Here is a 144,179-nt window from a genome sequence, read left to right as displayed (position 1 = left end):
TTCAGACCCCACTGTAGATGTCTATACTCCTGGGAAGGAGATGGTCTTAGATGTGTGCAAAATCATTTTGAAATCTAAGAGATCGCAGTGTAGTGATAAGGCTTGAAAACCTTGTCATTAGGGAAAAAATATTTTTAGCTTATATAGAAAACCTGCCTCGTGTGTGATGGTGTTTATATACAAATATATGCAAATGATTCCATTATACACATGCCACAACTGCAGAAGAAGTTGCATCTGATCTAACTGAAGCTATGGGACATGCATCACATTGGCTTGAACATTTCACTGTCATTTCAACATCAAAAATTAAACATGATGACATTGAATCAACATGGAAAACTGATTGGATTTGAAAAAAGTCATCAACATAAGGGAATCAGTCTTTTTTTCACCCAACTTTTAAACTAAAGCCAATGACATGGTGAAATGTTTTGTTGATTCCGCATTGAATTCAGGTTAGTTGACAAATCAACCAAATAAAAATAAAAAAGACATTGAACTGACATCTGTGTGCAGTGGGGTCTTAGTTAATAAATTATTAAATGTGAACAAAACGGTTGGTATGTGTTTCCCAGTAAGTACAAAGCATGTCCTGTAACTGTTTCTGCCTTAATAGAAAATGTCAGGAAAAATCAGGGGCAGTAATGTCGCTGATAAAGAGTGAGTGGGATCATTTGGAATGAAAATTCCTTAGCTCTCGCTTCCGGGTGGGAATATCACGTGACAGTATCTATCACAAAAACTTATGTGAGGTCCTACCAGTGCACTCTTATGGGTGGAGGTGTCACGGCTGTCGAAACGAGGAGCGGACCAAAATGCAGCGTGTGTGTCGTTCCACAATTTATTTACACTGTGAAACTATGCAATACATAAATAAACTGAATGACAAAAACAACAAACCGTGACACAGAGGTGAAACATACACTGACTCAAAGGTAATCTCCCACGAACCCAGGTGGGACAAACACCAACTAAAATATGACCTCCAATTAGAGACAACGATGACCAGCTACCTCTAATTGGAGATCATCTCAAACAAAGCCCAACATAGAAATACAAAAACTAGAACAACCCAACATAGAAATACAAAACTAGAACAATACAACATAGAAAAACTAAACTAGAAAACCCCCCTGTCACGCCCTGACCTACTCTACCATAGAAAATAACAACTTACTATGGTCAGGACGTGACAGAAGGAGGCGAACAGAAGGGCTATTACACTGTGGTCATGTCTGTTAGAGAGGAAGGGGACCAAAATGAAGTTTACACACTTATTAAATGATTTCCCAAATTCTTCCCCATCTTCCATTTTCTCCCTGGTCCTGTGTAGTTTATAACTATACATCAGTCGTAGTCTGGTGGATTGGCATGATCCATAGTAGTTACATAGTCAAACGTTTGTTAAAGCAGCCTCGGCTGAGTAGCCTGTCTACTTTAGCATGGGTATGGCGATGGAACAGCTATTACTGTAGGGACTCCATATGAATAGAGCACTGCACGCCAGAGGTTCACAACTTGATGCAAGTGGGCCCAGTAGCTAAACATCTGTGTGCGTTAGGCCAGGACACAAAGCACGCCCCCGGGGACATAGAGGGACCAGGTAAACATCAGCGGATGGTGACAGTAGCTGGCCTATTGGGCAGACCCAAAGATCAGAGAGGGACCCCAGACCTAGCCAGAGCTTCTGGGGTGCCGGGGGGGCTCGCTTCCATCCAGGATCTCCCTTCCAGGGCCAATAAAGTCATTACCTCACCAGGGAGGCTGCCCCAGTTTGCTAAATGTCAGATAATTTGTCTAATGGCAGGAGTCACATTTTGAGGTGGGATTCCATAGACTGGCTATTGTGTCTCTTTTGTCCTCCTATCTCCACTGTCCCAATGTAAAGTGCAGCACACAAAGAGGATGAGTGAGTGTTAGGTACTATCAGAGGTACTTGTTAGCTCCACTGTGCCTCCTTGTTACATTACAGTGTTATTCTAAAATAGATTAAATAAATAAAAACCCTCCGCAATCTACATACAATAACCCATAATGACAAAGTAAAAACAGGTTTTTAGAATTTTTTGCAAATTTATAAAACAAAAATAACAGAAATACCTGATTTACGTAAGTATTCAGACCCTTCGCAATGAAACTGGGAATGGAGCTCAGGTGCATCCTGTTTCCATTGATCATCCTTGAGGTGTTTTTACAACTTGATTGGAGTCCAGCTGTGGAAAATTCAATTGATTGGACATGATTTGGGTAGGCACACACCTGTCTATATAAGGTCCCACAGGTGACAGTGTATGTCAGTGCAAAAACCAAGCCATGAGGTTGAAGGAATTGTCCGTAGAGCTCTGAGATAGGATTGTGTCGAGGCACAGATATGGGAAGGGTACCAAAACATTTCTGCAGCATTGAAGGTCCCCAAGATCACAGTGGCCTCAATCATTCTTAAATGGAAGAAGTTTGGAACCAGCAAGACTTCCTGAGCAATTGGGGGAGAAGGGCCTTGGTCAGGGCGGTGACCAAGAAACTAATGGTCTCTATGACAGAGCTCCAGAGTTCCTCTATGGAGATGGGAGAACATTCCAGAAGGACAACCATCTCTGTAGCACTCCACTAATCAGGCCTTTATGCTAGAGTGGCCAGACAGAAGCCACTCCTCAGTAAAAGGCACATGACAGCCCACTTGTAGTTTGCCAAAAGTCACCTAAAGACTCTCAGACCATAAGAAACAAGATTCTCTGGTCTGATGAAACCAAGATTTAATTATTTGGCCCGAATGCCAAGCGTCACGTATGGAGGAAACCTGGCACCATCCCTACGGTGAAGCATGGTGGTGGCAGTTTCATGCTGTGGGGATGTTTTTCAGCGGCAGGTACTGGGAGACTAGTCAGGATCGAGGGAAAGATGAACGGAGCAAAATACAGAGAGATCCTTGATGAGAACCTGCTCCAGAGCACTCAGGACCTCAAACTGGGGCGAAGGTTCACCTTCCAGGCCAATGACCTGAAGCACACAGCCAAGACAACGCAGAAGTGGCTTCGGGACAAGCCTCTGAATGTCCTTGAGTGGCCCAGCCAGAGCCCGGACTTGAACACAATCAAACATCTCTCGAGAGACCGGTGTGCAGCAATGCTCCCCATCTAACCTGACAGAGCTTGAGAGGATCTGAATAGAAGAATGGGAGAAACTCCCTAAGTGCAGGTGTGCCAAGCTTGTTTCATCATACCTAAGAGGACTCAAGGCTGTAATTGCTGCCAAAGGCTGCTTCAACAACGTACTGAGTAAAGGGTCTGAATACTTATCTAAATGTGATATTTCAGTTATTTTATTATTTTAAATTTAGCAAAAATTTCTAAACCACTTTTTGCTTCATCATTTTGGAGTATTGTGTGTAGATAGATGAGTGGAATGGAGTGGAAGCTGTAACATAACAAAATTTGAAAAAGTCAAGGGGTCTGAATACTTACCGAAGGCACTGTACATCTAAGCAGACACAAATGCAGGAAGTGAGTGATTGTGTATGATTTATTATGGCTTTTAGAAAACCCTAAATTCAAGGAAAGTTATTTCCCCAATTCTGCAACCCAGCATACTTCCCAAGTTACTGGCACCTTTTCTGATGTGAGTGCAAAGCAAAATCCCCTCCCCAAGCAAACCAAACCGAGGCAAGGCATGCGCCATACAAATATCACCTCCCCTAACACTATGTCTCTGTTGGCTGCAGTGAGACCTTTTATTAATATAGTACAACACCTTCCATTAGCACAGGTTTGGTTATGCCTAGTCTCCACACCACACCTATGGGCACCACCAGACCTGGAGTTGGAGATCTCTGCTTTAGTTTGACTGTGACTACAAGGTCAGTGGCATTGCCCAGTAATTGTCCTAATGGCCTCTGTACCTGTCTGGGGGGGGGAGGGAGGGGCGGAGGGGTGCAGGAATGAGAGTTTTTCATTACGGCCGGGACGGGTGAGTGCCTCTGGCAGATGCTGACAGGCAGCAGATGTGTAAAGTTGGGGTTGATTTGTAATGGGGTTGACTCTATCGTCGGAGGGGACGGAGGGCGACGTGAGGGGGTTGGAGGGGTAAATTACAATGAGGGACACTGTCAGTCAAGGAACGGTGAGGTAAAGGTCAGTTCAACTCGTCCTGTTTAGCAATAACAACATATATGACACAAGGGGACAAAAAGATAGAAAAACCTCAACTTATTTGACTAAATAATCATAGAAGTTTATGTCCAAGCATCCCCCACAACAAGTAACAGGGTATCTTCAGCAGAGTAGATACAACAAACAACCTAGCCTTCAAGGTGAGTGAAATGGACCAGGGTCTAGAGACCACCACAATAAGACTAGAACAATATAAAGTAAGGATCAAAAACACTTTAGATGTGGGCCAGACCCCATATGCAAGACCATAGAGATGAGAAGCAAAGCTGCCACCATTTTCTATCAATGCACTCTCATTTCCCCCTGGAGAAGCAGTGACAATGTATGAGGAAGGCCTTGATTTGTATTGGCTTCTGTCCTACTGAAAACACACAAATATTCATGCTTTTCCTCAGGCATTTACAGCCTCACACCACTGCAGGTATGTAACATGGCATTAGGCAGAAATCATTTGCAAGGCACTGCTCCAATACATCTATGTTGATAGTAGTAGTTGTAGTAGTTGTACATCATCTCATTCAATTTCGCTCTTCCAAAACCTTTAAATTTAGATCACCGATTATTCATCTGTAAAGGTTCTAGTCTATGTTATATGTTTTACCTCTGTAAGTAACATGCCCTCTGAACTAACATGAAATAGTATTTCATGTCAACTCTTGCTTAGAAAATAGCATGGATTGTGTCTTCTGTGGCTTGGCGGCTAAACTGTGAGGTTAAACGCTGACAACGGTTCAGTAGCCAAGGTGGCTATGCAAACACAGACACACACAGTTCCAAGCCAGATAACTTGCTGCCATCCTTCTAGAGGCAGAGGTCTGTGTGTAATAGCTGGCAGCTGTGGTGGCTCTACTGTCAGTCAATGCTAGCATTGATTAGCCATTGTTCTGAGAAGGTCACATCATAATTCATTAGCAATAATGATTCCCCCGACGCCACCTGCACTCCTTCACTCGATTGCCCCATGAAATAACGAGTGACTATCACGCTGCAGTGCACCAAACAGTGTGTATCCGCCATATAAAGGCAAGAGCTATTAGTTACATTATTTAAATGGGCCTGTTTAAACCTGGGGAACTGTCTTTATGAAGGGCAATTAAGCACTAACCACAATTGATCATTCATACTAATTACAATTAGGAAATATAAATACTGGGGATGGGATTTGTCATCGTTGAGCTGCTGAAGGGGAGCAGCGGTGGATGAGGTAAAGCATGCGTGATGTAAAGTCTGGGGACGAGGTGACATTTATCTATATCTAGTGTGGAAACAGATTGTTTTTGTCCCTTTATATTTCTCCATTGACCGTTGTCTCTTTTTGTTTCTATGTCCTTGCCAAATACTATGTCATCAGGTAGCTACAGTGCTCCTAAACTGCACCTGGAATTGAATAATGACACTGAATTGTGGTGTATTATCATTGTAAATTATTCAATGTGTATGAATGACAATCAAATGTGAGTTATAAAAGAGGACTATTTTGTATCTGTTCTTCTCATGGTGACATCTGTCCAGTGTCTCTCAGTTCGGTCGATAAGTTCGCATCGAGGATGCAATATCAAATAAAATAAAATAAAAATTCTCACGTGCCAAATACAACAGGTTTAGACTTTACCCTAAAATTGTATTTTTTATTTCAATTTTTTTTCACCTTTATTTAACCAGGTAGGCCAGTTGAGAACAAGTTCTCATTTACAACTGCGACCTGTTCAAGATAAAGCAAAGCAGTGCGACACAAACAACAACACAGAGTTACACATGGAATAAACAAACGTACAGTCAATAATACAGTAGAAAAGTCTATATACAGTGTGTAAATGAGGTAAGATTAGGGAGGTAAGGCAATAAATAGGCCCTAGTGGCAATTAAACGCTAAATGCTTACTTATGAGCCATTTCCCAACAATGCAGAATTGAAAAATTAGCACAAAAAAAAGGAAATAGTAACACAATAAAATAACAATAACGAGACTATATATAAGGACTACCAGTACATAGTCAATATGCAGGGGTATGATGTAGTTGAGGTGATTGAGGTAATATGTACATGTAGGTAGGGGTAAAAGTGACTAGGCAAACAGGATAGACAATAAACAGAGTAGCAGCAGCATGTGTAAAGAGTGTGAAAGTATGTCTATTTGTGAGTGTGTGTGTAGTTAATATGCGTGTGTGTGTGTGTGTGTGTGTGTGTGTGTGTGTGTGTGTGTGTGTGTGTGTGTGTGTGTGTGTGTGTATGTGTGATTTGGAATGTCAGTGTAGTATGTGTGGGTCCAGTGAGTGTACATTGAGCCAGTGCAAGAGAGTCTGTGCCAAAAAAAGGGGTCAATGCAGTAAATTTGATTAACTGTTCAGCAGTCTTACGGCTTGGGGGTAGAAGCTGTTCAGGAGCCTTTTGGTCCCAGACTTGGCGTTCCGGTACCGCTTTCCATGCGGTAGCAGAGAGAACAGTCTGTGACTTGGGTGGCTGGAGTCTTTGACAATTCAATACTGATGTTCCCTCCTTATATCATGGACTATCCAGACCATTGAATTCTCAACCTTGAATGAGATTTCATTGGAATGCAGGCATCAGGAGTTACCTGATTGACTGTTGGGTCATATTGGTTTAGTCCATTGAACAGCCAATAGAAAACTAATCAGAGATGTTCTCATCCATGTGTCATCTGTCATTTGAGTCAGGTCAAAGTGCTAATGAAATCTGTGGCCTTGACCTCTGTGTTCTCTCAAGGTCAACGCTCAAGACCTTTGAACTTGGTGTCTGCACCCCTGAGGGTCAGAACGTCTAAGCTAGTCCAAACCCTACTCAGAAACTGCCACTATAGTCCTCCACTTGGGTTTGTAATGGCCGGTGATTGGGAGAGACAGTGACACAGGAAGAAGTAACGTATCAAATTCATCATCCATTGGATTGACCTCTTGTCGGATGTGAACTTTTGGAGATTACATCTTAAATCAACTGCATATGTACTGTAATTGACAGTATTCTGATTTGAATAAACCCCCCTGTCATGGTGGCAGTGCAAATAGACTAATTGAAAAGATCAGCCATGCAATACTGGAAGGTAGGTGTGTTGATTCAGATGGCAGAGTCTTGGAGTTTTATTGTGTTTTTCACTGGGGGATTTTTTTATTAATCGTGTGTGTGTGTGTGTGTGTGTGTGTGTGGTACCGTTAAGTTGTCTGACTGCTTTATTCCCTGTCATGTTCCTGTTTTGGAGCTAGCCCATCTCTCTCACAGTGTGTGTGCTGAATGTCTACAGAGGTCAAAGGTCTTTGACTGAGTTAAGAGAGAGAACGACGGGGAAAGATGAACTATTCATGGGAATGAAGGGCAGATCCTGCACAACAAACACATTACACCTGACCCCTCCCACCCCCAGACACACACACAGGCCACCCACCCCCATCTCCCCTCCCTCTTTTCCCATTCCTTAACCTAAACAGACTGACTCGTCCCAGTCCCATTGAGGCTGGTCTAATGTATTGGTAAACTTGACTATTCCATGATGTATGAATGTGTCAAAGTATTATGAAATACAATATTGATAAAATACAATTCCACATTCAATTTAAACTATAATGTACATCCACAATGTATAACTTAGTTGTTATAAGTAATTCAGGAAAACATAAAATAATTTGAAAGACTTACATTTGAGTCATTTAGCAGACGCTCTTATCCAGGGTGACTTACAGTAAGTAGTGAGTGCATACATTTTCATACTGTGGAACTGTTAAATGTGAGTGAGAAATGTTGAATGATGACACCATCATCCTGTCTATGTATTTCCCTCTCTGGTCTAGACCCTATCACGCGGGCTGTTCCGTACCACGAGGCCCTTGTTGAGGGTAGTGTAATTACTACACTAAGCGCTGGATCAGTGAAGCTTTTCTAATCAATAAAGTCTTCATCAGCCATTTCCCCCGATGGTCCTCCCTCATTTCTCCCCTAATCGTTCTTTTTCATCAAACAAGGTGTGTGTGTGTGTGTGTGTGTGTGTGTGTGTGTGTGTGTGTGTGTGTGTGTGTGTGTGTGCGTGCGTGCACGCGTGTGTGTGTTTTAGATTTTTTGGTGTGTGTTTGTTCCCTCTAGCCCGTGTTCCATTTCAACCCCCTCCCTCTCAATGGACTGGGGATAACAGATTGCTAATGGAACTTTGGCAACACATGGCCGAGGGAACCTTTCACAACAAACGTGACAGTGACCTTTGACAGTGCACTGGATTGTTGATCTATCCACACTTTAGCTGCCCCAAGATGCACTCACCTCTGACACTTCACACTGCTGTTTGAATTCAACAGAAACTTGCACAGAACCCCCCTTTCAAAATAATAGGCACACTTCAATTGAATGGAACAAATCCCACCCCCAGAAACAGTAAAGGGTTTAACATGGGAGCTTTTCGCCAATTGTGTAGCAGGCAGTATGCACAGATGCACTCCTCCACAGCAACTTACAGTACAATGACTACCACAGCCATAAGAACAAGTAACAGAAACAGATTTCTTTTTAAGTAAATTGACCTGACATTCACAATCATATACAAACAAACTGTAATAACTCCACATCCACCCAGTCAGGATAAAGTGTTTTAACAGGGTAAGGGTGACCGTTCCACCCCCTAACCTTCACTCCCTGGATCCCCAGCCCCTTGGTCCATGACTCTGTCAAAGACCCAGAATTATTGGGGTGTAATTGCTCTCCTTTAGCCATTATTGCCCTTCACTGATAGTAAATCAGCATGGTCCCTCTCCTCTCCCCTCCTTTTCTCTCAAGGGAGACCAGGGGGGCCGGGCGGCTGCCTCCAGATGCCTCCCCTCAGTCCCCTGCCACAGCATGGCTGGCCTCTGCAGGCATCACTACCCATGTGGAGCGCCTATGGCCCGCCCCTCTCCTCTCGCCCCTCTTCTTTGCCCCCACCCCCTCCTCTCCTCTAGCCCCTCTCTCTACTGAACAACAAATTATGTGTGACACAAAATGGCTACCGTGCACACCCAGGTGGGTACCATCAAACATTAGTGGTGGATGAGGTCCTTCACTACAGATTTGGTAAGAAGAGTGGTATGTGTAAAAGTTGTCAATTCACAAATGAATGAATTCATTCATTCATTCATACCATCCGTGAATTTAAACCTTTGACTTCTGCTCGTGTGTCTGGGAAGAATGTCTGGGGTCTAGTTCCCATTCTAAAATACCCCCATCAGAGATGTTATTTGTTTATCTAATAAGGACAGTGTGTGCACAATGTTTGGACAGCGCCTGTGTTTATTTGTGTGCTTGCGTGGCCAATGTTGTGTATGTGTGTGTAGTACAGTGTCTGTGTATTTATGTGAGTGTATGTGAGTGTATGTGTGAATGTGTATCTCCAGTGATTTTTCTAATCCCCTACACCAGGGGTACTCAACTCTTAGCCTACAAGGTCCAGAGCCTGCTGGTTTTCTGTTCTACTTAATTATTAATTGCACACACCTGGTGTCCCAGGTCAGTCCCTGATTAGAGGGGAACAATGAAAAAAATGCAGTTGAACTGGCTTTGAGGTCCAGGGTTGAGTTTGTCCCATATTTCTCCTTATGCTATAACACACACTACTCTACTACACTCTCACACACACAAAAACCACACCACATGACATGACATTAGCCCACAACATCAAGGTGAAGAGGGTTAAGAATGGCACCGGAGGAGATGGCGTTGTTTGTAACTTATTTTGTACATATTGTTTCTGCCACCATCTCTTATGACCCGAAAAGAGCTTCTGGATATCAGAACAGTGATTATTCACCTCGAACTGGACAAAGATGTTTTCTTTAACGAGTCGGACCGAAGGATTTACTCCAGATACCCGACCTGGCCCAAATCCCCGTCATTTGCTTGAAGAGAAGACGCCGATACAAGGGACGTAGGTTCGGGTACCTTGAGAATTCGTCGGTGAGTGGGTAACCCGCCTCTACCATCCGTCCTATTGGCCAACATGCAAACAATTGAGAATAAACTGGATGAGCTCCGTTCAAGACTATCCTACCAACAGCACATTAAAAACTGTAATATCTTATGTTTCACAGAGTCGTGGATAATACTATGACATGGATAAAATAGAGTTGGCTGGTTTTTCCGTGCATCAGCATTACAGAACACCTGCCTCCGGTAAGACAAGGGGTCTGTGTCTATTTATCAATTACAGCTGGTGCGCAAAATCAAATATTAAGGAAGTCTCGAGGTTTTGCTCGCCTGAGGTAGAGTGTTTCATGATAAGCTGTAGACCACAATACTTACCAAGAGAGTTTTCATCTATATTTTTCATAGCTGTCTATTTACCACCACAAACCAATGCTGGCACTAAGACCGCAATCAACGAGCTGTATAAAGCCATTAGCAAACAAGAAAATGCTCATCCAGAGGAGGCGCTCCTAGTGGCCGGTGATTTTAATGCAGGGAAACTTAAATCTGTTTTACCTCATTTCTACCAGCATGTTACATGTACAACAAGAGGGAAAACAACTCTAGACCACCTTCACTTCAGACATAGACGCGTACAAATCTCGCCTTCCATTTGTCAAATTTGACCATAGTTCTATCATCCTGATTACTGCTTACAAGCAAAAACTAAAGCAGGAAGTACCAGTGACTAGCTCAATACAGAAGTGGTCAGATGACGCATGGTCAGATGACGCATGCTTGCACAGACTGGAATATATTCTGGGACTCATCCGATGGCATTGAGGAGCAGGGTTGGGGAGTAACAGATTACATGTAATCCGTTACATGTAAGGGATTACAAAAAACAGTAACTGTAATCTGTTACATTACCAGCAAAAATATTGTAATCAGATTACAGATACTTTTGAAAAACTAGATGACTACTTTGAGGATTACTTTTAAATTCAGAAAGGATGTTTGCGGGGAAAAAATCTTAGACGATTCTGTTTTCTCAATGACATTCAAATCAGTATTGATAAAAGCCGCAAGTTTAAGTTTGTTCCACCTGAGTGAGTCTGGCCAGAAGTCCGAGACCAATATGATGACATACCAAATGTGTTTGATGGATCGCGGGAAAATAGCAGGAATAGGCTTTTGTAGGCTACAGTCCAAGCTACTGTACCAGTCAAAAGTTTGGACACACCTACTCATTCAAAGGTTTTTATTTTATTTTAACTTTTTTTCTACATTGTAGAATAATAGTGAAAACATCAAATTATGACATAACACATCTGTAATCATGTAGTTACCAAAAAAGTGTGAAACAAATCCAAATATATTTTATATTTAAGATTCTTCAAAGTAGCCACCCTTTGCCTTGATGACAGCTTTGCACACTCTTGGCATTCTCACAACCAGCTTCCTTGGAATGCTTTTCCAACAGTCTTGAAGGAGTTCCCACATATGCTGAGCACTTGTTAGCTGCTTTTCCTTCACTCTGCGGTCCAACTCATCTCAAACCATCTCAATTGGGTTGAGGTCAGTTGATTGTGGAGGCCAGGTCATCTGATGCAGCACTCCATCACTCTCATTCTTGGTCAAATAGCCCTTACACAGCCTGAAAGTGTGTTGGGTCATTGTCCTATTGAAAAACAAATGATAGTCCATCTAAGCGCAAACCAGATGGGATGGCGAATCTCTGCAGAATGCTGTGGTAGCCATGCTGGTTAAGTGTGCCTTAAATTCTAAATAAATCACAGACAGCGTCACCAGCAAAGCACCCCCACAACATCACACCGCCTTCATGCTTCACGGTGGGAACCACACATGCGGAGAAAGACACGGCGGTTGGAACCAACATTCTCAAATTTGGACTCATCAGACCAAAGGACAGATTTCTACCGGTCTTTTTCCATTGCTTGTGTTTCTTGGACCAAGCAAGGCTTTTCTTCTTATTGGTGTCCTTTAGTAGTGGTTTCTCTGCAGCAATTCGACCATGAAGGCCTAATTTGTGTCTGTTACTTGAACTCTGTGAAGCATTTATTTGGGCTGCAATCTGAGGTGCAGTTAACTCTAATGAACGTATCCTCCGCAGCAGAGGTAACTCTGGGTCTTCATTTCCTGCGGTGATCCTCATAAGAGCCAGTTTCATTATAGCTCTTGCTGGTTTTTGTGACTGCACTTGAAGAAACTTCAAAGTTCTTGACATTTTCCAGATTGACTGACCTTCATGTCTTAAAGTAATGATGGACTGTCATTTCTCTTTGCTTTTTAAGCTGTTCTTGCCATAATATGGACTTGGTCTTTCACCAAATAGGGCTATCTTCTGTATACCAGCCCTACCTTGTCACAACCCAACTGATTGGCTTAAACGCATTAAGAAGGAAAGACATTTCACAAATTATCTTTTAACAAAGCACACCTGTTCATTTTCATGCATTCCAGGTGACAACCTCATGAAGCTGGTTGAGAGAATGCCAAGAGCGTTATATCAAGGCAAAGGTTGGATAATTCGAAGAATCTCAAATATAAAATATATTTTCATTTGTTTAACATTTTTTCCGTTGCTCCATGATTCCATATGTGTTATTTCATAGTTTTCATATCTTCACTATTTTTCTACAATGTAAAAAATAGTACAAATAAAGAAAAACCCTTGAATGAGTAGGTGTGTCCAAACTTAGTCCATTTTTGGACTAAATATACTGTATATATTGATTCTTGAAGAATATAACTTATAAATGCCTTATGACCATTTTGTTATTGTTTCATCTGTGTTTTTGCCCTTTAAACAGCTGCATATTATCAAGATAAAGTGTCACCAACAAAAAGGTCAACAATAGGCCTATAGCAAATGCACCATATGGCATTCATTTTTCACATGTAGATAGCACTTTTCAGTAGCGCTCAAGGCATGCTATTCCGTGAGCGCAGAATTTATTTTTCAACTTGAATCAGTCCTCCATGACAACAAAATCATAAACAACAGAGTAGGGCTGGCTAATAAGTCCTTAGTCTTGGGTTTATGCTCTGGTAAAACAAGTCCTATTCTTGAAGATCAAGAGGTATAACATTTATTGGAATGACTGGAATTCTCATAGACTTTGGTTTTTAATGTAAAGATATAATTTAATCGTATTATTATATGTAGTAGAAAGCGATAGGTTAGAAGAAGCCAACATAACCAACCCATAAAGTAAAATTTTACATCCATATATGGCCAGCTATGTAAACATTAATATTGATTTATCCTGCAATATATGTAGTTAAATTGTTAACATACATTTTTGTTTTCTTCTAATGCCTCTTAAGGGGAAAGTAATCTAAAAGTAACTGAATGTAATCAGGTTATGTTACTGAGTTTGGATAATCCAGAAGTTACGTTACTGATTACAATTTTGGACAGGAAACTAGTAACCAAAGGATTATATTTAGAAAGTAATCTACCCAACCCTGTTGAGGAGTATACCACATCAGTCACCGGCTTCATCAATAAGTGCATCAATGACGTTGTCCCCACAGTGACCATGGATTACAGGCAACATCCCCACTGAGCTAAAGGGTAGAGATGCTGCTTTCAAGGAGCGGGACTCTAACCCGGAAGCTTATAAGAAATCCCGCTATGTCCTCAAATGAACCATCAAACAGGCAAAGTGTAAATACAGGACTAAGATCGAATCCTACTACACGGGCTCCGACGTTCGTTGGATGTGGCATGGCTTGCAAACTATTACGGACTACAAAGGGAAGCACAGCTGCGAGCTGCCCAGTGACACAAGCCTACCAGACGAGCTAAATTACTTCTATGCGCGCTTCGAGGCAAGTAACACTGAAGCATACATGAGAGCACCAGCTGTTCCGGATGACTGTGTCATCATGCTTGCATTAGCCGATGTGAGTAAGATCTTTAAACAGGTCAACATTCAAGGTCGCAGGGCCAGACGGATTACCAGGACGTGTACTCCGAGCATGCGCTGACCAACCTGTCCCTGATTTTCAACCTGTCCCTGGCGCTACAGAGGGTAGCGTGTACAGCCCAGTACATCACTGGGGCCAAGCTTCCTGCCATCCAGGACCTCTGTACCAGGCGGTGTTAGAGGAAGGCCCTAAAAATTTCCAACGACTGCAGCCACCTTAGTCATAGACTGTTTTCTCTGCTACCGCACGGCAAGTGGTACTGGAGTACCAAGTCTAGGTCCAAAATGTTTCTTAAAAGCTTCTACCCCCAAGACATAAGACCACTGAACAGCTATTCATTTGGCTACCTGGACTATTTGCATTGATGACCCCCCCCCCTTTTTAAGCTGCTGCTACTCGCTGTTTATTATCTATTATCTATGCATAGTCACTTTACCCCTACCTACATGTACATATTACCTCAATTACCTCGACTAACCTTTACCCCCGCACATTGACTTGGTACCGGTACCCCTGATATATAGCCTCGTGATTGTTATTTTATTGTTGCTCTTTTATTTGTTTTACTTTAGTTTATTTAGTCAATATTTTTCTTAACTCTTATTTTTCTTAAAACTGCATTGTTGGTTAAGGGCTTGTAGCATTTCGCGGTAAGGTATACACCTGTTGTATTCGGCACATGTGACAACATTTTATTTGATTTATCATGCCATACATATGAACTCTAAATCTTCCACTTACTAATCATTCATCATAAACTGTTCCTCATAATCCGTCTCATCACCATTGTGACAGAAATAAGGCACATTTTACAGTAATGGTACATACCGTTAAGATAGGTTTATCATTCATTTGAGAATGGCACAATGTCATTACAATAAATACTCTCAAGAGTCTAGATTACTCTTATCTATTCTAGTGAAGTTCAGAAATCTCTGTGATGTGTTTGTGAGTTATGGGACTTTTAGCCCGTTGAGTTAGAGGCTCACGTTGAGAAAATGTGATCCCGGTTGTCTAACAGCCTGGCCACTCATCTCCTCAGTAAACTCCCATAAATCGTGTCGCCGTGGTTTTTATAGACAGATCCCATTACAGTAGTGTTCATGTTTACGGCCACGTCACTAAACACGTCAGGATGCTGGAGACTCTGAGTGGATGAAGAGATCATCTTAGAAGTGCCATTTGACGCGTCAGTGCTCTCTCTCCCTTTTATTACTCCCTCTTTTAACCTCTGTCTTTCTTCCTCTCACACAAACCCACACATTCTCTCTTCCTTCCGTTGTTATCTCTCTCTTCTCGCCCTCTCTCGCTGACTCCCTCCCTTTCTCGTTTAGCTGATGGCCGGTGATGAACGGAGATGACTCGTTGAGTGATGATAGCTTCTGTGGGCCAGCTGGGTGTCGTGTCGTGTGAGAGAGAGGACGTGAGCGCTGAATGAGTTTAGAGATGATGAGAGATAGCGGCAGTTCAGGTCAATCTAGATTTACAGCTCAGTCACTTTACTGCACCAAGGCCTCTCTATTAGACCGCTATCTATCTGATGGGGTGACAGCAAACAGCAAACAGGCCATAGGGACAGCCAGCACTGCAACCAGGACCTCTGAGACCTCATCTCACAGTCACCCAGCTGAGGGCTGGAGGGATTAAACACTGAGGTATTGGAGGGTCAACTGTATGACCTTTAGCAGGGTCAAAGTGAAATAACTCTCCTTCTGCTGACCACTAAGCTTTAAATCTGTACATTTCCAGCATAGTTGGTTTACAGCAGGGTTAAGTTTGGACAACGCTTCAAGAGGGGAAATAGTACATTAAAATTAAAATAAATACTGAGTTCATGAAATGTATGATTTAAGACACTCTGGAGATGCAGAATTCTGTTGATTCCACTGTACCTTGTTCCGTCTTCTCTAAATTGTTTCACTACCTTCTTGAAAATAAGAGGTGCAAATGACAGGTAAGTCAACCAGGCTTAAATCCATGAGCTATGTTTTTGTGTCAGAAGAGGGTGCTGTAACTTCAGAGATCACAGTCTCCTCATCCAAAGAGGACCTCATACTACACCGATTGTCCGTTTCCATGTCTTTCTACACATCCTCACCTTATGATTAAGGTGGCAAAGAACACCAATGTAATAAATGTAATATTATGCTTTGCTTTCATGTTATACAGTCTTTAATACTTAAACAATAAGATATTGAGAACATCTTAAATCCATATGAATGGAGACTATAAATATCACAGAGCAAAACTAAGCTGCAACTTTAGACTTATTAAGGATATTTGTATGAACCATAGACCTGTTGAAATGACAGGATGAACTGCGGGATGAGCAGAACTGTGGTTTCTCAGTCATAACAAGAGCTTTGGTGCCCCCCTCTGGCTATATGGTGTCATCTAGTCGACTGATGTAAATGACAGCCAAATTGCTTTCCCAGATAACTCCAACACCACAAATTACATCATAGTCCCGATGTACTTAGTGCGTTGTCCATATTAGGATTCTCTCAGTAGGAGTTGTGTCATTTGGAGTTGTGTCATCAGGAGTTGTGTCAGCAGGAGTTTTGTCATCAGGACTTGAGGCAAATTTGTGTCAGTTAAAGTTAAGTCAGTTTATTTTATTTCAAATATTAATTTCAAATATGAGCATGATTCTAGGATATAAGAATAATAACATGTCCGTGAATGAATGAATCTATCTACAGATTCGGTAGCCAAACACGTTCGGTAGCCAAACATTGAGGAACATTGGGGCGGCAGGTAGCCTAGTGGTTAGTGTTGGGCCAGTAACTGAAAAGTTGCTAGATCGAATCCCCAAGCTGACAAGGTAAAAATCTGTCGTTCTGCCCCTGAACAAGGCAGTTAACCCACTGTTCCTAGGCTGTCAAAGTAAATAAGAATTTGTTCTTAACTGACTTTCCTAGTTAAATAAAGGTTACATTAAAAAGATAGATAGATAGATAGATAGATAGATAGATAGATAGATAGATAGATAGATAGATAGATAGATAGATAGATAGATAGATAGATAGATAGATAGATAGATAGATAGATAGATAGATAGATAGATAGATAGATAGATAGATAGATAGATAGATAGATAGATAGATAGATAGATAGATAGATAGATAGATAGATAGATAGATAGGCATGCTTTATCCTGTCTGGTTTAGCATCCCAGATAAAGCAACATATTTTTTGATCATATGATTTGAAAAACAAATCATCAGCAGTATGTAGGTGAGTAAACTGAGATATGACTAATACCCTTACTACACCACTCGCGTCGCATGCACAAGCATTGCAAAATAAATTTAGAAATCTATATTATTCAATTATTGCACCCACACTGCTTGTGCGCGCCAACGAGCATCTGCTTTGCCAAGGGCTAAAATAGAAGTCAGTTCTATTTCTGACTTAAGTCCTGCCTCTCCCATCTCCTCATTGGTTTATAGAAGCAGCTACCCACGTGCCATCTCCTCATTGGTTACACCCACGTGGGTGACTGAAAGACGAACAACGTCAGTGGCGGTAATGCACTTAATTTATGAACGTTGCCAATCGCAATATAAAGTCAAGAGAAGAAAAAGCCTGGTGTCACGGTTGTCGTTGGTTAAGGAGGACCAAAACGCAGCAGGTATATGTAAGCTCATCTTGAGGTTTATTAACTCCAAAATGAACACCAAAATAACAAAAGAGAACGAACGCTCAACACACAGTCTGGCAAGGCACAAGGCTAAACTCAGAACAATCTCCCACAATTAAACAGACAAACACACCCAACTAATATAGGACTTCCAATCAAAGGCAACACCACACAGCTGCCTTCAATTGGAAGTCCACCCCAATTAACCAAACATAGACATACAACTAACTAGATTAACATAGAAATACGTGAATCTCAAACAGTGCCCAAAAACCCCGGAATACTAAATCAAATGCCCTTACTACAAAAACACCACCGTGAACCACATAAAACAAATACCCTCTGCCCAAACTACAATACCAATTAACCCTTATACTGGCCAGGACGTGACACCTGGAAGGAGGAGAGATGACTAAAAGCGAGTCGGTTAACTGTTTTATGTGTGGATTAATTGGCGGAGTAGAGGACCTTGTGCATTTCAGGTAAAATAACAACTCAATGTTTATATCCCAGGACAAATTAGCTAGCAACAGCAAGCTAGATAAATAGGACAAATTAGCCAGCAAGTGCAAGCTAGCTAGCTAAATTGCCATAAATGTTTAATGCTTTTCGACCTGTCCCAAAATTAATATAATTGGTTCAGAGTTTGTTTTGATATTTTAACCTGCGTGTCGTGATCGTGTTTGGTGTGGGGGGACAAAATACATTTATGCATGACGGCGCACGATGGCGCATGCGCGCAGCCGGTTTGGGTTCTGTGTAAGGATTAAATCAGTGTAATTCTTTCCATAAATAGACAGGTTGAAGGATCTTATCTATTTTTACTAGTTTTCTATTGAAATTCATTGAGTGGAGGTTTTATATCTTTTTATATCTTTTTGTGATATGAATACCACATTTGCAAAAATTAGCAAAAATGTCTAAAAACATGTTTTCACTTTTTCATTAAAGAGTATTTTGTGTAGATGGGTAACAAAAAAAATCTGTTTAATCCATTTTGATTTCATGGTGTAACACAACAAAATGTATAATACGTCAAGGGGTATGAATACTTTCTAAAGGCACAGTATATCTTTGAGCCATTGGCTTCTAGCGACAAAGAAGATGTGAATTCGGAAAAGAAGTTCAACCACCCCTGCCCCGCGACGTGTGTGAATGTTACAGTAAGTAACGTTATGTAGCCTAGCTAACGTCATTATAGCTAGCGTTAGAAGGAACAACACTGAAAGTTCTGTCAAAGCCTGAACATAAATGTTAGCTGTAAACATTATAAAGTTGAGTTGAGTCATCTGGAGTTGTGTCATCGAGATTTGTGTCACTGGGATTTGTATCATCGGGACTTGTGTAATCTGGATTTACGCCAAGAGGTCCAAACCCCTTGAAGAGGTTGCTAGGTGTTGAGTTAAGGCCGCTACATTATGTAGCTGGTGTCATTGTGCTGCTAACAGCTTCACTTCAGCCACAGTCCCTGTCCCATTACTGGGCTCAAACCAGAAGTCCTCTGATCGAAAACAGACGTGACCGACCGCCTGACAAAGACCAAATGTCATGAAAACAGATATGCTTTATAACAATAAGTTGTATTGTTTTCTTGGTCATCTCTATCGTCATCTTGATTCGTTATCATCATACATTTTCATAATTATAGATAGATAGATAGATAGATAGATAGATAGATAGATAGATAGATAGATAGATAGATAGATAGATAGATAGATAGATAGATAGATAGATAGATAGATAGAGTTCAGAAAGTATTCATCCTCATTTTTTGTGTTACACCCTGAATTCAAAATGGATTAAAAAATAGTTTAGTCTCACCCATCTACACACAATACCCCATAATGCGAAAGTGATACATTTTTGATAATTTATTAAAAATTAAATAAATAAATCTCATTCACATAAGTATTCCCACCCCTGGAGTCAATACTTTGTAGAAGCACCTTTGGCGGCGATTACAGCTTTTACCCCTTTTGGTTACATCTGTATCAGCTTTGCACATCTGGATTCTCCCATCTAAGCCAATGAACTCTGTAGTTCTGTCAGAGTGGTCATTGGGTTCTTGGTCACCTCCTTGACCAAGGTCCTTCTATGGCAAGACTTGTAAATGGTTGTCTAGCAATAATCAACAACCAATTTGACAGAGCTTGACGAATTTGGAAAAAGATAAATGGGAAAATATTGTACAATCCAGGTTCGTAAAGCTCTTAGCAAGTTACCGAGAAAGACTCACTGCTGCCAAAGGTGATTCAAACATGTGTTGACTCAGGGTATGAATACTTTAAAAAATATATTTAACTCGGCAAGTCAGTTAAGAACAAATTCTTATTTTCAATGACAGCCTTGTTCAGGGGCAGAACAACAGATTTGTACCTTGTCAGCTTGAATTTGCAACCTTTCGGTTGCTACTCTAACCACTAGGCTACGCTGCCACCCCAATCATTAATTAAATATTTCTGTATTTCACTTTCAATAAATTTGCAAACATTTCTAAAAACATTTTTTCACTTTGTCATTATGGGGTATTGTGTGTAGATGGGTGAATATACTTTTTTATATTTTCTTATTTTCTATATTTTCTGAAGACACTGTAGACAGAGAGAGACGGAAGGACAGACAGACAGACAGACAGACAGACAGACAGACAGACAGACAGACAGACAGACAGACAGACAGACAGACAGACAGACAGACAGACAGACAGATTTGTTTGTTCATTGATTCTTATTTTCTATAATCATGCACATATTTTAAATGACCATAAAAATATATATTTTTTAAATTCCTCTTGAATCAACTATAACTCCTGATGACAAAACTCCAGATGACTCAACTCCTACCGATAGCATCCTGGTTACTTAGTTCAGCTTTTACAATACTCATGTACAGCGCTATGCACTCAAAATAAAATTCACCCCCAGCAAGCCTTTCAAATAGCAGAAACATATGGTGTGTGTGTGTGTGTGTGTGTGTGTGTGTGTCGGTATCAGACAGATGCAGCTATGGAAGCATAGGATTGGCCTGAGGCTGAAGGAGAAACTCCCTGCCTTGGACTGTGCTGACCACTCTGTCCCATTCCATATACCAGAATGCTGCCATTGGCGAGGACATTCTAACCTTTACTGTTAAGGCAAGGTTGCAAGTTCTACCCACAAAATATAACCAGGCACTCTGGTACCCTGCAAACCATAATCCATTCTATATTTTATATAGTCTGCTGTTGTTAATGGTTGCCGTTCATACAAAGACTTGTATATTGATAGACATGGCCACCTTGTCGACCTAGTAGCTAATGAGGTGAGACATGCGGTCTCACCACAGCACACATACACAAACATTCTCTTCTGAGAGGAGCCTGGTTCAATGTTGATGATGATGTGTTTTCTTGTATGCCAAATAAGCCAGATATTGTTGTTGTGGGGGGAGTCGAGAGGGAGGTGTCGATTTTGGAAGTGGGCTGCTCTTAAATACCAACCCCTCATATCACGCTTGGACAGCCCGGGATACCAATGTGAGTTCGTGGCATTAGTATTTGGCAGTCTCAGCCACGTCCATAAGCTTATGGTACGTGGTCTTCAGATTGCAGGCCTACCTAAGAGTAGAGCAAAACAGCTGGCTAGGTACTGCTCGATTTCAGCCGTTATGAGCAGCCTCGCTGTGTGGAGGAAAATATACTTTTTTCTCCACACCTTTTAAATGTTTGAATCCTTTATGATGTAATGTGATTTGTGTCTTCAAAGAAAGTGTTTAAAATGTGTGTGTTTATGTGTTCACGTACCATGAACGTCCTGGATACCTTCATTAAGTATATGAGAGTCATTGGTAGCACAGTTTGTTCCTTAGAGCCAATGATAGACGTTGTGCAACATTGTGAAACAACTACTGGGCTGACAAAATAGGAACACTATTAGTACACTTCTCTGTGTGAAAAGGTCATGTCAGGGATATGTAAGGCTACTAGCTGTTTTGCACAGGGCTCGGACGATACCAGTATCACAATAATCGCTAGTATCATGGCAAGGAAACAAAGCACGAAGCGGATTTAATAACTTTAGGAAAACAGTCCTAATGTTTGAATCAAACATCATTATGTTGTCATCCAAAGTCACATTTATTTATTTTCCAAGCTACATCAGTATATTTTACACACAGCAGGTTTTTAAAGTACCAAAGAGTTTGCGATACTGGTATCGTCCTGGCTCTAGTATACAGAAGCACGCACACACACACACACACACACACAAACACACAATCTATCTGGCTTGTGTGCTTGTTAAACATTGCCAGGGTGTATTGGCCATTTAAGGAGGGAGTTGACAGAAGGTCATTATAACTGTCAAGAACTTCTCCAGGTGACAGATGTTCTCTAACACTTTAGCACAGACACCAACTGCTGTTCTGGGTTCAGTGTGTGTGTGTGTGTGTGTGTGTGTGTGTGTACTGCCAGCCATACTGACTGGCATCGTTCTTTTCCCTTGCTTCCTAGCTAGCCAACTACAGCTAACTTATTGTCACGTCAAACAGCGCAGCCAGAATAACAACAAAGTATAAGCTGTTTTGCATTTTAAGTGTCACGTCCTGACCAGTAAAGGGGTTATTTGTTATTATAGTTTGGTCAGGACGTGGCAGGGGGTGTTTGTTTTATGTGGTTCGGGGTTTGTTGTTATATATGTTTTGTAGACGGGTGTTTGTTTAGATTAGTCCGGGGTTTTTGGTTAGGTTCTATGTTGTGTATTTCTATGTCTGATCTAGGGTGTTTAGTTCTATGTTTAGTTAATTGGGATTGGGCCTTCAATTGGAGGCAGCTGTTTATCGTTGCCTCTGATTGAAGGTCCTATATATAGGGGTGTGTTTGTTTTTGGGTATTGTCATGGCCATTTGTAACACAGTCTGGGATCGAACCCGAGTCCGTAGTGATGCAGTGCCTTAGACTGCTGCGCCACTCGGGAGGCCTGAACGGAGTGTTTTTGAGACATGGAAGTGCTGCATAGTTTGTGTTCGACAGAGCATAAACAGTTTGCATTGCTGGTGACTCTATAATCGCTTGGGAGCAATCAATCATAACATAGTCAATGGGGACCAGACAAGACAAGTTCAGGACTGTGCAATGTACCACTAGAGTGTTTTGAAATAGTGATGTCTGTGTTTGCTGAGCTCACTCAACCTCTGGTAAGAGGAGACAGCACGAGTGACAGAGACACAGAGAGTCAGATATATACACAAAGGGAGGTATAGAGAGAATAAGGAAGGGAAAGAGAGGAAATAAAAGGCCAGTTCAGAAGGGTGTGAAAGATGCTCTCTAACCTAAGCCATGGGCGTGAGGCTAGAAGTTTCCTGTGGGGACGCTGATTTCAGTGTGTGTGAGCATGAGTCAAATCAAATCAAATTTTATTTGTCACATGTGCCGAAAATACTTACTTACAAGCCCTTACCAAAAATGCAGTTTTAAAAAAGTAAGAAAAAAGTGATAAATAAACTAGAGTGACTATGCATAGATAATGCATAGATAATAAACAGAGAGTAGCAGCAGTGTGTGTGAAGGAATGTGAATGTGTGTGTGTGTGTGTGTGTGTGTGTGTGTGTGTGTGTGTGTGTGTGTGTGTGTGTGTGTGTGTGTGTGTGTGTGTGTGTGTGTGTGTGTGTGTGTGTGTGTGTGTGTGTGTGTGTGTGTGTGTGTGTAGTATATGTGGGTGTGTGGTTCGAGTCCAGTGAGCCTGTGCAAGAGAGTCAGTGCAAAACATAATAATAGATACAAATAAAATGAGGGGGTCAATGCAAATAGTCCAGGTAGCCATTTGATTAACTGTTCAGCAGTCTTATGGCTTGTGGTTAGAAGCCGTTATGGAGCCTTTTGGTCTCAGACTTGACGCTCCGGTACCGCTTCAACCAGTCAGGATGCTCTCAATTTTTGAGGATCTGAGGACCCATGCCAAATCTTTTCAGCCTCCTGAGGGGGAATATGTGATGTCGTGCCCTCCTCACGACTGTGTTGGTGTGTGTAGGATGTCTCATCATCGTTGGTGATCAGTCTTATCACCGCCGTGTCATTGGCAAACGTAATGATGGTATTGGAGTTGCATGTGGCCTCGTGGTCGTGGGTGAACAGGGAGTAAAGGTGGGGACTAAGCACACGCCCCTGAGGGGACCCATATTGAGGGTCAGCATGGCAGATGTGTTGTTGCCTACCCTCACCACCTGGGGGAGGCCCGTCAGGAAGTCCAGGATCCAGTTGCAGAAGGAGGTGTTCAGTCCCAGGGTTCTTAGCTTAGTAATGAGCTTGGAGGACACTATGGTGTTGAATGCTGAGCTGTAGTCAATGAACAGCATTCTCATGTATGTGTTCCTTTTGTCCAGGTGGGAAAGGGCTGTGTGGAGTGCAATAGAGATTGCATCATCTGTGGATCAGTTGGGGTGTTATGCAAATTGGAGTGGGTCCAGGGTTTCTGGGATGATGGTGTTGATGTGAGCCATAACCAGCCTTCAAAGCATTTAATTGCTACAGATGTGAGTGCTACGGGTCGGTAGTCATTTAGGCAGGTTACCTTGGTGTTCTTGGGAACAGGGACTATGGTGATCTGCTTCAAACATGTAGGTATTACAGAACTGGGTCAGGTAGCGGTTGAAAATGTCAGTGAAGACACTTGTCAGCTGGTCCGCGCATGCTCTGAGTACACGTCCAGGTAATCCATCTGGCCCTGCGACCTTGTGAATGTTAACCTGTTTGAAGGTCTTATTCACATCAGCTATGGACAGCGTGATCACACAGTCATCTGGAACAGCTGGTGCGCTCATGCATGGTTCAATGTTGCTTGCATCGAAGCGAGTACAGAAGGCCTTTAGCTCGTCTGGTAGGTTCTTGTCAATGGGCAGCTCACGGGTGGGCTTCCCTTTGTAATGCGTGATAGTTTGCAAGCCCTGCCACCTTCGACAAGCGTCAGAGCTGTTGTCGTAGGATTCGATCTTAGTCATGTATTGATTATTTGCCTGTTTGTCGTAGGATGTGGCAGGATTTCTTATAAACTTCCAGATTAGTGTCCCGCTCCTTGAAAGCAGCTCTAGCCTTTAACTCAGTGCGGATGTTGCCTGTAATCCATGGCTTCTGGTTGGGATATGTACGTACGGTCACTGTGGGGACGACGTCATCAATGCACATATTAATGAATCCGGTGACTGATGTGGTATACTCCTCAATACAAGCGAAACAGTCCTGTAGCTTAGCATCCACTTCATCAGACCACTTCCATATTGAGCGCGTTACTGGTACTTGCTGTTTGAGTTTTTCCTTGTAAGCAGGAATCAGGAAGATAGAGTTATGGTCTGATTTGCCAAATGGAGGGCGAGGGAGAGCTTTGTACGCGCCTCTGTGTGTGGGGTAAAGGTGATCTAGAGTTTTTTCCTATCTAGTTGCAAATAGTTGCACCCCCGATCTTACCGGAGGCTGCTGTTCTGTCTTGCGGATGCACAGAGAACCCAGCTAACTGTATATTATCCATGTCCTTGTTCAGCCACGACTCGCTGAAACATAGGATAAAACAGTTTTCAATGTCCCGCTGAGAGGATAGTCTCAAACGGAGCTAATCTAGTTTATTCTCCAGTGATTGCACGTTCGCCAGTAGAACAGAGGGTAGAGACAGATTATCCACTTGCTGACACGTGCATGTGTGTGTACGCCTACCTACTCCTTACAAAGACAGATTGAGACTTCATGGAGGGAAGGGGTGGGCTTTAACTGTGTTTTGTTTGTTTTTCTCAGTCCTCAAAAGGATAAGCTGCAAGTGAGATCACTATATGATGCTACTGGACAGACTATGCCGCATGTCTTTCTCTTTCCCTATTCCAGCCAAGCCACAGAACTCTGGTCCCCCAGTTTCTACCCCTCTCTTAACCTACTACTCCTGATATTTTCTTTTTTTTTTTTTTTTTACATTTTGTACATTTTTTTCTTCTACTGCATCATTGATTGTATGTTGTTTTACTCCATGTGTAACTCTGTGTTTTTGTATGTTGTCGAACTGCTTTGCTTTATCTTGGCCAGGTCGCAATTGTAAATGAGAACTTGTTCTCAACTTGCCTACCTGGTTAAATAAAGGTGAAATAAAAAAATACAAATATCCCAGTAGACACACATAGTGACATTCACACATTCAAATGTGTCAGTAGTGGAGACAGAAATGCATCCCTCAAAGAAAACAACATCTATTTCTCTTCATAGAGCTTAGATTGTCTCATCAAGCATACCCTAAAATATGTTGTATAGCAAGGCATCACACACAAAATATGCACGTCCCCCTCCCCACTCACAAACACACATATTCCCCCTACACCCCTGTTAGAGAGTTCTTTGTCCCCCTGGTCTTGCTGGGCTGAGGTGAGACCACACCCCAAATAAGTAGTGACTTCCTGTAGTCTTGTGCCAGTCTTTCAGTCACACAGCTTACTGGGGCAATTATCCTTCACACGCGCAAGGATGGAGGAGGGGTCATTTGAGAAAACAAACTATGGAAGGTAAATACAGAAGTGTACACTTATTAGAGTGTCTATGGGTCGTATCATGCCTTTTGGCTTCTGTTTATGTTACAGTATGTTCATGTTATTGATAAACTTGGTTGCCTCAACATACTTATAGGATTGAAGCATATTGTCATCTCAAACTGATACACTAAGTAGAGGCTTAGTCTCTTTACAAATACAGTTGAAGTCAGAAGTTTACATACACTTAGGGTGGAGTCATTAAAACTCGTTTTTCAAACACTCCACAAATTTCTTGTTAACAAACTATAGTTTTGGCAAGTCGGTTAAGACATCTACTTTGTGCATGACACAAGTAATTTTTTCAACAATTGTTTACAGACAGATTATTTCACTTATAATTCACTCTATCACAATCCCAGTAGGTCAGAAGTTTACATATACTAAGTTGACTGTGCCTTTAAACAGCTTGGAAAATTCCAGAAAATGATGTCATGGCTTTAGAAGCTTCTGATAGGCTAATTGACATTATTTGAGTCAATTGGAGGAGTATCTGTGGATGTATTTCAAGGCCTACCTTCAAACTCAGTGCCTCTTTGCTTGACATCATGGGAAAATCAAAAGAAATCAACCAAAACCTCAGAAAAAAATGTGTAGACCTCCACACGTCTGGTTGATCATTGGGAGCAATTTCCAAATGCCTGAAGGTACCACGTTCATCTGTACAAACAATAGTATGCAAGTATAAACACCATGGGACCACACAGCCGTCATACTGCTCAGGAAGGAGACAGGTTCTGTCTCATAGAGATGAATGCACTTTGGTGCGAAAAGTGCAAATCAGTCCCAGAACAACAGCAAAGGACCTTGTGAAGATGCTGGAGGAAATAGGTACAAAAATATCTATATCCACAGTAAAACTAGTCCTATATCGACATAACCTGAAAGGCCACTCAGCAAGGAAGAGGCCACTGCTCAAAAACTGCCATAAAAAAAGCCAGACTACGGTTTGCAACTGCACATGGGAACAAAGACAGTACTTTTTGGAGAAATGTCCTCTGGTCTGATGAAACAAAAATAGAACTGTTTGGCCATAATGACCATTGTTATGTTTGGAGGAAAAAGGGGGAGGCTTGCAAGCCGAAGAACACCATCCCAACTGTGAAGCACAGGGGTGGCAGCATCATGTGTGGGGGTGCTTTGCTGCAGGAGGGACTGGTGCACTTCACAAAATAGATGGCATCATGAGGCAGGAAAATGATGTGGATATATTGAAGCAACATCTCAAGACATCAGTCAGGAAGTTAAAGCTTGGTCGCAAATGGGTCTTCCAAATGGACAATGACCCCAAGCATACTTCCAAAGTTGTGGCAAAATGGCTTAAGGACAACAAAGTCAACGTATTGGAGTGGCCATCACAAAGCCCTGACCTCATCCTATAGAACATTTGTGGGCAGAACTGAAAAAGCGTGTGTGACCAAGGAGGCCTACAAACCTGACTCAATTACACCAGCTCTGTCAGGAGGAATGGGCCAAAATTTACTCAACTTATTGTGGGAAGCTTGTGGAAGGCTACCCGAAACATTTGACCCAAGTTAAACAATTTAACAATGCTACCAAATACTAATTTAGTGTATGTAAACTTCTGACCCACTGGGAATGTGATGAAAGAAATAAAAACTGAAATAAATAATTCTCTCTACTATTATTCTGACATTTCACATTCTTAAAATCAAGTGGTGATCCTAACTGACCTAAGACAGGGAATTTTTACTAGGATTAAATGTCAGGAATTGTGAAAAACTGAGTTTAAATGTATTTGGCTAAGGTGTATGTAAACTTCCGACTTCAACTGTAGTTAGACTTGTTTCATTAGGTCAACTGTTCCTGTATGGAATTTTAGTTTTAGAGCCTTTGAAAGCTTACTCCATAACCTTGTACATGCTGTCTGCCACCATTGTTGCATGCTGCCTTGGCCCCAGCCCTGCCACTGTAATCAGAACAGAATCTCTGAGTCAATAAAAACTTTCCATCCTTCCGTTTTTTGTCATCAGCTGTCTATTTTGAGATTGCTTTCGTCTGCCGGGTTTCTGCACACGCTTACGAAAGCTCTTTGGCTGCAGTGAATACAATCACTGCACCTTGAGGACACTCCGCAGCAGACAGTGGCAGAACTTTATTCTGTGGCAACATTTCAGGGAGTTGGTTATTGTTGCATGCCAAAGGCAGAGCACACACAGACTCACACACACTTTCATATTATGCAGTTCATATAACACACGTCCTGTTACTCCAGTCTGTGCAGTACACTACTGGGATCCAAATGTTGTGTTCCTATGTTGGCTGCTGCCACCGACAGGACATTCTCTCCCAGGGATCCTTGAGTCCAGTGGTGAGTCAACTAAAACCCATTAAGGAAGACTGGGCTTTGCTCGCTGACCAGTAGGTACGCAAATGACAAAGAAGATTCAAGTCAAGTACACCATGTACTTGACTTGTACAGAAAATGTACAGTTGTACTGGGGTTTTCTATTGGAATTGAGTGTTTGATGCCTCTCTGTGCTTTGGCTATACATAGGGCCCTGATCAAAAAAAACTCTGGTCAGGTCACCCCATCAGGAAAAACTAACTTTAGTTCTACAATACTGCTTACCTGCAGGCCGTCCTTTGAGAGACCTCCCTGTGCACATGTTATAATTCATCTTAACTCATTCTCCCATTGGGCAAAAACTGACTGAATCAATGTTGTTTCCACATCATTTCCTAAAACAATTGTTATATGTGATGACGTTGAATCAAGGCGGAAAACTAAATGGATTTGCAAAAAGTCATCAATGTTAGGGAATTTGTTATTTTTGTCACCTAACTTTTAACCTAAATCCAATAACATGGTAACGTTTTTGTTGATTTCATGTCAAATTCACGTTAGTTGACAACTCAACCAAACGTAAATCAAAATTAAACGTTGAACTGACGTCTGTGCCCAGTGGGCTCTGAGCCTGTGTTGCCCTGCTTTTTAAAACAAGGGGGAACCCCTGAAAACCGTGGCTGAGTCGTCCCTCGGGCCACCCAATGTGAAACACAGACACTCACCACCCCCCAAGAACCCAACAGGATCCAGATTCTTTCCTTTGTTGCCAATACCTCACCCTTTGTATGTGCAGGGGCACTATAAATAATCTAAGGGGAGCATTGTTTGTGTGGCAACACATTTCTTTGTGTGTAAACACCCCATTGTGTGTGTGTGCGTGTGTGCGTGTGTGCGTGTGTGTACGCGTGTGTGCGTGTGTGTGTGTGCGTGTGTACACGTGTGAGTGCACACGTGAGTTCACACGCAAGTGTGTTTGCATGCCTGCCTGTGTTGTGTGGTGTGAAGGAGGGTGTAGATTACATTGCGGCATTTGTCACTGGTTGGCACCTGCAGCGTAGTTACTCTGCTATTTCCTCAATGTGAATACAGCTAGTTGGAATCAGGTTTCAGAACTACATTCTCTTCAGTACAGACTGTCTAAACCCCAACTGGTCTTTAAATGCTGTGGACTTTCCCAGTGTCCCAGTAGCACTGATGTAGCAGAGGTCCTGACAGGATGTAACAGTGTCAGGTGTGGTATATTTACTTTACTGTCAGGCTTCCTTCACCACCACGTAAATCTCCCTATGCATGACAGATAACGGTGGGTTGGGATCACTGGAGACATTTCCTCCTGAGCCATGATCTTCACGTGAAACAATGCTGTAGAACAAAGAACGTGTCTGTTACTAACAGTGAAGTGCGGTCAGGTCAGGCAGGGTAAACAGTGCCTACCCTGTGAAAATTTATTGAAAAAAGAAAGAATCAATCAATATACATTTCATCAATAATCATTTTGTCATCTTCATGTTTTTTCTGCATGATAAAATTGATTTCTAAACTAGTACTTCCCAAATTTCCGATGATCTGGTACAAAATGCGCAAGGAGGCCAGGGGAAAGGCAGCCTAGCCGTGTACCTTTCTTCCACCCTTCAAACTCCAAACTCAATGCAAGGCATTGACATGGCTTGGACATGCGTCTTTCTACCTTATACTGCCAGCTAACAGACGCTGAAAGCCAGGCAGAGAGCTTCGGTGCCTGTCGTGTCAATATGTCCTGTTCATTTTCATTGCATTCAAATAATAAATGCACATTTGTATTGGCGTGAAAAAAGTAATGGGATGGGCAGGAGGATAGGCAGGAGGATAGGCAGGGGGATAGGCAGGAGGATAGGCAGGGGGATAGGCAGAGCTCTCTCCTGTTTGTATTTGTATTTATTATGGATCCCCATTAGCTGCTGCCAAAGCAGCAACTACTCTTCCTCGGGTCCAGCAAAATTAAGGCAGTTTATACCATTTTAAAAACATTACAATACATTCACAGACTGTGTGCCCTCAGGCCCCTACTCCACCACTACCACATATATACAGTACAAAATCCATGTGTACTTGTGTGTATAGTGCGTATGTTATCGTGTGTGTATGCATGTGTCTGTGCCTATGTTTGTGATGCTTCACTGTCCCTACTGTTCCATAAGGTGTTTTTTTATCTGTTTTTTAAATCTAATTTTACTGCTTGCATGAGTTACTTGATGTGGAATAGAGTTCCATGTAGTCATGGCTCTATGTCGTACTGTACGCCTTCCATTGTATGTTCTGGACTTGGGGACTATGAAGAGACCTCTTGTGGCATGTCTTGTGGGGAATGCATGGGTGTACGAGCTGTGCGCCTGTAGTTCAAACAGACAGCTCGGTGCATTCAACATGTCAATACCTCTCATAAATTCAAGCAGTGAGGAAGTCAATATCACCTCCACTTTGAGCCAGGAGAGATTGACATGCATATTATTAATATTAGTTCTCTGTGTACATCCAGTCCTTTTTTGTGCCACCTGACCACACGACTGAACAGTAGTCCAGGTGCGACAAAACTAGGGCCTGTAGGACCTGCCTTGTTGAAAGTGCTGTCAAGAAGGTAGAGCAGCACCTTATCATGGATATACTTCTCCCCATCTTAACTACTGTTGTATCAATATGTTTTGACCATGACAGTTTACAATCCAGGGTAACTCCAAGCAATTTAGTCACCTCAACTTGCTCAATTTTCACATTATTTATCACAAGATTTAGTTGAGATTTAGGGTTTAGTGATTGATTTGTCCCAAATACAATGCTTTTAGTTTTAGGACTAACTTATTTCTTGCCACCCACTCTGAAACTAATTGCAACTCTTTGTTAAGTGTTGCAGTCATTCAGTTGCTGTAGTAGCTGACATTTATAGTGTTGAGTCATCCGCACACACAGACACTCTGGCTTTCTTCAAAGCCAGTGGCAATTCATTAGTAAAGATTGAAAGAAGTAATGGGCCTAGACAGCTGCCTTGGGGAATTCCTGATTATACCTGGATTATGTTGGAGGGACTACCATTAAATAATACCATCTGTGTTCTGTTAGACAGGTAACTCTTTATCCACAATATAGCAGGGGGTGTAAAGCCATAACACATAGGTTTTGCCAGCAGCAGACTATGATCGATCATGTCAAAAGCCACATTGAAGTCTAACAAAACAGCCCCCACAATCTTTTTATCATCAATTTCTCTTAGCCAATCATCAGTCATTTGTGTAAGTACTGTGCTTGTTGAATGTCCTTCTCTATAAGTATGCTGAAAGTTTGTTGTCAATTTGTTTACTGTAAAATAGCATTGTATCTGGTCAAACACAATTTTTTCCAAAAGTTTACTAAGGGTTGGTAACAAGCTGATTGGATGTCTGATGCCTTTTGGCGGTACGTTTATTTTACTACTAGCTAAAATAAGCTGATCAGGATGGCTAACATTGCATCTGAAACAGTTTTTAAAGTTGGATTTTCTAGCAAAACGAGGGGTGATAAAGGACGGAAGACCAACACCTGAGCTTAGGGACCTACATCAAAGGAAGAGACAATGGAAAGACTGGCTGTGTGGCTGCGCTGCTAGTAGCCTGCTGTTCTTCACCAGCGACAGCTTGTGGACCAGAGCCTGTTACTGAGACTTGAACAACTTGCCTATAGCACTCAACAAGCATGAGAAATCTGTTTCTCACATTCAAAGCTCATAAGACATTTGGCTGCTCACCGATTGATCTGGCATTGAACGAACAACGGAGATTGAACATCAGCATTCGGAATGCAAAGGTAAAGGAGAACCATGATATTTTGAAATACCAAGCTTATTATTGGTACATGCTACCTAAGTAAACAGGAATCGGCATTTCGTGGCAACGGTGAGTGCCAGCTCATCAAACAGGCCCAGGGGCAATGATGTGGAACTATTACATGCATTGGCTGAAAAACATTAACAGTTACCAACCCATTTAGAGACCGCCACCTTGTTTGCTTTTTGCTCATGGCCTGTTGTGGAATTTTAAAAGAAACTGACACGCTCTTCTGTGTTCTGCAGAACAAAGTGATGGATATTGATTTCTGCTGTACCCATATCAGTGACACAATGAAAGCACTGGAATGGCAGCAACAAGACTTTGATAGTTTCTATGAGCGATTCGAGCAGAAATGCAATGAACTGGGCCTGGCAGAAAGCGAAACTCGTAGTGAACTGCCGATCAGAGTAAAGAGGGGGTGAATCTACTTCAACATACTGAACAATATCAATGTTCAGATGAGAGCTAGGTTTAACCTCTTTGGTGAACTTAATTTCCTTGGCTTAGTGGGCTGCAAACAATTTGAAACAATGTCACAAAAGTTAGACACCAGCATCAGACCTCACCGCACATCACTGCTCACCAAGGCATTCAGATGTAGAGGTGGGTCATGTATGTACAGAGCCTTCATAAAGTATTCACACCCCTTGACTGGAATACATTTTGTTGTGTTACAGCCTGAGTTTAAAATAGATTAATTTTTTTTGGGTCACTGGCCTGCACACAATACCCCATAATGTCAAAGTGGAATTATGTTTTTTGATATTTTTACAAATTAATTCAAAATGAAAAGTTCTGGAGGCAATAAGTATTCAACCCATTTGTTATGGCAAGCCTAAATAAGTTCAGAAGTAAAAATGTGCGCAATAACATTGTGTCACATAATACATTTCATGGACTCACTCTGTGTGCAGTAATATTGTTTAACATGATTTTTGAATGACTACCTCATCTCTGTACCCCACATACAATTATCTGTAAGGTCTCTCAGTCGAGCAGTGAATTCAAACACAGATTCAACCACAAAGAGCTGGGAGGTTTTCCAATGCCTCGCAAAGAAGGGCACCTATTGGTAGATGGGTAAAATTACCCAATACATGATTCACCGCTCTGTTCAGAATCCTCAACACAACAGAATCCTCAACACAACAAAAACAAATTGCAAATGCATCCAACAACTTTTTAGAGTCACAAGCTTGATGTAGTCATTGAGTGAAATAAATATGGGACCAAATACAAAACTTTTGACTACTTTAATCCACTTTAAGTGAATTTTTCCAAAGACTTATGACTTCCTCAAATGGGGGGACTAGATACATAAAGTGCATTCATTTCAGTAAACGGTAAAACAGATATGTATGAAAATACCCTCAAATAAAATGTGACATTCTGTACTGTCGCCTCTTCGAACATTTGACCTCAAATCCAAAATGGTGGAGTATAGAACAACTTTTACATGTTTTACTTCACTGTCCAAATACATATGGGGGGGGAGTGTACGTGTTACGTTTTTTGCACAACCCCCTCTTTTTATATCAAAATTATTAAATTATTAATATGTTTCTTTCTCACAGAGGCCCAGAAGCAATCCCTTTACAGTACGGACAGTCTTTTGTCAACACACTACAATCGTAGTAAAGTGTGTGTCTGAGAGTGAAGTACTTCTCCCCCCCACCCCCCTCACTCTACCATCCAGAGGGGCAAGGCTGATCAATAGGGATCAAGCCCTTCACCCTAAAAACCCACACTTCACACACCACCAATGCCAGATCCCCTAGTAATAGTCCATCTCTCTCCCCTCGCGCTCTGTCTGCCAGTCACACATGCTCTACATTACAGGCCCTCATGCCCTTAAAGCAGAAGGTAATTCCAAACAAAACACACAGCTTGGCAGCTCCCAAGGAAAATAACAGTCCACAGCTGACAGGTGAAAAATAACCCATGTAGCATGCATAGATATCCCTCAGTCATGAACAGTGAGAGAGGCGAGTGAATAATGTTGAAAACAGAAACCACAGCTTTAACTTATACAGCTCTTTCCTCCTCGTCTCCTGACACCAAATCAATCACCTCAGAGAGGACTTTCAGAGAACATGACCCTGTTCAGATGTTACAGCTCTGTGTGGCATGTCTTATATACATTTTCATAAGTGTCAGATTGGATGTCATAAATGGTCACGAGCAATCAAACTGATTTGTTTACTGGGTCATGCTGTGTAATTTCAGTATGTCAGTTCCAATGAGTGTCAACTCAAATGTCAAACGCTGTCATAAACTGACATAAACTGGCATGTCCCTGCCAATGCCTCTGGACTGTAGCCTTTTTGCCCTGTAGCAGTGCAGTGTGTTTTTGTCTTTGTGTTTGGCAGTGGAACACATAACAGAGTGGGTAACTTCTGTCTCACGCCTTGTGCCAAAATATGCCGCTGACCGTTTCTTTCCCTCTTTTTGTATCCTCTGTTTTGCCCTCTTAAGTCTTTATTTGTTTACATTCGCACTGGAAAACACACAGGGAGATGCAGCCAGCCACTAACCCTGTACTCCCTCCCTTCTGCCCTTTTTTCTTTCCTTCCCTTTCTTTTATGAAAGCCAGGCAGGCTGGCCCAAATCAGCTTCTGGGTCTGGGGGTCCCGGGGGAGCCCCCCTCCCCCCAATAATAGACGGGTAGAGAGGAAAGCAAAGTAGAACAGAGAGGGAGGAATTGGGTAGCATTGGACGGAGCTTTCCAAACCCCTATACAGAGCCTTTTACTAAGCTTTATTGTGCTTAAAAACCACAAGACCCTCAGCATGTGACGAGGAAAAATATTGACTTTAAAGTGGCCCTTTTCACTTCACACAGTTGTTATGATAGGCTTTCAATCATCCGTGTCTTATGTTTTTTTGTTGCCATGTTTTGTTATTTAGCTTTAGTTCAAGTCTCAACCAGTTTCTACATTCCTTTTAAAGTTACTTATGTTCCGTGTGTGTGTTTGTTTGTGTGTTTGTGTTGGAGTGTACTGTATGACTGTGTGTCTCTATAGTACCCTGTGGATTCCAGTGCTGGGGAGTTGAGACAGATAGGGCAGTAAATTTCAAATGGAAGCTGATAAATCGGAGCAGCTGTGACAGTTGAACTTCCTCCCCTTAGAGTGGCTCCCCCTCCCTAACCTTGGGAAAGAGATGCCACGTGCTCCAGAGTTAGAGGTCGCACATCTTGCTGATGATGCGACCCCCCCCCCCCCCGACACCCTCCCACTATGTCAGACTGCTGATTAGGTGAGTATATCAAACGGCGGGTGGAAGGGTAAAGAGATAGAGAGGAGGCAATGTTCACATCTCAGGCAAGTGTGAAGTGTGTTCACTTGTTCACTCACGTACACAAACATTGACTCTCATGCACAGGCCAGCCTGTTTGATCATAGAACTACTGTATACAGTCAGTATTGTACAGAAAGTGTTCAGTACAGTAAGCTACAAAATTGAAATGCAGTTAACATTGGCATGTACAGACACTTTCTTATTATCTCTCTCTCTCACTCTCGCTTTCTGTCTCTCTCTCTCTGTCTCTCAACCACTGACACAAAATCGCACACATAGCACAAACACCGACATCAGCTGTGTCCTAGTCTGACCAGTTATCTATCTATCTCTCTGTGATGCCACAGGACCATGTTTGTGTACAGGCTTGCGTACGTATGTGGGTTCCAAGGACAGCTCATCTCTCCAGGTACTGTAGATATGTATACGATTCTCTGCTATAAAAAAACCTCCTGGATTATTATTCAGTTACACCACTCCTACCTACTGCACTGTACTGAAGTGTGTGTGTGTGTGTGTGTGTGTGTGTGTGTGTGTGTGTGTGTGTGTGTGTGTGTGTGTGTGTGTGCAAGCCACAGACAGACAACTATAAACACAACAATGGCTCTCCTCTCTCAGTGCACTGTCAGACTGATTACTTCAGAGCAACCCTCTCTATTCCCACTGTTCAGCCGGGCTACGGTCAGAGTGAACAATAATATAATAACACCCCTACAGAAGCAGAATTGTATTGACATTCAGCCCACTAATACTTCGAAGATGCATAAGGCACAGGAAGAGCACCAATAGTTTAGAGTTTTGCAAACATTCTTATTGTCCTTCCTTCTAGATCAAACCCACCTATGGCTATCATTGACAGAGACCTTTGCCAAATAGCATTATAACTGACAGAGACCTGTCAGCAACATCAACAGATAAGAGGGTTATACACAATTGTGGGAACCTGGAAAACAATAGCCACAATCCCTTCAGTCCCTTCACATTCCAGTCTCATTTCAGATTGAATAGTATTCCAGGTTCCCGGTTGTTTTTGTAGATAGATATATTTATTTGACCATTTTAAAAAGAATACAAACACACATGTGGGTAATGCATTTAAAATCATTGAGGATGACACAAAAAAAGTTTGAAAATGTATTTCCATTGTGGTCCTCTTAAATGGTTAAAAATGTTTACAAACATTTCAACATCGTACGCCTAGGCTACACAGTAGCCCTAGCCTACTAGGCATACTCAGGTCACACATATACTGGGGCGGCAGGGTAGCCTAGTGGTTAGAGCGTTGGGCTATTAAACGAAAGGTTGCAAGTTCAAATCCCTGAGCTGACAAGATACAAATCTGTCGTTCTGCCCCTGAACAAGGCACTGTCCTAGGCCATCATTGAAAATAAGAATTTGTTCTTAACTGATTTGCCTAGTAAAATAAATATAACACATATCAAAAAGGACAGGATGACAATGTCATAGCCATGGAGCAGGACTCCCTCAGTAGATCAGAACTGTGAAGGCTCAATGGATTGATGAGGAATTTAAAAACTGTATGGTTGAAAATGAGGGCAAAATGAGTGGCTAATAAGTCTGCCTGCATATCTGACTGGTTGACTTATTGAGAAATGATGTGACTAAACTCAACAAAAAGAAAAAACTGTATTATGAAGCCAAGTTCAATCATATAAAAAAACTGGAGTACTTAAAATGAAATGATGGACATAAAGACAAATTCAACTACAACTTTTATCAAATCAGATGGCTTATTCACCACAAAACCATTTGATGTAGCCAATTATTTTAATGATAACTTCAATGGCAAAGTGGGCCTGAATTCAAAATGACTAAATTGATTGTTTGTCTCACCCATCTACACACAATATCCCATAATGACAGTAAAAACATGTTTTTAGACATTTTAGCTAATTTATTGAAAATTAAATACAGAAATATCTCCTTTACAAAAGTATTCACACCCCTTCACACACTTTGTAGAAGTATACAGAGATGAGGTAGTCATTAAAAATCATGTTAAACACTATTAATAAAAGTGAGTCCATGCAACTTATTATGTGACTTCTTGAGCACATTTTTACTCATGAACTTATTTAGGGTTACCATAACAAAACGGGTTGAATACTTACTGACTCAAGACATTTCAGCTTTTCATTTTTGTAAACATTTCGGAAAAACGTAATGTGTGTAGTCCAGTGACAAAAAAATCTAAATGTAATCAATTTAAAATGTAGGCTGTAAAACAACAAAATGGGGAAAAAGTTAACGGGTGTGAATACTTTCTGAATGCACTGTATCTAGTATAACAGAGAGGGTTTTCTTTCATGGAAGCATCTCTAATGATAAACATGTAAAGTGTGGTGTACCACAGGGCAGCTATATTGACTCTCTACTCTTTTCTATTTTTACCAATGACCTGCCACTGGCATTAAACAAAGCCTGTGTGTTCATGTACGCTGATGACTCAACTCTATACGCGTCAGAAACCACTGCTAGTTTAATCACTACAACCATAAACAAAGAGTTGCAGTCAGTTTTAGAATGCTGGCTAGTAATAAGCTGGTCCTAAAACTAAGAGCATTGTATTTGGAATAAATCATTCCCTAAATTTTAGACCTGAGCTGAATATGGTAAGGAACGTTGTGGCTGTTGAGCAAGTTGAGGAGACTAAAATACTTGGTGTTACCTTAGATTGTAAAATGTCATGGTCAAAACATATTGATTCAATGGTTGTAAAGATGGGGAGAGGTCTGTCCGTGATAAAGAAATGCTCTGCTTTTTTGACACCACACTCCACAAAGCATGTCCTGCAGGCTCTAGTTTTATCTTATCTTGATTATGGTCCAGTCATATGGTTAAGTGCTGCAAGGAAAGACCTAGTTAAGCTGCAGCTAGCCCAGAACAGAGCGGCATGTTTTGCTCTTCATTGTAATCAGAGGGCTAATATCGCTACTATGTATGTCAATTTATCTTGGCTAAGTGTTGAGGAAAGACTGACTGCATCACTTCTTGTTTTTATAAGAAATTCCAAATTGTTTGTATAGTCAAATCAAATCAAACTTTATTTGTCACATGCGCTGAATACAACAAGTGTAGACTTTACCGTGAAATGCTTACTTACAAGCCCTTAACCAACAGTGCAGTTCAAGAAGAGTTAAGAAAATATTTACCAAGTAGACCAAAATAAAAAGTATTAATAAAAAAGTAACATAATAAGAATAACAATGATGAGGTTATATACAGGGGGCACCGGTACCGAGTCAGCGTGCAGGGGTACAGGTTAGATGAGGTAATTTGTATATGTAGGTGGGGTTGAAGTGACTATGCATAGATAATAAGATGATAATAAGAGATTAGTGTGATGATGCCTAAATCGACTACCTTCTACCTAGCCCTCCTGCACATCTAAAATTATTGGATAGGTTTTAAGCAATATGTTGAAAATTCAACCCAGCGTATCAGAAGGTAAAGTATTGCTTAAACTTATCCTAGTTCTTTGTAGATATAAATATAATTTGTTAATGAGGGATTATGTCCTAGGTGAATGGTAAACGTCTGTAGTGAATAATATTAAACCACTCAATTCATAGGATTATGGAGGACCATAGGTATTGCAAGACAGTGTCTTGACAAATCCCATCCACAGGGTATCAGTGGCACATAAGAAACAGTGTTTAAGTCGATACATCAACGGAGGACTTATACTGGAACGTAGACCAGCCATTTTTTTTTTTAATGAAATGTTCTGAATCGATAATTTTTCAAATATCTAGTTTTAATCATACTTGTTTTAAATCATTCTTGCCGGTCGCTGCGGTTTAGTTTAAGTAAGGTCTTTGAGATGGTGGTGTATTATGTGATAGACGTATGTATGACTAACATCAGCATGTGAGTTTGCTAGTATAGAACACAACTACCTCTATACAGCATTAAACCACTGTTTTTACTTGAAAAATCACCCCCAGGGAAATCAGGTAAAACCTGTCTATACTGAACACTAAAGCAGATCTGTGACATTCTCTATTCATTGGTTGATAGCTCAGTTGGTAGAGCATGGTGTTTGCAACGCATGGTGTTGTGGGTTCCATTCCCAAGGGGGGCCAGCACAGAAAAAAACAATGTATGCATTCACTACTGTAAGTTGCTCTGGATAAGAGCGTCTGCTAAATGACTAAAATGTAAAAATGTAAATGTAAATAATAAACAGCGAGTAGCAGCAGTGTACAAAAGGGAGGAGGGGGGGTAGAAGCAGTCTTATGGCTTGGGGGTAGAGGCTGTTGAGGAGCCTCTTGGTCCTAGACTTGGCGCTCCAGTACCGCTTGCCGTGCGGTAGCAGAGAAAACAGTCTATAACTTGGGTGACTGGAGTCTCTGACAATTTTATGGGCTTTCCTCTGACACTGCCTATTATATAGGTCCTGGATGGCAGGAAGCTTGGCCCCAGTGATGTACTGGGCCGTCAACTTACACACAGCACTGACACACACACTTACCCCACCAGATATGCCACCAGGGGTCTTTTCACATTCCCCAGGCCAGAAGGTATTCAAGGAAATGTACAGTATTATACTGTACTCCCTTTCATCACATAGTGCAAGTGAACAGCAAACCTGGTTTAAAAAAACAAATAAAGCAACACCTCACGGAACAACGCCTCACCCCCATGTGACCCATTTTTTGTGTGTATGTACTGACATGTACTGTATGTGTAACTGACAAATGCACACACATACACCACACTACGTGTTAATGTTTTTAAATACATGTAAATTGTCTGACCCCAGTAAGACTTGCTGTCGCAATTGGCGACGGCTAATGGTGATCTTCATAAAATAAAAAATGTAAACATTGATCTCAGGCACCTAAACTGAGTTAGATGATGGTGATTTAGTTGACGCCAGATAATGGTGATGCAGTTGGCTTGCCAGCTCTGATGTTATTCTCGACCTCTTCGTAGCCTGTGATGCCATGTAACGGTGTCGGAGTTGGCTTGCTGGCCCTGATGTCATCCTCAGCTCAGCCTCTTTGTAGCCTGGACTTCATACTCCTCCACAACTAAAGTCCAGAGCACTAGTCATCCTCACTACGAGCTCTCTTACTTATCCATAATGCAGTCAGGTCTTATTGATCAAGAAGCAGCCAGTGCTGTGATGCATGGTTTAAATGCAACCATTAGCCAGCCAGCTAGCTAGCTAGCCAAACCAGGAAAGCCAACTCAAACAACTCAATGACTTATCAAAAACAAAAAAAGCTAATTAAATAAAACAATCAAAAACACTTGCATTTTTTTTTTAAATGTTAGCAAATTTATTACAAATAGCTCAGGTGCATCCTGTTTCCATTGATCATCTTGAGATGTTTTTACAGCTTGATTGTAGTCCACCTGTGGTAAATTCAATTGATTGGACATGATTTGGAAAGGCACACACCTGTCTATATAAGGTCCCATAGTTGACAGTGCATGTCAGAGCAAAAACCAAGCCATGAGGTCGAAGGAATTGTCCGTAGAGCTTCGACACAGGACTGTGTCAAGGCACAAATCTGGGGAAGGGTACCAAAAATGTTCTGCAGCATTGAAGGTCCCCAATAACACATTGGCCTCCATCATTCTTCAATGGAAGAAGTTTGGAACCACCAAGACATTTGGAACCACTCTGACTTCCTAGAGCTGGCCGCCCAGCCAAACTGAGCAATCAGGGGAATTCGATGGTCACTCTGACAGAGCTCCAGAGTTCCTCTGTGGAGATGGGAGAACCTTCCAGAAGGACAACCATCTCTGCAGCACGCCACCAATCACACCTTTATGGTAGAGTGGCCAGACGGAAGCCACTCTTCAGTAAAAGGCACATGAAAGACCGCTTGGAGTTTGCCAAAAGGCAGCTAAAGGACTCTCAGACCATGAGAAACAAGATTATCTGGTCTGAAGAAGCCAAGATTAAACTCTTTGGGCTGAATGCCAATCGTCACGTCAGGAGGAAACCTGGCATAATCCCTACGGTGAAGCATGGTTTTGGTAGCCTCATGCTGTGGAGATGTTTTTCAGTGGCAGGTACTGGGAGACTAGTCAGGATCAAGGGAAAGATAAATTGATCAAAGTACAGAGAGATCCTTGATGAAAACCTGCTCCAGAGCATTCAGGACCTCAGACTGGGGCGAAGGTTCACATTCCAACAGGACAACGCAAGAGTGGCTTCAGGACAAGTCTCTGAATATCCTTGAGTGGCCCAGCCAGAGCCCGGACTTGAATCCGATCGAACATCTCTGGAGAGACCTGAAAATAGCTGTGCAGTGACGCTCCCATCCAACCTGACAGAGCTTGAAAGGATCTGCAGAGAAGAATGGGAGAAACTCCCCAAATACAGGTGTGACAAGCTTGTAGCATGATACCCAATAAGACTCGAGGCTGTAGTCGCAGCCAAAAGTGCTTCAACAAAGTACTGAGTAAAGGGTCTGAATACTTTTGTAAATGTGATATTTCGTTTTTTATTTCTAGAAACCTGTTTTTCTTTGTCATTATGGGGTATTGTGTGTATATTGATGAGGGAAAAAAGCAATTTAATCCATTTTAGAATAAGGCTGTAATGTAACAAAATGTGGAAAAAGTCAAGGGGTATGAATACTTTCCGAATGCACCGTATAGGCCCATTGTAGGCTACTTTACCTCTCTGTGATTCAGACAAAGCTCCAGTCTATAGATCTCCCACCCACAGGTGGATGTCAAAATCAAGACAAAGGTCAAAGGTTCAATGCTGTCAGTGTTGTAAGGGTAAGGTCTTTAAAGGGGATTTCTGGCAGCTGTCTACCTGCTGACTTGCAAGTTATGAAGACTGCTCTGCTCAGAGTTGTTGATCATTTCCTGTTAAAAAAAAACACATGACAAAGTGAGCAGGGTAATTTCCATGCTAACACCCATAATCATGGTCATGTCTAGATGGGATAAAGCTTTTGTCAAATTGATGTCAATATTTGACCATAACACAACCTTAACCTAATTATCCTAACCTGCTACGTTAATTATCCTAACCTGCTGCATAAGTTATCCTAACCTGCTACAAAAGTCAATTTTGAAAAATGTGTATCCCTTCTAGACAAAACCCCAAAATGACCCAGGTAGCTAAGTAACACACTAACCAGTCCTCCATTAGCCAGTTGATAAAGTTGCTAACGATGCCAGTCGTTATGTTCTGAACGCTGGGTCAAAGGTCATGGCCACATGGCAGCTGCATTGTCTCTGTGTGTTTTCACCATAGAGATAGATAGAGGTATCATCTTTGTGTCTGTGACAGCATGGGCAGCGCCATTGAGGCAATCTCCATTTTGAAGTAGTCAATTTTCTTCTTCACAGTTGGCTGATCCCTCCTGATGACCCGGTTGGACATGACTCCAACAGGCTCGCCAGTTCTCTAACTGGATCAGCCAATGAAGTTGAAAGTCCCACCCAGTTGACAACATTATAATGGTGGAAGCCCTCAATGGCACTGCCCATGCTAACATGGCTTTTTGGCCACTAGAGGCCTCTATCATTCTTTATGGTTTTCACAGGTCTGAAGTTTCCTCTGATAGCACTGACTCTAATCACTGCAGATTGATTTTATTATTTAACAAGGTCTCTTTCTCAGATGAGACCTGTATGCACATCAATACACGAAAAGCAAAACACCATCATAGCAAACTAACACATTCTTCAGTAAAAAGGTCCATAATCAGCCTTTTGAATTGACTTCCTAGAGGCACCAATTCATCAAACTATAGAGAGATTTGGAGATCATTCCACAAAAAAGCTAAAATCAGATTTACCTAACACAGTGGAGATTGAAGGGATCGTACGATTAGAGCACAGACGGCCCCATTCAACCTCCCAACCTGCCTCCCTCTCCCTCAGATGCCTGGGTAAAACAAACACTCACAGGGAGGTCATCAGAGTCATGGGTTAAAGCAGCTCCCTCCCATAAAGTACAGTATACTACAGAACATAGGGTTCAGCTCAACTCCACTCCACCCTTCCCTCCGTCGATGAGATACAGATCTGTTTAGGTAAGCCGGGGATTTAGCTGTGTGTATACTGTGGGGTAGGTGATCATATGAATAGGGTTCATTTGGGCTGGCATGTAGTCATTGTACAAATGGAACGGTTGTATAAGTGTAATTGTGTATTCATCCTGACGGTAGACAAATAAAGGTTGAGCATAATGTTAAAGAAAATTGATTCCTAAACACACGCATTTTGCATCATTATGATGTGACCGGTGACACTTTGCTTCTTGAAAGTGCAAAATCTTTTGGAACTGTATCAACAGTGGACTAATTAAAAAAATACCAAAAGATTGTTTTTGAGTGGATTTTCCCTTTAATCCTGTCCATTTACATAAAGGGATCTACAATGCAACGCCAATGTAAGGTGGTCTATAAGAAGGTAACCATTCTGGATCCAGGACAGGAGGAACAATCAAAGCACCACAAGCAGATGTGACAGAAATTATGGATTGTGGATGTGGAGGAGAGTTGCCATGGTTCGTCTATTTCAGTTTTCCATTGTTCAGCGTTCAGTCATCACTAGCAGCCAGTCAACAGCCAGGCCAGTTCGCCTCACATAGGATAGGAGGAGAGTTTATGGGAAAAACACAGAGCATGTATTTCCTTTCTCTCAGCACGTATCCTTCCACAGAGTAACAGTGCTGTGCTTCCCTCTTTCCTCCCATACAATCTCACTAATACTCTGACTGGAAACAGGGCCTGGCTGTTTGGGGGCTTAGCCTTTTGGGGGCACTAAGCAAGATTTGGTTGGGGCTCCCCCACCTTGCTCCAAAATATCTTGATTGAAGTTCATTTCCTGTAATTCTACACATTTTTCCATGGTGTGTAGAAAATTTCTTTCAGTTTTAAAGCTAATTTCCTCCCATTCTAAAAGTGTAGACATGAATTATGCCATATTAAACCAAATCAAATCAAATTGAATTTGTCACATACACATTGTTCGCAGATGTTAATGTGAGTGTAGTGAAATGCTTGTGTTTCTAGTTCCGACAGTGCAGTAATATCAAACAAGTCATCTAACAAATTCACAATGACTACCTTATACACACAATGTAAGGGGGTGGAATAAGAATATGTACATATATATATATGGATGCGTGTTGGCCGTGCGGCATAGGCAAGATGCAATAGATGTATATACATATGAGGAGTAATGTAGGATATATAAACATTATTAAAGTGGCATTATTTAAAGTGACTAGTGATACCATTATTAAATCCATTTATTAAAGTGGCAAGAGATTTGAGTCAGTATGTTGGCAGCAGCCACTCAATGTTAGTGATGGCTGTTTAACAGTCTGATGGCCTTGAGATAGAAGCTGTTTATCAGTCTATCGGTCCCAGCTTTGATGCACCTGTACTGACCTCGCCTTCTGGATGATAGCGGGGTGAACAGGCAGTGGTCCGGGTGGTTGTTGTCCTTGATGATATTTTTGGCCTTCCTGTGACATCGGGTACTGTAGGTGTCCTGGAGGGCAGGTAGTTTGCCCCCGGTGATGCATTGTGCAGACCGCACTACTCTCTGGAGAGCCTTGCGGTTGAGGGCGGTGCAGTTGCCGTACCAGGCGGTGATACAGCCCGACAGGATGCTCTCGATTGTGCATCTGTAGAAGTTTGAGGGTTTTAGGTGACAAGCCAAATTTCTTCAGCTTCCTGAGGTTGAAGAGGTGCTGCTGCGCCTTCTTCACCACGCTGTCTGTGTGGGTGGACCATTTCAGTTTGTCCGTGATGTGTACACCGAGGAACTTAAAACATTCCACCTTCTCCACTACTGTCTGTGGATAGGGGGGTGCTCCCTCTGCTGTTTCCTGATGTCCACGATCATCTCCTTTGTTTTGTTGACATTGAGTGAGAAGTTATTTTCCCCTCTAATTTGATATCTCAGTGTGAGTGACTAAGAAAATCAATGGTTTAGAGAACTGGCTAGACTAACTACTAATCTAAACATTGTTAACTGACATGGCTATTTGAGTGACTGTCAGTGACTGACATAGCAAGAGAAAAAGTCCTGAATGATGCACAACCACATTTCAAAATTACACCTGATGTATTCTACCATTCTAACTCTCAAAAGTAAGTTGAGACTAGGGCTGTTGTAGTGACCGTATTACCACCACTCTAGTGGTCACGAGTCATGAAGGCAGTCAAATTCCACATGACGGTGATGGCAATTAGGCTTCTCCAAGCTCTGAGCTCTGATGCTGCTGCTTGTCATTAGTAGCCTACCAAATGTGCTAACTGCCTGGTACTCAGCACTCTGTTGTCCCTCTAATCACTCTGACATCAATGCAAATGTAATCAAAAATCGAATCAAACACTTCATGAGAGTCCATGAGCTCATGTTGACCAACATTTCTATAGGCTATGCAATTGCACGAGAAAACAGAGAGATGGCCTCTACTAAAAAGCAGAGGATCCCATCTGCTTTCTATAGGCTAGGTCTACTATATTTATTTCTCGACATTCCGAATTTTAGGCACATTGCTTATATTTACAACAGGAGTATAGCCTACCTGGCTGGCATGAAAATGAACCATGGGAAAAGCATCCTCCATTTGCTATTTAAGTGCATTGATGACATGTATTTTTTCCCGCTGCCCCCGTTTCAATACAGGTGCATGATAACGGTCCATTCTAAATCAAAATACATTTCACACATATATCATTTAGTATATGTAAAGACAAGATTCAATCAAGAATGGTCTGATCGGTGACAATATCAGCCTATCACTTGTGAATGATATATTATCACTTGTGAATGATGCCCAGGATAAGAAACAATGCCTTTTTGTTGTTGTGACTTTTTCTAATCATAGTCCTACATCTCATGTAGCCTAGCCCATAGGCCTAAATGTTTTGATAAAGTTTGTATCACATCTAAAGTGGCACTTCTTAAAATTAATGTCATTAATCCGCTTTACACAGGGTGTAGAGCCTAACTGGCATACATTTACATTTACATTTAAGTCATTTAGCAGACGCTCTTATCCAGAGCGACTTACAAATTGGTGCATTCACCTTATAATATCCAGTGGAACAACCACTTTACAATAGTGCATCTAAATCTTTTAAGGGGGGGTTAGAAGGATTACTTTATCCTATCCTAGGTATTCCTTAAAGAGGTGGGGTTTCAGGTGTCTCCGGAAGGTGGTGATTGACTCCGCTGTCCTGGCGTCATGAGGGAGCTTGTTCCACCATTGGGGTGCCAGAGCAGCGAACAGTTTTGACTGGGCTGAGCGGGAACTGTGCTTCCTCAGAGGTAGGGAGGCGAGCAGGCCAGAGGTGGATGAACGCAGTGCCCTTGTTTGGGTGTAGGGCCTGATCAGAGCCTGAAGGTACGGAGGTGCCGTTCCCCTCACAGCTCCATAGGCAAGCACCATGGTCTTGTAGCGGATGCGAGCTTCGACTGGAAGCCAGTGGAGAGAGCGGAGGAGCGGGGTGACGTGAGAGAACTTGGGAAGGTTGAACACCAGACGGGCTGCGGCGTTCTGGATGAGTTGTAGGGGTTTAATGGCACAAGCAGGGAGCCCAGCCAACAACGAGTTGCAGTAATCCAGACGGGAGATGACAAGTGTCTGGATTAGGACCTGCGCCGCTTCCTGTGTGAGGCAGGGTCGTACTCTGCGAATGTTGTAGAGCATGAACCTACAGGATCGGGTCACCGCCTTGATGTTAGTGGAGAACGACAGGGTGTTGTCCAGGATCACGCCAAGGTTCTTAGCACTCTGGGAGGAGGACACAAGGGAGTTGTCAACCGTGATGGCAAGATCATGGAACAGGCAGTCCTTCCCCAGGAGGAAGAGCAGCTCCGTCTTGCCGAGGTTCAGCTTTAGGTGGTGATCCGTCATCCACACTGATATGTCTGCCAGACATGCAGAGATGCGATTCGCCACCTGGTTGTCAGAAGGGGGAAAGGAGAAGATTAATTGTGTGTCATCTGCATAGCAATGATATGAGAGACCATGTGAGGATATGACAGAGCCAAGTGACTTGGTGTATAGCGAGAATAGGAGAGGGCCTAGAACAGAGCCCTGGGGGACACCAGTGGTGAGAGCACGTGGTGCGGAGACAGATTCTCGCCACGCCACCTGGTAGGAGCGACCTGTCAGGTAGGACGCAATCCAAGCGTGGGCCGCGCCGGAGATGCCCAGGTCAGAGAGGGTGGAGAGGAGGATCTGATGGTTCACAGTATCAAAGGCAGCAGATAGGTCTAGGAGGATGAGAGCAGAGGAGAGAGAGTTAGCTTTAGCAGTGCGGAGAGCCTCCGTGACACAGAGAAGAGCAGTCTCAGTTGAATGCCCAGTCTTGAAACCTGACTGATTAGGATCAAGAAGGTCATTCTGAGAGAGATAGCAAGAGAGCTGGCCAAGGACGGCACGTTCAAGAGTTTTGGAGAGAAAGGAAAGAAGGGATACTGGTCTGTAGTTGTTGACATCGGAGGGATCGAGTGTAGGTTTTTTCAGAAGGGGTGCAACTCTCGCTCTCTTGAAGACGGAAGGGACGTAGCCAGCGGTCAAGGATGAGTTGATGAGCGAGGTGAGGTAGGGGAGAAGGTCTCCGGAAATGGTCTGGAGAAGAGAGGAGGGGATAGGGTCAAGTGGGCAGGTTGTTGGGCGGCCGGCCTTCATAGGACGCGAGATTTCATCTGGAGAGAGAGGGGAGAAAGGGGTCAAAGCACAGGGTAGGGCAGTGTGAGCAGGACCAGCGGTGTCGTTTGACTTAGCAAACGAGGATCGGATGTCGTCAACCTTCTTTTCAAAATGGTTGACGAAGTCATCCGCAGAGAGGGAGGAGGGGGGGGAGGGGGAGGAGGATTCAGGAGGGAGGAGAAGGTAGCAAAGAGCTTCCTAGGGTTAGAGGCAGATGCTTGGAGTTTAGAGTGGTAGAAAGTGGCTTTAGCAGCAGAGACAGAAGAGGAAAATGTAGAGAGGAGGGAGTGAAAGGATGCCAGGTCCGCAGGGAGGCGAGTTTTCCTCCATTTCCGCTCGGCTGCCCGGAGCCCTGTTCTGCATACATAACCCACGCGTGAGTTTCAAGTTTGGGGAAGAATCAAGTGCTTGTCAAATTTGTGAATGAGTGACTGATGTAGTGTGCATAGACTTTCAAGCAACATGCAGCCGAACAATGTATTAGAAAATAAATTAATATAGCCCAACGTTTGTAGAACAACTAAAGTTAAATTAATAACTCTAAATTAAGCATATAGGAGTAGCTATTTCTTTGTTAAAAGCTCAACACTGAAAAGCTGCATGTGCGCACTCCAACAAATTGTTTGGAGTAAATATCCTTTCGATTTTATTCAGCTTTCCTCAATTGTATTCTTCATACTATAAAATAATGCCACGGAATTCTAAGCAAATCTTGTCTGCTAAATGAACTAGTGTAGCCCAAAGCCATTTGGCATAGCCAGATCAGGACCTAACATTAGGACAACTCAGAGTATGCTATTCTGTTATTCTGAAATAAACTAAATTTTCTTCATATCATGCTTCTTTAGACTTGTCTAAAATAAATAATGGATTTATTGTGGTGTAGGCTATATTACATGGATTTATTAGACTTTTAAATGTACAGTAGATGTTCCAAAAGTCTGCATCAGTATCTTGTAGGCTATGTGTGGAAGCCAGGAAATGCTAAATGTGTTTATGTTAATTGACAGTCAATTACCGTGAGACCGACAGTTATTTGCTTGACAAATTTCCTGCCCACAACATCTCTAGTTGAGACCAATTGAGACTAAGAATTGAGTAAATTCTGAAAGCAGGTGGTTGTTGATTAGACAAATCAAATCAAATTTGAATTGTCACATGCGCCGAATACAACAGTGAAATGCGTACTTACAAGCCCTTAACCAACAATGCTTTAAGAAGTTAAGAAAAAAAAGTGTTTTAAGTAAAAAATTGAAAATAAAAGTTTAAAAAAAATTAAACAGCAGCATTAAAATAACAAGTAAGGCTATATACAGGGGGTATCGGTACAGAGGCAATGTGCAGGGGCACCGGTTAGTTTAGGTAATTGAGGTAATATGTACATGTAGCTAGAGTTAAGTGACTATGCATAGATTATAAACAGAGAGTAGCAGCAGCGTAAAAGAGGGGTCTGGGTAGCCATTTGATTAGCTGTTCAGGAGTCTTATGGATTGGGGGTAGAAACTGTTAAGAAACCTTTTGGACCTCGACTTGGCGCTCTGGTACCGCTTGCGTGCAGTAGCAGATAGAAGAGTCTATGACTAGGGTGGCTGGAGTCATTGACAATTTTTAGGGCCTTCCTCTGACCGCCTGATATAGAGGTCCTGGATGACAGGAGGCTTGGCCCCAGTGATGTACTGGGCCGTACGCATTTCCCTCTGTAGTGCCTTGTGGTCGGAGGCAGAGCAGTTGCCATACCAGTACAGTTATGGTATGGGCAGACATAAGCTACGGACAACAAACACAACACATTTTATCAATTGCAATTTCAATGCACAGAGATACCGTGACGAGATCCTGAGGCCCATTGTCATGCCTTTCATCCGCCGCCATCACCTCATGTTTCAGCATGATAATGTACAGCTCCATGTCGCAAGGATCTGTACACGATTCCTGGAAGCTGAAAATGTCCCAGTTCTTCCATTGCCTGCATACTCACCAGACATGTCACCCATTGAGCAAGTTTGGAATGCTCTGGATCAACGTGTACGACATCGTGTTCCAATTCCCGCCAATATCCAGCAACTTCACACAGCCATTGAAGAGGAGTGGGACAACATTCCACAGGTCACAATCCACTGGCTGATCAACTCTATGTGGTGGAGATGTGTCACGCTGCATGAGGCAAATGGTGGTCACTCCACATAGTGACTGGTTTTCTGGTCCACGCCCCTACATTTTTTTAAGGTATCTGTACCCAACAGATGCATATCTGTATTCCCAGTCATGTGAAATCCATAGATTAAGGCGTAATTAATTTATTTCAATTGACTGATTTCCTTTTATGAACTGTAACTCCGTAAAATCTTAGAAATTGTTGCATGTTGCGTTTATATTTTTGTTCGGTGTACAATAATTACAATGTTTATATGACCCACTGAGAGCTAGCTGCCATGTTTGAATGCCACGTTTTATATCATGGTTAAGCAAAGACAATGACAGGCAAGTATATGAATTGGTTGCATGTGGGGTTGATACAATACAAATGGTCCGTATAACTGTATAAGGCACTACCACATAAATCCATAGATTCCGGCCTTATGAGGGAGATAAAATAGATTAAGATGAATAGATAGAGAGAAAGGCTTAGCAGACACAATGGTGACAAACTGTAGGGCCGTGGTGCCAGGTCCCATTGACCTTTGAGTGGAGAGGTATAGTTAATCAGTGACATGACACTGGCCACCTGTCAGACACAGATAGGTGTCTATGCAAACTACCTGCCCTCCAGGACACCTACACCACCCGATGTCACAGGAAGGCCAAAAAGATAATCAAAGACAACAACACCCGAGCCACTGCCTGTTCACCCCGCTATCGTCCAGAAGGCGAGGTCAGTACAGGTGCATCAAAGCTGGGACTGAGAGACTGAAAAGCAGCTTCTATCTCAAGGCCATCAGACTGTTAAACAGCCATCACTGACAGAGTGGCTGCTGCCAACATACAGACTCAAATCACTGGCCACTGTAATAAATGGATTTAATAATGGTATCACTAGTCACTTTAAATAATGCCACTTTAATAATGTTTACATATCCTGCATTACTGCTCATATGTATATACATCTATTGCATCTTGCCTATGCCGCACGGCCAACGCACATCCATATATTTATATGTACATATTCTTTTTCCACCCCCTTACATTGTGTGTATAAGGTAGTTGTTGTGAATTTGTTAGATGACTTGTTAGATATTACTGCACTGTCGGAACTAGAAGCACAAGCATTTCGCTATACTCGCATCTGCTAACAATGTGTATGTGACCAATAAAATTTGATTTGATTTGATGCTCGCCCAGCACATAGTGGAGACTAATAATGACCCACTGAGTGAGAAAGGTACAGGACATGACATTCAGTGAATTTAAAGCCCTGGTCATGATGCAGTATGAGGTAGTATCAGAAAGTATTCATACCCCTTGACTTATTCTACATTGGGTTGTCTTACAGCCTGGATTCATAATGGATTTTTCTCACCCATCTATACACAAAACCCCATAACGACAAAGTGAAATATTTAAAAATTATTGCATTTTTTTTTTAAATGAAATACAGAAATATCTCATTTACATAAGTATTCACACCCCTATGTCAAAACATGTTACAATCATCTTTGGCAGCAATTATAGCTGTGAGTCTTTCTGGGTAAGTCTCTAAGAGCTTTGCACACCTGGATTGTACAATATTTGCACATTATTATTTTTGAAATTCTTCAAGCTCTGTCAAGTTGGTTGTTGGACATTGCTAGACAGCCATTTTCAAGTCTTGCCATACATTTTCAAGCCAACTTAAGTTAAAACTGTAATTAGGCCACTCAGGAACATTCAATGTTGTCTTGGTAAGCAACTCCAGTGTATATTTGGTGTTGTGTTTTAGGTTATTGTCCTGCTGAAAAGTGAATTTGTCTTCCAGTGTCTGGTGGAAAGCAGAATGAACCAGGTTTTCATCTAGGATATTGCTTGTGTTTAGCAATATTCCATTTATTTGTATCCTAAAAAACTCCCTAGTCCTTGCTGATGACAAACAGACCAATAACATGATGCAGCCACCACCATGCTGGAAAATCAGTTTTCTCTTATCACAGCCGTCAAACTATGAAACTGTTTTAAAGTCAACTTTGGCCTCATGGTGAAATTCCTGAGTGATTTCCTTCCTCTCCGGCAAATGAGTAAGGAAGGATGCCTGTAACTTTGTAGTGAGTTGGTGTATTGATACACCATCCAACTTCACCATGCTCAAAGGGATATTCAATGTCTGCTTAAAAAAAAAAATCTGTGCCCTTCTTTGCGAGGCATTGGAAAACCTCTGTTGTCTTTGTGGTTGAATCTGTATTTGAAATTCACTGCTCGACTGAGGGACCTTACAGATAATTGTATGTGTGGGGTACAGTATGTGTGGGATATGAGGTAGTCATTCAAAAATCAAGTTAAATACTATTATTGCACACAGAGTGAGTCCATGCAACTTAGTATGTGACTTGTTAAGCACATTTGTACTCCTGAACTTATTTAGGCTTTCCATAACAAAAGGGGTTGAATACTTATTGACTCAAGACATTTCAGCTTTTCATGTTTAATTCATTTGTAAAAATGTCAAAAGACATACTTCCATTTTGACATTATGGAGTATTGTGCATAGGCCAGTGACACAAAATATACATGTAATACATTTTAAATGAATGCTGTAAAACAAAACAAAATGAATAAAGTTAAGGGGTGTGAATACGTTTTGAACATGGAAGACCAGATTTATTTTCTTTATTCTTTATTACAGTGGTTGGGCTAAGCTCTTTGAATCTGTCTTGAAATGACCCTTTACAAAACAATGAATGCATCGTATGCTACTCCTCAGTAGTTCTGAGGGCGAAAGCCTTTTCTGCTGACTAAGTAAAATATCTGCTTACCCTGAAAATATCACCAGTGTTTTCACACAAGTAATCGAGGCTATATAGCCCAGGATCTGTGACTTTGAGTAACACTGCTATTTCCCTCTTTCTCAGTAATGTCCACATTTAACAGCCTCTACTACACAATGCCCCCTATTTATAGGCCTGGGCCAGTAGTGTGAGTGGGTGTTTGTGTTACCTCAGACTCTAAATATCTATTCCTCTCAGCCTGCTACTTCCTGTCTGACAGGAAGTGTGTATGTGTGTGTGGAGGGAGGTCAGTGACCTTTGGGTCTGAGCGAGCGACTGACTTGTTGTCCGTGGCAACGTGATGCTGTGTTACCAAGCTCATTGTGCTGAAGAGAGAAATGGGCTGTGAGCTGGAGGTTTGTTGCTTTCAACAGCCAAGACAGCCTGCCTTTCCTTCATTTAATATTTCACCCCCCATCAATCCTCCCAGCATCCCCTCCTCAAACCTCCGGGCTTCCATCCATCCTTTGATTGAATCGGTAATCCCCTCTGGCACTGTGTGGGCAGCTGTGACAACAGCTCTGAGGAGAGATGGAATCATTGGGAGTACATCCCATCCCTTCACGGATGTGAGAAAGTCCAAATATTTTCAGACCAGTTTACAAGTTCTCTCTGTTTACTGACAGAGTGGACAGTCAGCATTCATTCAAGGGCCTTTGGCTGTGTGTGTGTGTGTGTGTGTATGTGGTAAGGTAACACCCCGCTGGGGTTAGAGTTTGGATAGGGCATTCAGCTGGTTGCAACATCCTGGTTGTGAGAGACGTTGCAAACAGGTCCGCACACTTCTCCCTATGAGTCCACTGTGGGAAACCTACACTCCTCTAAGACTTTACTTGAACAACGAAGCACCCCGGGGGCAGAAGAAAATACAGTGTAGACATAACTCTAGAACCTAATTTTAAGTCTTCTTTTCTTCACTGTGGCAGCAGGTTCTTTTAACTCCCCCAGACATGGACAGACATTAGATACACATGACAGGATATCCCCAGGCAAAACAGCCCCACCTTGGCGACGTGTCTGTCTGCCTTCCAACTGAACTGAGGAGAGAAGAAGCATTCCGGTGGCTGTGACATCACTTCCTCTTGCCTCAGAGGTCAGTGGCGTTGCGGGGGTATTCTGTGTCTAGACTTCCTGCCATTTTGTTTGGTGCCGGTGGGTTGTGTAACAGCATCATAGAGCACACAGATGTTTACCTGACTGTATCTATCACAGGGTATAAACGGCTTACGTGGCATGATATGCCAAAGTCAATGGCAGTTCAATGACTTCATAAACAATTAGAGGACATCAGATCAGAAGCACATCTATGTAAACACACACTATGTCATGTTTATGACATGAAGGCTTAATGTCAAGCTGTACCATCATGTATAATGGCACCCTGATAATAATGAAACACAACATGACCACGGCAGTTTGCGTTTTTATTTCATGTCTGTACTATTAAAGTAAGGTCTCTTATTCCTGATCCTTCACAAACAGATCATAAAGACATACATTTAGAAAAATATACATTGATATTAGAACTGAAGACTTAAAATTCTGTGTTTATTCAAATATACATTTTGCATATTAGAATCTATAAAAAGTCAAAAAGGTTTGTTTCGAGCAGGGGTTTCTGAGGTTGAAAAGGACATGTATCTGACCGAACAAATCGCCAGGTATTTCCAAACTCCTTAAAGCTTATTTACATTCAGCGATGATGTGTGAATACTTTATGAATTCCAAATTGACCCCTATCCCCTAGGCACTCCTGAAGACCTGAAACACTTGGATAGATGTAAGCATATATAGTGAAAACTCCACACAGCCAATCAGAAGGAAAGTAATACCGGTACTTTCACTTTTTCAGATCTACAGGAGTGCTTATGGTATAGGGGTTAACTTGGAATTCAGCGGGGGATATTCTTCCTGTAAAAATAGTTGAAGAAAAGGGTCAAGGGGGGGTATATATGAAAATAACATATTGTTTCTCTCCTGCTCTAATTCATCCCTCTCTCTCTCAGGCCATCATGTCCCCCTAGTCTGGTAGAGAAAAGCAGAAGTTGTAACGTACGTCTGCTGCAAATGCTACAGTACTAAAACCTTACCGTTAGTTCTGTCCAGTTGTATATGGAAGTACTCAATTTTAGAGGAGAGAGGAGTTTTTGGAGGTGTTAAAGACTATCCCTCGATCCCCACTCCAGAGTTAGGCCGCACGTCACCAAGCGAAAGCAACTGCCTTTAAATTCAGAAAGACAACGAGACAGTTCAAAACAACTGTTTGTCCCGCAGGACCTCAAAGTTCAACCAAAGTCAACATGCAACACTTTCTATCAACCGTTTCACGTGCTTTGTCCTTCATTGACATCACATACAGTACAACATCCCTTGCCTCCCACAGTATTCGCAAACATCCTTGTAATGTTCCAATCAGCTCAATATCCCCCTATCATACGTAAGGCATCCTTCGCGTGGTCATGAAGTTCTAAATTCTCAGTCTTTCTGCAAAATTCACAAAAGGTTCCGACAATCCTTTATCCAAAGGCTTCATGTTCCGTTTAGTTCCTCTCGATCTGGTCGATGTCCAGCTCTCCCCCCAGCTGGTAGAGGTCCTTCTCTGTACCACACTCACCCTTCCAGAGGGTGTGTCCCTCCCCCATTCTCTCCCCCACTCCCCTGCATGGGGACCAGGGCCTAGAGTCCAGGCTACACGCAGAGTCACTGTCCAGCTCCTCATAGGAAGAGTCATCCTCCTCCTCATCCACTTCCTGTTGAGTCTGAGCACCTAGGTCAGGCGCACAGGTGAAGTAAGATTCCGATTGGCTCAAGCTCCTGGAGGAGGGTGGGGGCATGTTTGATTGACAGCTGTCCGGTCCAGAGAACCCAGGGCAGCTCAAGCTGTGGAAAGTCTGGAGTTTCTGTTTGAGAGAAGAAATAAGAGAAAGGGAGATTTTGATTGATATAACACAAAAGACATTTACAGTATCGTTGTCTTACTGTTCAATCTTGATTCAGGTCACACAACCTATGTACCAACCTAACTTAATTAACCCGTCAGTAACACTCTGTGAGAGTTGTTCAGAGAAACCTGAGAGCTAAGTCTTTATGGCATGTGGGTGTGTGACTTGTGCTTCACTGGTGGAGCTGAATTCGCCCTCCCACTAGGGAGTTAGTTTTGTTAATGTCCTGGTTAGTCTGTTCACAGTCAGAGGAAACAGCGGAAAGACAACATGGTGAGATCAGTTGCAAACCATAAAGGTATCCTCTTCCTCCCAACCCCATGTCTCCCCCTGTCCTGCTGCACTGAGGGGATGAAGCACCAAAACACACACCAGGCAAAACGGCAAGCTTTCCTGAAGACTTATAATATTCTATATATGATTCCTCCTCCTTGTTTAGCTTGACCTAGCTTCTTGAACTGCACTGGCCAACTCACACACCCATCATCAAGTTGACACTTATGAATAATTGTGTGTTGGACAAAAGGGAAAATGTATAGTGTGTGTGTGTGTGTGTGTGTGTTCGTGCATGCTCTAATGAGCAAACACCCAGCAAATGGACGTCACAAGGCCTCAGGAGAGGAGAGATTACTCTGGAGCAGCTCTGGGTTTACTTAGGTGTGATCTCTCCTTTCAGAGACCAGAGACGTGTGTGCACGACAAACACACGGTGCCCATGCAAGGTGTGTAATTCAGGCTATTTAGGTGACAACTACATGTATGCTTAAGAGAGTGCGTGTGTGTGTTTACTAACGAGAGAGAGAAAGCATGAGAGAGAGAAAGCGCGAGAGAGGGCTAGTTAGACTGGCAGTGTCTGAATACCCATATTTGCATTCTAAACAGTAGGCTTTTTGGTTATGCAAAAATATAACGTTTTATAGTATAATGTGCAATTTCAAAAAATGTGTATGCTTTAAATGCCAGGATGTCATACTCATTTCGACTTTTCATCTATTAGAATTCACTGCACACTATTGAGGAAGAGAATCGTATTTTCACAGCCATGTGTGTTTGACAACAGCTGATAATCAGAATAGGGACACGCTCTACAAAAATGAACGAATGGCGAGGAACAAGCCATTCATTCCCTCAACCTTACAATAGAGCCAGAGCAGAGGCATTCCAGCAGTGAAAGGGTGAAGCGTCCCTCTCTCCCAGTAGCAGATGTTGAAGGCATGGAGGTGAATAGAGATGAGTGTGTTTCTATAGCCCACGGCACACATGATGGACAACTCTAATGTTCCTCAAATCCCTCATTCACTTCTTCCTGTTACAATGGAATGGTAGAGACTTTAACCAAATGCTTTTACAAAACGTACATGTTTTGGTTTGGGGCTCCCAAATACACTACGTTATGAGAGAAATCAAATAAAAATATAAAGTGCTGGGTTTATATAACTTTAATGTTTACTATCTTTGGCAATGTCAGCTTTACATTCTGTGGCTAAAACATGCACAAAGCTAACATTTAGACACATTCTGGTACACCAATAATATATCAGGTGACCACTGAAGGCCAATGCTTTCAGTGGTCACCTGATATATTTTGAGGGCCTCTCCCTCTTTCTTCAACCCTTGTAGTACCCCCTTCTAATTATAACACACAGAGGAGATGGGGAATGAGGGAGAGGCAGAAAGGGGAGGGGGGGGTGGTATTCTCTACAATATGCTTCCTATTAAATCATATTGGGCTAAGACCAAGATTTGGGGAAAGGGGTTTTAATAATCTGCAGTAGAGCACCCACCTTTTTCCACATGTTGTTGTGTTACAGCCTGAATTGAAAATGTATTAAATTGATATTTTGTGTCACTGGCCTACACACACACACAATACCCCATAATGTCAAAGTGGAATTATGTTTTTAGAAACTTACAAATTAATGAAAAATGAAAAGCAACCCCTTGTTATGGCAAGCCTAAATAAATTCAGGAGCACAATTTCTCTTAACAAGTCACATAATACATTGCATGGACTCTGTGTGCAATAATAGTGTTTAAAATGATTTTTGAATGACACCCTCATTTCTGCAACCCACACATACAGATAATTGTAAGGTCCCTTTCCAATGCCTCGCAAAGGTCACCTATTGGTAGATGGGTAAAAATACAAATAGCAGGCATTGAATATCCCTTAGAGCATGGTGAAGGTATTAATTACACTTTGGATGGTGTATCAATACACCCAGTCACTACAAAGATACAGCCGTCCTTTCTAACTCAATTATCGGAGAGGAAGGAAACCGCTCAGGGATTTCACCATGATGCCAAAGGTGACTTTAAAACAGTTACAGAGTTTGATGGCTGTGATAGGAAAACACTGAGGATGGATCAACAACATTGTAGTTCCTCCACAATACTAACCTAAATGCCAGAGTGAAAAGGAGGACTGTACAGAATAAGGCACTAATGTAAAAGTGCAACAAACGTGGCAAAGAAATTACATTTATGTCCTGAATACAAAGCATTATGTTTTGGGCAAATCCAACACAACACTTCACTGAGTATCGCTCTTCATATTTTCAAGCATGGTGGTGGCTGCATCATGTTATGGGTATGCTTATCATCGGCAAGGACTAGGGAGTTTTTAATGATACAAGAACCTGGAATATAGCTACGCACAGGCAAAATCCTAGAGGAAAACCTGGTTCAGTATGCTTTCCTACAGACACTGGGAATCAAATTCACCTTTCAGCAGGACAATAACTTAAAATACAAGGCCAAATAATACACTGTTACCAAGATGACATTAAATGTTCCTGCGTGGCCTAGTTACTGTTTTGACTTAAATCAGCTTGAAAATCTATGGCAAGACTTGAAAATGGCTGTATACCAATGATCAACTACCAACTTGACAGAGCTGGGAAGAATTTCTAAAAGAATAATGTGCGAATATTGTGTGCAACGCTCTTAGAGACTTACCAAGAAAGACTCACAGCTGTAATCGCTGCCAAAGGTGATTCTAACATGTATTGAGTCAGGGGTGTGAAAACGTATGGAAGAGAGATATTTCTGATATAAACATTTCTAAAAACATGTTTTCACTTTGTCATTATGGGTGTAGATGGGTGAGACTAAATATCTATTTTGAATTCAGGCTAAAACAAAATGTTGAATACGTCAAGAGGATATGAATACTTTCTGAAGACAATGTACACACACACACACACACACACACACACACACACACACACACACACACACACACACACACACACACACACACACACACACACATCACTCAGCTAAAGCTCTTGATCAGAGCGTATTTCCTAGACCCATATAAAAAAAAGGAGTGTGTTATGGGAGAGAGAGGGACCTCCTTGAACAAACACTGACACAGGAGGGGAAAGAATGGAGCTTTACCCATTACTGGCAGGTAGACAGAGACTAGTACAAGTCTAACATATGTACCTGCATGTGTTTGTGTCACAGTTTGCTGCCATAGCAGGGCCCCACGCCACGCCACTACACCAACCCAACCACTTAGGTATTCCCACAGGGGCTGCAGCTCAGCTATGCTCACCATGCCTGTCATCCCAGGAATGGAGAGGTGGATAGGAGGGGAGAAGTGCCCCCGTCACTTCACGAGCCTGAACCCAGGCCAATGACAAGATATTAATCCATGAGACTCCGCCCTCCACCAGCAGGGGAGATTTAGGGAGAAATAAATAACCCCTCTCTCTACACTGCAATTTCTCTTGCCCCCACAGACGTATGCACACTCGTACAAACTGCAAATGCCTCCAACAATTTGTAGAGTCACAAGCTTGAAGTAATCATTGTGTGCTAGGAATATGGGACGAAATACTGACTACTTTAATACACATATGTGAATTTGTCCTGTAACGAGGGTCGTATAAAGGGGACCAATGCGCAGCGTGTAGAGTGCTCCTACTTTACTTTAATGAAAACACTTAAACAAAAAAACAACAAAACGACAGCCAACAGTTCCGTCAGGTATACTAACAAAACGGAAAACAATATATACAGTAGCGAGGCTATAACAGTAGCGAGGCTATATACATGCACCCGTTAAAGTGTCTATGCATATATGATAAACAGAGAGTAGCAGCAGCAGCGTAAAAGGGGGGGGCGGCAAACAATGCAAATAGTCCTGGTAGCCATTTGATTAACTCTGTATGACTGGGGTGGCTGGGCCTTCCTCTGACACCGCCTGGTGTAGAGGTCCTGGATGGAAGGCATCTTAGCCCCAGTGATGTACTGGGCCGTATGCACTACCCTCTGTAGTGCCTTGTGGTCGGATTGCCGTACCAGGCAGTGATGCAACCAGTCAGGATGCTCTCGATATTGCAGCTGTAGAACCTTTTGAGGATCTGAAGACCAATGCCAAATCTTTAGTTTCCTGAGGGGGAATAGGCTTTGTCGTGCCCTCTTCATGACTGTCTTGGTGTGTTTGGACCATTCTAGTTTGTTGATGATGTGGACACCAAGGAACTTGAAGCTCTCGACCTGCTCCACTACAGCCCCGTCGATGAGAATGGGAGCGTGCTCGGTCCTCCTTTTCCTGTAGTTCACAATCATCTCCTTAGTCTTGGTTATGTTAAGGGGTAGGTTGTTATTCTGGCAGCACCCTTTCTGGCACCACCCAGCCAGGTCTCTGACCTCCTCCCTATAGGCTGTCTCGTCGTTGTCGGTGATCAGGCCTACCACTGTTGTGTCGTCTGCAAACTTAATGATGGTGTTGGAGTCGTGCCTGGCCATGCAGTCATGGGTGAACCGGGAGTACAGGAGGGGACTGAGCACACACCCCTGAGGGGCTCCAGTGTGGCAGATGTGTTGCTACCTTCCCTCACCACCTGGGGGCGGCCCGTCAGGAAGTCCAGGATCCAGTTGCAGAGGGAGGTGTTTAGTCCCAGGATCCTTAGCTTAGTGATGAGCTTTGAGGGTACTACGGTGTTGATAGCTGAGCTGCAGTCAATGAATAGCATTCTCACGTAGGTGTTCCTTTTGTCCAGGTGGGAAAGGGCAGTGTGGAGTGCAATAGAGATTGTGTCAACTGTGGATCTGTTTGGGCGGTATGCAAATTGAAGTGGGTCTAGGGTTTCTGGGATAATGGTGTTGATGTGAGCCATTACCAGCCTTTCAAAGCACTTCATGGATACGGACATGAGTGCTACGTGTCTGTAGACATTTAGGCAAGTTGCCTTCGTGTTCTTGGGCACAGGGACTATGGTGATCTGCTTGAAACATGTTGGCATTACAGACTCAATAAGGGACATGTTGAAAATGTCAGTGAAGACAGCTGCCAGTTGGTCAGCACATGCCCGGAGCACACGTCCTGGTAATCCGTCTTGCCTCGCAGCCTTGTGAACGTTGACCTGTTTAAAGGTCTTACTCACGTCGGCTACAGAGAGCGTGATCACACAGTCGTCCGGAACAGCTGATGCTCTCATGCATGCCTCAGTGTTGCTTGCCTCGAAGCAAGCATAGAAGTGATTTAGCTCGTCTGGTAGGCTCGTGTCACTGGGCAGTGTTACGAACCGGCTCAAAGCTCGTAACAAAAGGGAGACAACGTGGAGACAAGGAATACCAAAATATATATTTATTATTAACTAAAGTAAACCAATTACAATTAACAATGGTGTGTGTAATCAGTAGTGTAAGTGAGTGTTTTGCATGCATGAATGTAATAATGCAGGGTGTTGAAGGGTGCCAAAGCAAACAACCAAAAGCCACAAAACTACCACAACAGAAATCAAATAAAGGTGTCTGCATGGAGAGAATCTTCCCAATCAATGTGGAAGAGGTCTATTTATCATGGAACACACCCAGGCCCAGGTGTTTCCCATGTAGCTGACGCCCCTCCCAACTCCGCCCACCGGCATCCTAATAAGGAAACAAGAACAAAGAGAGAGAATAAGGCAGACAGAGTGGGAGGGTCGTCACAGCAGCTTGCGGCTTTGCTACCCTTTGTAGTCTGTAATAGTTTGCAAGCCCTGCCACATAAGACGAGCGTCGGAGCCGGTGTAGTAGGATTGAATCTTAGTCCTGTATTGACGCTTTGCCTGTTTGATGGTTCGTCGGAGGGCATTGCAGGATTTCTTATAAGCTTCCGGATTAGAGTCCCACACCTTGAAAGTGGCAGCTCTACCCTTTAGCTCAGTGCGAATGTTGCCTGTAATCCATGGCTTCTGTTTGGGGTATGTACGTACAGTCACTGTGGGGACGACGTCCTCGATGCACTTATTGATAAAGCCAGTGACTGATGTGGTGTACTCCTCAATGCCATCGGGGGAATCCCGGAACATGTTCCAGTCTGTGATAACAAAACAGTCCTTGTGGTTCAGCATCTGTTTCACCTGACCACTTTTTTATAGACCGAGTCACTGGTGCTTCCTGCTTGAAATTTTTGCTTCTAAGCAGGAATCAGGAGGATAGAATTGTGGTCGGATTTACCAAACGGAGGGCGAGGGAGAGCTTTGTACGCGTCTCTGTGTGTGGAGTACAGGTGATCTAGATTTTTTCCCCCTCTGGTTGCACATTTAACATATTGATAGAAATTCGGTAGAACGGATTTAAGTTTCCCTGCATTAAAGTCTCTGGCCACTAGGAGCGCCGCCTCTGGGTGAGCGGTTTCCTGTTTGCTTATTTCCTTATACAGCTGACTGAGTGCGGTCTTAGTGCCAGCATCCGTCTATGGTGGTAAATAAACAGCCACGGAAAGTATAGCTTAAAACTAAGCAAATAGTGTGGTCTGCATTTTATCACAAGATGCTCTACTTCAGGCGAGCAAAATCTAGAGACTTCCTTAGATTTCGTGCACCAGCTGTTGTTTACAAATATACACAGACCCCCCCCCCAACGTCTTACCGGAGTGTGCTGTTCTATCTTGCCGGGGCAGGGTATATCCCGCTAGCTGAATATCCATGTCATCATTCAGCCATGATTCCGTGAAAGATAGGATGTTACAGTTTTTGATGTCCCGTTGGTAGGATATTCGTGACTGTACCTTGTCTAATTTATTGTCCAATGTTTGCACGTTGGCGAGTAATATTGACGGTAATGGCAGCTTTCAAACTCGCCTTCTGCGGATCCTTATGAGGCACCCCGCTCTGTGTCCTCTGTACCTCCTTTTCTCCTCTTGCAAATAACTGGGATGTTGGCCTTGTCGGGTGTACAGAGAATGTCGTGTGCGTCCTGCTTGTTGAAGAAAACAATCTTCATCTAATCCGAGGTGAGCGATTGCTGTCCTGATATCCAGAAGCTATTTTTGCCGTAAGATACGGTTGCAGAAACATTATGTACAAAATAAGTTACAAAACCCGAGAAAAAGAAGCATAATAGCACACTTGGTTGGGCGCCTGTAAAACTGCTGCCATTTCTTCCGGCGCCATTTCACCCGATATGGAAGAAAAATACCCTCAAATTAAAGCTGACAGTCTTCATTTTAACATCATAATCATTGTATAATTTCAAATCCAAAGGCCGGTACAACAAACAATGTGTCCTGTCCCAATACTTTTGGAGCTCAATATAGTTAGAGCCCTAAATTCAGCTTGTAAATGACTACAGGGAGAATGGATGAAATGATAGACACATAGTTCACAACCACAATATACACTATGTGGGGAATTACAGGGGAGTGGTTTTTAACACCATACACACTTGCTGAATAACAGAAACCTTTTATTCTCACTGTAGCCAAACACTATTGTTCCTTTAGATGTAGTCTTGGCATAGGCCACAGGAGCACTGCTAGGCCTACATGGAACCTACAGCAACACCTTGTTCCATTTTTAGTAGATGCTCTTATCCACAGCGACTTACAGGAGAAATTAGGATTAAGTGCCTTGCTCAAGGGGACATAGATTTTTCACCTAGTCAGCTTGGGGATTTGAACGAACAACCTTTTGGTTACTGGTCCAGCGCTCTTATCCACTAGGCTAAATACCACCACACATTTAAAGAGCCACTGAACACACCGATTGGCACGTATGTTTTTCTGTTGCTCATTAGAACAATTTGATTTCAGTCTTGGAGGTTTGTTTCCTGACTGATTCAGTTTTTGGTCAATTATGCTTGTCCCCCATGAGACACTGAAGCCCATTTCAGTTCCTCAAAATCCTCAGAACAAATCTAAGATAACTCAAGAAATCGGTAATTAATTTTGACGTTTTTGCCGAGGATGTTTTAGTTGCACAATTTTACATCTGAGGTGTTTGGTACAGTATTTCGCAAGTAAAAAAAAAGTGCAATGCTTTGTCTTATGTAAACAGTCGGAACTGCTGTTTGCACTCTCACAAGCCACACAAGAGTCGTTAGAAGGTAAGAAGTTATTTTACATAGAATATTATAGGAAGCCCCAGGACATAGTGTCTATGATACTGTAATAAACTCACATAGTTGCTGTCACAAACGCTAAACTACACACAATTGTCACTGACTAGTTGGATATTCATTTCCCACTTAGCAAACCAAATCAAATGTATTTACAAAGCCCTTTTTTTTACATCAGCAAACAATTTCTGTACTTACAGTATTTTTACAAATCATTTTTTTATCGGGTTTTTGCTTGGCGGACCATATTTGTTTATTGACATTTGTCAATAAAACTCATAAAGGCAGCTGTTTATGTCAAATTGTTTTTTACTTGTAGCACTGGTTGTGCTGAAAAGGAAATGGTAAAACACTTCAATGTGATGCTAAATATGAAGCAGATGAATGAAGCAGATGAATGAAAGTAGTGAATTTCAGCTTTTTCACTGTGCGAAGCAATCCATGGGAGACCTAGGCTATTACGCAATAGTCCTGACACCTCACACCTAGTTTCTCTACAGAGTCGTGTGTGTGTGTGTGTGTGTGTGGTTATTCACTGGGTTAATTATCCTAAGGTGAGGCCTAACTCACATCTAATTCTCACCTTCAGGACATATGCATACACACCCATTGTGATTGAAGATGGATTTTGCCTTTTGAATCAATTTCACATGTAAAAACAGCCTCAGAGAATTGGGAAATCACATCCTCATGCAATTATGCTCGTTAAAGTCAATCGGATTTGCTCTCCACACTAACAAGTCAAATGTCAATAAACATGAACAGAGTGAAATGGCAAACTAACATCTCAATTAACAGAAAATAAAATGATTCCCCCACCAATCCTACTTAGATTAGAGAGGACAGAATTCCACCAACAATTCGTAAAACCTCATCTGTTCCCAACATTCCCTCCTTTCTAGTAATTCTCTCTAGATGCCAGGCAGAAGACAGGTTGTAACCAGCCTCAAATTTCCACATTCACATTTCCTTTTCCAACCAGCAGCTAATACTCCTCATCTGTCCTCATCCGAAGACCAAAGTTTAAAAGTTTATTCAGCACGTGCACAATAGGTGTAAAACAGTACAGTGAAATTATTACCTTGAGAGCTCTTTCCCAACAATGCAATTTTAATAATACCATAGATAATATAATTAAAAACATTTAAAACCACAAGAACTACAATGTGAGTTAAAGAAACACAAGAATGAAGTATATACACATCAGTGCCAGTACCTTATTCAATGTGCAGGGGTATTGGAGTGGTTTTACACATAAAGTGACTGGTAGTAGGAGATACTAATGGTGATATATACACTGAACTAAAATATAAACACAAAATGTAATGTGTTGGCCCCATGTTTCATGAGCTGAAATAAAACATTCCAGAAATCTTCCATTTGCACAAAAAGCTTCTCTAAAATTGTGTGCACAAATTTGTTTGCATCCCTGTCAGTGAGCATTTCTCCTTTGCCAATATAATCCATCCACCTGACAGTGTGGCATATCAAGAAGCTGATTAAACAGTATGATCATTACACAGGTGTAACTTGTGCTTGTGACAATAAAAGGCCACTCTAACATGTGCAGTTTTGTCACACAACACAATGCCACAAATGTCTCAAGTTTTGAGGGAGATTGCAATTGGCATGCTGACTGCAGGCATGTCTCCCAGAGATGTCGCCTGAGAATTTAATGTTAATTTCTCTATCATAAGCCACCTCCATGTTGTTTTAGAATATTTGGCAGTACGTCCAACCGGCCTCACAACCGCAGACCGGGAGCATGAAAAACAGTCCATGTCTCGGGTGGCTGGAGTCTTTGGCAATTTTTCTGGCCTTTCTCAGATACCGCCTGGCATGTTCGTCCTGAATGGCTGGGAGCTCACCCCAAGTGATGTGCTGGGCCGTCCCCACTGCCCGCTGTATGGACTTCCAGTTCCGAGTGGTGCAGTTGCCATACCAGAAATTGATACAACCAGTCAGTATGCTCTCAATGGGGCAGCTGTAAAAGTTCCTGAGGATCTGAGGGGCCATGCCAAATTGTTTCAGCCTCCTAAGGGAGAAGAGGCGATTCCGTGCCTTCTTCAAGACTGTTCTGGTGTGAAAGGACCATGTTAAGTCATCAGTGATGTGTACACCGAGGAACTTGAAGCTCTTGACCCTCTCCACTGCGGCCCTGTCGATGTGGACAGGGGTGTGCATCCCCCCTGTTTTCTGTAGTCCACGATCAGCTCCTTGGTCTTGCTGAAGTTGAGGAAGAGGTGGTTGTCCTGGCACCACACTACCAGTTCTCGGACCTCCTCCCTGTAGGCGGTCTCATCGCTGTTGGTGTTCAGGCCTACCACCTTCGTGTAGTCAGCAAACATGATGATGGAGTTGGAGTTGTGTGTGGGGGGCCCCGTGTTGAGGGTCAGCATGGCGGAGGTGTTGTCGCCTACTTTATCCACCTAGGGTCGGCCCATCAAGAAGTCCAGGATCCAGTTGCAGAGGGAGGTGTTCAGTCCCAGGGTCCCGAGTTTGGTGAGGAGCTTGGAGGGCACTATGGTGTTGAATGCTGAGCAGTAATCGATTATCAGCATTCTCACATAGATATTCCTCTTGTCCAGGTGGGAGAGGGCAGTGTGGAGTGCAATTGTCTGTAGATCTGTTGGGGCGGAATGCAAATTGGAGTTGGTCTAAGGTGTCTGGAATGATGGAGGTCATGTATGCCATCACTTTAGAGGGCAGTAGTCATTGTGGCAGGTAGCCTTACAGTTCTTGGGAATGTGAATGATGGTGGTCAGCTTGAGACGTGGGGATTACAGAGAGGTTGAAAATGATGTGAAGATGCCTGCCACCTGGTCAGTGCATGCTCTGAGAATGCACCATGAAATACCATTCGTTTCCTCAGCCGTAGCCTTTGTGTTGGCTGAGATAGCCCTGTGTGTGGTTGCCCTGTCCTTTAGTTTAGAGCGTACCTCTGTGTTAATCCAGGACTTTTGATTGGGGAAGCGGGTGTGGGGACAACATTGGGGATGCATTTCCTGATGAAGCCCAAGGCGGAGGTGGTTAGCTCGTCGATGCTATCGGCGGAGTCCCGAATCATTCCAGTCAGCGCTAGCAAAACAGTCCTGTAACATAGCCTTCAATTCGGAGGACCATTTCCCTATGGAGTGCGTCACGGGTACTTCCTGTTTGTGCTTTTGTTAGTACACAGGAAGCGCACCCTTTTGCGTCTGGCAAACCCCTCACCCCTAAGCCGGCATTACAGAAGTTCCAAAGCAATAATCAGTACAAATAGAACAACCATATTCATAGTTTCATACATACAGTACGGTTATATAGAGCTACCGTACATTTGCAGTGCTATATACAGACTGTTTCTGCTTGTGTATCACTATTGCAGCCAAGTTTATAGTACTGAGTCAGACTCAATACCTTACCTAAGCCATACTATACTCAACATGACTGAGTTTGATCAAGAGTGACTGAGTTTGGGTGTGTGCATCTGTGACAATGTGTGTGTATGTGTCAGTGTGCTTTCGTGACCTACAGTATTCTGTGCTGTGAGAGAGTAAATTGGTAAGTGCATATCTGGTTTCATGCGTGTGTGGTGGCTGAAACTACTGATCAAATCCGCACCACCCGATCCCATCAGTCCTCCTCACACAATGCTAAAGCGCAGTTGAGAAATCCCAACCACAAACAAAAACGAAATAATTTTAAAAAACTAGCCTCCATTCATTATTGGTGCTATCCATGCGAAAATAATAGCCTGTGAGCCATTGGGCATTCCAGAGAGCGGAGGTAACTGGTGCGGATAACGAAAATGCCCTTGGTTTTAGTGGCTGGCATGGACACAGGAAACATGCTAGGCTCCATTACTGAACACTTGTTGATCCAACCCTGGCAGGGTTGAGGAGGAAGTAGAGGCACAAAGTAGTGATATCAGCTAGCTACATCAGTGTTTACACTGTGCTAGTCCTGGAGGAGCCCTATATGTGCTGGATTTAATTCCAAACTGTGCTATCTCAGCACATTCTCAAGGGAGACGCCTTCGTCAGAGGGATAGAGCTAAGTGAGCCAGGCAAGTGTGGTGTCACTGTAGGAAAGTTAAGAGTGGGACTGCATATAGTGCTGTATCAACATTATCGGCTGCATTCAACATCTGATTCATGTGCAAAATTAGACTGTATCCATGATCCTATCCATCCATTCTACATGAAGCCATCAAGTAGTAATCTCAGAGCAGTTCCACAACTTCCTCTGGCGTTCCACAAGCACAAACAAGCCTCCTCCAGGCCAGACATAATGTGATCCAGCTAAAAATAAAAACCTGTGTGACTAAATAGCCTGATCATTCATCAAATCTCCCTCCCCCACAGTCAACCACTGGAGGGAGGGATAGAGTGAAGGAGGGAGGGAGGAAGAGGGAAATGGACTGTGCGGGTTCAACATTTGCATTGTGTGTTTACCCAACAGAGTCAATGAAATGATAACCAGAGCCAAGTGTGTTAGAGCATGGCAGTGCGAAGCATGACCGAACACAAGCAATGCTCCTTAGTTAACGCCATTTCCCAAAGGGGAGACTTGTAAACATTTACCCTCCACACTACAAACCATCGACCCAGAAAAACTTAATACAGCCTGATTTAATCCCCCAGATCAGACACAAAGAAAGAAGCCAAATTATGTTTGAAGAGCTCTTGAACATTCCCCATCTCTGAACAGAAGTATTTCTTTGTTGGTAATTTTGTTGGCCTGATCTAACCTTATGTATTCAGGTTATTAAAAGGTATTAAGGAGTTTAAAGACTTGGATGAAAGTTGAGCTATATTTTTTTTACAGTACACAAAACAATTGAGTTAAGGTGTCTTAATACAAACAGCTGCTCTCATCAGTGGGTGCATCACCCCCGCCCGCTCCGAACCGCCGGCAGGGTGATGCCCCTGCCCCCTGCCCAAAGGGATTTTCCAAGCACGGGAAGAACCAAGCCCCATTGGACACCCGGGCGGGCATGGAAGCAAACGCACGCACAATCATCAGGACCAGCACACATGCCGTCTACAACTTGATTTATTTAGGTTATGTTCTATGGCCTTCAAACTCATCTCTGGACCTTGGAGCCAGTTCCACTGCGTTTTTTCATTGTTCCCATCTAATCAGGGACTGATTTAAACCTGGGACACCAGGTAGGTGCAATTAATTATCAGGTAGAACAGAAAACCAGTAGGCTCCGGACCTCGTAGGGTAAGAGTTGAATACCCCTGTTCTATGGTTTACATGTGTTCTGATAGTGTCCCAGAGACCATCTAGTCCATTGTCATCAGGCTGCTCGTTCCATAATCCAAGAAGTCCTTTAACCAAGTGTCCATGCTGAAACACTGAGGTTTACACACTTTCCAATTCCTAAGTATTGTCCGTTTGACTGATAGTTGGTCCAGAGCAATGATGCATAGCAGGGTTCTAGGTTGGATATTACCCTACTCCCTAGTAGGTACACTACAGGAAACAATGGGATACATACATTCAAGATTTCAGACAACATATCAACTAACTCAGTCCAATCTTTTGACAGCTGGACATTTGCAGAACAGATGCATTAGTGTACCGACCTCACCACAGCCATCCCAACAAGTGTGAAAGGCTTTGTTTCATGTTTGTCAACTTGTGTGGTGTGATACATGTCCTTCGTAAGATCTTCATTTGATCTATTCTTAATCAAGATGAGAAAATACCGATTAGCGCTATTTCTGACATTTGTGACACCTCTCCTTGGTTGGAAAATGGCTGTATGGTTTTCTGTGGCTAGGCGCTGACCTAACATAATCGCATGGTGTGCTTTCGCAGTAAAGCCTTTTTGAAATCAGACACTGTGGCTGGATTAACAAGAAGTTTATCTTTAAAATGGTGTATAATACTTGTATGTTTGAGGAATTTTAATTATGAGATTTCTGTGGTTTGAATTTGGCGCCCTGCAATTTCACTGGCTGTTGGCGAGGTGGGAAAATCAGATTCCACTAATATGTTTTGATCTAAAGTTGCCTTTCAGTAATTTGGCATTGCCAGACACTCTCGGCAGACTATTGAGGGGTGTGTGTGTCCACGGTTACTAACCTGGGTCATCTTTGCAAGGTCCAGGGAGGGCCGTGGTTCCTGAGCATCCTCTGGTCTCCTGCGCTTCATACCGATCTTCTTATCGTTCAAGACGCAGGGCTGGGACTTGCTCCGCGACAGCCCCCCAGTCCCCCCTGCTGTCTGCCTAGCACGTCTCCCCAGCTGTGGGTTGCAGTCCGGTGAGCTGGCCCCCTCTCTGTGGTGGTCTGGCAGGCTGATCTGCTCATGGGACAAGGAGAGGGGCTTGAGGGAGTGGTGGTAGGAGGGGGAGGTAGGGGAGGCAGTGAACAGGGGGTGAAGGGGCAGGTGCTGGTTGAAGCAAGGAAGCTCCAGGGTGCCTTCTGTGGGGTTGTTGGAGCGGGATGGCAGGCTGAAACTGGAGCTCCGCTGCATGGCAGGAAAATGAACCCCTGAAAAACTTCCACCACCTCCTATTCCACTTCCTCCAGAGCAGCGCTGCACACTCCCCCCGCTGTGGCACCTCCTCTTCTCCACCGCCGTCCACACTCGCGACCCCTGAGGTCTCCATGACGACCTGCAGCTCCCAAACTCTTCGGAGAAGGACATTGAGAGTGAGCGGCACTGGCGCTTGCTAGGGGGCGCCGTGGCGGCTGAGGTGGAGGTGGCGAGGGCCAGGGACTGGGTGGCTGCCAGCTTGGCATCGCCCAGGTTGAGGTCTTGGATGAGGCTGGTGATGGCGGTGGCGGCGCCCACCTCACGGCTCCAGACCCGGCTACTCCGCTGACACTCCTCGGGCAGAACGTCCCACAGGCTCTCCAGACTGGCGCCGGACTGGCAGGGAATCCCTGGCTGGATGGCACAGCCTCTGCGCAGGTCTAGCCACCTGTCTGCCTCTGGAACACAAGGACACACAATAAATACATGAACACACACGTTGTTTTATACTTTATATATCATCTAATTTGACATGTAATTTTCAAGTGGGTATATAAAGCAGGACATAACAGATGGGAAGCTTGTGTCAGGGGCCTAATTTGAAATCATTACTATCAAAAACCTCATAATGGTCCTCCTATATTACTTCTCCCCCTCTGGCAACATAAGCTCCTATTTGCCATCTCATGGAGTTTTGGAAATCCCACTTTATCTCCTCTACAGAGGCTATGTCAAGATAAAGTGCAGCTTTAAGTAAAACAATAAACGACAGGGAAAGCAGGGCTAAGCTTCCAGGGTGAGGTTCAATGTGCAGTGTGCATCTTCTTCACGTATGCGAGTTGGGCTTCACTTTAGGATGATCAACCCAGTAAATAATCACACGTGCATGCACACGCACACTTCAGAAAACAATAGACAGTAAGCAGTAGCAGCTCTTGGTTAGTAAGACAGTAAAGTGTATCCTGGTGAGTATCACCACATCTGTAGGAACTCTAATAGAGAGAGATGGAGCACATTACTCAAGGTCTAGATTCTCAGTAATGGTGGTTTAAGACAGGATAGTAAAAAACAGCTAGCTATAGACAGGGGATTGGTTCAACCCAAGCTGCACTGCTTGACAGTACATTATCTGAAACAGAGCTGCTAGCTCCTGAGTTGGGTAGATCAACAGTTGCATTATGGCTGGCAGGGAAATAGTCTGAGCTTATTGGTATTACAAGATTCTACAAGCAACCTGGCAGCCTCTACTAGACATGTAAATGTCAAATGACAACATACGTCATTAATTAATCACATTTTTTATATAGCACTACAGTTGTCACAGAACGCTTAGTTAACAAAACTTGGCACGAGGAGGCCTAAGACCAACAGTGGCACGGTGGTGTTTGGCCAACAACAGTATCAGTCACATAACAAACACTGACTTAAGTTTAGACTGAAGGAGAATTTCCAAAAGTCCACTGACTGGGGAATATGTCTTAGTCCGGGTGGGTGGCTTCCTCCAACAATGACAGAAATGCAGCCTGACTTGATTGGTTTAAATTCAGACAGAACATGACAAATTAATATGCCAACATTATTCATCACAGGCACAAAGGAAGAATATGACAGTCCAGTGGGCAAAACACCACACTGGTTCTGGCTAACGTAGCCGCTACTGATCTCAAAGCTAGCACAGATCTCTATTGATTCCCAATTGGCAACCAGGGGCTCATCTCTGTCCAAATCCATTCCTTCAAATGCTTCTCTCCATTTTTGCCCTCTCTTTGGTGGGCAGAAGTCTTTGTTTCAGTCCCAAAGAACAATGGACGGGGGCTACGACATGACCTGACAAGAATGTCAAGAATACAAAATGACAATAGGAGAAAGCATCTAAAAGTAATAACCTCGCCCAGTGAAAAATGTGTTCAGCAAAGGACTGCAGTCCCAGCAAAAGCCATATAATAGCATACAATGTCTTATGTCAGCTGTAACAACAGATACAGTAGTTGTAGGACATATGCAATGTGTATCCCTTTGGTTTCCCCTCTCTCCGGTACATGGGACAGATGACGGGGGGAGGGGGGGAGTAAGGAGTGTGATAGTCGCTGAGCCAAGGAAATCATTGACAAAGGCAACACAACACTCAATTACTTTTAAGTCCAATGAGTGCAGTGCACAGCTCTGTGTGAAGGCAGGTGCACAGTGGGCATGAGAGGGAGACGAGAGACAGATGGTAAAAGAGAGAAGTGAGACAGAAAGAGAGTGACAGAAGGGGATCAGTAGAAATAGTTAAAGGGGAGGGGAGCTTATAACAAGACATAAAGCTGGTGAACAACACAAAGAAAATGAAGATAAAGCCTGATACAAGACGGTAAGAAACTTAATGGTGAGGATAACAGAGCAAAGGCCATGGTCTGAGGGATGGATGCACTCACCCACAGTGCCACAGGAGAAGAGGGTAGTCCCTCTGCTCATGGTGCCGCGCTTCCGCTGTTGATGGACAGATGGAGGGAAACAGACAAAGAGGACATGGCTTAGACTAGGCTCATTTATCAGACTCTAAACATGTCCGTACATAACTCTCCAAGCATCACACACACACAAACACACAATCCCTGTTTGTCCTAGAACGTACAGAACAATTCAGAAAGGAGAACAAACAGGGTGGTGCAGGCAAGCTCATAGAGAAATAGGGCAAAGGGATAGAGTCATTAACATTGCTGGGAGACAACTTAGGTTCATCGTCACAACAACACAGTGTTATGACAGCACTGCTAGACACCTTACAGTACACACTGGGGGCTATAAAGAGGTACAACTACTCACCCAAATTGCTTGATTTGAAAAGCAGCCCTTCTATGTCATTGACTGCTGAGGTAGAATAATATACCATTTATTTAGAAGGGCCAACCTAGAGGCCATATAAATGAATTCAAGACCTTGATGGTGAGCACCCTGCCAAAAACTACAATAGGCTGTATTGTAGAGAAGCCAACAGAGAGCCCAAGTCTCATGTTTCCAAGGTCAGTTGAGAGAGAGGCACCTGTAAGGTACTTGTTACAGTGCTTTAGTTATAGGTCTAGCAGAGTTTTACTCACCAGCAGCAATTCAGTGTCTTTGGACCTTACATCATCGACACCCTTCTTCTTTTCCAGTGTTTTTGAGAATATGATCACCATGGTAGGGCGCAGCTCTGCTCCAGTCCATTCCAGTGCAGGAGAAGGCCGGGGGAAGCCATCTTAGTTGAGGGCGGAGGGGAGACAGTCTTTTGGGCAGGTTGGATGGGCAGATGACCACCTTCCATCGGCAGAGTGTCCTCGGGTGGTAGGGGAGCGTCTCTCACTCTTCAGCCATCCCTGTGCAACAGACAGAGAGATGTGGTGAGCACACACACACATATACAGTTGAAGTCGGAAGTTTACATACACCTTAGCCAAATACATTTAAACTCAGTTTTTCACAATTCCTGACATTTAATCCTAGTAAAAATTCCCTGTCTTAGGTCAGTTAGGATCACCACTTGATTTTAAGAATGTGAAATGTCAGAATAATAGTACAGAGAATGATTTATTTCAGCTTTTATTTCTTTCATCACATTCCCAGTGGGTCAGAAGTTGACATACACTCAATTAGTATTTGGTAGCATTGCTTTTAAATTGTTTAACTTGGGTCAAACATTTTCGGTAGCCTTCCACAAGCTTCCCACAATAAGTTGGGTGAATTTTGGCCCATTCCTCCTGACAGAGCTGGTGTAACTGAGTCAGGTTTGTAGGCCTCCTTGCTCGCACATGATTTTTAAGTTCTGCGAGGTATTGCTCACCTGAGGTAGAGTACCTTGAGATAAGCTCTAGACCACACTATCTACAAAGAGAGTTCTCATCTACATTATTCGTAGCTGTCTATTTACCAACACAGACCGAAGCTGGCACTAAGACCGCACTCAACTAAGTCTATAAGGCCATAAGCAAACATTAAAATGCTCATCCAGAAGCGCGCTCCTAGTGGCCGGGGACTTTAATGCAGGCAAACTTAAATCAGTTTTACCACATTTTAACTAACATGTCACATGTGCAACCAGAGGCAAAAAAACTTTAGACCACTTTTACTCCACACACAGAGATGCATACAAAGCTCTCCCCCGCCCTCCATTTGGCAAATCTGACCATAATTCTAACCTCCTGATTCCTGCTTAGAAGCAAAAACGAAAGCAGGAAGTACCAGTGACGGAAGTACCACCTCAATATGGAGGTGGTCAGATGACGCGGATGCTACGCTACAAGACTGTTTTGCTAGCATAGACTGGAATATGTTCCGGGATTCATCCAATGGCATTGAGGAGTACACCACCTCAGTCAACGGCTTCATCAATAAGTGCATCGACAACCTCATCCCCACAGTGACCGTACGTACATATCCTAACCAGAAGCCATGGATTACAGGCAACATCCGCATCGAGCTAAAGGCTAGAGCTGGAGTGGGACACTAATCCAGACGCTTATAAGAAATCCCTCTATGCCCTCAGACGAACCATCAAACAAGTAAAGCGTCAATACAGGATTAAGATTGAATCCTACTACATTGGCTCTGATGCTCGTCGGATGTGGCAGGGCGTGAAAAGTATTACGGACTACAAAGGGAAACCCAGACGCGAGACACCCAGTGAAGCAAGCCTACCAGACGAGCTAAATGCCTTTTATGCTCGCTTCGACACAAACAACACTGAAGCATGCACGAGACTGCGTGATAACGCTCTCGGTAGCCGATGTGAGCAAGACCTTTAAAGGTTAACATTCACAAAGCCGCGGGGCCAGATGGATTACCAGGACGTGTACTCAAAGCATGCACGGACCAACTGGCAAGTGTCTTCACTGACATTTTCAACCTCTCCCTGACCGAGTCTGTAATACCTACATGTTTCAAGCAGAACACCATAGTCCCTGTGCCCAAGGAAGCGAAGGTAACCTGCCTAAATTATTACCGCCCCGTAGCACTCACGTCGGTAGCCATGAAGTGCTTTGAAAGGCTGGTAATGGCTCACATCAACACCATCCTCCTGGATACCCTAGACCCACTCCAATTCACATACCGCCCCAACAATTCCACAGATGACGCAATCTCAATTGCACACCATACTGCCCTTTCCCACCTGGACAAAAGGAACACCTATGTGAGAATGCTGTTCATTGACTATAGGTCAGCGTTCAACACCATAGTGCCCACAAGCTCATCACTAAGCTAAGGACCCTGGGACTAAACACCTCCCTCTGCAACTGGATCCTGGACTTCCTGGCGGGCCGCCCCTAGGTGGTAAGAGTAGGCAACAACACATCTGCCACGCGGATCCTGAACACTGGGGCCCTCAGGGGTGTGTACTTGGTACTCCCTGTTTACCCACGACTGCGTGGCCAAACACAACTCCAACACCATCATTAAGTTTGCTGACGACACAACAGTGGTAGGCCTGATCACCAACAATGATGAGACAGCCTATAGGGAGGAGGTCAGAGAACTGGCAGTGTGGTGCCAGAACAACAACCTCTCCTTCAATGTGAGCAAGACAAAGGAGCTGATCGTGGACTACAGGAGAAAGCGGGCCGAACAGGCCCCCATTAACATCACCGGGGCTGTAGTGGAGCGGGTCGAGAGTTAAGTTCCTTGGTGTCCACATCACCAACAAACTATCATGGTCCAAACACACCAAGACAGTCGTGAAGAGGGCACGACAAAACCTTTTCCCCCTCAGGAGACTGAAAAGATTTGGCATGGGTCCCCAGATCCTCAAAAAGTTATTCAGCTGCAACATTGAGAGCATCCTGACCGGTTGCATCACCACCTGGTATGGCAACTGCTCGGCATCTGACCGTAAGACGCTACAGAGGGTAGTGACTACGGCCCAGTACATCCCTCGGGCCAAGCTTCCTGCTATCCAGGACATATATAATAGGGAGTGTCAGAGGAAAGCCCATAAAATTGCAAAAGAATCCAGTGACTCAATTCATAGACTGTTTTCTCTGCTACCGCACGGCAAGCGGTACTGGAGCGCCAAGTCTAGGATCAAAAGACCCCTTAACAGCTTCTACCCCCAAGCCATGACTGCTGAACAATTAATCAAATGGCCACCAGACTATTACATTGACTGACCCCCCCCCCATTTGTTTTGTACACTGCTGCTACTCGCTGTTTATTATCTTCTTAGTGATCGCTTCACGCTCGAATCCCGTTAACGGGATTGATTTGACAACATCCAGTGAAATTGCAGCGCGCCAAATTCAAAAACAGAAATACTCATAATAAAAATTCATAAAAAACATACAAGTGTTATACATCAAAATAAAGCTTACCTTCTTGTTAATCCAGCAACTGTGTCAGATTTCAAAAAGGCTTTACGGCGAAAGCAGACCATGCGATTATCTGAGGACAGCGCCCCGCATACAATCACATGAAAATCAGATTTCAACCAGGCAGGTGCGTGACAAAAGTAGAAATAGCAATATAATTAATGGCTTACTTTTGAAGATCTTCTTCTGTTGGCACTCCAAAATGTCCCAGAAACATCACAAATGGTCCTTTTGTTCGATAATGTCCTTCTTTATGTCCCAAAACTGTCCATTTATTTGGCACATTTGATTCAGAAATACACCGGTTCCAACTCGCCCAACATGCCTACAAAGTATCTAATAAGTTACCTGTAAACTTGGTCCAAACATTTCAAACAACGTTCCTAATCCAACCTTATAATCGATAAAATGTAAGACGGAATATACTGTGTTCGACACCAGATAAATACAACGTGAAGAGCGTTCCAGTTCACGCGTACCAAACAGAAGAGTCCACTTGGCTTGACACTCACAATGAACAGCCCTACCATCAACCAATTTCTAAAGACTGTTGACATCTAATGGAAGCCATAGGAACTGCAACCAGGTTCCTATTAAATAGAGCTTCCCATAGAAAATCAAAGGAAAACACAGTGACCTCAATTTTTCTTTCCCCTGGATGGTTTGTCCTCGGGGTTTCGCCTCCCAAATCAGTTCTCTTATACTCACAGACATTATTTTAACAGTTTTAGAAACTGTAGAGTATTTCCAATCCAAATATGCCAATTATATGCATATCCTAGCTTCTGGGCCTGAGTAACAGGCAGTTTACTTTGGGCACGCTTTTCATTTGGACGTGAAAATACTGCCCCCTATCCCTAAGAAGATTTATCTATGCATTGTCACTTCATCCCTACCTACATGTACAAATTACCTCAACTAACCTGCACACCCGCACACTGACTCAGTACCGGTACCCCCTGTATATAGCCTCGTTATTGTTATGTTACTGTGTTACTTTTTATATTTTATTTTTGACTTTAGTTTATTTGGTAAATATTTTCTTAACTCTTCTTGAACAGCACTGTTGGTTTAAGGGCTTGTAAGTAAGCATTTCACGGTAAGGTTTACACTTGTTGTATTCGGCGCATGTGACAAATAAAGTTTGATTTGATTTGACATGGGCACACGTGTGAGCACGCCAAGGATGACCTTGATCAAACCACAACAGTGTGTCCCCAGGCGCAGGGTGAGGAGGACAGCAGGATTGCTCCTTGTGTGTGTCTGTTTGGCAGGCAGCAGGGCCCTGAGAGAGACGGGCCTAAACACATACAGCACACTGGGCTTGGACACCACAGGCTCACTCTGTAGCATGTACTGAGTCCTCCTCTACAAAATGTTTAACTCGCAACACTAGGGAGCTAATCCAAAACAATATAGTTGAATCCCACAGACAGACAGAGCTAGGCTGTATGAGGAATAGCAATCACTGCAGTGACCTTGGGGTTGTCCCGACCACACGCTGTAAAAAAGCTGATTAGAGAGGGCCTGGCCTGTTCCTCCAATCAACAGCCTACTGGCTACTTTCAGATTCTACTGTGGGCCAACAGACACAGCTACCACAGCCTTCAGCGCTCCTCAGCTAACCCCATGACCACTCTGGGTTCTCCATAAGATATGGTAGAGAAATGTAAAGGGTTGATGATTTTAAAAAGGATGGGACCAGTTGGAGAGGATAGAAAGTACTGGACGGTGAGATTGCATTGATATACTACATGACAAAGAAAGGGGTAATGTGCTTGCCAACTGTGGGGAAACAAAGGAGGTGACATAAGGAGGGCTTCACCGGTCCCTGCGGCTGTCCTCCACCCACAGGGGCCAAAGAGACCAATGGCTCTGCTCTCCTCTCTGGCCCCATAACGGCATGTAGCCTCCTAATGTTTAATGTGGGCCAGCCCAGCCCACTGCCGGCATATGATTCCCATTATCTCCATGTATCCCTGGGAGTCAGTGGACCAGGACTGAGCCTCTTGATGTTAGAGGGGGTGGCGGAGCAGGACTGGGCCTCGTGAGGCTAGCAGGGGTGGCAGAGCAGGACTGGGCCTCGTGAGGCTAGAGGGGGTGGCGGAGCAGGACTGGGCTGGTGAGGCTAGAGGGGGTGGTGGAGCAGGACTGGGCTGGTGAGGCTAGAGGGGGTGGCGGAGCAGGACTGGGCTGGTGAGGCTAGAGGGGGTGGCGGAGCAGGACTGGGCCTCGTGAGGCTAGAGGGGGTGGTGGAGCAGGACTGGGCTGGTGAGGCTAGAGGGGGTGGCCGGAGCAGGACTGGGCTGGTGAGGCTAGAGGGGGTGGCGGAGCAGGACTGGGCCTCGTGAGGCTAGCAGGGGTGGCAGAGCAGGACTGGGCCTCGTGAGGCTAGCAGGGGTGGCAGAGCAGGACTGGGCCTCGTGAGGCTAGCAGGGGTGGCAGAGCAGGACTGGGCCTCGTGAGTCTAGAGGGGGTGGCGGAGTGTGCGTGTGTGAGTACAAGCATGTGTGTAGCCTAGGTGGCAACGGGGGGTCATGGGAGAGGGAAAACACAATGAGAATTACATTCTGGAGCCATGTGATCCAATTCCACATGATGCAGAACTAGGACACCTTGGGACTTAGGAGGACTTATGTTGGCCACATTGGGCCTACTGGTCAATGCTCACATTTTATTTCAAGTATTATTTATTTCAAGCTATAGCCAAATATGGTAACCAGAGTATGGGCGAGTGGGTGTGTCGAAAGGAGTGGAAGTATGGAAAGTGAATCAGCTAATTGGGCAGATTGGTTGCCACTCAAGACCGTTTTGCGTGGATGATTGGGCTGCACGACGAGTCAATTAGCCGGCGACCAGTGCTGTATTGACTTGCCTGCCAACATGAGATGCTTCCTACTCATGGGCTACTGTCTCATGGTCATGTCGCCGACGGTAACTAACTTGGCAATATATTTCCTCCCATTATTTTATTTACACTAGTCATTTAGTTGACGCTCTTATCCACAGCGACTGGCCCAACGCTTTTAACCGCTAGGCTACCTGCCGCCTACCTATTTCAAGTAGGATAGCAACCTACACAATAAATAAATAATATTGATAACCATCTAGATGTCACCTTGATACATACAGTACGGTCTAATACTCAAAGGGGAGGGAATGAACGGCAACAACACCGGGACACAGTGCCCTTCGCACACGCTTGCCAGGCACTACTGTCTGACAACGGTGTGCAAAGTAGTTACCTAGTAGCCAATATCAGGGTGGCTGTCACAGTAGGCACACCCATACAACGCATGAAGCTACACTACACCCATCATCAGTACTTTTATTAACAAATAAACAGTCAGTTTCATAACTGAAATGTAACAATTATTTGTGCAAAACTAAGTGTGAAATACAACTCAGACTCATCCTCTGGCTTCAAAACAGAAGTCCAAACTCTCACGGTACGGTAGCTCAATATACAGTAGGGGCATGGTAAGAAACAAACAAAAAACAGCTCAAATCAAACCGTCGAACATATAGCAGAGTGCTTTCGACACACCCACTCCTTTCCTTTCGACATACCCACTCGCCCACAATCCGGTCGCCATATTAGGCACCAGCTACCCCTTTCTCCTTTATTCGCTTAATGAACTTGAGGAATCTCAAAACCCTAGTAGTTCTACATTGGCACATTTCTGTGGCACATCTTCAGCTTACAGTTGCCTCGTGTAACATTTTAACCATGGTTCCATGCTTGTTAAATCACGTTTAATATCTGAGTGAATTATACTGCAGCAGATGGCAGACTCTTTGGCTCCAATTCAAGTTTAGGCCCAAAAAGGATCGTATTAAATGACAATAATAACTATATTTATAAATCCCTAAAGGAAAAAAAAGCTAAATATGATCCAATTCCATAGGGGATGTACTGTACCTAACAGTAATTCTAACCAGATTTTTCTTCATTATAGAAGTTGGGTCTGGGCCCTTGGCTCTCAATGGTCGATTAGTGAGAAGGATTTGAAAGGGCAGTACTGGTAATGGCACCATGCTCAGGCTGATTCTGCACAGGCACATGAATGGGCACCTGGGGGGACAATATGGGGCACTGTAAGGTTCTGTGGCACAGTGTTTAGTGTCCATCACTGATTGGATGTGGTTACGGTAAACTTGTGCGGAGCGCGTCTAGTGTTACAGCTTTGATCAGTTATGTTGAAATAAACAAACTCATCGCATCAATGAACTCTGCAACTTGGGGTTGATGAGAGGGTGAGTCAAAGAAAAGAACAAATAGATCTATGTAATGTCTGTATGTAATGCTCTAGGCCCCTCAAACTCAACTCTGGACCTCAAAGCCAGTTCCACTGCATTTTTTTCAATCAGGGATTAAGACCTGGGACACCAGGTGTTTGCAATTAATTATCAGGTAGAACAGAAAACCAGCTGGCTCCGGACCTCGTAAGGCAGGGATCATCAACTAACTTTCTGTATACAGTAAATTGACCGCAATAAGCCCAAACAGATATAATACTTGACTAAAACATAATAATTTCAAACCTTGCTTACATTTGTATACGCTCACATATCTCTCTATTGTGCGTGGGAACAGATTTCCAAATTAAAATCTCTTGGAGCTGATTTGATGGTGTTTTTACAGTCTTTTAAGTCCAACCATTTTAAAATTAAAATCAATATGTATATATTTTTTGCTCATTACTTTGTGGGCCAAATAAAATCACCCGTGGGTCGCCAGTTGGGAACCCTGTCATAGGGTAAGAGTTGAGTACCCCTGGGCCATGACAATGTTATCCTGTCCTTTGTTTTGTGTTATATGTGCAACCAAAGTGTGGCTAGTAGGCTAGGTCTACTGTGGAGCCTAGGCCTAGTATGTTGAAGATTTTACATTTTTTAACCATTTAAGAGGACCACAATGGAAACAAGTTGTCTAACTTTTTTGTGTCATCCTCGATGATTGTAAATGCATTATCCACATGTGTGGTTGTGTTGTGTTGTATTTTAAAATCTCTCTCCCTCTCCCTCGCTCCCTCTCCCTCTCCCCCTCCCCCTCTCCCTCTCCCTTATCTGCATACTCAAGTATTTCGGGAGATTTAATAAGATGGCATGCTTTTATTATGACAAAAGACACGCTATTGACTATATTAGAGTTATAGTGGCTTAAAAGGTGTTACAAAAATTATTCTTCCTCATCAGGTGGTGTTTTCAGGCCCACTGGGAGAGAAGGAGAGCTACCATTCTCTTGTGAAAGTCTCAAGTAGCGTCTGTGTGGGCATGAAGAGTTAATGCTGGGTCAGCCCTTTCTCGTGTTGAGGATGAGGTCGTAAAACGGTTCTGGAGAGATCACTGTATACCAAGCCGCCCTCCGACCATCAGCCCAGCACCCATTAGCTGGACACTTTGTCCCAAACACCACCCCATCATGCAACAGGAGCCTGGTGAGAACAGAAACAAAGCAGCTCTCATTCATTCAGCTTTTTACTTGACAACATCTGATTTGATGTGCAGTAACTGTGGTTGATTTTGGCCTTCCAAGTCAATTCTAAATTACATTTCTTTAACAACCGTGACCATGAGCTTCTACACAAATAAAAACTGTCTTTATCTCTATGAGCAGTTTTAAAGACCATTCATTTATTTTTCGCTGAAAGAAGAGCAGTGACCATGACAACCCAGTCCTGTGACAAACAGAAAAACAAAACAGAGAAGACACACCTTTCTTGAGAAAGGTTTCCAGGGCGCTGACATATAAAAAAAACACACACACACACACACACACACACACACACACACACACACACACACACACACACACACACACACACACACACACACACACGTAGGCATACACACACGTACACAATGGAGGTCTAAGTGTGTGTCGATTACAATACTGCTGCTTTGTTGCCATTTTAAAGCTAGCGACATACAGGGCCGGATTAATGCAGGGGCTTACCAGGACTGAAGCCCCTGGGCCCAGGTACCTATGATTTCTTAATCATTCAACCACACGAATGCCCGGTCGTTTCAGTCAGCTGTTTGTCCCCCCCCCAAAAAAAAATGTTTGCGGTTATTTTATCATCCATGTTGTAAATGAGAACTTGTTCTCAACTGGCCTACCTAGTTAAATAAAGGTGAAATAAATAAAAAAATGTTGGTTACACGGTTATATGGTAATTGTGCCAGCCCTAATGAGCAGTAATGATTATATGCTCTTCAAAGCTGATTTAGGACCACTTCTTCCTAAATCATCACTAATCTGTAGCACAAAACTGAACTGGGTAGGTTCAGGGGTTGGAGACTGTTATTAACCTCTCTGGGGTATGTGGGACGCTAGCATCCTGCTAGTCACCTGCGGGACACACTATTCAACAGCCAGTGAAATAGCAGGGTGGCAAATTCAAAACAACAAAAATCTCATAATTCAAATTTCTCAAACATACAACTATTATATCCCATTTTAAAGATGCACTTCTCGTTAATCCAACCACATTGTCCGATTTCAAAAAGGCTTCACGGCAAAAGCATAACATCAGACTATGTTAGGACAGCACCTAAACAAGACAAACCACAGTCATTTTCCAAGCAAGGAGAGGCATCACAAAAACCAGAAATACAGCTAAAATTAATCACTAACCTTTGATGATCTTCATCAGATGGCACTCATAGGACTTCATGTTACACAATACATGCATGTTTTGCTCGATAAAGTTAATATTTATATCCAAAAACCCCATTTTACATTGGCGTGTAATGTTCAGAAATGTTTTGCCTCCCAAAACTTCCGGTGAATGAGCACATCAATTTACAGAAATACTCATCATAAACGTTGATAAAATATTAAACTGTTATTAAAGTAATTATAGATACACTTCTCCTTATTAATGCAACCGCTTTTTTGTCAGATTTCAAAAAAACTTTACAGCGAAAGCACACTTTGCAATAATCTGAGTACAGCGTTCAGACACGAAACCAAACCCACCATTTTGTGGAGTCAACAAAACTCAGAAATAATATTATAAATATTCACTTACCTTCGATGATCTTCGTCGGAATGCACTCCCAGGAATCCCAGTTCCCCAATAAATGTTCATTTGTTTCGATAAAGTCCATATACATGTCCAAATACCTCCTTTTTGTTCGCGCGTTCGGTCGAGTACTCCAAATGCGCTGTGCTCGCGCATTAAATTCAGACGAAAAGTCAAAATAGTTCCATTACAGTTCGTAGAAACATGTCAAACGATGTTTACAATCAATCCTTAGGGTCTTTTTTATCATAAATCTTCGATAATATTCCAACCGGACAATAGCGTATTCATTACAGAGGAAAAATAAGGAACGGTGTGCCTGCGTGACCGCGCAGTAAACAACTCATTGGCCTCAGCCTAGTCCACTTGTTGAATCACCTCTTATTCTCTCCCCATTCACAGTAGAAGCATGAAACATTCTAAAGACTGTTGACATCTAGTGGAAGCCTTAGGAAGTGCAAAATGAACCATAAGTCACTGTATACTGTATTGGCAATCACTTGAAAAACTACAAACCTCAGATTTCCACACTTCCTAGTTGGATTTTTCTCAGGTTTTTGCCTGCCATATGAGTTCTGTTATACTCACAGACATCATTCAAACAGTTTTAGAAACGTCAGAGTGTTGTCTATCCAAATCTATTAATAATATGAATATCCTACCTTCTGAGCCTGAGTAGCAGGCAGTTTACTACGGGCACGCCTTTCATCCAGACGTCAAAATACTGCCCCCTACCCTAGAGAAGTTAAGAAGGATTAGGCCAGGGGCCCCCCTTGGCCTCTGGAAAAAACAATGCATGCCAGCCAGGGCTCTCCACACATCAGGTATCCTACTAATTACCTCCTCTCTCACCCCCTCACCCCCGTCCCTCAGTATATGGTTTCTCCCATTACCCCTGACAGGCTGCTCTATGCACATTAAATCAGGCCCTTATCCACCAGGGATACGTTACATGAGAGCTTCCAGAGCAGACCATCATGATTAATCCACCTCACAGGAATCCATAAAGGCTAATGAAGGGGGCCACTCCTACAGTATGGTGTGTAAATAGGTGACGTTATATAGACAGTCACTTCCAATCCCATATTGCATGTCTTGTGTAGCTGTCCCCTCCAAGCTAGTTACAGGGTGGTGTGGTCTGCACAACGCATCACTGGGGGCAAACTACCTGCCCTCCAGGACATCTACAGCACCCGATGTCACACTTAGGCCAAAAAGATCATCAAGGACAACAACCACCCGAGCCACTGCCTGTTCACACCGCTACCATCCAGAAGGCGAGGTAAGTACAGGTGCATCAAAGCTGGGACCGAGAGACTGAAAAACAGCTTCTATCTCAAGGCCATCAGACTGCTAAACAGCAATCACTAACTCAGAGAGGCTGCTGCCTACATTGAGACCCAATCGCTGGCCACTTTAATAAATGGATCACTAGATTGCCACTTTAAACAATGGCACTTTAAATAATGTTTACATAACTCATATCATATGTATATACTGTATTTTATACCATCTATTTCACCTTGCCTATGCCGCTCGGCCACCGCTCATACATATATTTAAATTTACATATTCTCATTCACCCCTTTAGATTTGTGGGTATTAGGTAGTTGTTGGGGAATTGTTAGATTACTTGTTAGATATTACTGCACTGTCAGAACTAGAAGCAGAAGCATTTTGCTACACTCACATTAACATCTGCTAACCATGTGTATGTGACCAATAAAATTTGATTTGATAACACTGCAGGTCTGGTATGGGGGAGCATAGTCGATGAATGGTGTGGGAATGGGGGAGTGTTGGGATGGAGGGTGACAGGCAATTATGGGCATTCCATTGAGTCAAGACATCCACTCATTCATGAGAAAGGTGAGCCTTACCCATTCAACCAAACATCCATCTGTTACTTTCTTGGCAACTGTCTTGAGAGCTGTGTGTGTGTGTGTGTGTGTGTGTGTGTGTGTGTGTGTGTGTGTGTTTGTATGTATTAATGTGTATGTGTGAGTGTGGGTGGGTGGGTGTAGTGGATCCAAGGTTGTAAAAAAACAGGTCAATGTCTGTGCCCATGACTATATATATATGAATGGACAAAGCCATCGGTAACGTGATAGCATTCATTCCTATGTGAAGACTCAATAGCGTATTTGAAGCCAAGGAAGTCGGCTAAGATGGCCTCTCATGTGGGAGATTTATGTAGACATAACATGCACAGTTTGAGCTACACCAGGAAAAGATGTTGCAGGCTATCTTAGTGCTGCCCCCTCTCATTGAGTATCTGAAGTTGGAGGCCAACCGGGATACCGCAGGCTGCCATTCGCTAGTTATCCTTATAATGTCTTCTGTGTGCAATTTCAAAATAAGCAGTTTAAGGACATTCCTCTGGTGTAATAGAAGCAATTATTGGTACCATGACTGTCTTGAAAATATTTATTTATTTTCACGAAGATTGACCACAAAGATTGCCACAAAGATCCTTTTTCTACAAGCAATACCTGCGGTACAGCGGTCGGCCTTGAACTTCCGTGGCTTTAATGAGAGACATTATCGTTCACATAATGTAAAAGATGAAGGTGTAGTGCAAAGAGATTGCCAAAACACACCAACCCTAATTTAGCTAACATTATGAACACAACTGAGATGGAAGAAACATGATTTCCTTTAGCTCATTAGTCTTCACAATTATGTGAGGCAAAACTTATTGGCAGAGAAACTGAAATACAATGGCAAATACTGTGAAAAACTGTAGGAAGGCCACTGCTTCACACTAGCATGGAAAACAAGTTCTACTTCCTAATACGTTGAATTATGTCGTTTGCACCATACATCATTCGGAAACGTTCTATTTCTTCTTTAGGGGTGTATAATTGAGGGATTACATTTTAGACAGAATCAACAGAAAGTCTAACCAAACCTTAAATGACTCAGACAGGAGATATGCGGTGTTGTTAACCTGTTGGGGATAGGGGGCAGTATTGACACGGCCGGATAAAAAACGTACCCGATTTAATCTGGTTACTACTCCTGCCCAGTAACTAGACTATGCATATAATTATTGGCTTTGGATAGAAAACACCCTAAAGTTTCTAAAACGGTTTGAATGGTGTCTGTGAGTATAACAGAACTCATATGGCAGGCAAAAACCTGAGAGGATTCTATATGGGAAGTGGCCTGTCTGACAAGTTGTTGTTCATCTTGGCTCTTTTTATTGAAGACTGAGGATCTTTGCTATAACGTGACTCTTCCTACGGCTCCCATAGGCTCTCAGAGCCCGGGAAAATGCTGAATGATATCGAGGCAGCCTCTGGCTGAAACACATTATCGCTTTTGGCAAGTGGCCGATCAGAGTACTATGGGCTTAGGCGCGTGCCCGAGTCGACCCCATGCTTTATTTTCTTTCGTCTGTTTACCTAAATGCAGATTCCCGGTCGGAATATTATCGCTTTTTTACGAGAAAAATTGCATAAAAATGGATTTTAAACAGCGGTTGACATGCTTCGAAGTACGGTAATGGAATATTTAGAATTTTTTTGTCACGAAATGCGCCATGCTCGTCACCCTTCTTTACCTTTTCGGATAGTGTCTTGAACGCACGAACAAAACACCGCTATTTGGATATAACGATGGATTATTTGGGACCAAACCAACATTTGTTATTGAAGTAGAAGTCCTGGGAGTGCATTCTGACGAAGAACACCAAAGGTAATAACATTTTTCTTATAGTAAATCTGACTTTGGTGAGTGCTAAACTTGCTGGGTGTCTAAATAGCTAGCCCTGTGATGCCGGGCTATCTACTTAGAATATTGCAAAATGTGCTTTCACCGAAAAGCTATTTTAAAATCTGACATATCGAGTGCATAGAGGAGTTCTGTATCTATAATTCTTAAAATAATTGTTATGCTTTTTGTGAACGTTCATCGTGAGTAATTTAGTAAATTCACCGGAAGTTTGCGGGGGGTATGCTAGTTCTGAACGTCACATGCTAATGTAAAAAGCTGTTTTTTGATATAAATATGAACTTGATTGAACAAAACATGCATGTATTGTATAACATAATGTCCTAGGTGTGTCATCTGATGAAGATCATCAAAGGTTAGTGCTGCATTTAGCTGTGGTTTGGGTTTATGTGACATTATATGCTAGCTTGAAAAATGGGTGTCATTATTTCTGGCTGGGTACTCTGCTGACATAATCTAATGTTTTGCTTTCGTTGTAAAGCCTTTTTGAAATCGGACAGTGTGGTTAGATTAACGAGAGTCTTGTCTTTAAAATGGTGTAAAATAGTCTTATGTTTGAGAAATTGAAGTAATAGCATTTCTAAGGTATTTGAATAACGCGCCACAGGATTCCACTGGCTGTTACGTAGGTGGGACGATTTCGTCCCGCCGGCCCTAGAGAAGTTAAGAAAAGGAGAAAAGGAGAAAGTGGAAAATAAACAGAAGAATGACTCTTTCGTTAAAAGTCTTATGATAGTGAATAACTAAAGAAAGCAAAACATGAGGTTACTTCAGCTGTCGATAGGGAATTCAGGGTGTATGATTTAGAGGTGGTTGCCCATGACTCTCACACACACACACACACACACACACACACACACACACACACACACACACACACACACACACACACACACACACACACACACACACACACACACACACAAAAAGGCAGAAATCATCCAGACACAAGGTCTGTGGTTTAACTTTGACAAAAAAAGTAATACAAGCACCTCTCATCTCAAGATAAAAACAGGAGCCTAAGATTAGGTCAGGGGCGGATTGGCCATCTGGCAATTCTGGCAAATGCCAGACGGGCTGAACCATTTTTTTGTTGGATGGGCTGGTCGAAATTGATACACACAGGCCCATGGGCCTGCTAAGATTTTGTTTCAATATGATATTAAGCAATTTCTCTGCTAGCTAGCCAACTTTACCAACTAGCAGCACTGTAGAAACTAAATACATTACAACGGAACGATTTGATTAGTGTAACGTTAGCTAGCTACATAGTTGTCTTTGTATCAAAGATAAAGGTAAACGCAGCCACTGCTAGCTAGCCAACTCTACCAGCTAGCGGTACTGTATCATTTTAGTCAACAAGATTTTTGCAACGTAAGCTTTCGAGTTGTGTAGTCCACTTGTGTAGCTAGCAGGACTGACTTTGTGTTAGCTAGCCAACGTTTAATTACTTCTGCGTTATGAAAGGAACTAGACACGGACACGAATGATCCATTGGTAGTTTGTTGTAACCAAGTATTGGTGCTAGCCGTGTGTTATTGGATGCTAGCATGCTAGTTAGCTACGGCGTCATAGGACACGGTGCACTGGGTGGGTTTCACGGAAGAATACTGTACCAAGTTATCTAGCTGAATAAACTAAGTTTGAGCCTATTCCTGGAAACATTGAACCACTGTAGTTTACATCAATTATAATTTCTAAGTGGAAGTTGGAAAAGTTATATTTGAGTGTTTCAGTGAATGGTTAGTGAGGGAGGCCCTCGGCTCTCTCGCTTCCCCAGTTGTTTAGATAATTTTCATTCCAATCTCCTTTGCATTAGCGTAGCCTCTCCTGTAGCCTGTCAACTATGTGTCTGTCTATCCCTGTTCTCTCCTCTCTGCACAGGCCACACAAACACTTCACACCGCATGGCCGCTGCCACTCTAACCTGGTGGTCCCAGCGCGCACGACCCACGTGGAGTTCCAGGTCTCCGGCAGCCTCTGGAACTGCCGGTCTGCGGCCAACAAGGCAGAGTTCATCTCAGCCTATGCTACCCTCCAGTCCCTCGACTTCTTGGCGCTGACGGAAACATGGATTACCACAGAAAACACTGCTACTCCTACTGCTCTCTCCTCGTCTGACCACGTGTTCTCGCATACCCCGAGAGCATCTGGTCAGCGGGGTGGTGGCACTGGAATCCTCATCTCTCCCAAGTGGGCATTCTCCCTTTCTCCCCTGACCCATCTGTCTATCTCCTCCTTTGAATTCCATGCTGTCACAGTCACTAGCCCATTCAAGCTTAACATCCTTATCATTTATCGCCCTCCAGGTTCCCTTGGAGAGTTCACCAATGAGCTTGACGCCTTGATAAGTTCCTTTCCTGAGGATGGCTCACCCCTCACAATTCTGGGTGACTTTAACCTCCCTACATCTACCTTTGACTCATTTCTCTCTGCGTCCTTCTTTCCACTCCTCTCCTCTTTTGGCCTCACCCACTCACCGTCCCCCCCTACGCTTGACCTCATCTTTACTAGATGCTGTTCTTCTACTAATCTCACTGCAACTCCCCTCCAAGTCTCCGACCACTACCTTGTATCCTTTTCCCTCTCGCTCTCCTCCAACACTACTCACTCTGCCCCTACTCAGATGGTATTGCGCCGTCACAACCTTCGCTCTCTCTCTCCTGCTACTCTCTCCTCTTCCATTTTATCATCTCTTCCCTCTGCTCAATCCTTCTCCAACCAATCTCCTGATTCTGCCTCCTCAACCCTCCTCTCCTCCCTTTCTGCATCCTTTGACTCTCTATGTCCCCTATCCTCCCGGCCGGCTCGGTCCTCCCCTCCTGCTCCGTTGCTTGACGACTCATTGCAAGCACACAGAACAGGGCTCCGGGCAGCCGTGCGGAAATGGAGGAAAACTAGCCTCCCTGTGGACCTGGCATCTTTTCACTCCCTCCTCTCCACATTTTCTTCCTCTGTTTCTGCTGCTAAAGCCACTTTCTACCACTCTAAATTCCAAGCATCTGCCTCTAACCCTAGGAAGCTCTTTGCCACCTTCTCCTCCCTCCTGAATCCTCCTCCCCCTCCCCCCCTCCTCCCTCTCTGCGGATTACTTTGTCAACCATTTTGAAAAGAAGGTTGAGGACATCCGATCCTCGTTTGTTAAGTCAAACGACACCGCTGGTCCTGCTCACATTGTCCTACCCTATGCTTTGACCTCTTTCTCCCCTCTCTCTCCAGATGAAATCCTGCAACTTGTGAAGGCCGGCCGCCCAACAACCTGCCTGCTTGACCCTATCCCCTCCTCTCTTCTCCAGACCATTTCCGGAGACCTTCTCCCTTACCTCACCTCGCTCATCAACTCATCCTTGACCGCTGGCTACGTCCCTTCTGTCTTCAAGAGAGCGAGAGTTGCACCCCTTCTCAAAAAACCAACACTCGATCTCTCCGATGTCAACAACTACAGACCAGTATCCCTTCTTTCTTTCCTCTCCAAAACTCTTGAGCGTGCCGTCCTTGGCCAGCTCTCTTGCTATCTCTCTCAGAATGACATTCTAGATCCAAATCAGTCAGGTTTCAAGACAGGTCATTCAACTGAGACTGCTCTTCTCTGTGTCACAGAGGCTCTCCGCACTGCTAAAGCTAACTCTCTCTCCTCTGCTCTCATCCTTCTAGACCTATCTGCTGCCTTTGATACTGTGAACCATCAGATCCTCCTCTCCACCCTCTCCGAGTTGGGCATCTCTGGCGCGGCTCACTCTTGGATTGCGTCCTACCTGACAGGTCGCTCCTACCAGATGGCGGGGCGAGAATCCGTCTCCGCACCACGTGCTCTCACCACTGGTGTCCCCCAGGGCTCAGTTCTAGGCCCTCTCCTATTCTCGCTATACACCAAGTCACTTGCCTCTGTCATATCCTCACATGGTCTCTCCTATCATTGCTATGCAGATGACACACAACTAATCTGCTCCTTTCCCCCTTCTGATAACCAGGTGGCAAATCGCATCTCTGCATGTCTGGCAGACATATCAGTGTGGATGACGGATCACCATCTCAAGCTGAACCTCGGCAAGACGGAGCTGCTCTTCCTCCCGGGGAAGGACTGCCCGTTCCATGATCTCGCCATCACGGTTGACAACTCCATTGTGTCCTCCTACCAGAGTGCTAAGAGCCTTGGCGTGACCCTGGACAACACCCTGTCGTTCTCCGCTAACATCAAGGTGGTGACCCAATCCTGTAGGTTCATGCTCTACAACATTCGCAGAGTATGACCCTGCCTCACACAGGAAGCGGCGCAGGTCCTAATTCAGGCACTTGTCATCTCCCGTCTGGATTACTGCAACTCGCTGTTGGCGGGGCTCCCTGCCTGCGCCATTAAACCCCTACAACTCATCCAGAACGCCGCAGCCCGTCTGGTGTTCAACCTTCCCAAGTTCTCTCACGTCACCCCGCTCGTCCACACTCTCCACTGGCTTCCAGTTGAAGCTCGCATCTGCTACAAGACCATGGTGCTTGCCTATGGAGCTGTGAGGGGAACGGCACCTCCGTACCTTCAGACTCTGATCAGTCCCTACACCCAAAGAAGGGCACTGTGTTCATCCACCTCTGGCCTGCTGGCCCCCCTACCTCTGCGGAAGCACAGTTCCCGCTCAGCCCAGTCAAAACTGTTCGCTGCTCTGGCACCCCAATGGTGGAACAAGCTCCCTCACGACGCCAGGACAGCGGAGTCAATCACCACCTTCCGGAGACACCTGAAACCCCACCGCTTTAAGGAATACCTGGGATAGGATTAAGTAATCCTTCTAACCCCCCCCCCCCAAAAAAAAGATATAGATGTACTATTGTAAAGTGGTTGTTCCACTGGATATCATAAGGTGAATTCACCAATTTGTAAGTCGCTCTGGATAAGAGCGTCTGCTAAATGACGTAAATGTAAAATGTAAATCTATAATGAGCCTTTGGCTGATCAGTGAGCAACGGCCGGCCCCCTACCAAAATGGACCAGCCCGGTTTTCTGATTGGCTGAGGTCATGCAAACTCACATTCAAAACACGGCAGCAGCCGAGTCCTGCTCCGACTTGTCATCAGTTCGATAGCCAATATATATTTCTTTACCTTTATTTAACTAGGCAAGTCAGTGAAGAACAAATTCTTATTTCCAATGATGGCCTACCCCGGCCAAACCCGAACCCGGACAACCCTGGGTCAATTGTGCGCCACCCTATGGGACTCCCAATCACAACCAGTTGTGATACTGCCTGGAATCGAACAAGTGTCTGTAGTGACGCCACTAGAATTGAGATGTGGTGACTTAGACCGCTGCGACACTTGGGAGTCCCCAAAGATCATGGATTTTTCCAAACAGTAAGGTGCATTATTCTCATGATTCCTGTAATGAAAGTGTCTGCCCTGCCCATGTGCCTGTTTTTCTGGGGCATGCTGCTGTGATGAGCGAACCACTCTCCTCTCCCCCCATGCTCTTGAGAGAAAAATGCATTCTGATCGAATAACATTTCAAAATGCAATTGCGGGAAAAACACAGATTTGGAAGTTTGTCCCCTTGTCCCTGTCGGAGAGAGGAGGGTCTCAACTTTGTGTAGGTATCAGAGAGCTGTCTGCTGATAGAATGCCAGTTCGTGAATTCTCATCTGAGTGGAGAAGTATAACTGAAGCACAAAATTCCTTGTGTTTCTTCTCCTCTCCTTTCTGCTCCTCCCCCATCTTCTCTGAGCAGAAAGGCCCGTTGCACTAGCGACTCCAGACTCCACACAGACACAGTGTTTACACATGCTGCTCCAGAGCCAGTACTATTCTTCCTTCAGACAAGCTTGCATCAAAACTTTGTTCATTTTCACAATGTCTCTCGTTCACATTCACTTGTAAATGTCCAAACTCACCAACAATTACATTTGGTAGCTCCTACCTACAGTACCAGTCAAAAGTTTGGACACACCTACTCATTCAAGGGTTTTTCTTTATCTGTACTATTTTCTACATTGTAGACTAACAGTAAAGACATCAAAACTATGAAATAACACATATGGAATAATGTAGTATCCAAAAAAGTGTTAAACAAATCAACATATATTTTATATTTGAGATTCTTCAAAGTAGCCATCCTTTTCCTTGATGACAGCTTTGCACACTCTTGGCATTCTCTCAACCAGCTTCATGAGGTAGTCACCTAGAATGGATCTCAATGAACAGGTGTGCCATGTTAAAAGTTAATTTGTGGAATTTCTTTCCTTCTTATTGCGTTTGAGCCATTCAGTTGTGTTGTGACTAGGTTGGGGTGGTATACAGAAGATAGCCCTATTTGGTAAAAGACCAAGTCCCTATTATGGCAAGTACGGCTCAAATAAGAAAAGAAAAATGACAGTCCATCATTACTTTAACACATGAAGGTCAGTCAATACAGAACATTTCAAGAACTTTGAAAGTTTCTTCAAGTGCAGTCGCAAAAACCATCAAGCGGTATGATGAAACTGGCTCTCATGAGGACCGCCACAGGAAAGGAAGACTCAGAGTTACCTCTGCTTCAGAGGATAAGTTCATTACAGTTAGCAGCCTCAGAAATTGCAGCCCAAATAAATGCTTCACAGAGTTCAAGTAACAGACACATCTCAACACCAACTGTTCAGAGGAGACTGCGTGAATCAGGCCTTCATGGTTGAATTTCGGCAAAGAAACCACTACTAAAGGACACCAATAATAAGAAGAGACTTGCTTGGGCCAAGAAACATGAGCAATGGACATTAGACTGGTGGAAATCTGTCCTTTGGTCTGATTTGAGATTTTTGGTTCCACCCGCCGTGTCTTTGTGAGACGCAGAGTAGGTGAACGGGTGATCTCTGCATGTGTGGTTCCCACCGTGAAGCATGGAGGAGGAGGTGTGATGGTGCTTGCTGGTGACACTGTCTGTGATTTATTTAGAATTCAAGGCACACTTAACCAGCATGGTTACCAAGGCATTCTGCAGTGATACGTCATCCCATCTGGTTTGTGCTTAGTGGGACTATCATTTGTTTTTCAACAGGACAATGACCCAAAACACACCTCCGGGCTGTGTAAGGGCAATTTGACCAAGAATGAGAGTGATGGAGTGCTGCATCAGATGACCTGGCCTCCACAATCACCTGACCCCAACCCAAATGAGATGGTTTGGGATGAGTTGGACCGCAGAGTGAAGGAAAAGCAACCAACAAGTGCTTTTCCTTCGAGACTGTTGGAAAAGCATTCCAGGTGAAGCTGGTTGAGAGAATGCCAAGCGTGTGCAAAGCTGTCATCAAGGCAAAGGGTGGCTACTTTGAAGAATCTACAATATATTTTGATTTGTTTAACACTTTTTTGGTTACTACATAATTCCATGTGTGTTATTTCATATTTTTGATTTCATCACTATTATTTTACAATGTAGAAAATAGTAAAAACAAAGAAAAACCCTGGAATGAGTAGGCGTGTTCAAACTTTTGACTGGTACTGTATATATGTATAACTTTATGAGTTGGATTTCCTGTCTTTGCAATTAGTTTATTTTGGTTTGCGCTCATTAGCATATTTAGCTAGCAGCCTCCTAGGAAATTCACTATTACTTATACAATTTTTTTTTGCATTCTGGTAATAGACGCCCAAATGGTATTTTTTGCATTCTTTGGCATCCCTTTGTGAACTAAGCCGGTAATACCATAAATCTCGGAATGACAGAAGGACGGTATGACGATATCAAAATCTGGATACAGCCCAACCCTAAAAAAAAAGGTGGGTACAAAATGACAGGACCAGGGCGTAATTCTTGTCCCAGTCCGTCCCTAGAGAATGCAGTGCAAAAACAACACTGGAAACTTTACACCACGCAGACAGGAGTTCTCTTTCAGCCAAAGTCAATGTATGGGATGTCAACGTACACACTTTTTGGGGACGTGCATTCATTGAAAGTCTAGACAGAAACACTGTCAGTCATCTCTCTCAGGTTCAGTCCACAAGGAAATATAACTACATTGAACCCTGACTTATTGAACCCAACAGTCTTCAGTAGTCTCCTTTCTTTGTCCATCTCAACATAAGGCTTCTCATCAGGCCTCTCACCAATCAGTGGTAATGATGAAAATTCAAAGAAGCCAATTAAAATGAATGATGAGAGACAAAAGAAAGATGTGGCGATGTGACTCAGGGCTTTAAAAAAATGATTCCCTTCCGAAAATGCGGTTCAACTGAAACCACATCTTGTCATTGACAGGGGGTTGGGGAGGGTTGCTCTGGTGTATGCCAGAATGGCTCCTTTTTTCTCACCAGCCGGTCTCTGTGGGTATTTGATGCATCATGTGAATGACAAACTCAGCAAAAAAAGAAACTTCCCTTTTTCAGGACCTTCTTAAAAATCCAAATAACTTCACAGATCTTCAGTGTAAAGGGTTTAAACACTGTTTCCCATGCTTGTTCAATGAACCATAAACAATTAATGAACATGCACCTGTGGAACGGTCGTTAAGACACTAACAGCTTACAGATGGTAGGCAATTAAGGTCACAGTTAACCTGTTGGGGGTAGGGGGCAGTATTGACACGGCCGGATAAAAAAACGTACCCGATTTAATCTGGTTACTACTCCTGCCCAGTAACTAGAATTATTATTGGCTTTGGATAGAAAACACCCTAAAGTTTCTAAAACTGTTTGAATGGTGTCTGTGAGTATAACAGAACTCATATGGCAGGCAAAAACCTGAGAAGATTCCTTACAGGAAGTGGCCTGTCTGACAAGTTGTTGTTCATCTTGGCTCTTTTTATTGAAGACTGAGGATCTTTGCTGTAACGTGACACTTCCTACGGCTCCCATAGGCTCTCAGAGCCCGGGAAAAAGCTGAACGATATCGAGGCAGCCCCAGACTGAAACACATTTACGCTTTTGGCAAGTGGCCGATCAGAGGACAATGGGCTTAGGCACGTGCCCGAGTCGACCCCATGCTTTTTTTTCTTTCGTCTGTTTACCTAAATGCAGATTCCCGGTCGGAATATTATCGTTTTTTTTACGAGAAAAATGGCATAAAAATTGATTTTAAACAGCGGTTGACATGCTTCAAAGTACGGTAATGGAATATTTAGAATTTTTTTGTCACGAAATGCGCCATGCTCGTCACCCTTCTTTACCCTTTCGGATAGTGTCTTGAACGCACGAACAAAACGCCGCTATTTGGATATAACAATGGATTATTTGGGACCAAACCAACATTTGTTTTTTGAAGTAGAAGTCCTGGGAGTGCATTCTGAAGAAGAACACCAAAGGTAATAACATTTTTCTTATAGTAAATCTGACTTTGGTGAGTGCTAAACTTGCTGGGTGTCTAAATAGCTAGCCCTGTGATGCCGGGCTATCTACTCAGAATATTGCAAAATGTGCTTTCACCGAAAAGCTATTTTAAAATCAGACATATCGAGTGCATAGAGGAGTTCTGTATCTATAATTCTTAAAAGAATTGTTATGCTTTTTGTGAACGTTTATCGTGAGTAATTTAGTAAATTCAACGGAAGTATGCTAGTTCTGAACGTCACATGCTAATGTAAAAAGCTGGTTTTTGATATAAATATGAACTTGATTGAACAAAACATGCATGTATTGTATAACATAATGTCCTAGGTGTGTCATCTGATGAAGATCATCAAAGGTTAGTGCTGCATTTAGCTGTGGTTTGGGTTTATGTGACATTATATGCTAGCTTGAAAAATGGGTGTCTGATTATTTCTGGCTTGGTACTCTGCTGACATAATCTAATGTTTTGCTTTCGTTGTAAAGCCTTTTTGAAATCAGACAGTGTGGTTAGATTAACGAGAGTCTTGTCTTTAAAATGGTGTAAAATAGTCATATGTTTGAGAAATTGAAGTAATAGCATTTCTAAGGTATTTGAATATCGCGCCACAGGATTACACTGGCTGTTGAGTAGGTGGGACGAAATCGCAAGCGTCCCACCTAGCCCATAGAGGTTAATGCAGCTGGTGGCCACACCAGATATTGACTGTTACTTTTGTTTTGACCCCCCCTTTGTTCAGGGAGACATTATTCCATTCCTGTTAGGCACGTCTGTGGAACTTGTTCAGTTTATGTCTGAGTTGTTGAATCTTGCTATGTTCATACAAATATTAACACATGTTAAGTTTGCTGAAAATAAATGCAGTTGACAGTGAGAGGACGTGAGTTTATATACACACAGAAACGTGGGGGGAACCGGTGAACATTACTATTTGTTGGAACTCAGCTCACAGACTTTGACGTTGTGGGCGAAGCAGAGCAGTTATGACTGAAGGTCACACAGAAAGAGTTAAAAGGTCGTCGTTAAAATGAAATGTGTGCAACACAGAGGCACAGACAGGCATGGCTAACAATCCTTTTTTCTGGAGGCTTTGCATAATGCCTTGGGCCAAGGAACCACAGAAAGAAAGAGGGGGAGAGAGATAAAGTGAGAGAGCGAGAGGGTTACAGAGAGAGGGAGAGAATGGAACAGTGCCTTGCTCACAGGCACGCAGCTGCCCACTCATAGAATGGAGGGCCTCACACACAAAGGTCTTGCAAATGTGTGCGTCTTAAGCACACACAGGAGCATAGAGTGATCCCCTTTAAAAACCTACTTGGTTTAATTACCTCCATAAATTACTACAGCTATCCCATGTCCAAAACAAGTCCCTCTTGTCTGTCTACCGCCTGTCTAGCTATCTGAGACAACCCTGTTCAACTTGACTGTGTTTCCCATGCAGATTCCAGCATAGGCCTTTCAGGTTTTACTGTGCTAAAAATAAGAAATTGAATCAAGCACAGTTGTTTGATAACAACAGATTGTCTGGAAAGGTTTGAGGAAGTGTTGTGGAAATTCTTACACAGGTACAGCAGTTGTCTTATGTACGGCTATACACAGAGAAGTTATATTTGCATGATTTAGCGTAATGAATTCATCATTACTGTTTTGTTGAATTTATGTGACCGACCAATACTGGTTCATGACATGTGACAGACCAATACCTCACGAGGCTTCTTCTCTCTAAGCTGAGACCTTGAAACTGAGATATCTTTCGTTCTCAAAACAAAGGTCTGGGCGTACTGCCAAATTGCAGCTACTGATAGTGAGGATTCGATCAGTCAGTCACTTGCATGAGCATAGAAAACGGTTACTAGAAAAGCACATGAATAGAACACAGAAATGTGCTATTAGAAAAGCACAAACATTAAAAATGTCCAGCAAAGAAGATATGATCTTCAATCATTGTGAAACTAAACAATGCTGAGTATCACAGCTTTCTTTGGCAATCACAAGCAAGTCAAAGCGTAGTTATCATATCTGTGTTTACCACCATAGCTAAGAAGTATGAACCAAAACACAAACTGTTGTCCTGAACAGCCCCTAGACTCAGACACACACAGGGCTGGTGGCCTACCCATATCAACATCCCCTTTGCATTTAGATACTAGAGCTGGGCATCTGAGGCAATCTAAGCCTGACTTTGCACCTAGTTTGCCAGTTGAACTGAGATTAGTTTTCAAGTGAACGAGTAAATTCCCTCCTGCCTGCACGTAAGAAGGGGAAAGGTCAACTATGTACATGGGGCCTTCACTAAAACCAGTATTTTTGCCAATAACCACCTTAGTAAACCTAGAGAGAACCAAGACATATACAAACACATAGGCATACCTTCTTTCAGGCTGTCCTAGTAAGGTGAGAACAGATAAACAGTTACACTAAGCATTTATGGAATTTCAGGCCATCCTGATACAAAACCAGTCCTGCCTGGTATTTAGTGCCTGATGTCTGCAAATGTCAACCATCTCTTCCTCAACATAACCAGAGGGGAAAAAACAAATACTCTTAACAATAACTTCCCTAGTCCCAAAGGAAACGACCCTGACAAACCCATAGTCAAAGTGTACCATTGTAAGTTGTACTTTAATTCAGTGTACCTAAACATTCTGTAGCCCCCCAATTACATTACACACTCCAACCATGATCCAAAATAAGACTCCAAAAAACAATTCTAACAATACAGCAACACTTTGATTGTTTTGTTTAGAGAGTAGAGGAGAAGTTTGATTGTCTGAACTCATGAAATTGAATGAGCACACCATTCAGACCAACTTTGTCAAAGACGCATTTGAAGGGTTTTCTGAAAAGTCTAGGGGTTGCATTCCATTCAGCAACAAAAACAAAGAACAAAGTGACTCATATCAAGATATACCCGCTGCACCCATCCTCTGCTAAACCACGATCGAGAAGACTGAAATATATTGCTGAGTGTGGTGTCTTGCCCAGTGTGTGTGTGTGTGTGTGTGTGTGTGTGTGTGTGTGTGTGTGTGTGTGTGTGTTTGTTGAGATAACTCATGGAACACCACAAACGACTATCAATCTCTTCTAAGATCGCGGAGCGGAGGAGTGTGTCAATAAAATGTTATAATAAAGCCACATTACTCTCGACTTGCAGTTCCTGAAAACAGACAAGGGTTACAGGCACAAAACATGACATGAAAGTGGAAATTAGGTGTGAAATGGAAGCTAAAAGTCTACATTTCTGGGAAATGAAGGCATAGATACATTTTTCAACCGTTTTCCATCCTAAAAATGAGGAATAAGCAAAGGCTTTGATTTCTGGTCACACAGATGGAAAAGGGGTCTTAACATCTACTAGAAGTCTAAAAGTCTTAAAAGGTATTAGAGATACATCAAAACACAATAATGATGAAGTGAAGACCCCTGCCAACTAAAATCAACATAGTTTAGCAAAAACTATTTGCCTTCTGTAAGATTAAGAAATACTGCCTAGTGTCTTGTCATGGTGTCATTCTTATGGGGTGGCAGGTAGCCTAGTGGTTAGAGCGTTGGACTTGTAACCGAAAGGCTGAAATCCCTGAGCTGACAAGGTAAAAATCTGTCGTTCTGCCCCTGAACAAGGCAGTTAACCCACTGTTCCTAGGCCGTCATTGAAAATAAGAATTTGTTCTTAACTGACTTGCCTAGAGGTAAAATAAAAATTCTGTTACCAGCTGTTGATCCACTTCACTTACTGTAGTTACATAACCAAAATAGTTTTGTTTCAAACTCAAGGTGTCATATCATAGCTGATACCCCATTCTTTCTCAGACATCTTTGAATCTCAATTCAAAGTAGATATTTCACAGTTTTTGGAAAACGTGGTCACATAAAACACTGAGGAAGATGTTACTGTCATTCTGTTACCAAACTTTGCATCTGCACTGTTCTTCAAGGTAATGTGGTTTTGTAACATTCTCAGTGGCAATTTTTAAAAGTGGACTTCTGCATATACACTGAGTGTACAAAACATTAAGAACACCTTGCTAATATTGAGTTACACCCCTCACACAGGTCTTTTGCGCTCAGAAAAGCCTCAATTCCTCGGAGCATGGACTCTACAAGGTGTCGACTTCGTTCCACAGGGATGCTGGCCCATGTTGACTCCAATCCTTCCCGCAGTTGTGTCAAGTTGGATGGATGTCCTTTGGGTGGTGGACCATTCTTGATACACACAGGAAACTGTTGAGTATGAAAAAAACAGTAGTGTTGCAGTTCTTGACACAAACCGGTGCGCCTGGCACCTACTACCATCCCCCGTTCAAAGGCACTTAAATATTTTGTCTTGCCCATTCACCCTCTGAATGGAGCACACATAATCCATGTCTCAATTGTCTCAAGGCTTAAAAATCCTTCTTTAACTTGTCTCCTCCCCTTCATCTACACTGTTTGAAGTGGATTTAACAATTTACATCAATAAGGGATAATAGCTTTCACTCGGATTCACCTGGTCAGTCTATGTCATGGAAAGAGCAGGTATTCATTTTTTAAATGTAACCTTTATTTAACTAGGCAAATCAGTTAAGAACAAATTCTTATTTACAATGACGACCTACCCCTGGCCAAACTCGGACGACGCTGGGCCAATTGTGCGCCACCCAATGGGACTCCCAGTCACGGCCGGATGTTCATACAGCCTTGATTCGAACTAGGGACTGTAGTGACGCCTCTTGCACTGAGATGCAGTGCCTTAGACCGCTGCACCACTCGGGAACATTCATAATGTTTTGTACACTCAGTGTAGGTGTATGGGTTGTTAAACTTAGCAATCAATGGTTTTTACTTCGCATACATTTTAAAGTGAAAAAGTGAGTCTCAGCATCACTCTGTTACTGTGGAATTGCCCAAACCCCAATGTGCCTGCACAACCATAATAATAGCATATCCAGCTCTACAATTCCACCTCTGGATATTTGAGGGTATGCAAGCATGGTGAGAGGTAGCCTAGGCAGCCGATAGTGAGGGTGCCTAGGCTAGGTGAGAGGGGGGGAGAAAAAAGTAGTACTCCACAGAGTGAGTGCGGGTTGGAAAGGGCGAGAGGGGGGTTGAGTTGAGTTGAGTCAAGTACAGACAACCGAACCGCGTTACAGAGCTGGAGCCTTGAATACAGTAAGGCTTTTGTCCCAGTGGCCCAAGCACTGCGCACAAAGCAAATTATCTATCAATCACCTCCTCTCTATTCTCCTATACGACTACGCGCTGTTCTACTACAGTGGAGTGTATTCTCCTATACGACTACGCGGTGTTCAACTACTGTGGAGTCATGCGCATCAGGCAGCTAGAAAGCAAGCAAGTTAATTTCACAGAATCGCAACACGGTATTTGCCTTGTTCCTCAATGACATTGTGCAGTTGCTTATTTTAATATAAATAAAACACGATAATCATAATTTCCCAAACACTTGCTATTATGAAAGCATGGATAACAAGCAAGCAACACTTCCAAGTTTCTTGACAATATTTGACTTTCTCTAGCCATAGGTTAGCCTAAGCAACAATATTGTATGCTTATTTGAACTTATTGCATGTTAGTTAGCAACGGAAAACATCTCAAGCAAACTTCAGCAATCAATAAACTATTTTGGGAAACAAAGACACCCAAAAGAGGATGAACATACAATGTCATAAGTAAAGATGATATCGGGATGGATGCCTTACTACCTGGCCAGCTGAGAGTCTGTCGAGGTTAAGTCATCTTCGATATCCGCAACAAAGGACCTGCAACGTATGTGGGTCCTCATGCGCACTGCTGCCGCCACAGCGACGTTGTCAGTGTGGGACTGAGCAACTGCATGAAACTCTGTACTCGCTAGCTAGGTTGTAACAAAACCTTCGTTCAGCGAAACCATTTCTCACGCGGGGGAAGCAAGCAACTATTGGTTCCAATTCAGCTTGACCATGCTTATATTGAGAATATTTAATATATTCGGTATGTTGTGTTTTTTTTGCCATTCATTACACATTGTTTTACTTCTAGTTCAATGGAAACTACATCATTTTACTCTCCCCCTCCGTATTGGTATCGTCTACTCGTGTGTCCTTTCCCCCCACAAACTATTCTGAATGTACAACTCTGTAGTAACGTTGTAACAGTAAGTAGTTCACTTGGCTTCATGCCCATAGGGGGCACAGGGGCACTTGCCCCCTCAGATTTGTCATGTAAAAAAAAACACATAATGTAGTTGTTGTTTCTCTATAATACTACTAGCCACATAGCAATTTCATGATGTTGGCTTTAGCTAGCCCAGATAGTTATGTGGTTGGGAGATTGGGAGCCTAACTACCAAGAAGCCATATCAATTAAGTTAGAGTAGCTTTCTTGTCTATTTTAGCTGGCCTGCCTGATGGCAAGGTTTAGAATATAAATAACTAAAGGTACTTAAGACACATTCCTTGCAATTTTTTACCCAGTCTTTAGCAGAGATGCAGAGAATAATATTTACACTGAACAAAAATATAAATGCAACATGCAACAGTTTCTAAGATTTTACGGAGTTACAGTTTATATAAGGACATCAGTCAATTAAATAAATGCATTAGGCCCTAATCTATGGATTTCACATGACTGGGAATACATTATTGTATCTGTTAGTCACCGATACCTTAAAAAAAAGGTTGGGCTTGGATCAGAAAACCAGTCAGTATCTGGTGTGACCACCATTTGCCTCATGCAGCGCGACACATCTCAGCATAGAGTTGATCAGACTGTTGCTTGTAGCCTGTGGAATATTGTCCCACTCCTCTTCAATGGCTGTGCGAAGTTTCTGGATATTTGTGGGAACTGGAACACGCTGTTGTGCACGTCGATCCAGTGCACCCCAAACATGCTCAATGGGTGACATGTCTGGTGAGTATGCAAGCAATGGAAGAACTGGGACACTATCAGCTTCCAGGAATTGTGTACAGATCTTTGTGACATGGGGCCGTGCATTATCATGCTGTAACATGAGGCAATAGCAACAGATGAATGGCACGACAATTGACCTTAGATACCGTGACGAGATCCTCTGTGCAATCATAATGCCATTGATTAATTGCAATTGTGTTCATTGTCCATAGCTTATGCCTGCCCATACCATAACCACACCGCCACAATGGGGTACTCTGTTCACCTGTTGACATCTTCAAAACGCTCGCCCATGGGACACCATACACGCTGTCTGCCATCTGCCCGGTACAGTTGAAACCGGGATTCATCTGTGAAGAGCACACTTCTCCAGCGTGCCAGTGGCCGTCAAAAGTGAGCATTTGTCTACTGAAGTCGGTTACGACGCCAAAATGAAGTCAGGTCAAGGGTGGTGATGATGACGAGCACGCAGATGAGCTTCCTTGAGACGGTTTCTGACAGTTTGTGCAGAAATTCTTTGGTTGTGCAAACCCACAGTTTTATCAGCTGTCATGATGGCTCATCTCAGACCATCCCGCAGGTGAAGAAGCCCGGATGTTGAGGTCCTGGGTTGGCATGGTTACACATGGTCTGCGCTCAAACCCACAGTTTTATCAGCTGTCTGGATGGCTCGTCTCAGACCATCCCATAGGTGAAGAAGCCGGATGTTGAGGTCCTGGGTTGGGATGGTTACACATGGTCTGCGCTTGTGAAGCCAGTTGGACCTATTGCCAAATTCTCCAAAACTTAATTGGAGGCGGCTTATGGTAGAGAAATTAACATTAAATTAGCTGACAACAGTTCTAGTGGACATCTGTGTCATTGCGTTGTGTGACAAAACTGCACATTTTAGTGTGGCCTTTTATTGTCCCCAGCACAAGGTGCACCTGTGTAATGCTCATGCCGTTTAATCAGCTTCTTGATATGCCACACCAGTCAGGTGAATGGATTATCTTGGCAAAGGAGAAATGCTCATGAACAGGGATGTAAACAAATTTGTGCACAACATTTTAGAGAAATAAGCTTTTTTGTGCGTATGGAACATTTCTGGGATCTTTCATTTCAGCGAATGAAACATGGGACCAACACTTTACATGTTACGTTTATTTTTTTGTTCAGTATAGTTACTTTAAAATAACCACCATTCAGGAGGATACAGACAGCTGAAGAGGTATGCTTGGATATACAGAAAAATATATATTATTTACATAGAATTATGCATAATGATTATGGCTCTAGATTGCAGGAAAAAGCTATTTCGGGTGTTTGAAAACGGCAAAATTCTCCAAATTACAGACAATGGGCCTAGCTCCCCTCCAGACCACCCCCAGCCATCCCCCCAGCCCCCTCAGATTTTTGCGGTGCATGATGCCCCTGAATCAGCCTGTCAGTAGCGGTGCATGGGTAAAATCACCAGGGAAGCCAAGCCAGGAAAAAAATTACATTTTACAAGCTATGTGTTGTGATAATTGTGTTGTTCTCTCTATACCCTCTTAGTTCATATGCCTTGACACCATGCTATATAGGTCAAGGCCGAGAAGTTGCAGAATAAATTCAACCACACCTGTTTCATCACAAAACCAGAGAGCAACATCTATCCGGTGAAGTCCACAAAACATATTGCATGTCACAAACAGTTACATGACCTAAAGCATGGTCAAGCAAGTTAATGTTTCCGACATTTTCGGACTACTAAACAACTATTAATTTAGACCCACAGAGAGTTACAAGTCGCAAAGAAAACAGGTGCTGACTCCACTATTCCAGCACCATTTCAACATAATCTAATCACCTATGCTGAGTCTAATACAGTGACAACTAAAATATAACAAAAATAATTTAGTCTAATCAACGTAAGCTAAATATGATGTGGCTGTCCATGGTATTGATTTCTCTCTGTGTGTGTGGAAGTAGAAAAAAATGTGTTGACTCACCCCACTTGTTGAGAAACGCCAATGCCATCCTACTCTTTCATGTTGCCTAAACAGTCTATGACTTTATCATACAAGCTTTTAGTTTTTGTTGTCCTAGGCTACCTGGCTAAAATGCTTTCTCGCTAACCTAACTTCCTTTCATGGGCAACAATTCACTAAGCCAGGTAGTTAACATTAGCCTAACGTTACAACATTGAGCTACATATTGAACTTCCATCCTCTCAGGACAGGGGCACAATGTATGAATTTATGGTTCATTCAGAATCGCCGTTATAATCATTGGCCAGTACGAAGAATTAAGTAAAACCACAAGTCGAAATCCATATCTCAATTCATGGCTAATTTAGGAAAGGGACGATTTCAGCTAGCTACTAGCCACCGAAGGACAATGACACAACGAGATGCAACAATTCACGTTTTCTGTCAATGACGTTTGGCTTCTAATGTGATGTGACTGTGTGCCAGTACAATTCACGGCTGAGCTCACTCAGTTTTGCTCAACGCTGATTGGCTATAATTAAAAAATATATATTATTAAGGGAGGTCAAATGCTCGCTGGCCTCCCTTGCATTCAATGCTAAGGGCAGCAACAATGGCATACTCGTTTTGACCAGACAGCATAGATGGGTTACACATACAGAGAGGGGCTGTTTCATTCGCTTGGATGCTTTCTCCGGTGAGATACATTCAGCCTCTTGCGAATTGAAGGAAATTTTCTTGGTCATTTTGGGGGGTAAGTCTGGCTTCCCCTTGGCTACCATGAATACACACCACTGCAGCCTGTGGCATATTAATTGAAACTTATTGTTTCCAGGCCTTTATAACCTGTAATTTATGACACTTGGCTAAATACTAGGCCCTATAAATGTTATTTATTTTTTTATTTCACCTTTATTTAACCAGGTAGGCAAGTTGAGAACAAGTTATCATTTACAACTGCGACCTAGCCAAGATAAAGCAAAGCAGTTCGACACATATAACAACACAGAGTTACACATGGAGTAAAACAAACATACAGTCAATAATACAGTAGAAAAATAAGTCTATATACAATGTGAGCAAATTAGGTGATATAAGGGAGGTAAAGGCAATAAATAGGCCATGGTGGCGAAGTAAATACAATATAGCAAATAAAACACTGGCATTGTAGATTTGACAGTAGATGAGTGTGCAAAGTAGAAATACTGGGGTGCAAAGGAGCAAAATAAATAAATAAAAACAGTAGGGGAAGAGGTAGTTTTTTGGGCTATTTATAGATGGGCTATGTACAGGTGCAGTGATCTGTGAGCTAGATAGTGAGGGAGATAAGTGTTTCCAGTTTCAGAGATTTTTGTAGTTCAATGCAGCAGTGCTCTGATTCAGATTGCCATTTGTAGGCTTATGTTTAAAAGTGTTCCTTCCTTGTCACAGTAATATTTGTATACACTCATAGTTCTACTTAAAAATATACTAGATAAAGAAAGTGTCATGTAGAAACATGTAGTAGGTCTAAAGTTATATAAACTATGTAGCCGTAGCAAAATACTAGGCCAGGCCTAGTAACCTAAATTAATGTTTAATAGTTGTACGTAGAGATATATAGCTACATCCATATACTCTGTAACTGTGAAGTTGACTGAGCTGCCTGTACAGTCTCATTGGGACCCGGCAGATGTTTTGAAATGTGGCAAGGAGGAATTTCTCCCACTTCCACATTGCTTCCCCAGCATGGAAAACTGCACAGCTACATGCAGGAGTAATTCAATCAGCACCCGGAAATCGTATTAAGAGGACTCAAACGTTTCCAAGGAGATGGAATGAAAAACATAAATATTTACTGTATCACACTTGAGAATTAAATAAAAGTACAGCATTCATGGTCTTAGTGCGGCAAGAAGGCAGTGGCATCAACTCTGCAACTCTTGATTAACATTGAGTGGAATAAAAGTGTGGCTTCACACCAGTGCCTGCACACATGTTGCCCGCTGACGATGGCAAAATTATGAACCTACTTTACATTTCATGTTACCCATATTCTTAATGTGTATGTCTTCTGTGACTCACGAGACACAGATCATGTGTCTATGGCAATGGACATCCTAAAACAGGCCAATCTTGTCCTGTAAGGGCTTGTGTGGGTGGGGTTCAGACTTTTGCCTGCACCCACACCAGTCCTTTTTGGTAGGACTGCTTACGCCTGCCCTAGAAATAGCTTGGCATGCCAGGTGGCTGTTGAAAGAGGATGACATGCTCCAAGCAGATGAATGAAACTCCTCTGTTCAACAAAATGTATAATTTAGGCCTCAAATTCCTGGAGCCAGTTTAATGACTGCTGCCTTAAAACATGGTGTACATTGTGCATGCTTTAGTTTAATTAACAGCACCAGCGCTCCAGATGTGTTCCTGTTCACAGCCTCGTAAACTAACAAACTAACCACTATCAAACCCTCAGCACAGGGTGACAGGATCACAATCACATAGCAGATGCATAAACATTTGCATGGAAATGATCTATCACTTCTATTCTTCCAGAAGGAACTAAGGTGCTTTCCACAGATGCAACTGGAGGATTATTTGAATGGTGTTCTGCAACTGCATTAGCAGCATACCCTGACAGTAAGGAATGCTGTGTGGAAAAGTTGACTGAAATACTCTCATGACTTGACTTCCATTAACAGGATTGTACTACCTCCCAGTCTCCATATTTGTGACTGCGTCTCTTAACAACAGCACCTGTGCAAGGGAGTGGACTTTATGTACAGTGGCTTCGGAAAGTATTTCGACCCCTTGACTTTTTCCACATTTTGTTACGTTACAGCCTTGTTCTAAAATTAATTAAATTGTCCCGTCCCCCCCTCAGAAATCTACACACAATACCCCATAATGACAAAGCAAAAACAGTTTGCTAATTTATTAAAAAAATATATAATAATTAAATATTACATATACATAAGTATTCAGACTCTTTACTCAGTACTTTGTTGAAGCACCTTTGGCAGCGATTTCAGCATAAATTCTTAATGGATATGACACTACAAGTTTGGCACATCTGTATTTGGGGAAGTTTGTCCCATAATTCTCTGCAGATCATCTCAAGCTCTGTCAGGTTGGATGGGGAGCGTTGCTGCACAGCTATTTTCAGGTCTCTCCAGAGATGTTCCATGGGGTTCAAGTACAGGCTCTGGCTGGGCCACTCAAGGACATTCAGAAACTTGTCCTGAAGCCACTCCTGCGTTGTCTTGGCTATGTGCTTAGGGTCGTTGTCCTGTTGGAAGGTAAACCTTCACCCAAGTCTGAGGACATGAGCACTCTGGAGCAGGTTTTCATCAAAGATCTCTCTGTACTTTGCTCCGTTCAGCTTTGCCTCGATCCTGACTAGTCTCCCAATCCCTGCCGCTGAAAAACATCCCCACAGCATGATGCTGCCACCACCATGCTTCACCATAGGGATGGTGCCAGGTTTCCTCCAGACATGACGCTTGGCCTTCAGGCCATAGAGTTCAATCTTGGTTTCATCAGACCAGAGAATCTTGTTTCTCATGGTCTGAGAGTCTTTTGGTGGGCTGTCATGTGCCGTTTACTGAGGAGTGGCTTCCGTCTGGCCACTCTACCATAAAAGTCCTGATTAGTGGAGTGATGCAGAGATGGTTGTCATTCTGGAAGGTTTTCCCATCTCCATAGAGAAACTCTGGAGCTCTGTCAGAGTGATCGGGTTCTTGGTCAAATCAAATTAAATGTTATTTGTCACATGCGCCGAACACAACAGGTGTAGACCTTACAGTGAAATGTTTACTTACAAGCCCTTAACCAACAATGCAGTTTAAAGAAAAACCCCAAAAAGTAAGAGATAAGAATAACAAATAATTAAAGAGCAGCAGTGAATAACAATATATACAGGTGGTACCGGTACAGAGTCAATGTGTCAATGTGCAGGGGCACCGGTGGAGGTAATTACGTACATGTAAGCAGAATTATTAAAGTGACTATGCATAGATAATAACAGAGAGTAGCAGTAGCGTGGGCGGGGGGGCAATGCCAATAGTCTGGGTAGCCATTTGATTAGCTGTTCAGGTGTCTTATGGCGTGAGGGTAGAAGCTGTTAAGAAGCCTCTTGGATCTGGTAGTGCTTGCTGTGCAGTAGCAGAGAGAACAGTCTTGACTAGGGTGGCTGGAGTCTTTGACAATTTTTAGGGTCTTTGTCTGACACGCCTGGTATAGAGGTCCTGGATGGCAGGAAGCTTGGCCCCGGTGATGCACTGGGACGTACGCACTACTCTCTGCAGTGGCTTGCGGTCGGAGGCCGAGCAGTTGCCATACCAGGCAGTCACCTCCCTGACCAAGGCCCTTCTCCCCGATTGCTCAGTTTGTCTGGGCTGCCAGCTCTAGGAAGAGTCTTGCTGGTTCCAAACTTCGTCCATTTAAGAATGATGGAGGCCAATGTGTTCTTGGGGACCTTCAATGCTGCAAACATTTTTTGGTATGTGATGCATCTGATCTCAATTTTCAAATCTCATAGCAAAGGGTCTGAATACTTATGTAAATAAGGTATGTTTTTTTATTTGTAATAAATCATCTGTGGTGCAGAACAAATACATTGTTTCTGTGCCAGTCAAAGAGCCATTTGAAGACTGCTTAGACGCTGTCTCTTCTGAGACAGTATAAATGTCAATGTGACGATATTGATCAGAGTGAAGAGTCATTAAGCATCTTGTTTCATGGGGAAAAGTTGTGTAAAGGAATACAATATAAGCATATATACATATATAAGCATTTCGCTGCACCTACTACATCTGCTAAACGGTGTACAAGACCAATAAACTTTGATTTGATATTATATGATGATGAGCATCCAGGCAGGGTATTCAGTACTTGTAAATTTCCAGGCAGTAATTCTTGTAACGCGTTTATTCAACAGCATGCCTCACATCGACTGCTTCTATTGGGCCACGTGCCCAGATTCCAATTAGTGGTTGAGTTTGACAGTTATTAATGAGAGAGTTACGGCAGGAAATCACGTCGCTTTCTTTGAACCATGTCTGTGTATTCATTACGAGCTGGTTATTAAGGTGGATTGCAAAACTGAGGACTTTTGTGAATGAAAAATGTTGACATACAATACCGTTAAAGTTTGGGGTCACTTAGAAATGTCCTTGTTTTTGAAAGAAAGCTATTTTTTTGTCCATTAACATAACATGAATTAGAAAAACAGTGTAGACATTGTTAATGTTGTAAATGACTATTGTAGCTGGAAACTGCAGATTTTGAATGGAAAATCTACATAGTTGCTGATAATGGGCCTATCACTCGTGTTCCAATGGCACGTTGTGTTAGCTAATCCTTTATCATTATAAAAGGCTAATTGATCATTAAAAAAAAACCTTTTGCAATTATATTAGCACAGCTGAAAACTGTTGTGCTGATTTAAAGGAGCAATAAAACTGGCCTTCTTTAGACTAGTTGAGTATCTGGAGCATCAGCATTTGTGGGTTCGATTACAGGCTAGTTATATTTTTTAACCAGGGGGAGATTTCCCCAACATGACATTATCTGAATATTGGACTTTTTATAAAACTGGTTAAGATTCTGCATGTTTTAACATCACATAATAACAGAGGCTCTTGAATTAATGTGAAATTGTTTATAGTAATTATTTTGTGTAGGAATGTGACCAGACAGCTTGGGTCAGTGTGTCAAATTTGATGTGATAAGTAACAAGGTTCTGCTGATTAGAGGACAAGGCTTGATGCATTTCTAATGCTGAGAAATTCCCCCCTCTGCTGTGTCTATCATATTTAGTGGCATTAACCCCCACATTTCCTTGTGACAGTTGTAAACTCAGGAAAAAAAAGAAACGTCCCCTTTTCAGGACCCTGTATTTCAAAGATAATTTGTAAAAATCCAAATAACTTCACAGATCTTCAGTGTAAAGGGTTTAAACACTGTTTCTCATGCTTGTTCAATGAACCATAAACAATTAATTAACATGCACCAGTGGAACGGCCGTTAAGACACTAACAGCTTACAGACGGTAGGCAATTAAGGTCCCAGTTAAGAAAACTTAGGACACTAAAGATGCCTTTCTACTGACTCTGAAAAACACCAAAAGAAAGATGCCCAGGGTCCCTGCTCATCTGCAAGAACGTGCCTTAGGCATGCTGCAAGGAGGCATGAGGACTGCTGATGTGGCCAGGGCAATAAATTGCAATGTCCGTACTTTGAGACGCCTAAGACAGCGCAACAGGGAGACAGGACGGACAGCTGATCGTCCTCACAGTGGCAGACCATGTGTAACAACACCTGCACAGGATCGGTACATCTGTACACCCCACCTGCGGGACAGGTACAGGATGGCAACAACTGCCCGAGTTACACCAGGAACGCACAATCTCTCCATCAGTGCTCAGACTGTCTGCAATAGGCTGAGAGAGGCTGGACTAAGGGCTTGTAGGCCTGTTGTAAAGCAGGTCCTCACCAGACATCAGCGGCAACAACGTCGCCTATGGGCACAAACCCACCGTCGCTAGACCAGACAGGACTGGCAAAAAGTGCTCTTCACTGATGAGTCGGGGTTTTGTCTAACTAGGGGTGATGGTCGGATTTGCGTTTATCGTCGAAGGAAGGAGCGTTACACCGAGGCCTGTACTCTGGAGCGGGATCGATTTGGAGGGTCCGTCATGGTCTGGGGCAGTGTGTCACAGCATCATCGGACTGAGCTTGTTGTCATTGCAGGCAATCTCAACGCTGTGTATTACAGGGAAGACCTCCTCCTCCCTCATGTGGTACCCTTCCTGCAGGCTCATCCTGACATGACCCTCCAGCATGACAATGCCACCAGCCATACTGCTCGTTTTGTGCGTGATTTCCTGCAAGACAGGAATGTCTGTTCTGCCATTGCCAGCGAAGAGCCCGGATCTCAATCCCATTGAGCACATCTGGGACCTGTTGGATCAGAGGATGAGGGCTAGGGCCATTCCCCCCAGAAATGTCCGGGAACTTGCAGGTGCCTTGGTGGAAGAGTGGGGTAACATCTCACAGCAAGAACTGGCAAATCTGGTGCAGGCCATGAGGAAGAGATGTACTGCAGTACTTAATGCAGTTGGCCACCAGGTACTGACTGTAACTTGATTTTGACCCCCCCCTTTGTTCAGGGACACATTATTCAATTTCTGTTAGTCACATGTCTGTGGAACTTGTTCAGTTTATGTCTCAGTTGTTGAGTCTTGCTATGTTCACACATGTTAAGTTTGCTGAAAAGAACAGTGAGAGGACATTTATTTTTTAGCTGAGTTTACCTCCTAAGCTTTGTGAAAGAACATCAGGGTATAGTGATATGGTAATGCCAGAAAGAGTGAACGGTTACATAATAAAAGGTGAAGGAATGTTACATTGCAGGTTGGATTCTCATTGCAGAATGTAGATGTCAGATGTCTAGCCTGTTGGGGCTCGGGGTCAGTATTGAGACATTTTGAAAAAGATATGTGCCCATTTTTAACTGCCTCCTACACCAACTCAGAAGCTAGGATATGCATATTATTAACACATTCGGATAGAAAACACTCTGAATTTTCTAAAACAGTTTGAATGGTGTCTGTAAGTATAACAAAACTCATATTGCAGGCAAAAACCTGTGAAAAATAGATTTAATAAAATGTGAATTTTGTGACTGTACTATTTAGTGTCATTGTTTTATAGATACCATAGTGAGAAAGGATTCATTTCGCAACACCTACGGCTTCCACTAGATGTCAACGAGCTTTATAAAGTTGTTTGAAGCGTCTATGATAAACAGAGAGCAAATTAGAATCCAAGCATAAATCTGAGAAACGTGAGTTTTGTCTTCATTGTTTATCTCGACATAGGATAGGTTGTGTGAAAATATTACTGATGTTTAACGTTAAAAATGGACCAAAAGATTAATGCTAAACAACATTTGACATGTTTGAACGAACATAAATAGATTATTTACTAGGTTTTTTTAGCTTTTCGGCGTGATTTTACCAGCCCCACACCACGTTTTGTGGGAGCATAATGAACGCTAAGTACTTGGTGTTATTTGGACATAAATTATGAACTTTGTCAAAAGAAACCACATTTGTTCCGGACCTGGAATGCCTTCCGGACCTGGGATCCTGCCTTCTGATGGAGATAATCAAAGGTAAGGGGGTATTTACAATGTTATTATCGATTTTAGATGATGCTAACTGTATAGCATAGCCTGTTGTTCTTAGCATAGCACCCCGTTTATTGTAAAGTTATTTTGAGATCTGGCCATTCGGTAGCAATTACGAGATGATAATATATTATTCTTTGAATGACAATATTATAATTTACCAATGTTTTCGAATAGTAATTTTGTTATGTTCACCGGAAGCATTTCAGAGAAGAAAAAGATCTGAATTTCACGCTACTGTAAAATGCTGTTTTTGGATATAAATATGAACTTGATGGAACAAAAAATGCATGTATTGTATAACATAATGTCCTAGGAGTGTCATCTGATGGAGATTGACAAAAGTTAGTGCATAATTCAAGCTGGTTTCTGCTTTTGGTGACGCCTGACCTTGAATTGAAAATGGATGTTTGTACTTTTGTGGCTATGTACTGTCCTAACATAATCTAACTTTATGCTTTTGCCGTAAAGCCTCTTTGAAAATCGAACAATGTGGTTAGATTAAGGAGATGTTTATCATTTAAATTGTGTAAAATAGTTGATTGTTTGAGAAATTGAAATTATTAGATTTTTGATGTTTTGAATTTCCAGCCTTGTTAGCAATCCCGGCTCGGGGTTCATTGCTAACCTGTAGCCCCAACAGGCTAGGGTCTGATACAATGTGGAGAAAAGGGAAGGAAAGTGGAAAAATGTCAATGTGCAAGACATAACATTTATTTGGGGGAATACTGATTGTTGGTATGATCCTTTCTCAAAAACATTTCACAAAAAGGAACTTTTTAATTGAAGAATAAATGATTGTGGAAAAAGTCCATAAAAACAACATTTCAGAATGCTGATTTGCTTGAGGGCAAAAGTCAGTGTCGTCGTTTGAAGATTATTGCGGTCACACTGTTGCCAGTCTTGCCACCAAACTGGAAGCGGGGCGTTGGTAGCTCTTTCACAAAATCAAACCCTGCAAGTCAAAGACAATACGTTTATGAGCAGCAAGCATAGAGTTAATACCTTGCTGTGTTAGCATTGCTTTTCAAGCTGTGAAACTCCCTCAAAACCCTTGCACTAGACTATGGTTTTGTGTGGGTTTTTAAGCAACTATCATTCACCATCTGTGGTGCATCTTCAAAGCCAGTAGAGAGAAGCTGTCATTTTGACAGATGATGTTCACATGGCCTTGGTCCCAAAAGCATCTCCCCAGCTCTTACTCATGCTGAAGGATGACAGCAAATGGAAGATTGCTTAAATACTGGCTAAACAAGGCTGCTTTTGTTATAACCTGACGTTTGGCCAGAGAGCTGTCTTGGTTGTGGCATTATATCAACACTTTAATAATAGGCCAGACACCGAAATGAACCACCCAAACAAAGATTTTACAAGCTCAAAACTGCCCTACTCCCTGCTGATAATACTTAACTTGCTATTGAGCATTCAAAATGATCATCATAACAGCATAAAAGATGCCATAAACAATCAAGGTTACTGATGAGAACTGACTTTGCATTCAGGAAACAAACAGATATTTAGGTTATCATTATGTTGACTGTGGGATGGAGGCGTCCTGAAAAGTGTAATCCAATGGTGCACTCATAACATTCCAGGAGTATCTCGGATGGTTCACTCACCTTGGCTGAACATCTGTAGTAGCTGTTCCTTCGTCCAGTTGCAGGAAGTGATGATGAATAGCCCCTCCTCCTTCAATGCCCCTCTCAGGGATTGGATGTAACATGCTTTGCCGTCCTCAGTGTTCTCTGGGTTCAGGCTTATGGCGTCAAATGTGCCCTTGTCGATGCATACGTCAAAGCCGCTCAACTCTCCAGAGCATCTCAAGAAGTCCACCTCCTAGTATGATGCAAAAGGCACAGTGAGTGAGTTGATATCAGTATATGCTTGAATCATATTTACATTTATATACAATAGCCTGGTACTCCAGATGTGTTGAGCTACATTATGGCTGTATGAGAGAGCCTATACACCAAGTCTATCATTTCTCAAACTCTTTGGCATTAAACTGATAGTGCCTTTAGAAAGTATTCATACCCCGTGACTTCAACATTTTGTTGTGTTCCAGCCTGAATTCAAAATGGATGATAGATTTTTTTCCCATCACCCACCAACACACAATACCCCATAATGACAAAGTGAAAACATTTCATACATTTGCCAATTTATAGAACATTTAATACAGAAATCTCTTATTTACATAAGTATTGACAACCCTAAGTCAATACATATTAGAATCACATTGGGCAGCCATTACTTACCCAGAAAGACTCACAGCTGTATCTAAGAGCTTTCACACCTGGATTGTACAATATTTGCACATTCTTTTAAAAATTCAAGCTCTGTCAAGTTGGTTGTTGATCATTGCTAGACAGCCATTTTCAAGCCTTGCCATAGATTTTCAAGCTAATTTAAGTCAAAACTTTAACTAGGCTACTCAGGAACATTCAATGTCCTCTTGGTAAGCAATTCCAGTGTATATTTGGCCTTGTGTTTTAAGTTATTGTCCTGCTGAATGGTGAATTTGTCTCCCAGTGTCTGTTGGAAAGGAGACTAAACCAGGTTTCCTCTAGGATTTTGCCTGTGCTCTATTCCCTAGTTCTTGCCGATGACAAACATACACATAATATGATGCAGCCCCCAACATTATTGAAAATATGAAGAGTGGTACTCAGTGATGTGTTGGATTTGCCCCAAACATAAGGGTCTGCTTCCAAGACAAAGTTAATTTATTTGCCAAATTTTTTGCAGTTTTACTTTAGTGCCTTATTATGTACAGGCTTCCTTCTTTTTGCTCTGTCATTTAGGTTAGTATTGTGGAGTAACTACAACGTTGTTTATCCGTCCTCAGTTCTATCACAACCATTAAAATCTAACTCTTTTAAAGTCACCATTGGCGGTTTCCTTCCTCTCTGGCAAATGAGTTATGAAGGACACCTGTATCTTTGTAGTGACTGGGTGTATTGAAACACCAAACTATAATTAATAACTTCACCATGCTCAAAGGGATATTCAATGTCTGCTTTCTTATCTACCAATAGGTGCCCTTCTTTGCAAGGCATTGGAAAACCTCCCTGGTCTTCAAGGTTGAATCTGTGTTTGAAATCCACTGCTCGACTGAGGGACCTTACAGATAATTGTATGTGTGGGGTACAGAGATGAGGTAGTCATTAATAAATCATGTTAAAACTATTATTGCACACAGTGCGAGTCCATGTAACTTATTTCACTTGTTAAGCAAATTTTACTCCTGAACTTATTTAGGCTTGCCATAACAAAGTGGTTGAATACTTATTGACAAGATATTTCAGCATTTCATTTTTAATTAATTTGTAAAAATGACTAAACATCATTCCACTTTCATATTATGGGGTATTGTGTGTAGGCCAGTGACACTAAATCTCAATTTAATCCATTTTAAATTCAGGCTGTAACAACAAAATGTGGAAAAGGTCCAGGGGTATGAATACTTTGAAGGCACTGCATATAAAGGACTTTCAGCATCAATCTTTGGCTTCAATATCTGTTGAACATGAGCAACCATGTGACAGAGGCTAATATCTGTGAAAAAGTAGAGCACTTTCGCCCCTGTGGTCAAACCTGACCACTGCTGAGGACCTACCACCAATGAAAGACCTCTTATCCTTATAGGCCATGGAACACTAGACCGAGCCAATCAGCCACACACTCACCACCACCTAAGGGTCACATCATTGGCATTTTATGAGGAGGTTAGCAGTGATTCAGTGTTGAGAGAAATCTGTATGTCCATTGGAATGACTCCGTTCGTTTTGGACGGATGCAGCCATAAACCTCAGTGATGTGATTTAGGCCAGGGGTGGGAGGGCAAGGCTTAAAACAGTGGAAAAACACACATCCAAATGGTGACAGAGGTGGGATTGTCCCAGGCAGACACTAACTAGATGGTACGCTACAGGCTAGTCACTCACACACACTGTCTTCTACTGCTCTGGGGGACCATGATGGACCATGATGCTAACATACACACCCACCGCTACCCATGCAGGAATGCTGCCAGACTCAGGTCAATATTGACTTCAACAGCAAGCACCCTGGCCAAGTACAGTATACAGTACACAGCTCCAGAGCAATGATCCCTCTAGCCCACAGAGAGAAGCATGAGATAGAAAGTTGAGTCAAGCTCAATCCCTTTACTGTGGCAATTGTGATCGACCCAACGCAATGTCAGCCACTTTCAATACAAACACCCCAAAACAAAACTAACTATGCAAGACTTATTAGTATGCAAAACTAACTACGCAATAGATTTTGTTGTAGGCAGAACGCGTCGGAGTAGGATTCAATTGCATTGACACACTACACAGACCCGTGCGGCATAACCAATCAGAGCTGCAGTAGGCTTATATGCAAATAAGCCATTGCGATATATGGATCTGTGCCATTTACTTTGAACTGGACTGTTTACAGCAATACACTAAGTAGTCAACAGCCAGATGGTAGCATAATTTGTCTGATTCTACATAATAATGTTATGGGAATAATAATGCATTATATTTTGTAAAGTGGTTTCTTGCATCAAACAACATTTTCAATCACCTCCTTGCCCTGCATGTGTTTAAGTCTCATGGAATGTAGGCCTACATCGAACACCACACATTGGCTGCTACTGTAGGCTGAATGGGGCGGCAGGTAGGCTAGTGGTTAGAGCGTTGGACTAGTAACTGAAAGGATGCAAGATCGAATCCCCGAGCTGACAAGGTAAAAATAAAAACTGTCGTTCTGCCCCTGAAAAAGGCAGTTAACCCACTGTCATTAAAAATAAGAATTTGTTCTTAACTGACTTGCCTAGCTAAATAAAAAGAAATGATAAAACAGCTATTTCCATGTTAAATTGTATGGGATGTATTTTCTCCAATGTTTTTGATGTTAGGCCACTCTGGTAGGCCAACATTATGATCAAATAGCCACAGTAGCCTACTTAGCCACTTAAAACTAATTTAAAGCGGGTACAGCCTCAGTGTTCACAGTAAACAAGCGCTGGAAGTTGCACAGAATATTCACAACGTTCAAGTTTGCTTTCAGCAGACCAGAAATTAGCTCAGTGGCAAAAATGGGAACATTGCTCCACAGGAAGGTGTACAGTAAGATATTATACTATGCATGTGTGTGTATGGGGGAGGAAACCTCACTCATCCCTAGGTACGGTATCGTATGGCTGAGCAGCATTTAAAATCTGTTTTTCTTGCACATGTGTTCCTGCAGATGTGTTAAATCCCATCAGTTCTCCCAGGCACAAGGTGGCTGAATCCAAAGCCAGGCGGAGTCCCATTACTTTTAACACCCCCCTGCTACCCCTCCACCATGCAAGGTAAACACAGGAGAGTTTCCCCTTATGGCAGCAGCCCTAGGCTAGGGGATACGGTGCGCTGAAAGCTAGTTTGTGTAACTGGCAGTTGAATATTTCATGCAGAGCTAAGCATCAATGGCTGGGTTTGTCCGTGGCCTGGGGTCCATCCAAGAGACCCTCAGTCCTAAACATAATATTACTGGGATGGAGTAAGGGGATGTTGATAAATGTTGGAAATTTACATTTTTATATTCCAGTCCTGTACGTGGCATTATACCATTACAGTATGCTTAAATCATTAAAAAAATTCAACAAAAGGTTTTTTATTCATGAAATGGTCATTCTGACAGACATGTATGTCACATATACAGTTGAAGTCAGAAGTTTACATAAACCTTAGCCAAATACATTTAATCTACATTAATCCTAGTAAATAGTTATTTAGGATCACCACTTGATTTTAAGAATGTGAAATGTCAGAATAATAGTACAGAGAATGATTTATTTCAGCTTTTATTTCTTACATTCCCAGTGGGTCAGAAGTTTACATACACTCAATTATTATTTGGTAGCATTGCTTTTAAATTGTTTAACTTGGGTCAAACATTTTCGGTAGCCTTCCACAAGCTTCCCACAATAAGTTGGGTGAATTTTGGCCCATTCCTCCTGACAGATCTGGTGTAACTGAGTCAGGTTTGTAGGCCTCCTTGCTCGCACACGCTTTTTCAGTCCTGCCCACAAATTTTCTATAGGGTTGAGGTCAGGGCTTTGTGATGGCCACTCCAATACCTTGACTTTGTTGTCCTTAAGCCATTTTGACACAACTTTGGAAGTATGCTTGGGGTCATTGTTCATTTGGAAGACCCATTTGCGAACAAGCTATAACTTCCTGACTGAGGTCTTGAGATGTTGCTTCAATATATCCACATCATTTTCCTCCCTAATGATGCCATCTATTTTGTGAAGTGCACCAGTCCCTCCTGCAGCAAAGCACCCCCACAACATGATGCTGCCACCCCCGTGCTTCACGGTTGGGATGGTGTTCTTCGGCTTGCAAGCATCCCCCTTTTTCCTCCAAACATAACGATGGTCATTATGGCCAAACAGTTCCATTTTTGTTTCATCAAAGCAAAGTACGATCTTTGTCCCCATGTGCAGTTGCAAACCGTAGTCTGGCTTTTTTAAATGGCATTTTTGGAGCAGTGGCTTCTTCCTTGCTGAGCGGCTTTTCAGTTTATGTCGATGTAGGACTTGTTTTACTGTGCATATAGATCATTTTGTACCTGTTTCCTCCAGCATCTTCACAAGGTCCTTTGCTGTTGTTCTGGGATTGATTTGCACTTTTCGCACCAAAGTACGTTCATCTCTAGGAGACAAAACGCGTCTCCTTCCTGAGCGGTATGACGGCTGCGTGGTCCCATGGTGTTTATACTTGTGTACTATTGTTTGTACAGATGAACGTGGTACCTTCAGGCATTTGGAAATTGCTCCCACGGATGAACCAGACTTGTGGAGGTCTACAATGTTCTTTCTGTGGTCTTGGCTGATTTCTTTTGATTTTCCCATGATATCAAGCAAAGAGGCACTGAGTTTGAAGGGAAGCCTTGAAATACATCCACTGGTACACCTCCAATTGACTCAAATGATGTCAATTAGCCTATCAGAAGCTTCTAAAGCCATGTCATTTTATGGAATTTTCCAAGCTGTTTAAAGGCACAGTCAACTTAGTGTATGTAAACTTCTGACCCACTGGAATTGTGATACAGTGAATGATAAGTGAAATAATCTGTCTGTAAACAACTGTTGGAAAAATTACTTGTGTCATGCACAAAGTAGATATCCTAACCGACTTGCCAAAACTATAGTTCGTTAACAAGAAATGTGTGGAGTGGTTGAAAAACAAGTTTTAAAGACACCAACCTAAGTGTATGTAAACTTCTGACTTCAACTGTATGCAGTGCATCACACCTATTTTTCTTCCAAAGCATTAGCGACCAATATAATGTTATTCATTTATTAAAATATGACTGTATAATGAATAGGTATGAGGTTTAGACATACTGTATGGAGGTGCGTGTTGGTGTCTGTGCATAGATCTCACAATACAATCAAATAGTGCCACCAACTGTTCAGTATACCATCTGCTGTACCCATGTGTCCCATGCACATAACAATTGCTGCTATACACATGACCAAAACACTGGCTATTTGTTGTTATTGCAAAAGAGAAATAGGTACTCTCCCTTATCACTTGTGTATTAACAAAAACCGCTCAACTCCATTACTGTGCACTGCAATTACAAAGCTGCTAATGTACTGTGCAACAGCAGATACTATGCCGTTACTGTAGCGATTATAATTTCTACACACACACGCACAGCAGTTAGGGCTTACCTTGACTTCCACATTAGAAAAGTCTTCTGTCTGCAGTACACTTCTTGCAAGTTTAACAGAGGCAGCAGAATAATCTATTCCTGTGAGATTTGTGTATCCACTTTTGGCCTAGAGAAGAAAAACAATCAGAATGCATAAAGAACATGAATAGTCATACAAAGGCAAAAATGATTGACATAGGTGAAGAAAGTATTTAATCTAATGTTGTCCTACACTGAGTGTACAAAACATTCCTAATATTGAGTTGCACCCCCTTTTAACCTCAGAACAGCCTCAATTTGTCAGGGCATGGACTCTACAAGGTGTCGAATGCGTTCCACAGGGATGCTGGCCCATGCTGTCTCCAATCCTTCCCACAGTTGTGTCAAGTTGGCTGGAGGTCTTTTGGGTGGTGGACCATTCTTAATAGACGGGGCAACTGTTGAGCGTGAAAAACCCAGCAGAGTTGCAGTTCTTGACACACACCCTCTGAATGGCACACATACACAATCCACGTCTCAATTGTCTCAAGGCTTAAAGGTGTTTCTTTAACCTATCTCCTCCCCTACATCTACACTGATTGAAGTGAATTTAACAAGTGACATCAATAAGGGATCATAGATGTCACCTGGATTCACCTGGTCAGTCTGTCATGGAAAGAGCAGGTGCTCTTAATGTTTTGTACATTCAGTATATGCTACAGGTGTAGGCCTAATAGGCATTTTTACAGCATAGTAATTCCACACCTTTAAATTTTTTTCAAAGCCTACCAGTTCTACTAAGAGGACACCATTCCCTGTGCCAATATCAAGTATAGCAGTGTCTTCTGGGATTTCCTCTTTCTCCATCCACCGCAGCACACGGTCCATACTCTCTTCTCCAAACCTTGGGGAAATAGATATGGGGCAAAGTGCAGAACAACATGTCCTTGGTTGCTGTATATTGTAGTAGGTGGTTCACTGGGGCAAAGTGTTACAGGCAAATTAACATTCCACCCATAGACATTAATTCCACCTCCCCAATCCATTGCAATTCAAAGTTGATATAGGGCTGCACAGATCCATGTACACTACAACCAGAATTATCTTTACCATATCTCACCAACGTCCCCAATGTCTTTAAACGTCTGCAATTCCCTCTGGTACGCATCATCCCAGCTAAAAAAAATAAATGAAAATAATGTAACATCGCAAGGAACAGAAAGATACAACGTTTCTATAAATAGTGGCGTAAAACAGCTCGTGTGGCGTTGTGCCTTAATGATTTTTGGACCGTATGGGAATCACTAATAAATACAAAAAATACAAAATGTAACATTAGCAATTATGCTGGGCAAGGAGAACAGTGATGTGTCATTTGGAACACTCACTATTCTTTCGTTCCGAGCTTCGAGGGTGTAAAATCATCTTTGACCAAGTCCTCATTGATTTTTGGGGTCTTTGGACAGCCACGCGTGCATTCAATGGATTCCATACCAGATCGATATCTAGCTTCTTGCTGTATAAACCAAAGTAGCTAACGTTAGCTAGCAAAGTAGCGAACGCAGACAGGAAGCAAGCATCAAAACGTGTTCCTCTACTTTCATGTGCACATATTCTGTATGTTTTAAATAAGAGGAATGCTGTAGCTAGTTAGGCAACGTAAATTAAGCGATATGCGTAATCGTTTATAATAATGCACAGACATCTACGTTTCCCATTATGTTTATGACGCCCAGAGGAGCGAGCGTGAACCAAAGAGTTGTATAAGTAACTCAAGATCGACCATTGTAGGCAGAACAAGCAAGGATGTGGGCAGAGCCAAGTACGAGTTTATTGACGCGTCCTAGCACGTATTTAGATTTTTCTGATAGGGAACGCCTACTCTGTGAAGTGCGCGTGTGCACTGACTCAATTCGCCCTTGCAGTCCTTCTAAACCATGCCATTTAAAGGGTCAAGTCTACAAAACTTAGTCCACTATTCGTAACACATTTTAGTTTTTGAAACAAACTGTATGGAGATCAAATCGATTAGAAAATTTGCAGAATGTCGGCCAAAATCCATCTCGCTTCATTTTGTCCTACTACCAGCCACTGGTCTTCCTCTCATCACCATATTTGGTGGTGAGTGGAAACGCCAACCGGATGCTTCATATTTATACATCCGGTGAATCATCTAGAGGGGGGGGGTGCTATCATTGAGTTTTGATGGGATGTTTCCATCATGGCGGCATCCATTTCGGGATATACTTTTAGTTCTGTGTGTTATCACAGCGCTAACAGCAACTCTGATCATGTAAGTACAGGAAACATTTTAATGAATTGGGAGAGAGTGCATACATTTGTTTAGTTACAACTTGGGTGTATATTTTGATGTTATTGTCTGAAATTAAGTCAGTGGATTTCCCAGTGTCATCTTCCTGTTGCTAGCTAGCTGCAAACTAAGCGCAATCACTTACATAGCGAGACATTTGCTAGCTATCTATGTCAACCCAACTGACTTCCGCGGTGTCGACTGTATATGTATAGGTTTGACAATGCAACATTTATGTAACTATAACTAGTTGGTTGATTTAACTATATTTGCAAAATGTCAATTGCATCTCCTGCACACCAAGCACTAAAAATGAACTAGTTAAGATTCTGGTCATGTCATCGTCAGACAGGTAGAGCAAGCTAACTGTCTAGATTGTTTCCGCGTTATCTACTGTAGCCAGTTAGCCGGTTATGCTAGCCAGTTAGCCTGTCATGTTATGATCTAGCTAACTAATGTTAACTGGCCAAAAATGTAGCTCCATATTTATTGCTATATAATTGTTTGTTGTATTGTTTTTGTCAAGTAATTTATTCTAGCACTGTTACCACATAGTTAGCAAGCTAGCTAGTTGGACAACTAGGAAGTGAATTTATCAAATAAATCAGCATGCATTCAAGCCACACAAGTTTTTGTTTACCATTAGAACACTGGATTGACACCTGTCAGCAAACTGAGTTGTGTGTCGATGCTGCCTAATGTTTTACCTGACATTTGACACATGATTTGTTTTGACAATGTGTAGTGAGAGCTTAAAAAGTGTTAGGCCTCAGTGCTGTTTGAGTGTTTATTATTATCTAGGCCTATTTTATAATTATAAACAACTTTTTGATCCTACAGGAGGGATTCCTTTTAGGAGAAGTTAGGCATGAGGAAACTGTCAGCATCAGTGATACACAGATCAGCAATTCTGAACTACTCCAAGTAGTAGGTAAGGCCTTGGGTAGCCAACTCAAAGAAACCAACCTATTTGTTTCCAGGCTTGTCTTGGTGGATTATATGCTCCATGCTACATTGGAATTCTGTCAAACTGGACTGGCAGGTTTCAGATCAAAAGGAGTGTCTTTTGTTTTTTCTGTTTATAGTGGAAGACCTTTACTGCAGCTGTTCAATATGTTATGTAGCTAGTAATGTATTTTGTATGCAATATTACAGTAGGCTGACTAAAGTCTTACAATTTGTAGTCATCTCAACATTTTATTATTTTATATATATATATATATATATTTATTTTACATTTTAGTCATTTAGCAGACACTCTTATCCAGAACGACTTACAGTATTGAATCCATACATATTCATACTGGTCCCCCTTGGGACTCAAACCCACAACCCTGGAGTTGCAAGCACCATGCTCTACCAATTGAGCTACACAGGATGACATTAGACTAACACTATATGATGGAGTTTAATAACCATACATGCATGTTCTTTTTTTTTAAACAGAAGTCCACAATCATGAACCTTGTGCACAGCTATTTAGGTAAGATATTATATTATTTAAAATTAGATGGAATTTGTTGTCCTTAATGACATTTTGTGACATAACAAAAAGTAAAATGTTTTTTCCAAATGACTGCTTGGTTTATGTGCAAGTTATGGGCTTGAATATAATTAGACTAGTGATAAATTATTTATCCAATCTGAGATTAAGCTTTGCCTTGATCATGCCATCGTGCACATTGTAGGTTAAATGCTGCACAGTACTTTCATTCAACAAATGAGGGATGTAATTTTCAGTGAACAGTAGGTGGCCCCACCCCACCATGAGTTTTGAGTAACAAATGCAGAGCTACTGTGAGGAAATTGACTTTTTGTCTGTATCTTTCCCCCACCAGCTTTTATGATTATGCTGGACAAGTCAATGAAGAGAGTCTTAACAGAATTCTTAAAGACAGGCGGAAAGTGAGTATTTATTGTGGGTCTATTTGTATGAACATTTAGTGGTATTATTGGCCAGTAGTATCTAGCTAAAACACTGGCTGTGCATCTTTTAAATGACCGTCTTGTACTTGTCCCCCCTCCCCCGCGTAGAATGTCATCGGCTGGTACAGGTTCAGGAGGAACACGCAGCAGCAGATGTCGTTCAGGGAACAGATCATCCATAAGCAGCTGACCCAGCTCCTGGGCGTGCCTGACCTAGTCTTCCTCCTCTTTAGCTTCATCTCCACGGCCAACAACTCCACACACGCCCTGGAATATGTGCTGTTCAGACCCAATCGCAGGTAGGACTACCTACACATAGCTATATGCACGCAGTACCAAACAGCATGCACAAACGGGCTGGTGCATATGTTGGCAATGCTGAACAATCCACACACCTTTAATGGGATTCTTAGGGATTTTGGCAATGGAGCCCTTTATAATCCACGCATTCAAACTGTACATTACGTTAGCTGTTGAACCACCCTCCTCTGTGATTATTCCCAGGCTGTTTCTCACCCTGTGCTTGCAGGTCAGTGTATGTGAGAGTTGGATAAAAGCATAAATATCCAGTGGCACAGATTCCACAGAGGCGGCGAACAGTAGTGGCCTCTCCTTTGAGACAAAATGGTTGCTAGTTGTGGAGGCTCCTCAGGTGCATAGGCATAATGTATTTTATTCCTTTATTTATTTGTCAGGCACAATGTACAGCATGCCATTGCACCAGATTTGTCTGTTGTCCCTGGGCAGGAAACTAATATATATGAAATCAGTTTAAATGTCCTACAGTATCGGACATCTTAAGAGTCAGAATGTCTTAACGTTCACATGACTGCTTACCTTATAGAAGGACCGTTCAGATGCATCATACATAGATTAAACAACTATGTAAGGTCTAGCCATTCTATATCTGGGGTCAGATGGACAGCACAGCACAGTAGGGATTCAAGGCTTGTGTGTTGGAATCAAGCTGGGGACTTAAATGCTACTGTCTGGCTCAGAGTGGGTTGGTGGAGGCCTCGCGGGATTGTGTGTGGGTGAAACTGGACATTAGCAGATTATTACATCTTCTGAACTCCCAACTAGATCCTTTGGATCTGGGCATCAATCAAAGCAAAGTAGTAAACTGTTGCTGCCCTACATACAAGTTACAGGGCCCCAGCCATCAATGGGTTTAAGGGTATTTTGGGCTAGGCTGCCTGTAGTGTATCATCAGACTAACTCTCTGATTCCACCCAGCAGGTACAACCAGAGGGTGACCCTCAGCATCCCAAACCTGGGCAACACCAGCCAGCAGGAATACAAGGTCTCCTCTGTCCCCAACACCTCACTCAACTACGCCAAGGTCATCAAAGAGCATGGGTGAGTGTCTCCCACATGTAGGCACTGTCAACTTGTTTATTTTTAATTATTGAGAATCTTGTTTGATGGAAATGGGATGTGTTGTATGTTTTGCAGGGCTGAATTCTTTGACAAAGACGGTGTGATGAAGGATATCAGAACAATTTTTCAAGTCTACGGTGCACTACAAGATAAAGTGCAAGTGAGTTGGCTGCCAGCAAATTTCCTATTCATACCATTCAATTGATACAAGTCACATACTATACTTGCATAAACAGCAATGTGGTGCTTTGGTTGACACCATAGCTACAGTGCCTTCAGAAAGTATTCAACGCCCCCCTGAACCTTTCCACATTTTGTTGCATTACAAAGTGCGATTTTCAAATGAATGTAATTATTTTTACACAAAATACTCTGTCAAAAATTGTATGAATAATAAAACCCTAATGTATCCTGATTTAGATAAGTATTCAACCCCGTGAGTCAATAGATGTTAAACACCTTTTGGCAGCAATTACAGCTGTGAGTCTTTTTGTGTTAGTCTAAGAGCTTTGCACACCTGGATTATTCAATATTTATTTAAAAAAATCTTCAAGCTCTGTCAAGTTCGTTGTTGATCATTGCTAGACAGCCATTTTAAAGTTTTGCCATAGATTTTCAAGCCAATTTAAGTCAGAACTGTAACTAGGACACTCAGGAACACTCAATGTCATCTTGGTAAGCAACTCCAGTGTATATTTGGCCTTGTTTTAGGTTGTTGTCTTGCTGAAATGTGAATTTGTCTTCCAGTGTCGGGAAGCGGACTGAACTTGGTTTTCCTCTAGGATTTTGCCTGTGCTTAGCTCTATTGCGTTTCTGCTCATCCCCCAAAAATCTCCTTAGTCTTTGCCGATGACAAGTGTACCCATAACAAGATGCAGCCAGCCACCACCATGCTTGAAAATATGAAGAGTGGTGGTACTCAGTGTTGTTGGATTTGCCCGAACTTCATGCTTTGTATTGAGGACAAAAGGTTGATTTTTCTTTGGCACATTCTTTGCAGTATTCATTTAGTGCCTTCTTGCAAACATGATGCATGTTTTGGAATATCTTTATTCAAATCCAATAACATTTTATTTGTCACGTGCTTCGTAAACAACCGGTGTAGAATAACAGTGAAATGCTTACTTACGAATCCTTTTAACAATATATTTTTTTAAATAGTGACACGAGGAATAAGTACACAATGAATAGAAATATAGAGTAAAAATAACATGGCTATATACAGGGAATAGCAATCCTGAGTATGCTGTACAGGCTTCCTTCTTTGTTTTAAAATTACTATTGGCCAACAGGAGGCCGCTGAGGGGAGGATGGCTAATAATAATAGCCGGAACGGAGCCAGTGGAATGGCATCAAACACATGAACCATGAATTTGATACCATTCCGCTCCAGCCATTACCAGTGCCACCAATCTCCTGTGTATTGGCCTTATATTGAAATCCCATAGCGGTTTCCTTCCTCTCCAGCAACTGAGTTAGGAAGGATGCCTGTATCTTTGTATTGACTGGGTGTATTGATACGCCCTCCGAAGTGTAATAAATAACTTCACTATGCTCAAAGGGATATTCGGTGTCTGCTTTTATTTTTACCAATCTACCATTGGTGCCCTTTTTTGCGAGGCATTGGAAAACCTCCCTAGTCTTTATGGTCGAACGTCTGCTTGAAATTCACGACTTGACTGAGGGGCCTTACAGAATTCTATGTCTGGCGTACATCGATGGGGTAGTTATAACAAAAATCATGTAAACCACTATTGCACACAGTGAGTCAATGCAAGTTATGTGATTTTTGAATACCTTTTTGACTCTCTTAGCTTTTCATTTTTAATTATTTTGTAAACATTTCTAAAAACAAAATTCCTTCACATTTTGGGTTATTGTGTGTAGAATAGTGACACAAAATCTACTACATATTTAATTCAGGCTGTAACAAAACAAAATGTGGAAAAATTCAACAGGTTGACTACTTTCTGAAGGCACATAGAAAAATAGTGATGATATGATTCTTGAATTGTTAGCTTTTTTCCTGTTTCAGTCTGTATGTGGAGAGGTTGAGCAGAGTGAACGTGTGAAAGAGAAAGTCCAGGAGGAGGTGAACAAACTCAAACAGCAAATTGTTCTCAGGAAACGAAAAACCACAGATGAAGAGAGAAGTATGTAACTTATTTGGGTTTGAATTTGGCTGCTCAAATTCATTCTCATGAAAAATGATTCATGTATCAACTATCATCTCCCTGTAACTATATGCGGGGAGGTATTTTGCAATGTGGTATTACGCAAATCAAATGTATTTCTGAAAAAGAAAATGTTTTTTGTTGCTTATTGAACCCCTCCCCTTTTTAAATATTAGCCTATTTGTCTCTCTGTCATTCAGGACTCCAGGAAGCACAGAACCCTGAGCCACGTCCCACTCCTGAGGAGAACACAGAGCCCCCGGAGACCTCCCTCCTGTCCAGAGTGGCCTTCCACACCCCATCCACCCCCGAGCGGCCAGGGCCCTCCGCAAACCCTCCTGCCTACGCAGACCTCCTCTCCTTGCAGAATGACTCACTTCTCCCCTTCTCATCCTCCCCTACCAGTGCTGCGCTCCTCCCCCGGCCCCAGGCTGTGGGCTCCCCCGGCCACCCTTCTCCCAGCCCATTAGGTCTGGGCCTCAGTGCTGGCCCCAACCCTGCTCCTAGCCCTGGTACGCCCTACCTGGGAAACGGGGACGGATCCAGCTCTGACTCCCTGGACAGACAGGCCGCAGGGCAAGAGGATGATGACGACGAGGAGGAAGATGATGATGATGATAATGAGGACAGCAGCGAGTACGAGAACCTTGTGAGCGAAGTGGGGCAGTTGCCCCCAGTTTCCACCAGTGTGTTGGTGCAGGGCCGCCCAGCCGCCCTCAGTCCGGACGGCGACGCCTCAGTCCGTGGCTCACAGACCTAGTAGATGCGAACATGTGGGGAGGGGGGGCTCAATTAACTGACGCACCGGGATAGGAGGGCGTCCAAACCAATCAAAGATAGTTCTTCTATATTACAGAGGAAGTGCCAGCCCTGAAAATAAAAGGCATGCGCAGGTGGGGTATTCCGCTGTGTATATCTGTTTGGCTTAGTTTGATCTCTATTCTGGGGGGAATGTCAAGCTTCATGGGGTTTTACTTTTCTGTCTAGCATGGAAAAGCTAGTCTGTTGGAGCCTGACTCTTCAGTGGATGTGTTTTTGATTTAGGGACGGAGGACGTTATAATGGAATAAACGGCAACCGGTTTGTCCGACCTCTCCGTATGGATAGACCCACTCCGCTTTTCCTGGATCATGCTGCGTCACATCTGCATCACCAACTTTAAGCATCCAATTGTACCATTACCTCTTGCACTATTTTTGCTTTCTTTTAACAATTTAAGAAAAGCAAAATGTTCTGCGGCCTTCAAACCTTTTTCTTTTTTTTGTGAGACAGGCAAGATTTTTTTCAATATTTTTTTTGGGGTGATGTGCTTATTACAAAAAAGAAGAGAGATGGTGGTAACTGCCAAAGTAATGGAAACACTTGAGAAAGTATATTCAAAGCAGATGCTTCCACACAGGTGGGGAACCTGAGTTAAGCAATTATCATCCTATCATGCCTAGGGGCATGTATAAAAATGCTTGGCAGGCCATTATTTTGGCTACAACGGCTATGCCACCAACCACAGGGCACGAGTGGTTACTGAATGGTTTGATGAGCATGAAAACAATGTAAACCATATTCCATTGCTGTCTGTCACCAGACCTCATCCCAATTGAACACTTATGGGAAATTCTGGAGCGGTGCCTGAGACAGCATTTTTCACCACCATCCATGTCGCATCCCGCCCAAGTTCCAGACACTTGTAGAATCTATGCCAAGGTGCATTGAAGCTGTTCTGGCCCCAACGCCCTATTAAGTCACTTTATGTTGGTGTTTCCTTTATTATTGTCAGTTATGTATGTAAACTATCATTTTGTTAGCCTGCACGGTTCTAGACACTCAACTTTGAACTGTCATTAGGATTTAATTTCCTTTTAACAAGCGATGTATTTTTATGAATCATGCGTTTGCCTATTTAGATGACGAAGAATAGTTTTTATTCAGTTTTCCTTTGCCTCTACTATAATGGGTGCTTACATTATTTTTATGACAACGTTAATGTCACTCTGTCTCATTCTTCTATAATAACACTGAAACTGTATGCGCTTTGCTGCACTTAACAAATGTAGTTGATTTCTTTTATTGTGCTTTACCAATGCAGTTCAGTTGTGCTACTTGAGTAGTATGCTCTGACCACCTGAGCAGAGCTAGCTCAGCTTTTGCGTATTGTATGGGGTCGACAGGGCGAAAACACAACTTACTGTAGCTTTACTAACCAGACAACACTGCTGCATCAGAGCTAGCAGTAGAAAAAAACTGCTTCTACATAGACCTGTCTGCTTCTTACACCTGTTGTTCTTGCACTGCTGGTTGCCTCCATTACTGCTGACACTGACTAGAATGGCTTCTCCCTAGGTAATTCTGATGGAAAGGTTCTCCCTGTAGTGTCTAAATGTGTTACAGCCTGGGAACAAGGCAACTCCTGCCTGTCTTGTCAAACCAATAGACCTCACACACTCAAAGCTGGTTGGGCTAAATGTGTATGGACCTTTTGATAATGTGACAAATATGACCTCAATTCATAGTCCAGTGCCTTCCATTTTGACAGTTACACTGGCTCGTAACTACACACACAATGCAAGCGACTGGAAAGAAGTTTGTTCCAATTGTGGTGAGAGGATCCTTTACCCTGCAGTGTTATCCTACGCCTTGTATATATTTTTTGTGCCCTGCTTACCCCCACATCACATTTGGTTGTTTACAGTCACATTAGTTACGCTAACATAGCAGGCATAAAAGAAACGTCTGAAGCTAGATCCCCTACATACTAGTCTTGACTAGAAGAAAAAAACACTGTCATGGGAGGTTCTCTTCTGCACTGTTCAATCAATCCAGTAAATGTCGAGGAGGAGTTAAGAGGGAGTGTCGCCTTGTTAATGTCCAAAAGGAGAAGTTGCATCACTTGCTCACTTTCCATTTCCCCTGAAAATTGGAACATCCGGTTGTTGGGGACTTTGCAGAGGCTACTGTCACGTTGGATGGGTACTGTTAGAAACCAACTTTGCAGTAGACTTTCTTCCTTGAACCTTCACAGAATCCCAATATTGCTGTTTGAAACTGGAATTACACTGAACAAAAATATAAACGTAAAGTGTTGGTCTGATGTTTCATAATAAGCTGAAATAAAAGATCCCAGACATTTTCCATACGCACAAAAAGCTTATTTCTCTAAAATTGTTGGCACAAATTTGTTTAGATCCCTGTTAGTGAGCATTTCTCCTTTGCCAAGATAATCCATCCACCTGACAGGTGTGGAATATCAACAAGCTGATTAAACAGCATGATCATTACACAGGTGCACCTTGTGGGGACAATAAAAGGCCACTCTAAAATGTGCAGGTTTGTCACACAACACAATGCCAGAGATGTCTCAAGTTTTGAGGGAGCATGCAATTGGCATGCTGACTGCAGGAATGTCCACCAGAGTTGTTGCCAGAAAATTCAATGTTTAAAAGACATTGGAGACATAAGCTGCCTCCAATGTCGTTTTAGAGAACTGGCCTCACAACCGCAGACCACGCGTAACCACGCCAGCCCAAGGACCTCCACATCCGTCTTCTTCACCTGCGGGATCGTCTGAGACCAGCCACCCAGACAGCTGATGAAACTGAGGAGTATTTCTGTCTCATAAAGCCCTTTTGTTGGGAAAAACTAATTCTGATTGGCTGGGTTGGCTCCCAAGTGGGTGGGCCTATTCTCTCCCAGACCCACCCATGGCTGCGCCCCTGCCCAGTCATGTGAAATACATAGATTAGAGCCTAATAAATTAATTTCAATTGATTTCCTTAATTGAACTGTAACTAAGAAAAATTGTTGCATGTTGCGTTGAGTCAAGCCCAGAACGATGAGTGTGTGACACATTTAGAGATGGCCCAGTGACTTTTTAGAGATAAGCTAGTGAGTGAGGGGAGACTTGAGTGACTGTAGGGGACCTTGCACGTTCGAGGCAGACAATGACACAGCTCACTTCTCCATGGATGGTTTTAAGCACTGGAAACTGAAGGACATTTAGCATGATAATGTGTAAGGAATAGTCTGCAAATTAGCCAGAAGGGATGTAGGGAGAAGCTTTACCATGTAAAGCACTTTGTCCTTTTTACTGCAGCCAGCTTTTCCCATGTACAGCCCATGTCTTGTGTGTCGCTCTTTCTGTCTTAAGGTCATCTAGCTTTCCTTCATCACTTAGCCATGTCAACTCATAACGTGGCGGACTGGTACTCCATTTTTATTTTATTGTTTACAAATTAATCACTGAATAACAAAGTCACAACTGATTATAATGACAAAATTGAGAGTGAAAGGAGTGGTTTCCACTTGATCACTGGAATAAATAATGGGAGTTAAGAACAAATAATCAATAATGTACACTGTACAGTAGATGGGAGGGGGTAGCATTCAAACAGCACTTATTTATGAGCATCTCAGTCATGATGGAAGTGGCTGGCAGGAGAGGAGGGTGAAAGTACTCTAAACAACACGGTTTGGCCCCAAGCTGAAAGCGGCCCCTGAGATCCTTCTCCCTGAAGCACAAAGTCCCATTAAATCCCTGATGTCTGAACATGTCTATCATAGGCGGGACAGTGATAGACCAAGCTCTTTTGGTCACAGTAGTTCTCTCACAGAGAATACGGTTCTTAAGTGGGGTGTAATAAAAGAGACATGCTTATTTATTTTGCAGTCATTTGTTCACCCTTTCTACCCACTTTTTTTTAGGCCTGAGTAAAGGGTTGTTCAGAAAGACCAACTGTTAAAGGCCCAGTACAGTCAAAAACTAGGTTTACCTGTGTTTTATATATATTTCCACACTATTAGGTTAGGATAATACGATGAAATTGTGAAAATTATGCTAATACGCTTAAAGTGTAAGAGTTGTTTGAAAAGACAACCTGATATTTCGGCCTATTTTGGTAGGGTGGAGTTTTGGCCTTCCATTGTGACATCACCATGCAGTAAATTAGTTAATAGACCAATAAGAGAGAGTTCCAGTTTTCCCCACCCCACTCCCAGACAGTCCTAGCAAAATTCTTGCCTGAGAAATGACTATTTCTTAAGAAGCTATTTTTGTTTCTTTTTTAACATTTCAATTGAAAACAATCACAATAAGGTACTACATTGTTACCCAGAAATGATTTAATATTGAGATAACAAAAAAAAACGCATTACACTTTTACCAATTCACATCTCTCACATACAAATTCGTTAATGTACACATTCATTAGTGGGACTTTTGAATTAGAGAAAACAATTGTCATTCTCTAGAGTTATTGAACATTTGTATTGTATAAATCTCCAAGATAATTATTATTATTCATTTGGGAGAAAAAGTCAAGAGATTGCATGTCTTTTTTAAGGAAATCATATGAGCAAATATAACATTTTATACATATGGCATTGCTATAAATAAAAAATCCCAGAATTCCAGAGAATTTAAATATTCCATGCGTTCCTATCGCTCTGGACAGTTCGAGAGAACCGCTAGCCAGCGTTCGAGAGCGGCAGGTAGCCTAGCGGTTAGAGCGTTAGACTAGTAACCGAAAGATTGCCAGATCGAATCCCCGAGCTGACAAGGTAAACAGCTGTAGTTCTTCCCCTTAACAAGGCAGTTCAGTTCCAAGGCCGTCATTGAAAATATATATATTTTTTAAACTGACTTGTCTAGTTAAATAAAGGTAAAAATTAATAAAAGCAGAGTGGTCTTCTTCTGGGACATACTTTGGGAAGTGGGTGGGACGTTCATGTAAATCAATCATTGAAATAAACAGTCGCATGAGCCATGCAGAATTTGAAAGATGTACTGTATTTATTGTTCTGCTCATTCGCCATTGTGTATGTCAATGCTTCAAATAGGTTTAAAGCAGGGTCACAGAGTCTGTCGTTGGTAAAATAGTCGTGAATGCTATGTTGATTGATGCTGGTCTAGAATTTACATCGAATACTTTTTTAACAACCTGCCCTTTACTGCAGACTGCTGCAGTATATATTTTTTTCTACAAAATATGACGTCATCCTAATGTCCCTTAAAGATATACAGCTGAGATACAGACGTAAACAAATGACATGACGGTGGCTTCGGGAATGGGGTGTCATTTAATATTCCGTGGTACATCATTTGAGCCAAAACTGCAGAAATGAATTACGGTTTCATATTATTTTGACATCAGAGACTGGTAAAATAAAGCCACAGGTATAACAAAGAGTTATACATATTTGATAAAGCTTGTTAACTATTGGCAACGAAAGACGCATAGCATAGCAAACAGGAGGAATACAAAAAACTATCCAATCAGTTTGCCCGGTGAATCCAGGTGCTAAATCCTCCTGCTTCTCTCTGGAGTGTATTTTTGGGGGGGTTTTCCAGTTTCCCCCCACGCCGCCATTAAAGACCGACAGAACGGCGGTTGGAAATTGGGATTAACATTATTTAAAGCCCCGGAGAGACTGCATCGGGGGGGTTGTTCTATTGCACAGGTCTCGAAGCTACGTACAAACGGAAACTTAAATATGTGTATTTTGACCAAATGAAAGCTTGACTTCGGGACATACAGATTGGGTTTCGTTGGGAAAGCTCGAGCGATATAACGTTAATGTTGGACTGAAGCTTAAGAGCGGTTTGTTGTGGTTGCGCCTGGAAGGAGTGTAAACACAGGAAAAGGTAAAACACAGTTACATCTTTGGTTAAAACCAGCAGACGCCACTGTTAAATGTTAGCTAGTTACAGTTGTCACCCCTTGTATGAGATATTGTTTAGAACGAAAGCAATAACGTTACCTTTACTGCAATCATCATAGCTGCACTGAATAGATAACGTTAGCTAGGTACTTTACTGTACTGTAGTTGGCTGACTACACTGGATTATTTTCATATTTGTTAACGTTGGTTAGAATTTGATTTGTCAAAACAGTTTCGTAAATTGAGACTAATGGGCACAACATTGTCTGTTTAAAAAATATTTTCTTAAACGAATGTGAATTTCGCCCTGCATATTAACAAACTTTAGTCGTATCGCAAATCTAAATGATTAGACAGACGCTAAATTAACTACTTACAATAGTTTGTCTTGTAGCTATGTGTTTTTACCATTGTTACTTTGTAAATAGCTAACTATGATCATTTGGATTTTTATTCGACACGCCCAGCCCAATATGCAGTAGCAAAACTAGCTAATTACAGTAGCTGACTTGTTACATTGCTCAATTGAAATAAGTAGACACAATGCACAGATGCTTCTTTTCTTTTTAACCAACCAGTGAGCTACCAATCCAGGCTCTATAGATACAGACAGCGAGGCGTGGCTTCACGTGACCACATCCCGGAGTGGGTACAGCCATAGGGTACTCCTGTTGCTCTGATGTAATTAGTCCAATTTTGGTGGCCTCCTAAGCAAACTACTGACACTTTAACATTTCCATAAACGCGTTCAGCAGCATCACCTGCCGTTATTTATATACTTGGCTGTCATGACAATAATTTGCATGATACTTATTCAGCCACTAATTTACCTGACCTGCTAACACTGACAGAAAAAAAAGATGATAAAACTGTCACATTATACTTACTTCACTGTTTGTTTAGCCCTAGCTTTTTTTTTCATCTCTATCTAGTTCGCTAGTCAGATATGTTGCGTAACTACTGCCTGCCCTTGAACGGTCTAGGTATTTAGAGAAGTGTATTCTTGTTGGATTGCTTATGTGGCCTTTCAATTTGCCAGAGATCAGCTGGGGAGACAACCCTACCAAATGGCCCAAATTAGCCAATGTTGATACCTACACCTAACTTTACTTGGTGGAATCTACAGTTTTGCATAAATATCCAAATGCGGAAGAATATTATAGCTGTTATTTGGACAATACAGCTCAGTAGTCCTAACTACAAGCGAACTAGCAAGCTGTATGCAATACATCCAGAGATGTTTGATTGGGTTCAAGTCCAGGCTCTGGCTGGGCCACTCAAGAACATTCAGAGACATGTCCCGAAGCCACCCCTGAGTTGTCTTAGCTGTGGGATTAGGATTGTTGTCCTGTTGGAAGGTGAACCGTCACAGTCTGAGGTCCTGCGCACTCTGGAGCAGGCTTTCATCAAAGATCTCTCTGTACTTTGCTCTATTCATCTTTCCCTCGATCCTCACTAGTCTCCTAGTCCCTGCCGCTGAAAAACATCCCCACAGCATGATGCTGCCATCACCATGCTTCACCGTAGGGATGGTGCCAGGTCTCCTCCTGACGTGGCTCTTTGGCATTCAGGCCAAAGAGTTCAATCTTGGTTTCATCAGACCAGTGAATCTTGTTTCTCATGGTCTCAGAGTCCTTTAGGTGCCTTTTGGCAAACTCCAAGCGGGCTGTCATGTGCCTTTTTACTGAGGAGTGGCTTCCGTCTGGCTACTTTACCATAAATGCCTAATTGTTGGAGTGCTGCAGAGATGGTTGTCCTTCTGGAAGGTTCTCCCAGCTCCACAGAGGAACTCTGGAGCTCTGTCAGTGACCACTGGGTTCTTGGTCACATCCCTGACCAAGGACCTTCTCCCCAGATTGCTTATTTTGTCCAGGCAGCCAGCTGTAGGAAGAGTCTTGGTGGTTCCAAACATCTTCCATTTAAGAATGATTGAGGCCACAGTGTTCTTGGGGACCTTCAATGCTGCAGACATTTGTGGGTACCTTTCCCCAGATCTGTGCATTGACACTCCTGTCTCTGAGCTCTACGGACAATTCCTTAGACCTTGGTTTTTGCTCTGACATGCACTGTCAACTGTGGGACTTGATATAGACCGGTGTGTGCCTTTCCAAATCATATCCAATCAATTGAATTTACCACAGGTGGACTCCAATCAAGTTGTAGAAACATCTAAGGGATGATCAATGAAAACAGGATGCACTTCAGGTCAATTTGAGGCTCATAGCAAAGGGTCTGAATACTTATGTAAATAAGGTATTTATGTGTATTTTTAATACATTTACTACATTTTCTAAACTGTTTTTGCTTTTGTCTTAATGGGGTATTGTGTGTAGATTTAGGATTTTTATTTAATAATTTTTAGAATAAGGCAGTAATGTAACAAAATGTGGGAAAAGTCAAGGGGTCTGAAGACTTCCCGAGCGCGCTGTAATATCCTGAAACCATGAGGTTCATCTAACCTGGTCCTTGGACAGTTGATCCAACTTAATTTGGTAGTCTTTTTCTCCTACTAATTATTGTCATGACAGCCAAGTATATTAATAACGACACGTGATGTTGCTGAAAATGTTTATGGAAATATAAAAGTGTCCGCTTTTCGAGCAGGGCTAGCTAATTAGTCTGAAGTCGTCGCTTGGCCCCATAATTGTGACGTACATTCCATGCGACAGTCTCTGTTCATGCTAGCATTTTTTACATTTAGAATGAAAGTGTTTTTAGGTATGATGTAGATTGTTCATTTAAGATGACTTAAAAGTACGTTAAAAATGACCAACCAAACATTTCCAAAATGATAAAAAAAAAAAAAAACAGCCATTGTCAGGTTATGAGTAAAGCAGGCAATTTATTATAGGAGTAACAGGGTACCCTATGGCTGTACCCCACTTGGGGGTGTGGTCGCATTATGCCATGCCTAGCCGTGTGTGGTCGCATTAAGCCATGCCTAGCCGTGTGTATCTATGCTTGTGGTGGTTTCAACTTTCAAATGTAAGTTACTCCTCAACCTGGTTTTGCAGCCTTTTTAAATATGTGCTGAAATATATCTCACAGCATTTTGTTGTAAAAATAGCTAGCTGCCTGTCTGAATTTCTTGTAATAGCAAACATTTCACTAATATAAATTTTGCATGGTGTTGGTTTGTGTCAAGGAATATTTCAAACATATTGAATAAGAACAATTCACTTTATTTGTCACATGCTTAGTAAACAACAGGTGTAGACGATCCGTGAAAATTTAACTGAGTGCAGAGTAGACTGTTTTGCACTGATCTAGGACCAACCTATCCCACCCCAATTGAGAACCTTTTAGATAGATAGATAGTTTAACCAAATAAAAACCTGACGGGCCTAGGTCAGAGCTAGGGGCAACTTCTCAACTGCATTGTTAAAGGTAGACTCAGCGACATGACGTAGGTGTGTAAAGTAAACAGCATAGTGGGTCAATTTCTGCAAAAATTAACAGCGTTGAAGCGCAGAGGGCTCTCCAGCGATTTCAGTCTACGCAAAGTTTAAAAAAATTATACCACACAAAAGTACGAAGAACTGGCCTCCCGAGTGGCACAGCGGTCTAAGGCACTGCTTCGCAGTGCTAGAGGCGTCAATACAGATCCGGGTTCGATCCTGGGCTGTGTCGTAGCCGACCGCTACCGGGAGACCCATGAGGCAGGGCACAATTGGCCCAGCATCGTCCGGGTTAGAGGAGGGTTTGGCTGGCCGGTATGTCCTTGTCCTATTGCGCTCTAGCGACTCCTGTGGCGGGCCAGGCGCATGCACGCTGACACGGTGGCCAGTTGTACGGTGTTTCCTCAGACACGTTGGTATGGCTGGCAACCAGGTTAAGCGAGGAGTGTGTCAAGAAGCAGTGTGGCTTGGCATGGTCGTGTTTCGGAGGATGCATGGCTCTCGACCTTCGCCTCTCCCGAGTCTGTACGGGAGTTGCAGCGATGGGACAAGACTGTAACTACCAGTTGGATATCACGAAATTGGGGAGGAAAAGGGGTAAAAAGCGCCAACAAAAAAAGTGTGAATAATTAAGAAGAGAGCTACACAAACAAAGCTCCATCGGAATTAAAGACTTTGGAGCCTTGAAACTTCCCAGCTGTTTTGGTCCTGTACCTGCCATGCCATACTAGCGTGAAGCAAACCTATGCAAATGCCCAGAAACTGTGTGTCACTGTGAGAGCGAAGTCTTGCATCTCGCTCATTGCAACATCTGCGGTGTTGCTCGTGGCAACATCATTTCGCTGAGTCTACCTTTTTTGAGATTCATTATTGGTATGAGTTTGAGTGTTGTTTGGTTTCATTTGTCCTTTGTCAGGTAACACTGCTCTGTAGGGCACATTTGCTCTGTATCTCCGGATGTGTTTACGGTATCAGTTTTAAGGGGCATGGAGGCAGAAGATTGGGTTGCAGCCTGCTGCTCTTGGCTTCTTGCTATGTGGGTTAATCTGCACTGAGCCTCTCAGGCTTTGATTTAACTCACTGAGAATTTGTGCCGGGTCAAGAGCGCACATCTTTGTAGCTGTTTGAGCATGGTTGATGAAATACATGTAGCTTTCTTAGTTTTTGTGTCAGAGTTGCGAGGTCTCTAATATCAGGTCTGTTACTCTGTAATAGATTAGGCATAACTAGCCTAACTGATGTTCTTGTTTTACTTATGAAAACATTTCCTTTCAAACATGACATCCATTTAAAGTCTAAATGTGTATATTAGGTCTATCTGTGATCTTTATTCTGTGTGTTTCTGCATGTGTCACAGTCTGATGATTTTTAAAGGCCAGTATGGCCCCTCACCCTATCCTGTGTTTCTGTTGTTACCCTAGCATCCTGCTTGCCTGTGTGATCTCCTTGAGTGGAGCTGCCAAGCAGAGTCCCTCCCAGCAGCAGCCATCACCCAGCGGTGGAGTGGCGATGACTGAGCTGGGTGCCAAGTGGGCCTGTGAATACTGCACGTTTGAGAACTGGCCCTCTGCCATCAAGTGCACCATGTGCCGCGCCCAGAGGCCCAGCAGGGGTGCCATCATCACCGAGGAGCCCTTCCGGAGCAGCCCTGGCCTGGACGCCAGCCACCAGTGGGAACGTCTGAGTCACATCAACAGCCCACCCCAGGGAGGCTCCAGTCTCCTAATCTGCCCGGACTCCAGTGCCCGCCCCCCGTGTCCGCATCACAGACTCCCCCGAGCCCCCTCCAGCAAATGGTCCTGCCAGATGTGCACCTACTTAAACTGGCCCTGTGCCATTCGCTGCACTCAGTGTCTGTGCCAGCGGCATCAGGGACATCAGCAGGAGCAGCCCCACCAGGGGCTGGCGCAGCAGCCACGCATTCCCACCGAGTCACCCCAGACCTCAGGCTCAGGATGCCGACCCGCACCCCCATCCACCCCTACGGACCCCTGCGAGGAGTATAACGACCGCAACCGCCTCAACGCCCAGCACTGGACCTGCGCCGCTTGCACTTATGCAAACTGGCCTAAAGCGTGCAAATGTGTGGTGTGTGACCACTCCAGGCACAAGAGCTTGGCCAAACCCATCGAACTGGCCTTGAAGCCCGAGAGCCTACCACCCTCCATACTCAACGAGCAGGACAGTGACAACAGGAGGGGGGGTGTGGGAAAGGGCGGAAGTGGAGTAGTGGGGTGCTGCGGCAGCCAGAGGAGGTCCCCGCCCACCTCCAAGCGGGAGGCGGAGGCTAAAATGGACTTTCAGAGGAACGAGCTGGCATTGGGAGCTGGAATTGGGAGCATAGAGGAGCGGCAGGTGGACTTTAAGAGGCTTAAACAGATGAAGAACAGGATGAGGAGGACTGACTGGTTGTTTCTCAATGCTTGTGCAGGTGAGTCAGTGCGTGAGTGGATGCAAGGAAATCAATGTTATCTCCAACCCTGTTAATTTCTCTGTATTGCCTGCTGTGGAGAATGTTATGCTCATTATGGTTGAGAAATAACTCCCCTGTATTTATGTACTTCTGTTGTGAAATGGGAGTTCTTCATTATACATTTTATGCAGTGAGTTAATCCCACCACGATACAGATTTAGCTTTGTTTTAAAACAAACATTCAAAAGCTTAGCCTGTGTAATTATGACAGATTTTACTGAGGAAAGTGGCACTTGCAGTTTCCAATAAGGATCATTGTGAAGCTAATGTAGGCTCAAATGTGATTCATTAAGTCCAGATGAGATGCTTGTTTAAAACAAGTAGTCTAAGCATGTACACAAATTACATGTAACGCTAATCTTCCATGGGAAGTTAAATTCCCCAAATTCCAGGGCTTTTCTTAAATTCATCAAAAAAAGTTAGCTTATAACAGTGAACCTTTTTTGTGGGATACACATAAGGCAATTCTAGGTCTTATGGCATATTTTGGTTAAACTATCATCAAGTCAATGGAATTGCAACCCTCTGCATGCACAGTAAATTCTTCAATCACATGTGCTGTGCACTCCCAAGATCTTGCACACTAATGAGATGCTATTGAGCCCACACTACTACACTGTCTGAGCAAAGGACTAGATGCTTTCTGGTAAGTTTTGATTACGATACTGGGTGGGGTGAAATATATATATACACACACACACACACACACACACACACGTATATATATATACACACACACACACACACACACACACACACACACATACATATATATCCATACAATATATTGATACACACACTAACTATATATACACACACACTTGAAGTCAGAAGTTTACATACACCTTAGCCAAATACATTCAAACTCAGTTTTTCACAATTGCTGACATTTAATCCTAGTAAAAATTCCCTGTCTTAGGTCAGTTAGGATCACCACTTTATTTTAAGAATGCGAAATGTCAGAATAATAGTAGAGAAAGATTTTATTTCAGCTTTTATTTCTTTCATCACATTCCCAGTGGGTCAGAAGTTTACATGCACTCAATTAGTATTTGGTAGCATTGCCATTAAATTGTTTTACTTGGGTCAAATGTTTCGGGTCCAATCTGAGGCACAAAAACATGAACTCATTACCTTGATGCTTTCTCTGTTAATTCTAATGAGAACCTGCTGTAAATCAAGCAGAGAACCGATGATCAACATCAATTCCCTAGAGATATTAGATCCAATGTGAATCCAGGCACAACTGTCTTCACCGGTGTAACGAATGAGACACCAAAATATTTGGGACATTCCTCGCAAACACCATTTTTTTCCAGCACTTGGGCTGTTGTTGCATCACATGCGCTATCACAACAGCTGTTCGTCACTTGACTGTCATTCAGAAAATTCCTTCCTGGATCAGATGGTGTGAAAATATCACGGCGTTATTAAACAGCGCGAACCCAAATGTGCATCCAACAAGTATTATGCATAATTATTGAAGAAGAACCTTTCTGGTTAGAAGAATTTGATTTTGCAATCGCATAGATTTTTGGGGATTTGTGTGCCCATGAAAACTGTGTTGACCACATAACATAAACTAAATGTTACACTACATTTCTGAAATGTCCATATAATTTTTTTACTGTCCAACAGCTAGAGCCAGGATTGTCACAGGGTTCAAGTTCAATGTCTAATTTAACTGATTAATATACGACAAACAACAACTTACCGTAATTTCCGGACTATTATGCGCACCTGAATATAAGCCGCACCCACTGAATTGAAAAAAATATATTATTTTGAACATAAATAAG

At 42.7% G+C, this 144,179-nt stretch overlaps 4 protein-coding genes across 7 annotated transcripts in view; 2 read left to right on the top strand and 2 right to left on the bottom strand.

Annotated features, from left to right (window-relative positions):
• Positions 1-54,671: 54,671 nt before the first annotated feature.
• On the bottom strand, positions 54,672-103,234 carry LOC106607475 (protein FAM53B). Of its 3 annotated transcripts, none has more exons than XM_045721214.1 (6): positions 103,080-103,222; positions 101,402-101,601; positions 74,095-74,352; positions 73,432-73,486; positions 70,619-71,472; positions 54,672-56,161 (listed from the first exon to the last, which is right to left on the bottom strand). In XM_045721214.1, exons 3-6 carry the CDS (start codon positions 74,173-74,175, stop codon positions 55,802-55,804), a joined length of 1,350 nt encoding a protein of 449 aa, XP_045577170.1. In that variant the 5' UTR covers positions 74,176-74,352; positions 101,402-101,601; positions 103,080-103,222; the 3' UTR covers positions 54,672-55,801. The 3 variants fall into 3 exon arrangements, with proteins under 3 accessions (XP_045577170.1, XP_045577178.1, XP_014059935.1); XM_045721222.1 differs by having other exon boundaries at positions 101,430-101,601; XM_014204460.2 differs by lacking the exon at positions 101,402-101,601 and having other exon boundaries at positions 103,080-103,234.
• An 11,854-nt stretch (positions 103,235-115,088) lies between these two features.
• On the bottom strand, positions 115,089-123,858 carry eef1akmt2 (EEF1A lysine methyltransferase 2). The gene is given in 6 exon segments (NM_001141114.1): positions 115,089-115,342; positions 116,007-116,223; positions 122,108-122,215; positions 122,857-122,971; positions 123,178-123,243; positions 123,456-123,858. Coding segments are annotated over 6 exon segments (708 nt in total). The 5' UTR covers positions 123,560-123,858; the 3' UTR covers positions 115,089-115,244.
• A 359-nt stretch (positions 123,859-124,217) lies between these two features.
• Positions 124,218-134,510, top strand: abraxas2 (abraxas 2, BRISC complex subunit). 2 transcript variants are annotated; one of them, XM_014204450.2, is made up of 9 exons: positions 124,218-124,360; positions 125,219-125,309; positions 125,825-125,861; positions 126,217-126,283; positions 126,413-126,603; positions 127,544-127,663; positions 127,760-127,844; positions 129,720-129,837; positions 130,059-134,510. In XM_014204450.2, the coding sequence occupies exons 1-9, from the start codon at positions 124,289-124,291 to the stop codon at positions 130,616-130,618; spliced, it is 1,341 nt and encodes a 446-aa protein (XP_014059925.1). In that variant the 5' UTR covers positions 124,218-124,288; the 3' UTR covers positions 130,619-134,510. The 2 variants fall into 2 exon arrangements, with proteins under 2 accessions (XP_014059925.1, XP_014059913.1); XM_014204438.2 differs by having other exon boundaries at positions 127,541-127,663.
• Positions 134,511-135,876: 1,366 nt separating this feature from the next.
• Positions 135,877-144,179, top strand: part of LOC106607457 (ubiquitin thioesterase Zranb1) — a 34,306-nt gene continuing 26,003 nt past the window's right edge. The window contains exons 1-2 of the mRNA XM_014204423.2: positions 135,877-136,492; positions 141,329-142,338. Coding sequence (XP_014059898.2) covers positions 141,417-142,338 — 922 coding nt within the window. The 5' untranslated portion in view covers positions 135,877-136,492; positions 141,329-141,416. The remainder of the gene's footprint in view (positions 136,493-141,328; positions 142,339-144,179) is intronic.

Source organism: Salmo salar, chromosome ssa01, assembly GCF_905237065.1.
Source record: "Salmo salar chromosome ssa01, Ssal_v3.1, whole genome shotgun sequence".
NCBI lineage: Eukaryota > Metazoa > Chordata > Actinopteri > Salmoniformes > Salmonidae > Salmo > Salmo salar.
The sequence above is the reverse complement of the archived record's forward strand: the minus strand, read 5'-3'. Positions and strand labels throughout refer to the sequence as shown.

Excerpts from the sequence above, each read along its gene's own strand:
- LOC106607475 (XM_014204460.2), bottom strand. The coding sequence starts at position 74,175 with ATGGTGATCATATTCTCAAAAACACTGGAAAAGAAGAAGGGTGTCGAT. Across the intron at positions 71,473-73,431 it reads CTTCTCCTGTGGCACTGTGG|AGGCAGACAGGTGGCTAGAC; the intron begins GTGAGTGCATCC and ends CTTGTGTTCCAG. Across the intron at positions 56,162-70,618 it reads ACCTTGCAAAGATGACCCAG|AAACTCCAGACTTTCCACAG; the intron begins GTTAGTAACCGT and ends TCTCTCAAACAG.
- abraxas2 (XM_014204438.2), top strand. The coding sequence starts at position 124,289 with ATGGCGGCATCCATTTCGGGATATACTTTTAGTTCTGTGTGTTATCAC. Across the intron at positions 125,862-126,216 it reads CCTTGTGCACAGCTATTTAG|CTTTTATGATTATGCTGGAC; the intron begins GTAAGATATTAT and ends TTCCCCCACCAG. Across the intron at positions 127,845-129,719 it reads CACTACAAGATAAAGTGCAA|TCTGTATGTGGAGAGGTTGA; the intron begins GTGAGTTGGCTG and ends TTCCTGTTTCAG.